The sequence below is a fragment of the Oncorhynchus gorbuscha genome, linkage group LG14 (genome assembly GCF_021184085.1).
Source record: "Oncorhynchus gorbuscha isolate QuinsamMale2020 ecotype Even-year linkage group LG14, OgorEven_v1.0, whole genome shotgun sequence".
Classification (NCBI taxonomy): Eukaryota; Metazoa; Chordata; class Actinopteri; order Salmoniformes; family Salmonidae; genus Oncorhynchus; species Oncorhynchus gorbuscha.
The window spans coordinates 33,860,384-33,990,425 of NC_060186.1; the positions used below are offsets into that span (position 1 = coordinate 33,860,384).

A 130,042-nucleotide genomic window follows, 5' to 3' on the forward strand; every position below is an offset into this window, starting at 1 on the left:
TGATGCCCACAACGGATTCTTGGCCTAAAATGGGAGGACAGGGTACCCTACAAATCAAATTGCATTGGTCACATACACATGATTAGCATATGTTATTACAGGGGTAGAGAAATGCTTGTGCTTCTAGCTCCGACAGTGCAGTAATATCTAACAAATTACACAACACATATACCCAATACACAAATCTAAGTCGGAATGAATTAAGACTATATACATATGGACGAGCAATGTCAGAGCGGAACGGACTAAGATACAGTAGAAAAGTATAGAAAACAGTATATACATATGAGTAATGCAAGATATGTAAGCATTATTAAGTGAATGAGTTACCGTAGAATACCGTATAGAAAACAGTATATACATATGAGAAAGCTACAATTGAACACAATCCATCAGCATTGATGCACTCCTTGCCCAAAGAAACCTGCGGTGGCTGGTACATGTGATGCACATGCCTCCTCACCTCCTCCCTCTGCAAATCCTTTATGGCCAGCTGAAGAATGGACTGGAAGAGAATGGAAGAGGTCTGCTGGGGGTCAAAATAAGTGCTTCAAGAACCACATCAAGACTATGCTGAAGCTGTGTGACATCCAACCTTTAAACCTGGGGAGCCTGGCAACCCCCGCCGTACCTGGCGTTCCACCTGCCACCTGTGTGTCACACACCTCCAGGACATAATCACAGAGAGGAGAATAGAATTGTATGTGCAACGACACCAGCATGCAGCAGGGGCACCCATCTCTGGTGGAGAATTCACCTGCCCCTCGTATGGCAAACCATGCGGGTCTTGCAATGGCATAAACTCAACCGCTCTCAATTACCACAACTGGGAGCAAGGTCATCATCAACATCGATGGACAGTCATAACCAAGGTGTATGTTTGTGTGTTTCAGAGCATTAACAGAGTGAGAGAGTCACCACCCTACTTTCAGGTGATGAGATGAATTGAAGAACCTCAATTGACATTATTTACCATTCACCTCCCACAACACATCGTCATTTATTATACTACACCGCCCGATGATCTCACTCATTCCCAACCCTTGATGAGAGGAGCCAATCGATTGCTGGCCTTATCCCTCCCCGTCTGAAGATGCTTCTCCGATTGTAACGACAGCGAAACCCTGGCAGTGAGGATATTTTTAAAAAACTATTGAACCTTTCATTTAACTAGGCAAGTCAGTTAAGAACAAATTATTATGTACAATGATGGCCTACACTGACCAAACGCAGATGACACTGGGCCAATTGTGCACCACCCTATGGGACTCACAATCACTGCCTCTTGTGATACAGCCTGGAATCAAACCAGGGTGTCTGTACACCTCTACCACAGAGATGCAGTGCCTTAGACCGCTGCGCTACTCGGGAGCGCCAAATGATTGTCTGGCACTGGGAGTGAACTCATGATGCATAGTGTCGAACCGTGCTGCTCAGACCACTTCGCTACGGCAGTTCACAATGCTCTAAGGATGAAGTGAATGAAGAGAGTGTGATAGGCATCGCATTGGACGCAACATCCCCCCGAAGGGATTTATTTGAAGATGCTCATGTGAGATTACCTGGCCCTCATTTCCTCCCACCTCTGTTCTCGCTCAATCAACACTCGGAAGGTGCTAAAGGACATCATGTCACACACACCGGCAGCTTTTTACTTTGGTCTCCTGTTAAAATCCCAAAGAGCTGTGAAGAGGCCGCAAGTGCAAGGGTTTAACTGCCTTGGGGGACATGGGCAAAAAGGAGGCCGAGGAGCGAAGATGTAAGAGAGGTTGGGATAGAGGGGGGTCCCTACTGTCCCGTAATATCTTGTGGTATACCCTGATGGAGAGAGCAGGCAGAAGAAGAAGGAATAAAGGATGAATAAATTAAGGGAGAGATTGATAAACGGTTTTCTGGTTTATTGTTGTCCGTATGAATGATGCCATTACCAACACAAAGGACACAAAGTCTCTTAATTCTGTCATTCAGGAAAACAAAGCGGCAGAGGGAATATGGTCTGTGTAGATAGCGGACCCCCTTAACCCCCGGACTACGCAGTAACAACCCCCCCATCCCTGGCCTGACAATCCCTCTACAATAAGCCCCCAAGCACGTACGCACACACACACACACATAGAGTCCCATACACTGGCCATACAGCCACGATACAGCACAACAGTGAACGCCACAGCATAAATACACATCATTAACTTTCCTCTCAAACTGTGAGCCTCCAAAAACCAATGCCACGTAATGTGCACTGAGACAACACTGATCATTTCAACAAGGATTACATGTTAAAGGGGTGATCTGCAGTAGCTGCATCCATTATCGTTATGTACCCTTTGGTTCAACTGTCATTCAACTGTCAGAACCCAAAATAAGCTTTTTTTTACTCCAATGTTTGTAAACAAAGTAAAAGTAAACAATCACTGTATAGGCTCGAAACATGATTACTACTATACTTTTGATATCATGGATGGTCAGTCCCTGCATCCATAGCTTTGTCATTGAATTTGAGAATGGTTACATTTCTCCAGGCCTATCCCTCAGCTTTTTAGCGAAACAGTGGCAGGCAAACACTTTGATATTGTTTCAACTGCTGATTGTCACATTATGGGCAAGATGCTATGAGAATGCATAGAATGGGCCCATTATACAACCAGAGACTGTGCTAAAAACTGACTAACCACATTGACATTACACTTAAGAGACTGAAGCACTTTCCTGTCAGAGCAAATACACAAACCCAAAACAAGCAGCTTATTTGAAGTGTCTGCCAGAAGTTAATGTCACCGTAACATTTCAATAGATATTGTAGAGTCATGCAAAGTACTTGCATGACTTGTAACAGACAGACAAATCTGATCGATGTTCATTTTGTGTATGATTTCATCAGAAGTTAATATCGGACTAATGCCGGATTCATTGTTTTGTTAATGTACTTAACAAATTCTCTCTCTCGCTCCCTTATTAGTGTTGAGGTTTGTTGTTGAGAAGCCGACCAAAGTAAATGGTCCATTGTGTTGCGAGGGGCGGCAGTGGATCATATTAAGCATGTATTGATTAGTGGGGTAAGCTAACGAGAATGAGCCTACTCTTAATGTGCAAAGAGCAATAGCTCTCCCGTTTTATAACAATGGGAGATGGAACACAGTCCTAACTCATGGCGATGGCGTTGACAAGTGAGGGATTGGGAGGAACCCAGGTAGACAAGGGTGAGCAGAGAGAGAGAGAGAGAGTGTGTGTATATCTTTTTCTGTCCTTTTAGTACTTCAATCAAAGCATTTTAATTCCACCCTGGTCATAGGCCGAAGCCTCCTAGGATTCCTCAGAATTGACCACTTAACAGCTGCTTTTATGTAAAAAACTGCCTGTCGGGGACATGCTCTTTTACTGCTCGAGGGCCCCCTGCAATTGGGATACAATTCAAGGTGAATGGTAGGGAATTAGGTTGTGCAGCCTAGCAGTGACGATAAGAACCTTAAGACACAGACCGCTGCACAGAGGATGACCAGCACCCCCTAGTGATTCAAACACAGATGTACTCTGTCTACCAAGGTGCATGTCCTTTCTCTTTACTATAACAATCATGGACCTTTTCCAAATGGAATGTACACAATCATTCATAGGGTAATATTTAATTCATAGGATCAACTTTTTAATCACTAGTCCCATGATATCTATGCTGTTGACGCACACACACACAAACTCACACTGAGCTCACACCTAACTGGAAGCTGTATTGTCAGACAGTCCTATTTAGTCATATTCCCAGAAAATGGAAGAAAATGCTCTTTGAAAAAAACAGTGTATATCCTTACACACAAGAAAGCACATGCACACGCACATAGTATTTGTTTTAAATATATTATTTCTTACATAGTTAGTCCAGAAAATGTTGTGTTATTACGTACAGCCGGGAAGAACGAATGGATATCAGAGCGGCTGTAACTCACCAGCACTACCAGCATTACGACCAGGAATACAACCACCCAGGGCATTTGAACTGATTCCAGAGGCCGATCCAAAACAACGCCGGTGGGAATCGGAGCAATCTTCTTGTCCGACTCAGGAGGCAAGCACACCACCCACCACTTCCAAGTATATTACTTGCTAATGTTCAGGGATTGTAACATATTCTGTTTCACAGAAACATGGCTCTCTCGGGACATACTGTCGGAGTTGGTCCAGCTATCTGGATTCTCAGTTCATCATGCCGACGGGAATAAAGATCTCTCTGGGAAGAAGAAGAAGAAGAAGGGGGTGTATGTTTCATGATTAACAAATCATGGTGTGATTGTGATAACATACAGGAACTCAAGTCCTTCTGTTCACCCAACCTAGAATACCTAATTATCAAATGCCAGCCGTATTATCTCGCAAAATAATTCTCTTTGATTATAGTCACAGCCGTGTATATCCCCCCTCAAGCCAATACCACGACGGCCTTCAAGGAACTTCACTGAAATGTATGCAAACTGGAAACCATATATCCTGAGGCTGCATTTATTGTATTTTATTTTATTTATTTATTTTATTTTGGGGGATTTTAACAAAGCAAATTTGAAGAAAAGGATGCCTAAATTCTAGAGGCATATCGACTGTAGTACTCGCACAGCTAAAACACTAGACCGCTGTTACTCCAACTTCCGGGATGCATACAATTGTGGCCCTCCCCCTCCCTCATTTCGGCAAATCTGACCACGACACCATTTTTCTCCTCCCTTCCTATCGGCAGAAAGTCAAATAGGAAATACCCGTGCTAAGGACTATTCAACGCTGGTCTGACCAATCGGAATCCACGTTTAAAGATTATTTTAATCATGAGGACTGGGATATATTCCAGGTGGCTTCTGGGAATAACATTGACGAATATACTAAAATGGTAACTGCCTTTATCAGGAAGTGTATAGGAGATGTTATACCAGCTGTGACTATTTAAACCTAGCCTAACCAGAAACCGTGGACAGATGGCAGCATTTGCACAAAACCAAAAGCGCAAACCACAGCATTTAAACATGGCAAGGTGACATGGAAAATGGCAGAATACAGACAAAGTAATCATTCCCTCCGCAATGCAATTAAACAGGCAAAATGTCAGTATAGAGACAATGGCTCAGACATGAGAAGTATGTGGCAGACAGACATTCCATGGACTACAAAAGGAAAAATAGCTACATCGCCGACACCGACGTCTTGCTTCAAGACAAGCTAAACACCTTGTTTGCCCGCTTTGAGGATCTGAGGATTTGAGGATAACACAGTGCCAATGACGCAGCCTGCTACCAAGGACTGTGGGCTCTCCTTCTCCGTGGCCGAGTGAATAAGACGTTTAACCATGTTAACCCTCGCAAGGCTGCCGGCCCAGACGCATCCTCAGAGCATGCGCAGACCAGCTGGCAGATGTGTATCCCAGTCTGCAGTACCCACATGCTTCAAGAGGGTCACCATTGTTCCTGTACCCAGGAATGCAAAGGTAACTAAACTAAATGACTTTACCTCCGTTGCACTCCTCTGTCATCATGAAGTGCTTTGAGAGACTAGTCAAGGATCATATCACCTCCATCTAACCTGTCACCATAGACCTAATTCAATTTGCTAACCACCCCAATAGGTCCAGAGACGATGCAATCACCATCACACTGCACACTGCCCTATCCCATCTGGACAAGAGGAAAACTTGTCTATTGACTATAGCTCAGCATTCAACACCAAGTAACCTCAAAGCTCATCATTAAGCTTGAGGCCCTGGGTCTGAACCCCGCACTGTGCAATTGGGTCCTGGACTTCCTGACAGGCCGCCCTCAGGTGGTGAAGGTGGGAAACAACACCTCCACTTTGCTGATCCTCAACCCTGGGGCCCCACAATGGTGCATACTCAGTCCTCTCCTGTACTCCCAGTTCATCCATGACTGTGTGGCCAAGCATTCCTCCAACTCAATCATCAAATTTGCAGACGACACAACAGTAGTAGGCTTGATTACCAACAACGACGAGACAGCCTACAGGGAGGATGTGATGGGTCTGGGAGTGTGGTGCACGGAAAATAACCTAAAAAATAACCTCAACATAAACAGAACAAAGGAGATGATCGTGGACTTCAGGAAACAGCAGAGGGAGCACCCCCCTATCCACATCGACGGTACAGTAGTGGAGAGGGTAGAAAGTTTTAAGTTCCCGGACAAACTGAAATGGTCCACCCACACAGACAGCGTGGTGAAGGCGGCGCAGCAGCGTCTCTTCAACCTCAGGAGGCTGAAGAAATTGGCTTGTCACCAAAAACACTCAAACTTTTACAGATGCACAATTGAGAACATCCTGTCGGGCTGTATCACCGCCTGGTACGGCAACTGCTCCGCCCATAACCGTAAGGCTCTCACAGAGGGTGGTGACGTCTGCACCATGCATCATTGGGGTCAAACTACCTGCCCTCGAGGACACCTACACCACCCAATGTCACAGGAAGGCCATAAAGATCATCAAGGACAACAACCACCTGAGCCTCTGCCTGTTCACCCCGCTATCATCCAGAAGGCGAGGTCAGTACAGGTGCATCAAAGCAGGGACCGAGAGACTGAAAAACAGCTTCTATCTCAAGGCCATCAGACTGTTAAACAGTCATCACTAACATTGAGTGGCTGCTGCCAAAATACTGTCTCAACTCCAGCCACTTTAATAATGGAAAACTGTATGTAATAAATGTATCACTAACCACTTCAAACAATGTCACTTCATATAATGTTTACATATTGTAATGATATTCGTAGGTGGAAGAAAGTGAAGAGGACCAAGGTGCAGCATGGTACGTGTTCATGGTAAATTTAATAAAGAAACTGAACACAAGAACAAACAAAAGAACTAAGTGGAACAAACTAAACTGTTCTGTCTGGTGCAGACACACAAAGACAGAAAACAACTACCCACAAATCATAGTGGGAACACAGGCTACCTAAGTATGGTTCTCAATCAGAGACAACGATTGACAGCTGCCTCTGATTGGGAACCATACCAGGCCAAAAGCAGAAATACAAAACATAGAACAAAAACATAGAATGCCCACCCCAACTCACGCCCTGACCAAACTAAAATAGAGACAAAAAAAGGAACTAAGGTCAGGACGTGACACATGTATCTACAGTATGTATATACTGTACTCTATACCATCTATTGCATCTTGCCTATGCCGTTCTATACCATCACTCATTCATATATGTATTTTATGTACATATTCGTATTCATTCCTTTACACTTGTAAGGTAGTTGTTGTGAAATTGTTAGGTTAGATTACTCGTTGGATATTACTGCATTGTCGGAACTAGAAGCACAAGCATTTCACTACGCTCACATTAACATCTGCTAACAATGTGTATGTGACAAAAAAAAAGATTTGATTTGATGCAGCCACCACCCTGTTTGAACATTTAGAGAGTACTGTAGTACTCAATTGTGTTGTATTGGATTTGCCCCAAACATAACACTTTGTATTTAGAAGAAAATGCTTTGCCACACTTTTTGCAGTATTACTTTAGTGCCTTGTTGTAAAAAGGATGCATGTTCTGAAATATTTTAATTCTGTACAAGCTTCCTACTTTTCACCCTGTCAATTAGATGTAGTTGATCCATCCTCAGTTTTCATTACACTTCGTAACTGTTTTAAAGTCACTACTGGCCCGGCCCCATGGTGAAATCCCTGAGCGATGTCCTTCCTCTCTGGCAACTGAGTTGGGAAAGACGCCTGTATCTTTGTATTGATATAACATCCAAAGTGTAATTAACAACTTAATATTCAAATCAACAAAGACATGGTTTTATTGGTCACACAAATTTAGTAGATTTAATAGCGATGTTATAGCGATGAACCAGGAACAGATATAGCACTTGCTTCACTCCAGACCTGACTGCCCTTGACCAGCCCCCGCGATAAGCAACTTTTCAGGAAAGTTAGGAACCAGTATGTGCAGGCAGTTAGGAAAGCAACGGCTATCTTTTTCAAACAGAAATTTGCATCCTGTAGCACAAACTCCTAAAAGTTCTGGGACACTGTAAAGTCCATGGAAAATAAGAGCAACTCCTCCCAGCTGCCCACTGCACTGAGGCTAGGAAACTCTGTCACCAATAAATCCACTATAATTGAGAATTTCAATAAGCATTTTTCTACGGCCGGCCATGCTTTCCACCTGGCTATCCCTACCCCGGTCAACAGCCCTGCGCCCAAGCCTCCCCATTTCTCCTTTACCCAAAGCCAGATAACTGATGTTCTGAAAGAGCTGCAAAATCTGGACCCCTACAAATTAGCCGGGCTAGACAATCTGGACCCTTTCATTCTAAAATTATCTGCCGAAATTGTTGCCTTCCCAATTGCTAGCCTGTTCAACCTCTCTTTCGTATAGTCTGAGATCCCCAAAGATTGCAATGCTGCCGCGGTCATCCCCCTCTTCAAAGGGGGAGACACTCTAGACACAAACTGCTACAGACCTATATCTATCCTACCCTGCCTTCCTAAGGTCTTCGAAAGCCAAGTTAACAAACAGAACACCGATCATTTCGAATCACACCGTAGCTTCTCCCCTATGCAATCTGGTTTCCGAGCTGGTCACGGGTGCACCTCAGCCATGCTCAAGGTCCTAAACGATATCATAACTGCCATTAATAAGAGACAATACTGTGCAGCTGTATTCATCGACCTGGCCAAAGCTTTCGACTCTGTCAATCACCATATTTTTATCTGCGGACTCAACAGCCTTGGATCCTCAAATGACTATCTTGCCTGGTTCACCAACTACTTCTATGACAGAGTTCAGTGTGTCAAATCGAAGTGCCTGTTGTCCGGACCTCTGGCAGTCTCTATGGGGGTGCCACAGGGTTCAATCCTCGGGCAGACTATTTTCTCTGTATACATCAATGATGTCTCTCCTGCTGCTGGTGATTATTTGATCCACCTCTATGCAGACGGCAGCATTCTGTGTACTTCTGGCCCTTCTATGGACACTGTGTTAACTAACCTCCAGACGGGTTTCAATGACATACAACACTCCTTCCGTTGCCTCCAACTACTCTTAAATTCAAGCAAAACTAAATGCATGCTCTTCAACCGATCGTTGCCCACACCTACCCAGCCTGGACGGTTCTGACTTAGAATATGTGGACAACTACGAATACCTAGGTGTCTGGTTAGACTGTAAAGTTTCCTTCCAGCTTTAAGCATCTCCAATCCAAAATTAAATCTTGAATCGACTTCCTATTTTACAACAAAGCATCCTTCACTCATGCTGCCAAACATACCTTAGTAAAACTGACTATCCGACCGATCCTTGACTTCGGCGATGTAATTTACAAAATAGCCTCCAAACCTCTACACAGCAAATTGGATGCAGTCAATCACAGTGCCATCTCTTTTGTCACCAAAGCCCCATATACTACCCACCACTGCAACCTGTATGCTCTCGTTGGCTGGCCCTCGCTTCATATTCGTCGCCAAACCCACTGGCTCCAGGTCATCTATAAGCCGTTGCTAGGTAAAGCCCCACCATATCTCAGCTCACTGGTCACCATAGCAGCACGCGCTCCAGCAGGTATATTTCACTGGTCAACCCCAAAGCCAATTTCTCCTTCGTCTGCCTTTCCTTCCAGTTCTCTGCTGCCAATGACTGGAACAAATTGCAAAAATCACTGAAGCTGGAGACTCATATCTCCCTCACTAGCTTGAAGCACCAGCTGTCAGAGCAGCTCACAGATCACTGCACCTGTACATAGCCAATCTGTAAATAGCCCATCCAACTACCTCATCAACATATTCGTATTTATTTTGCTCCTTTGCACCCCAGTACCGCTACTTGCACACTCATCAACTGCACATCTATCACCTCAGTGTTTAATTTGCCATACTGTAATAATTTAGCCACTATGGCCTATTTATTGCCTCAACCCCCCTTATCCTACCTCATTTGCACACACTGTATATAGTCTTACTCTATTGTATTATTGACTGTATATTTGTTTATTCCATGTAACTCTGTGTTGTTGTTTTTTTTGCACTGCTTTGCTTTATCTTGGCCGGGTCGCAGTTGTAAATGAGAACTTGTTCTCAACTAGCCTACCTGGTTAAATAACTGGGGGAATTTTTAAAATATATTTATTTAGAATCTAAGGCACACTTAACCAGCATGGCTACCACAGCATACTGCAGCGATACGCCATTCCATCTGGTTTGCACTTAGTGGGACTATCATTTGTCTAAGGGCTATTTGACCAAGAAGGAGAGTGATGGAGCGCTGCATCAGTTGACCTGGCCTCCACAATCACCCGATCTCAACCCAATTGAGATGGTTTGGAAGGAGGTGAGTGAAGGAAAAGCAGCCATCAAGTGCTCAGCATATTTGGGAACTCCTTCAAGACTGCTTGAAAAGCAGTCCAGGTGAAGCTGGTTGAGAGAATGCCAAGAGTGTGCACAGCTGTCATCACGGCAAAGGGAAGCTACTTTGAATAATCTGAAAAGAATGTAGAAAATAGTAAAAATAAAGAAAAACCCTTCAATGAGTCGGTGTGTGCAACCTTTTAACTGCTACTGTAGTTCTGTATTATTCTTGTGTAAGAATGTGGCTTACTTCCTAGAAGACATAGTCCATGTTACAGGCTTTGTTTTTTTCCATTTATATTTTGAAGTTGCACGTTAGCACAAGGGGTGCAGATTGGTGTCACCTCATTAGTCAGTGCTTGTGCTAGCTTGTCATCTCGTTAGTGGGAAATTGTTTCACCTGTGTTGACCCAGGTGCCATTTAAGAGTGGCTGGCCCAGTACTCCAGTTGCCTAAGGGTGTATGTACCTTGCACAGCCCGTCATCGTCTTGTCATCCGTGGACCACGTCCTCAAGTTTATTGTCAATATATGGGAAGCTAATAATAGACTTACGATTTTTAGATTTCATATGTCCCCACAAGAGACCTTTTTCCTTTTGTCAGGCCATCGTTGTAAATAACAGTTTGTTCTTAACTGACCTGCCTAGTTAAATAAAGGTTAAATAAAAAGTAATTACAATGTTATGAATGGGTACTGCTAATCCTGTAGCTTTATCAATTTAATATTTGCATTTGCAATATATCGACTGTGGCTGATTTTCCTTTTTCGAATCTTCTAATATAATCTAGCTAGCTAGCTACAGCCATGTATTTCATGTTTCTAAATACATGCCTCTATATATGGCGGTGGCTATAGCTTACTAGCTAGCCTAGCTCAACTAAAAAAAACAATTATTTTTATAAAATACATTAGTTCGTAAGTCAGTTCATAAATGCATAGCTTGCATAGCATGCATACCTTATCTCTTCGGCTGACCTGATGAATATGGCAATTGTTTACACAATCCATGCAATGACTCCATTTCCTAGTTACTGTCTGTCTCTCATCAATGTGTATCTTGCTAGCTGTCACTCAAATGGAGAGGGGCTTAAACTCATTAGCTGTGTGTAGAAAACAGTTGCTTTCAAACTAGAGATTTCATGACTAATGGATGTAAAACAGTTATTCTGCTCATAGATTATGCATGTACGAACTATACATTGACACAACCAGCCCAAAGTGGGAGGGAAAAAAACATCCTGACGAATTTGTTCCAGAACATCTCTTAAGAAGTTAAGAATTAAAATGGGCTTCCTTTATAGGAATAGGGCAAGCATTTTGTTAAATATCAGAAAACAAATAATTCAGTCGACATTCATACTGGTTATAGACTATGGTGGTATCATCTACAGTATATGAATGTGGCTGCCGCTGTATTGAAACCATTGGACGCAGTGAATGCACTTTATTAATTTTGTATCAGAAAGTAGGCTGGCCCCCTCTTAAGTCTGGTAGATCTATGCACTGCCCTCTTTTTGGTTTAAACTGTATAGGCTTATTGTGCAAACTTCTGCCATACCTTACTTCATTGTTAAATTACAGACATACGAGTCACCAGACCGATCACAAGGATGGCTAACTCTAGAGGTCCTGTTGTACTCTATGGAATTAGGTAAATCAGCATTCAGTTTATTTGCTACCCTTATAGGGAATGATTTCCAGAGCTCTCCGCAACTTCATGTTCTGGTGCCTCTAAGGCAGTTCACGTTGTTAATGGAGGACCATGCTTGCTTCTTAAATTGATTATAGCTTTGTGTGCTATGTTATACATATCATAAATTGTGTTCATGCAGGGCTCCCTTGTAAAATATGTCTTGGTCTAAATGGGACTCCCTTATAAAATAAAGGTGAAATTAAAAATAACTTTTTGACTTCTGTTTCATGTGACTACCTCTCTAAACACACAGGATTCAGGACTGAGCTAGCTAGCTACTCTTCACTACTACCAAAATGTGGCACCCACTTTGGTGATGCTACGGCAGTCACGAGGCGCCAGAAATCACACCACACTTCTATAGTAAATTCAGAAGTAGCCTTATTAGTCCTCCATACAGTCATGCTCTCTTTCAACTCTGTACACCTACAGTTGAAGTAGGAAGTTTACATGCACCTTAGCCAAATACCTTTAAACTCAGTTTATCACAATTCTTGACATTTTAGGTCAGTTAGGATCACCACTTTATTTTAAGAAGGTGAAATGTCAGAATAATAGTAGAGAATTATTTATTTCAGCTTTTATTTCTTTCATCACGTTCCAAGTGGGTCAGAAGTTTACATACACTCAATTAGTATTTGGTAGCATTGCCTTTAAATTGTTTGACTTGGGTCAAATGTTTTGGCTAGCCTTCCACAAGCATCCCACAAAAAGTTCAATAACAATGATCCTGGACAACACCCTGTCGTTCTCAACTAACATCAAGGCGGTGGCCCGTTCCTGTAGGTTCATGCTCTACAACATTCGCAGAGTACGACCCTGCCTCACACAGGAAGCGGCGCAGGTCCTAATCCAGGCACTTGTCATCTCCCGTCTGGATTACTGCAACTCGCTGATGGCTGGGCTCCCTGCCTGTGCCATTAAACCCCTACAACTCATCCAGAACGCCGCAGCCCGTCTAGTGTTCAACCTTCCCAAGTTCTCTCACGTCACCCCGCTCCTCCGCTCTCTCCACTGGCTTCCAGTTGAAGCTCGCATCCGCTACAAGACCATGGTGCTTGCCTACGGAGCTGTGAGGGGAACGGCACCTCAGTACCTCCAGGCTCTGATCAGGCCCTACACCCAAATAAGGGCACTGCGTTCATCCACCTCTGGCCTGCTCGCCTCTCTACCACTGAGGAAGTACAGTTCCCGCTCAGCCCAGTCAAAACTGTTCGCTGCTCTGGCTCCCCAATGGTGGAACAAACTCCCTCTTGACGCCAGGACAGCGGAGTCAATCACCACCTTCCGGAGACACCTGAAACCCCACCTCTTTAAGGAATACCTAGGATAGGATAAAGTAATCCTTCTCACCCCCCCCCCTTAAAAGATTTAGATGCACTATTGTAAAGTGGCTGTTCCACTGGATGTCATAAGGTGAATGCACCAATTTGTAAGTCGCTCTGGATAAGAGCGTCTGCTAAATGACTTAAATGTAAATGTAAATGTAAGTTGGGTGAATTTTGGCCCATTACTCCTGACAGAGCTGGTGTAACTGAGTCAGGTTAGTAGGCCTCCTTGCTCGCACACGCTTTTTCAGTTCTGCCCACAAATGTTCTATGGGATTGAGGTGAGGGCTTTGTGATGGCCAATCCAATACCTTAACTTTGTTGTCCTTAAGCTGTTTTGCCACAACGTTGGAAGTATGCTTGGGGCCATTGTCCATTTGGAAGACCCATTTGCGACCAAGCTTTAAACTTCCTGACTGATGTCTTGAGATGTTGCTTCAATATATCCACATAATACTCCTGCCTCATGAAGCCATCTATTTTGTGACGTGCACCAGTCCCTCCTGAAGCAAAGCACCCACACAACATGATGCTGCCATGCCCGTGCTTCATGGTTGGGATGGTGTTCTTCGGCTTGCAAGCCTCCCCCTTTTTTCCGATGGTCATTATGGCCAAACGGTTATATATATATACTTTTTCATCAGACCAGAGGACATTTCTCCAAAAAGTATGATCTTTCTCCCAGTGTGCAGTGGCTAACCGTAGTCTGGCTTTTTTATGGCGGTGTTGGAGCAGTGGCTTCTTCCTTGCTGAGTGGCCTATCAGGTGATGTTGATATAGGACTCGTTTTACTGTGGATATAGATCATTTCATACCTTTTTCCTCCAGCATCTTCACAAGGTCCTTTGCTGTTGTTCTGGGATTGATTTGCAATTTTCGTACCAAATTACGTTCATCTCTAGGAGACAGAACGCGTCTCCTTCCTGAGCGGTATGACGGCTGCGTGGTCCCATGGTGTTTATACTTGCATACTATTGTTTGTACAGATGAACATGGTACCTTCAGGCGTTTGGAAATTGCTCCCAAAGATGAACCAGACTTGTGGAGGCACACCATTTTTTTCTGAGGTCTTGGCTGATTTCTTTTGATTTTCCCATGATGTCAAGCAAAGAGGCACTGAGTTTGAAGGTAGGCCTTGAAATACATCGACAGGTACACCTCCAATAGGCTCAAATGATGCCAATTAGCCAATCAGAAGCTTCTAAAGCCATGACATCATTTTCTGGAATTCTCCAAGCTGTTTTAGTGTATATAAACTTCTAACCCACTGGAATTGTGATACAGTGGTATATAAGTGAAATAATCTGTCTGTTAACAATTGTTGGAAAAATGAGTTGTGACATGCATAAAGTAGATGTCCTAACCAACTTGCCAAAACTATAGTTTGTGGAGTGGTTGAAAAACGAGTTTTAATGACTCCAACCTGTAAACTTCCGACTTCAACTGTATGTTTTCGGGCTTCTCTCCATCTTCAACCTCCGGACAGTAGGCATAATAAAATCAAAACATTGCATGCTAGCCAGCTAACATTAGCTACATAGCCAAAAATCAACCGCCAACTTCAGTCTTGAAAACGTACTGGATTAGAAACAATTCAGCGAATAGTTAATAAAAATGCTATACAAACAATTATGACAAATATTTACAAAATGTACAGGAGCTCTCTGCCTAGGTGACCTCACGGCGCCATGACAACGACGGAACCACTTGTTCACTTCCCATTCATTGATATGAAAGGAAAATACTGGTACAGCACGAGCCCACTAAGCCCACTCTCTAGCCCCTGCCTCCACCAATCCAATGCTTTTAGATTTTTGGGAAGTATGGGAGAACCGGGATGAAAGTGACACTTTTGTTTTTTTATTACTATGAAATCGACAGAGCTTGAGACAACATTCTATGACAAACAATTTAAGTCTTCTACCAATAGCTACTGTAATTTAATGTATAGGGTAAATTAGTTTAAATTAAATAGACCTTGAACAGAACTACTGCAATGTTACTGTAACGGCGTTCGTCTGTTGAAGGAGAGTCGGACCAAAATGCAGCGTGGTGGTTACTCATGTTCTTTAATGAAGAATTGCGATACATGAAATAAATATAAATATACAAAACAACAAACGGAGCGAGAAAACCTATCACAGCCTATCTGGTGAACACTACACAGAGACAGGAACAATCACCCACAAAATACACAGTAAAACCCAGGCTACCTAAATATGGTTCCCAATCAGAGACAACGAGAATCACCTGACTCTGATTGAGAACCGCCTCAGGCAGCCAAGCCTATGTTAGACACACCCCTAATCAGCCACAATCCCAATGCCTACAAAATCCCCAATACGACAACACAATAAACCCATGTCACACCCTGGCCTGAACAAATAATTAAAGAAAACACAAAATACTAAGACCATGGCGTGACAGTTACTTTTGTTCCTGCCGATAGCACAGATGGACACGCAGCCTTGGGACGGAAGTAACAGCTGGCGAGAAGTGCACAATATCTGTCTTATCTCCATATTTCTGGTTTTAGTACATTTGTTGAAAGTAACGCATTATCAGCCATAATTTCATGTTTTTGTCAATGTTTGAGTGATGAATGCTATAGGGTCGAAATGTATGAAAATGAACCATGCGTCAACATGGCAATGTTGCTCAAGCCCAATATTTTGCCTTACAATATTAATTCTACTAAAATGATCACAAAATAGCTATATTAACCATCGTTTTCTCATCTCACTTTAATGGGAATGTAGTAGGATATGTTTTTCACCATTATCAATGACTTCATGTTTAGCACTACCAATCAGGTGCCCTCCTGCTGTCCTTGTCATGCACACTTCTCATGTCTTGATAGAATAAACATTTTATTTTCTTCACAAATGGCAAACTCATCATGCTTATTACATTTCCATAGCATGACACAAGGTAATTGACCCCCAGAATCATAATGTATATTTTTAAATCAATCAATCTGGAACATTTCAAGAACTTTGTGCTATGATGAAACTGGCTCTTGTGAGGACTGCCACAGGAAAGGAAGACCCAGAGTTACCTCTGCTGCAGAGGATAAGTTAATTAGAGTTACCAGCCTTAGATTGCTGCCCAAATAAATGCTTCACTGAGTTCAAGTAACAGACACATCTCAACATCAACTGTTCAGAGGAGACTCCGTGAATCAGGCCTTCATGGTCGAATCGCTGCAAAGAATCCACTACTAAAGGACACCAATAATAAGAAGAGACTTGCTTGGGCCAAGAAACACAAGCAACAGACATTAGACTAGTGGAAATCTGTCCTTTGGTCTGATGAGTCCAAATTTGAGATTTTTGGTTCCAACGCTGTGTCTTTGTGAGATGCGGAGTAGATGAACAGATCTCCGCATTTGTGTGGTTCCCACCGTGAAAGCATGGAGGAGTTGGTGTGATGGTGTGGGGGTGATTGGCTGGTGACACTGTCAGTGATTTATTTAGAATTCAAGGCACACTTAACCAGCATGGCTACCACAGCATTCTGGAGTGATACGCCATCCCATCTGGTTTCCACTTAGTGGGACTATCATTTTTTTCCCAACAGGACAATGACCGAACATTTGACTAAGAAGGAGAGTGATGGAATGCTGCGTCGGATGACCTGGCCTCCACAATCACCCAATCTCGACCAGGCTGAGATGCTTTGGGTTGAGTTGGACCGCAGAGTTAAGAAAAAGCAGCCAACAACGGCTCAGTATATGTGGGAACTCCTTCAAGACTGTTTGAGACTATGCCAATAGTCTGCAAAGCTGTCAAGGCAAAGGGTAGCTACTTTGAAGAATCTAAAATCTAAAATATATTTTGATTTTTTTAAACACTTTTTTGGTTATTACACGATTATAACACGATGTGTTATTTCATAGTTCTGATGTCTTCACTATTATTCTACAATGTAGAAAACAGTAAAAATAAAGAACCTTTGAATTAGTAGGTGTCCAAACTTTAGACTGGTACTGTGTATACTTTATTTATTTCTTCTCAAAAGTAGTGCACTGGGCCTTTACTAGTCCTGTATTAGCAGACAGATGTAGCCAGTAGGTATTTTTTTAAATCCCCAGTTCAGAAAGTCCCTCCCTATTTCAGTCAGGTTTCCTCGGTTTGACATCTATTGAATATTAATATGACATAGATGTTTGCCTCACAAGTATGTTTGTGTGAGAGAGAAAAGCGGGGTAGAGTGATAGGGTAAAAATGAAGAGGATACAATGCCAAGTCAACTGAGTCCTTGAAACTTTTGCAACAGAAGTGGATGTCATCTACAGTTAAGCCTGAGACCTGCAGACTTGTGTTAGCTGCCTAAGGTAATTTATAGGCTTTAGGTCAACGGGCTAAAACAATGGTGCCTAAAATCCTGGATTAATCCAGTCATCACAAATATATACTATCCAAACAAAGCCAGTGCAAATACTAGACATCGAAGATAAAGCAAAACAAAAACAATGCAGGTCCTTCCACCCTGGAATCTTGTAAATGCAATCGTATTTGAAGGAAGATGTATAGTCTTATTTAAAGCAATAGACTACTGCCTCTGCTGGAAGTGGAATATTGGTTACACAACTGCCGTGTTGTCCCAATCTCCAGCTGATCCCATTCTGAATGTTGCGCGTGCGGTTGGTAGAAATGACGTGCACACTGGTTGGGGAAGTGTGTTCGTGTTTGTGCAGGGATGTCTTGTTCAAAGAAGCTCAGCTGTTTCGCACAGTAAGCGTATCATGGCTGCAACTTCGGCAATGATGGGGTAGGTGTAGGCTAGTATATACTTTTCAAATTGTCCTCTGTAACCCACAGTAGCAATAACCTAAAATGTTTATGGGATTGTTATTGTTGTGGTTTGTTTTAAATGAATAACTGCTTATTCTGTCGCTGCATGGGGGGGGGGTTGTGAATTTAAAATTGCTGTATCGAACGAGCTTTGTGATTTAGCCTACTTTAGTCTTAAAACTAGGATACACATTTTGTTGGGGGAAACGATCAGAAATAACCTTTAAGAAAAATATACCCAAAAACGAAAGTTTTTCCATCTATGTCATAGTCATTTGAGTTGCGATTTACTTTCCATTGTGACAATTCGTTTTTATTATAAAATGTCGATAAAGATAGATTTATCATAATACCTCTCTCTCCAGAGTATTACCGTTCCTGTTAGACCTACTGTCCATGGTCCCCGCTGGAGCTCAGGTAATTTGTCTGAGTGACATGTATGGCACGATCAACTCCCCGAACTTTCCAGAACCCTACCCTAAAGAGTCCGAGGTCCGCTGGAACATAAGCGTTCCCGACGGGTTCCAAATCAGACTTTACTTCCTGCACTTCGACCTAGAACCCTCCTACCTCTGTGAGTACGACTATGTCAAGGTAAGTGAATCGTGACTGCGTATGTGTGTGGCCAGCCATTCACACGGAGAAAATGCCTCGAAAAGGGACACATTTCACATGTCCCACCTGGATTTAGTTCAGTCAATTCAATTAGGAATGTAAATTAAAATTCAACTCTCATGACAAACATTTTTATTCTTGGAAGAGCTTTTTTTGTAATAGATTTGCCTGCCTGGCACAATAGACCCTGGCATATTGCCAAACTATTTGGCATTAGTTTGTCCCTGAGAAGGTGCATGGGTTTAGCCAGCCAAAGATGTCAGTGTGCCAGCATGGGCCAGTGTAATATGCTATGCCAGTGAAGAGAATGATAATGGATGATGTGCCAGGCGGCACTGGCACGGGAGCCTGGTCGGAGCTGGTGCCAGTTCGGGTTGGTTTGCCAGGCTTTGGTACCCGACCCATCTCTTGATTTCTAGGAACCAGAGTTATGCCAGAATGGTTGGAATTCTGAACAGGGTTTAGCATGGCAACATCACAAGCAGCATGGAACTGTAGTGTGGAGTGCTCTTATTGCAGCAAAGCATTCGGGGGAAATGCTCCTGTCCTCTGCTGTGTCTGACACAGTATCTTCGGCCATGATCCTATTCTACCCTTTTCCCAAAATGTGCTCATGAACACTCCCCGAAGTGTGCTCTTGTATACTTTATGATCTGTCGTAAAACTGTGTGCATTAACTCCACCTGGAAAATGCACTCCATTCGCCTTTTGTAGTCACTATAGCACCCTTTATTTCCTGTGTAATTTGGCAATATTGGAATTAGGCCACGGCAGTTTGTAAAAGAAAGAGCAATGGCATATTTAATCACATTTCTGTAGGTGTGGGCAGAATGTTTCGATATTTTGCAGTGACCTTTTCAAACTAAACATAGCAAGTGCCTGTCAACTCCAATTGTATGTCACATACGCCGAATACATTGGGTGTCGACCTTAAAGTTAAATGCTTACTTACAGCCCTTAACCAACAATGCACTTTTGAGAAAAGGAAGCTTGGCCCCAGTTATGTACTGGCCGTACGCACTACCCTCTGTAGTGCCTTGCGGTCGGGCGCTGAGCAGTTGCCATACCAGCTGTATAACTTTTTGAGGATCTGAGTACCCATGGCAAATCTTTTCAGTCTCCTGAGGGGGAATAGGCATTGTTGTGCCCTCTTCACGACTGTCTTGGTGTGTTTGGACCATGATGGTTTGTTGGTGATGTGGACACCAAGGAACTTGACTCTCTCAATGTGCTCCACTATAGCCCTGTTGATGAGAATGGGGGCGTGCTCGGTCCTCCTTTTCCTGTAGTCCACAATCTCCTTTGTCTTGATCATGTTAAGGGAGAGGTTGTTATCCTGGCTCCACACGGCCAGTTCTCTGACCTCCTCCCTATAGGCTGTCTCATTGTTGTCACTGTTGTGTCGTCGGCAAACTTAAGGATGGTGTTGAAGTCGTGCCTGGCCATGCAGTCATGGGTGAACAGGGAGTACAGGAGAGGACTGAGCACGCACTCCTGAGGGGGCCCCCATGTTGAGGATCAGCATGGCAGATGTGTTGTTACCTACCCTGTCCACACATTCTTCAAGATTGATTGTATATTGGAAACCATTTAAAAGTAGACTACAGCCCACATTTATATGCAAACAATGAATTGTTTTGATATTTTGTTTATCTATAGAATTTTGTGTTTTTATGTCCTGTCTTGGTATAGACTCAGAGATTAAATGGGTTTATGATGTTGCGCTCCTATTGCACAGCAATACTGTAGCCTACATGTACTGTCAAATATTTTACATACTACCAGTCTATCTACTGTGTTTGCAGAATGTTTTTAAAAAGTATTCAGTAATTTATGGATTCTGAAATAGAAAACAATGGCACATTCTGTCAGCACAACGTTTGACTGAAAACATGTTTTACATTTACTTTTTCCCCAGCCTGAATATGCTGGACTGCCCGCAAGTTCTGAAACATTGCCTAGGCTACTCAAAACAAATTAAAATTACAGTAGAGTAGTAACATACATACATCTAAGTTAAATAAACACTTTCTTGATGCACTGCCTATGGGATCATTCACACCCCGTGACTTTTTAACATTTTGTTCTGTTACAGCCTGAATTTAAAATTGATTACATTTAGAATATTTGGGGTCACTGGCCTACAAACAATAACACATAATGTCAAAGTGGAATTGTTTTAATTTTTTTAAACAAGTTAATAAAAAATGTAAAGCTGTAATGAGTAATAAACCTCTTTGTTATAGCAATCCTAAATGGGTTCAGAAGTAGAAATGTGCTTAACAAGTCAAATTATGTTGCATAGACTCACACTGTGTGCAATAATAATGTTTACCATGATTTATGAATGACTACCTCATCTCTGTACCCTACAAATAAAATCATATGTAAGGTCCCTCAGTCAAGTAGTGAATTTCAAACACAGATTCAACCACAAAGACTGGAGTTTTTACAATCCCTTGCAAAGAAGGGCACCTATTAGTAGATGGGTAAATATACAAAAAGCAGGCATCGAATATCCCTTTTTAGCATGGTGAAGTTATTAATTACACTTTGGATTGGTGTATCAATACACCAAGTCACTTCAAATCTACAGGTGTCCTTTCTAACTCAGTTGCCGGAGAGGAAGGAAACTGCTTTGGGATTTCACCGTGAGGCCAATGGTGACTTTAAAACAGCTCAGAGTTTAATGTCTGTGATAGAAAACTGAAGATGGATTAACATTGAACAAAAATATAAATGCAAAATAACAATTTAAAAGATTTTACTACATTTCAGTTCATATAAGAAAATCAGTCAATTGAAATAAACTAATTAGGCCCTAATCTATGGACTTCACATGACTGGGAATACAGATATTGCTCTGTTGGTTAGATACCCTATAAAATAGGTAGGGGCGTGGATCAGAAAATTAGTCCGTATCTGGTGTGACCACCATTTATGTCATGCAGCGCGACATGTCTCCTTCGCATAGAGTTGATCAAGATGTTGATTGTGACCTGTGGAATGTTGTTCCACTCCTCATCAATGGCTGTGTGAAGTTGCTGGATATTGGCGGGAACAACCTTTCGTACACATCGATCCAGAGCATCCCAAACGTGCTCAATGGGTGACATTTCTGGTGCATTTCTGAATGCAGGGCATGGAAGAACTGTGACATTTTCAGCTTCCAGGAATTGTGTACAGATCCTTGAGACATGAGGCGGTACATTATCATACTGAAATATGAGGTGATGGCGGCAGGTGAATGACACAATGGGCCTCAGCATCTCGTCATGGTATCTCTGTGCGTTCAAATTGCTATAGATCAATTGTGTTCGTTGTCCGTAGCTTATGCCTGCCCATACGATAACCACACCACCACTCTGTTCACAATGTTGCATCAGCAAACTGCTCGCCGATACGATGCTATACACACTGTCTGCCATCTGCCAGGTACAGTTGAAACCGGGATACATCCGTGAAGAGCACACTTCTCCAGCGGGCCAGTCATCATCGAAGATGAGCATTTTCCCACTAAAGTCAGTTAGGATGCCAAACTGCAGTCAGGTCAAGACCCTGGTGAGGACAACAAGCACGCAGATGAGCTTCCCTGAGATGGTTTCTGACAGTTTGCATAAATTCTTTGGTGGTGAAAACCCACAATTTCATTAATTTCAAGAATCCAGATGTGGAGGTGTGTTTACATGTGGTCTGCAGTTGCGAGGTCAGTTGGACAAACTGTCAACTTCTCTAAAACGATGTTGGATGCGTCTTATAGTAGAGAAATGATCATTTAATTATCTGGAAACAGCTCTGGTGGACATTCGTGTAGTCGGAATATCAATTGCATGCTCCCTCATCTTGAAACATCTATGACATTGTGTTGTGTGACAATTGCACATTTTAGAGTGGCCTTTTATTGTCCCCAATTAAAGGTGCACCTGTGCAATATGTCTCAGGCTGTGCAATATGCCTCAGGCTGTTTAATCAGCTTCTTGATATGTCACACTTGCCAGGTGGATGGATTATCTTGAAAAAGAGAAATGCACATTAACAGGGATGTAAAAATCTTTGCATAAGTTTTAGAGAAATAAGCTTTTTGTGAGTATGGAACATTTCTGGGATATGTTTTTTCAGCTCATTAAACATGTTGCGCTTATATTTTTGTTCGGTGTTGTTACATCACCATACTAACCTAATTGACAGAGTGAAAAGGAAGCCAGTACAGAACAAAAATATTCCAACAAGGCACTCAAGTAATACTGCAAAAAATGTGGCACAGCAATTTACTTTTTTGTAAGTCGCTCTGGATAAGAGCGTCTGCTAAATGACTTAAATGTAAATGTAAATGTTCTGAAATAGAAAGTGGTATGTTTGGTGCAAATCCAATACAACACATTACTGAATACCACTTTCCATATTTTCAAGCATAGTGGTGGCTGAATCCTGTTATGGGTATGATTGCAATCATTAAGGACTGTGGAATTTTTCAGTATTAAAAAAATAAACGTAATGGAGCAGAGGCAAAATCCTAGAGGAAAACCTATTTAAGTCTGTTTTCCACCAGACACTAGGAGATGAATTCACCTTCAGCAGAACAATAACCTAAATCACAAGGCCACATTTACAGTGGAGTTGCTTACCATGAAGAATCTTCCCAAGTGGCCAAGTTACAGTTTTTACTTAAATCTGCTTGAAAATCCTGTGGCAAAACTTGAAAATGGTTGTCTAGCAATAACAAACAATCAATTTGACAGATTGAATAATTCTGTAAAGAATAATGGGCAAATATTGTACAATCCAGGTGTGCAAATCGCTGTATTTAATTTTCAATACATTTACAACCATTTCTAAAAACATGATTTCACTTTTTCATTATGGGGTATTGTATGTAAATAGGTGAGGTTTGTTTTTATATTTAATCCATTTTGAGTTCAGGCTGTAACACATCACAATGTGGAATAAGTCAAGGGGTATGAATACTTTCTGAAGGCACTGTATTTACATAGCCCCAATGAAATGAGAGATGCGTATGGTAATTTGTTGTATGGCTACCTCAGAAATATGAACCCATCACTGCCAGAAAAGGTGAGGAATTTATTCTGCAATGGTTATAAAAATGAAATATATAGGAAATAAATTCCTTTGTTTTTGTTCTTCTCGGTAACGACAAATGGCAGCATCTTATGTTTTTATGAAGGGTGTCATCATATTTCCCATTTGCACAAAATACTTACCTGTTTGCAGTACAGTACTTCAACCACTGTCTAATGTTTTCTTGGAGGAAAGAACATTTTCAAGAAGCACCAATCAAATGCTTTTCAATGCATAAGGAAGTGAAGGGTAGAGAATTGGAACACAACCAGAGTGTCATTACATCCCCTATGAGAACCAGAAAATAGCTGAGAGAGAGTTGCAAATTGTATGGATAATTCTTCTGCAGAGCCAATCTCCCGCTGGGGGTAAACAAGTTACACCAATGTTGAGCGTGTGTGTGTGTGTGTGTGGGGGGCAGGTCAGGGTGCTGGTGTCCTGCCGATGGTGTTATTTGCTCACCCCGGCAGTTCTACAATCTAAGGTAGATGCCCTCAATCTCACACAAATCATCAAGGAACCCACCAGGTACAACCCTAAATCTGTAAACAAGGGCACCCTCATAGACGTTATCCTGACCAACTGGCCCTCCAAATACACCTCCGCTGTCTTCAATCAGGATCCCAGCGATCACTGCCTCATTGCCTGTATCCGCTACGGGTCCACAGTCAAACGACCACCCCTAATCACTGTCAAACGCTCCCTAAAACACTTCTGTGAGCAGGCCTTTCTATTTGACCTGGCCCGGGTATCCTGGAAGGATATTGACCTCATCCCGTCAGTTGAGGATGCCTGGTCATTCTTTAAAAGTAACTTCCTCACCATCTTAGATAAGCATGCTCCGTTCAAAAATGCAGAAATGCAGAATTCACAGCTCATCAATAAGTTCCATTGTGAGGCGTCTGCTTGAATTCCACCACCTTGTCCAGACCCCCACCCCCTGGGGTGCAGAATGCATAGTGATCCTTGTGCATACACACACACTCGGACGCTCGCATACATAACACTACAAGATGTACTGTATATGTCTGATGCTGATCTGTGAATGTGTGTGCCTGTGTGTTTGTGAATGTATGCTTGCACGTTTACATCGGAGTGAATAAGCACACGAGAAGTGCTTTATAATATCTGTGGTATAATTGTGATTTTTTCTTTGCTTGTAGTTGTAGAAATGTTCTAGTGTTGTGTGGTATTGGGACTGTGGCCAGTGTGGCTATACAAAAGTGTCTCTTAATCTCCCACATGCTGCTCTGTTGTAGCTGTGGTTAACCGAACGTTCAATGACACACTCAGTGTAAACATGCTATCAGAGACCCAGATAAGACTGGTGTTCTAAAAAGTGTTTATGCGTACATCAGTTTCACCAGACAGACAGACAGGCAGGCAGGCAGGCAGGCAGGCAGGCAGGCAGGCAGGCAGGCAGGCAGGCAGGCAGGCAGGCAGGCAGGCAGGCAGGCAGGCAGGCAGGCAGGCAGGCAGGCAGGCAGGCAGGCAGGCAGGCAGGCAGGCAGGCAGGCAGGCAGGCAGGCAGGCAGGCAGGCAGGCAGGCAGGCAGGCAGGCAGGCAGGCAGGCAGGCAGGCAGGCAGGCAGGCAGGCAGGCAGGCAGGCAGGCAGGCAGGCAGGCAGGCAGGCAGGCAGGCAGGCAGGCAGGCAGGCAGGCAGGCAGGCAGGCAGGCAGGCAGGCAGGCAGGCAGGCAGGCAGGCAGGCAGGCAGGCAGGCAGGCAGGCAGGCAGGCAGGCAGGCAGGCAGGCAGGCAGGCAGGCAGGCAGGCAGGCAGGCAGGCAGGCAGGCAGGCAGGCAGGCAGGCAGGCAGGCAGGCAGGCAGGCAGGCAGGCAGGCAGGCAGGCAGGCAGGCAGACAGACAGACAGACAGACAGACAGACAGACAGACAGACAGACAGACAGACAGACAGACAGACAGACAGACAGACAGACATGGTGAGAAACGGGGGAGATATTTGGAATGGATTAATTAGTGGACAAAAAGGCCATTTTATCGGTAAATCATTAGAAAACCTCAACAAAAACATTCCATTAAAACATTCCAACATTAACCTGAAATGCGATTTATGAAAAGCTTTACATGAGAAAATCAAGTCAATAGCTGATAAAGGTGTCAATTCATGTCAATGCCATGTACTGTAGGCCTACATATTTTTGTGTGTATCTGCATATGTGCAGCTGTATGTGACTTTGTGCTCACACGTCCATTCTACTCTTTCTCTGCAGGTGGAGGCTAATGGAGAGGAGCTGGCAGTGTTCTGTGGGCGCGAGGACAGTGACACAGAGCAGGTCCCAGGAGAGCAGGTCATCAGCTCCCCTCGGAGCTCCTTCAGTGTCTCCTTCCGGTCCGACTTCTCCAATGAGGAACGCTTCTTGGGCTTCGAGTCCCACTACAGCGCTGTCGGTGAGCGGCCTGTACTGTCACTTCCATTCATTGTTAGCTAATGGTCGCTAAAGTTAGCTGAAGATGGTGGTGGCTGTTTAAAGGAAACCGGACCATGGGTGACAGTCTTTTATGACCCATAGACTAGTTTTAGGGTGAGGAACCATCTAACATTGTTAATCAGTGTTCTTCAATACTGGGCCAGGCTAGACCCATGGGTTGTTCAGGCTTTTGTTCTAGCCCAGGGCCAATATGATATAATAGTTAATAAAAGTTCATTTGTATTCTATTTTAACACAGCTAATCAATGGTTAGGTGATTAGTTGAATCAGGTATGTTAGTGCAGGGCTTGAGTAAAAAGTCTCCCTCTTTCTCTCTTTCTCTCTAGATGTGGATGAGTGTAGGGACAGGAACGATGAAGATCTGGCCTGTGACCATTTCTGCCACAACTACATCGGTGGCTACTACTGCTCCTGTCGCTATGGCTACCTGCTGCATTCTGACAACAGGACATGTCGAGGTATTGTTTACCTTCTCCCCAAACTCATAGCCAGAGGTTCTAGGATTTTTATCTTTGCAAAGTACAGTTGGAGACACTAAAGAGTTCATTTTTTATGACACGCTCTCACTAGGAGACGATAGAGCACTGTGTTACACACACGACCTAACTGTATTTGTGAATAACTGTCAATTATGATGCATTATATATTGAAGATTCCCCATTCCACGCCCTTTTTTGAGTGCATTCCAACCTCCTTCCCTACATGCCAACTGTTTTTGATGTTGAAATTTGTATTGTGTGTCGGCAATACATTTTGGGGGGGGGAAACAAAGTGTTTAGCAGCGAAATATGAATGTATTTATGAAGGCAGTACGATTCCAATGTATTGGCCTATCGGATCTTTCCCCCAATGTGTTAACAGCAAAAACCACGTGGAATCTAATCTTTGAATAACATTTATTGCACATTCATAAACTCAGCAAAAAAAGAAACATCACTTTTTCAGGACCCTGTCTTTCAAAGATAAATCGTAAAAATCCAAATAACTTCACAGATCATCAATGTAAAGGGTTTAAACACTGTTTCCCATGCTTGTTCAATGAACCATAAAACATGTAATGAACATGCACCTGTGGAACGGTCATTAAGACACTTAACAGCTTACAGACGGTAGGCAATTAAGGTCACAGATATGAAAACTTAGGACACTAAAGAGGCCTTTCTGCCCAGGGTCCTTGCTCATCTGCGTGAACGTGCCTTTAGGCATGCTACAAGGAGGCATGAGAACTGCAGATGTGGCCAGGGCAATAAATTGCAATGTCCGTAATGTGAGACGCCTAAGACAGCGCTACAGGACGGACAGCTGATCATCTTCGCAGTGGCAGATCACGTGTAACAACATCTGCACAGGATTGGTACATCGGAACATCACACCTGCGGGACAGATGGCAACAACAACTGCCCGAGTTACACCAGGAACGCACAATCCCTCCATCAGTGCTGAGAGTGGCTGGACTGAGGGCATGTAGGCCTGTTGTAAGGCAGGACCTCACCAGACATCACCGGCAACAGTGTTGCCTATGGGCACAAACTCATCGTCGCTGGACCAGACAGGACTGGCAAAAAGTGCTCTTCTCTGACGAGTCACGGTTTTGTCTTACCAGGAGTGATGGTCGGATTTGTGTTTATCTTCGAAGGAATGAGCGTTACACTGAGGCCTGTACTCTGGAGCGGGATCGATTTGAAGGTGGAGGGTCCGTCATGGTCTGGTGTGATGTGTCACAGCATCATCAGACTGAGCTTGTCATTTCAGGCAATCTCAATGCTGTGCGTTACAGGGAAAGACATCCTCCTCCCTCATGTGGTACCCTTCCTGCAGGATCATCCTGACATGACCCTCCAGCGTGACTTTGCCACCAGCCATACAGCTCGTTATTTGCGTGATTTCCTGCAAAACAGGAATGTCAGTGTTCTGCCGTGGCCAGCGAGGAGCCCGGATCTCAATCCCATTGAGCACGTCTGGGACCTGTTTGATCAGAGGGTGAGGGCTAGGGCCATTCCCCCCAGAAATGTCTGGGAACTCTTGGTGGAAGAGTGGGGTAACATCTCACAGCAAGAACAGGCACATCTAGTATAGTCCATGAGGAGAAGATGCACTGCAGTACTTAATGTAACTGGTGGCCAAACCAGATACTGACTGTTACTTTTCTGTAATGTTGACCCCCTTTGTTCAGGGACATATTATTCAATTTATGTTAGTCACATGTCTGTGGAACCTGTTCAGTTTGTTTCAGTTGTTAAATCTTGTTATGTTCATACAAATATTTACACATTAAATCAAAGTTTATTTGTCACGTGCGCCGAATACAACAGGTGTAGATCTTACAGTGAAATGCTTACTTACAGGCTCTAACCAATAGTGCAAAAAAAGTGTTAGGTGAACAATAGGTATGTAAAGAAATAAAACAACAGTAAAAAGACAGGCTATATACAGTAGCGAGGCTACATACAGACACCTGTCAGTCAGGCTGATTGAGGAAGTATGTACATGTAGATATGGTTAAAGTAACTATGCATATATGATGAACAAAGTAATATTTGCATAAAAGATGAGTCGGCGGGTGGTGGATGGCGGGACACAATGCAGATAGCCCGGTTAGCCAACGTGCGGGAGCACTGGTTGGTCGGCCCAATAGAGGTAGTTTGCACGTTAATATATATCGATGTTGCAGCTGTAGGACCTTCTGAGGATCTCAGGACCCATGGCAAATCCTTTTAGTTTCCTGAGGGGGAATAGGTTTTGTTGTGCCCTCTTCACGACTGTCTTGGTGTGTTTGGACCATTCTAGTTTGTTGTTGATATGGACACAGAGGAACTTGAAGCTCTCAACCTGCTCCACTACAGCCCCGTTGATGAGAATGGGTGCGTGCTCGGTCCTCCTTTTCCTGTAGTACACAATCATCTCCTTAGTCTTGGCTATGTTGAGTGATAGATTGTTATTCTGGCACCACGTGGCCAGGTCCCTGACCTCCTCCCTATAGGCTGTCTCGTTGTTGTCTGTGATCAGGCCTACCGCTGTTGTGTCGTCTGCAAACTTAGTGATGGTGTTAGAGTCGTCCCTGACCATTCTAACTACCCTCACCACCTGGGGGCAGCCCGTCAGGAAGTCCAAGATCCAGTTGCAGAGGGAGGTGTTTAGTCCCATGATCCTTAGCTTAGAGATATATATATATATATATATGCCATTTAGCAGACGCTTTTATCCAAAGCGACTTACAGTCATGTGTGCATACATTCTACGTATGGGTGGTCCCGGGAATGAGCTTTGAGGGTACTATGGTGTTGAACGCTGAGCTGTAGTCAATGAATTGCATTCTCACATAAGAGTTCCTTTTGTGCAGGTGTGAAAGGGCAGTGTGGAGTGCAACATAGATTGCATCATCTGTGGATCTGTTTGGGCGGTATGCAAATTGGAGGGGGTCAGGGGTTTCAAATCAAATCAAATTGTATTTGTCACATACACATGGTTAGCAGATGTTAATGCGAGTGGAGCGAAATGCTTGTGCTTCTAGTTCTGACAATAAGCAGTAATAACCAACCAGTAATCTAGCTAACAATTCCAAAACTACTACCTTATAGACACAAGTGTAAAGGGATAAAGAATATGTAGATAAAGATACAGTGCCTTGCGAAAGTATTCGGCCCCCTTGAACTTTGCAAACTTTTGCCACATTTCAGGCTTCAAACATAAAGATATAAAACTGTATTTTTTTGTGAAGAAACAACAACAAGTGGGACACAATCATGAAGTGGAACGACATTTATTGGATATTTCAAACTTTTTTAACAAATCAAAAACTGAAAAATTGGGCGTGCAAAATTATTATTAATTATTATTATTAATTACTGTTTAACAGTCTGATGGCCTTGAGATAGAATCTGTTTTTCAGTCTCTCGGTCCCAGCTTTGATGCACCTGTACTGACCTCGCCTTCTGGATGATAGCGGGGTGAACAGGCAGTGGCTCGGGTGGTTGTTGTCCTTGATGATCTTTATGGCCTTCCTGTGACATCGGGTGGTGTAGGTGTCCTGGAGGGCAGGTAGTTTGCCCCCGGTGATGCGTTGTGCAGACCTCACTACCCTCTGGAGAGCCTTACGGTTGTGGGCGGAGCAGTTGCCGTACCAGGCGGTGATACAGCCCGACAGGATGCTCTCGATTGTGCATCTGTAGAAGTTTGTGAGTGCTTTTGGTGACAAGCCAAATTTCTTCAGCCTCCTGAGGTTGAAGAGGCGCTGCTGCGCCTTCTTCACGATGCTGTCTGTGTGGGTGGACCAATTCAGTTTGTCTGTGATGTGCACGCCGAGGAACTTAAAACTTACTACCCTCTCCACTACTGTTCCATCTCCACTACTGTTCCATTGATGTGGATAGGGGTGTGTTCCCTCTGCTGTTTCCTGAAGTCCACAATCATCTCCTTAGTTTTGTTGACGTTGAGTGTGAGGTTATTTTCCTGACACCACACTCCGAGGGCCCTCACCTCCTCCCTGTAGGCCGTCTCGTCGTTGTTGGTAATCAAGCCTACCACTTTTGTGTCGTCCGCATGGGATGATGGTGTTGATGTGAGCCATTACCAACCTTTCAAAGCACTTCATGGCTACGGATGTGAGTGCTACATGTCGGTAGTCATTTAGGCAGGTTTACTTTGTGTTCTTCGGCACTATGGTGGTCTGCTTGAAACATGTTGGTATTACAGACTCAATCAGGGACATGTTGAATATGTCAGGAAGACACCTGCCAGTTAGTCAGCACATGCCCGGAGCACACGTCCTGGTAATCCGTCTGGCTCCGCAACCTTGTGTATGTTGACCTGTTTAAAGGTCTTACTCACGTCGGCTACTAAGAGCGTGATCAAACAAACGTCCGGAACAGCTGATGCTCTCATGCATGCCTCAGTGTTGCTTGCCTCGAAGCGAGCATAGAAGTGATTTAGCTCGTCTGGTAGGCTTGTGTTACTGGGCAGCTCACATCTAGTGGAAGGCATAGGAACTGCAAATTGAGTCCTAAGTCAATGGATACTGTAATGGTATTGAATAGAAAACTACAAAACAACAACAAAAAAACTCACAGAAAAATCAAGGTATATACGCAGAGTCAGGGTATATGTAATGTATGGGCCGCCTGGCTCGTTGCGAACTAATTTGACAGAATTTTACGTAATTATGCCATAACATTGAAGGTTGTGTAATGTAACAGGAATATTTAGACACACGTTAGATAAAATACGGAATGATTCCATATTACACTGAAATAATAAACGTTTTGTTTTCGAAATTATAGTTTCCGGATTCGACCATATTAATGACAAAAGGCTCATACTTCTGTGTGTTATTATGTTATACTTAAGTCTATGATTTTATATTTGATAGATCAGTCTCACTGAGCGATAGTAGGCAGCAGCAGGCTGGTAAGCATTCATTCAAACAGCACTTTCGTGCATTTTGCCAGCAGCTCTTCTCAATTCTTCAAGCATTGAGCTGTTTATGACTTCAGGCCTATCAACTCCCGAGATTAGGCTGGTGTAACCGATGTGAAATGGCTAGCTAGTTAGCGGGGTGCGCGCTAATAGCGTTTCAAACGTCACTCGCTCTGAGACTTGGAGTAGTTGTTCCCCTTGCACTGCAAGGGCCGCGGATTTTGTGGAGTGATGGGTAACGAAGCTTCGAGGGTGGTTGTTGTCGATGTGTTCCTGGTTCAAGCTCAGGTAGGGGCGAGGAGAGGGACAAAAGCTATACTGTTACACTGGCAATACTAAAGTGCCTATAAGAACATCCAATAGTCAAATGTATATGAAATACAAATGGTATAGAGAGAAAGAGTCCTATAAATACTATATTAACTACAACCTAAAACCTCTTACCTTAGAATATTGAAGTCTCATGTTAAAAGGAACCACCAGCTTTCATATGTTCTCATGTTCTGAGCAAGCTACTCAATACTGCCCCTGAGGCATAAGAAGTTAAAATTAAATAAAATGTTATGTTACATGCTTCTTAAACAACAGGTGTAGACTAACAGTGAAATGCTTACTTATGTCCCAACAATACAGAGAAAAAAAACGATAGAAATAATATAAAAAAATAAGTGGGGTTAAGTGCCTCGCAGAGATTTTCGCAGAGATTTTTTTCACCTAGTCAGCTTGGGGATACGACCCAGCAACCTTTCAGTTAATGGCTCAACGCTCTTAACCGCTACCTGCCGCTAGGCTACTGGCCACCTGCCACCTAGTAAGGATAACTTGGCTATATACACGGGGTACCAGTATTGAGTCGATGTGCAGGAGTACGAAATAATTGAGGTAGATATGTACATATACTGTAGGTAGGAATAAAGTGACTAATCAACAGGATAGACAAACAGTAACAGCAGCGCATTTGATGAGTCAAAGGCTCAAATGCAGATAGTCTGGGTAGCTATTTGTTAACTATTTAACTAACTATTCAGGAGTCTTTTGGTTTGGGGTAGAAGCTGTTCAGGGTCCTGTTGGTTCCAGACTCGGTGCATTTGTACCGCTTGCCGTGCGGTACCAGAGATAACACTATGAAGTGGGTGGCTGGAGTCTTGGACAATTTTTATGGCCTTCCTCTTTTTTTAAATTTTTATTTTACCTTTATTTAACCAGGCAAGTCAGTTAAGAACAAATTCTTATTTTCAATGACGGCCTAGGAACAGTGGGTTGACTGCCTGTTCAGGGGCAGAACGACAGATTAGTACCTTGTCAGCTCGGGGGTTTGAACTTGCAACCTTCCGGTTCCTAGTCCAACTCTCTAACCACTAGGCTACTCTGACACCGCCTGGTCTCGCTGGGAGCTCAACCCCAGTGATGTACTGGGCCGTACGCACTACCCTCTGTAGCGCCTTGTTGTCGGATGCCAAGCATTTACCATACCAAGTGGTGATGCAGCCAATCAAGATTTTCTCAATGGTGCAGCTGTAGAACCTTTTGATATGGATGTTGGCTTGCTCGGCCCTCTTTTTCCTGTAGTCCACGATCAGCTCTTTTGTCTTACTAGCCTGTTGTGAGCCATGACTAGCCTGTCAAAGCATGTCATGGCTACAGATTTGAGTGCTGCAGGGAAATAGTCATTTAAACAGGTTACATTGGTGATCTTGGGCACAGGGACTATGGTGGTCTGCTTGAAACATGTAGGTATCACAGACTGGGTCAGGTAGAGTTTGAAAATATCAGGAAAGACACTTGCCAGCTGGTCAGCGCATGCTCTAAGTTCACGTTCTGGTAATCCGTCTGGCCCTGCAGCCCTGTGAATGTTAACCTGTTCAATGGTATTACATCGGCTACGCAGAGTGATCACACAATCGTCCGGAACAGCTGGTGCTCTAATGCATACTTCAGTGTTGCTAGCCTCAAAGCAAGCATACATGGTATTTAGTTTTAGATAGGTTCGCGTCACTGGCCTAGTTTGCAAGCCCTGCCACAACTGACGAGTGTCAGATCCAGTGTAGTAAGATTCAATCTTTGTCCTTTATTGATGCTTTGCCTGTTTGATGGTTCGTCATAGGGCATAGTGGGATTTCTTAGTGTCCGGATTAGTTCCAGTTCCTTGAAAGTGGTAGCTCTAGCCTTTTGGTGCATCGATGGCCTCGTTCCCACAGTGACTGTAGGTATATACCCCAACCAGAAGCTATAGATTACAGGCAACATCCGCACTGAGCAAATGGGTAGAGCTGCCGCTTTCAAGGAGCAGGAGTCTAACCCGGAAGCTTATAAGAAATCCCACTCTGCCCCCCGACGAACTAAGATTGAATCGTACTAGACTGGCTCCGACGCTCGTCGGATGTGGCAGGGCTTGCAAACTATTACAGACAACAAAGGGAAGCACAGCCGCTAGCTGTCCAGTGACACGAGCCTTCCAGACGAGCTAAACGCCTTCAATGCTCACGTCGAGGCAAGCAACACTGAAAAATACATGAGAGCATCAGCTGTTCCAAACGACTGTGATCACGCTCTCCATAGCCGATGTGAGTAAGTATCACGTTTTAGGGAAGACCCAGATGCAGACAGTGTCGAAGTAACAACATTTTATGACTAGAACAGGGGGCAGGCAAAACGGCAGGTCAAGGGCAGGCGGAGGTCAGTAATCCTGGGTGGTGGGGCAAGGTACAGGCAGGCAGGCTCAGGGTCAGGGCAGGCAGAATGGCCAAAACCGGGAAAACTAGAAAACAGGAACAATAAAAAAGACAGGAGCAAGAAGAAAAATGCTGATAGGCTTGACGAACAAAACGAATTGGCAACCGACAGAGAACATAGGTATAAATAGACAGGAGATAATGATGGGAGACACCTGGTGGGGGGTGGAGACAAGCACAAAGATGGGTGAAACAGATCAGGGTGTAACAGTAAGATCTTTTAAACAGGTCAACATTCACAAGGCCAGACGGATTACCAGAACTTATACTCAGAGCATACACTGACCAACTGGCAAGTGTTTTCACTGACATTTTCAACCTGTCCCTGACTGAGTCTGTAATACCAACATGTTTCAAGCAGATAACCATAGTCCCTGTGCCCAAGAACACTGAGGTAACCTGCCTAAATGACTCACGTCTGCAGCCATGAAGTGCATTGAAAGGCTGGTCATGGCTCACATCATAACCATTATCTCAAAAACCCTAGACCCACTCCAATTTGCATAGTTCCCCAACAGATCCACAGATGATGCAATCTCTGTTGCGCTCCACACTGCCCTTTCCCACATGGACAAAAGGAATGCCCGTGTGGGAATACTATTCATTGACTACAGCTCAGTGTTCAACACCATAGTGCCCTCAAAGCTCAACACTAAGCTAAGGTACTGGGACCAAACACCTCCCTCTGCAACTGAATCCTGGACTTCCTGACAGGCCGCCCCCAGGTGGTAAGAGTAGGTAACAACACATCCGCCACACTGATCCTCAACATGGGGGCCCTTCAAGGGTGCATGCACAGTCCCCTCCTGTACTCCCTATACTCGCTGCATGGCCACGCACGACTCCAACACCATTAAGTTTGCAGATGACACAACAGTGGTAGGCCTGAACACCGACAATAATGAGACGGAATATAGGAAGGAGGTCAGAGACCTGGCTGTGTGGTGCCAGGATAACAACCTCTCCCTCAGCATGATAAAGACAATGGAGATGATTGTGGTCTACAGGAAAAGAAGGACCGAGCATGCTACCATTCTCATCAACGGGGCTGTAGTGGAGCAGGTTGAGAGCTTCAAGTTCCTTGGTGTCCACATCACCAACAAACTAACATGGTCCAAGCCTGTTCCCCCTCGGGAGACTGAAAAGATTTGGCATGGGTCCTCAGATCCTCAAAAAGTTATACAGCTGCACCATCGAGAGCATCACTGCCTGGTGAATGCACCAATTTGTAAGTCGCTCTGGATAAGAGCGTCTGCTAAATGACTTAAATGTAAATGAAAATGTATGGCAACTGCTCGGCTCCAAACGCAAGACACTACAGAGGGTCGTGCGTACGGCCCAGTACATCACTGGGCCAAGCTTCCTGCCATCCAGGACCTCTACCAGGCGGTGTCAGAGGAAGGCTTAAATATTGTCAAAAACTCCAGCCACCCTGATCATAGACTGTTGTCTCTGCTTCCGCATGGCAAGCGGTACCGGAGCGCCAAGTTTAGCTCCAAAGGGCTTCTTAAAAGCTTCTACCTCCAAGTCATAAGACTCCTGAATAGCTAATCAAATGGCTACCCAGACTATTGGCATTGTCCCCCCCTACCCCCTCTTTTACGCTGCTGCTACTCTCTGTTTATTATCTATACATAGTCACTTTAATTCTACCTACATGTACATATTACCTCAACTAACCAATTTGTTTTTATTTTTACTTAACACATATTTTTCTTAACTGCATTTTTGGGTAAGGGCTTGGAAATAAGCATGTACGTTCTACACCTGTTATTTTCGGCGTATGTGACAAATACAATTTTATTTTATTTGTTCAGTGCGGATGTTGCCTGTAATCCATGGCTTCTGGTTGGGATATGTACGTACGTTCACTGTGGGGACGATATCGTTGATGCACTTATTAATGAAACCCGTGACTGCTGTGGTAAACTCTTTAATGACTTGTATTAGGGTTAGGAACTGGAATTCCTACTTTAAGATAGTTAAGGTCACAATCCCTTTTAGATTTAAAGGATTAGGAATTGTTATGTAAAGCAAGCAATTGCCACACAATTAATTGGGCCTAATTCTGGCATTATAGGCCACTGCACTAAGGCCTCTATGCTTAGCACTCAGCATTAAGGACATAGATTGGGGGTAAGGCCTTGCGTTAAACTAGCATTTTGTCCAGGCTGGGGGTGTACTTGTACATCAAGCTGCCTCACACTACAGAAACAGGAGATATATTCCTGCCCTATGGGCTGTTTTGGCTTGGACAAGGCTACTTCCCCTAGGCTATTTGTTATGACAGGTTGCCTATTTTGAATGCACTGGGTGAGGTAAGAGCTGATTCAGGTGCAGGTGTCCCAGACAAGGATAGAGAGAGAGATTTGACTTAGTTCCATTGACTTATGTGCTAAAAATAAACAGTAAAACATTCGCTTCAGCACATTTTACAACATAAATCCTTCTCATACACATAATGACACAATCTCGGAAAGTTGGTAGCCAAATGTCTCTATTGCCTCCTCACCACGATGTAGGATGACTGAGCGCTTAAATTCATTCGTAGTGAGCAGTTTGGGCAGTAAAGGTAGAGAACCCCCATTTTGGGTTTGTCGGTGCTGACCATAAGGAGCTGGGTATGACGCAGGGGAAAGTGGGGTTTGGGTTTGAAACCCATTAGTCTGTGGACGAGGTGGTGGTTTCGGGGCGAGTGTAGGAAGAGTCTGATAAGGTGATGGAGAAGGAGATCGTGGTAATGGTGACTGATACTGTGATCCATCCGGATCTTGAACCTCCGTCTCTGACTCATCTTGAACTCCTCCTGATCCGCACCTGGATCTTGAACCTGTGGCTCCCCCTCTGTCTCCTCACTGGCAGAGGAGATTGACAACATGACAGGTTGTGATGCTCTGCCTGCTCCTGTAAGCCCCTCCTCACGCTGTTGAATGAGCTCTATGGTGGGGGTCATTCACAACCCTTTGTGGTTGTTGCTCTGGGTCAGGTTCAGGGCTTTCCTGTTGGTTCCTTTATTTTGAAGGCTGATATCATCTGAGCATCCTCCAGATCCTTTTCAGCTTGCAGTAAGACGTCACTGTCTTTCTAGACGTTTGGCTATGGTTTCATGTGCTTCAAATGCTTGTCATGTTTGAGTGTCCAAATGCCTACACTCTTCATCAGCTTGAGTGTCCTCTATGATTTGGTGTTTGACCTCCTCTAGTTCAAGGAGCGTCATACACTTCCTGAGAGCAGCAGCTTGAGTTACTCAGGGCCTCTAATGGGACTCCACCCCATCCTCTGAGATGACTGGTATGAAGAGTGGCCCTCCATACTCATTGAATGAGATGATTTAGTGGAACTTAGAGATTTAACAGAACATTGCTTTGATCCCCCATTGTGCCTCTTCCATGAAGTGTCTTCCAGAGACTGGTGAAATAGCAGGCCTTCATGTGTTGGGGCCTCCATCGGCTCTAAGGAAGAGCGCTTGGATGGAGTGTTGAGCCAGATATCTGCTGTGGTTGTTTGAATATTTTCTTCTGAGATCGGGTTATGTGGGGGTAAACCTCATTGTCTCTCAAATGCGTCGAGGGCCCCATCCAGCTATTTCCACCCAAAACCGGCTTCTCTTTAGGCATAGCTCTTGCTGGATGTGTGCTTGCTGCACTTGACTGTGAGACAGTGAAGGTTCCACTTGCTTGCAGCTCACGTGTGCCTGGCCTAGCTATGGGAGAGTCAGGTTGAGGTTTGCCATTGAGGTCCCCCCATGGGAACACCTGTATCCCACTCCATATCCGGCCAAAGGACCACTTGTTATGGCAGCTTGCCTATTTTGAATGCACTGGGTGTGGTAGGAGCTGATTCAGGTGCAGGTGTCCCGGTTACAGGACAAAGATGGGGAGAGAGAGTTTAGGTTGTGTTTTAGAGTTTGAACTCCCATTTATTTAATCCCTTTAAATCATCCACAGGGTATTGGACACACAGATAACATAAATAAAATTGATAATGCTGGAGAGGTTCTTTACAACTGACTGGATTGTTTGTCACTGAACTAAAAGACAAAGGAACTCAGGTATTTAACAAAGGAAATTGGTTGAAGGTGTGCACCGAGCATAGAGATGTATTGAGATCTATAGTGCCCAAAAGCCTGTCAAACATGGGAAGCGCTATTTGAGGACTGATACGTAGTGATTTCTACACATCTCTATGGCTTAGAGGCACCTGCATTCAAAGGGACAGTTAACAAAAAGTTTGAGAAGAATGTGAGCCTTTTCCACACTATTAGTTCTAGATTCCTTGTTCTGTGCCACAAGTGAACTGGTTGTGTTGTGGACCAACACTGACCACATGTCATCACCCTTCTATGGCACCTCTGGGACATTAAGCAAGCTTCTACGCACCCAAATCCTGTGTGTGTGTGCGCGACCGCTCACATGCATTTGTGCATGAATGCATGAGTGATTGTGTTATAGTTAGGAAGGTCTGTTTTGTATCCATTCACTCCCCTCTTTCTATCTCACTGATAGCCGTCACTGATTGATGACAAATATTTACATTCAAGCAGCTGAAGATATGTGAAAAATGTCTGTCTAGTTCAGAGAGTTACAGTATGTGTTGCAGATGCTATAATCTTCTCTTACTGCTCCAGTTGGTTCACTGTACATGTTCAAAACTGTCACTGGAAATAAGACGTGTGTGTTCTATGCACTGTGTCTATAAATGGGTTATTACAGTATGTTGTGTGTATGGTGGATTTTCATGAAACTTGTGGAGTATTTATCACACATTATCATAAATCCTATTTCATTAGTGTGTGCATAGAATGTATTCATTGATTAATTGTGTGTGTGTGTGTGTGTGTGTGTGTGTGTGTGTGTGTGTGTGTGTGTGTGTGTGTGTGTGTGTGTGTGTGTGTGTGTGTGTGTGTGTGTGTGTGTGTGTGTGTGTGTGTGTGTGTGTGTGTGTGTGTGTGTGTGTGTGTGTGTGTTCCAGTGGAGTGCAGTGATAATGTGTATACGGAGCGGTCAGGGGTGCTTTCCAGTTCCGACTTCCCCAACCCCTATCCCAAAAGCTCTGACTGCCTGTACCACATTGAGCTGGAAGATGGATTCCTGCTCAGCCTGGAGTTTGATGACACCTTCGACATTGAGGACCACCCTGACGTCACCTGTCCCTACGACTATGTCAAGGTTTTTTTATTTACTTTTATTTGTATTCAACCTTTATTTAAAGGGAGTCATATTGGGGTCCATGTCTTTTTTCCAAATGAGCCCTGTAATCCAAGAATACACATATTAAATATGAAATGTATCAATAAATAATAATAGTAATAACAATAGTAATAATAATAATAATAGCAATAACAATCAGTTTCCTAATTTCCCACCCCAACAAGACAATATTTTCTTTTAAACACTCCTCTGTGAACAGGTCACTCAGCAATGCCTTAAGTGACCGGAAGGCACTAGGAAATGTAATCTGTGTCCTGAAATTCGTTCCATGTATGTGGTGCGTACAAACTAAAGGACATTTTACCTAGATCAGTAGCAACAAAAGGAATTTCAAGAATTAGCCATTCCTGGGAGCGAGTGAGGTATTTTGTTCTTCTGTATGTTAGAAGCCGTGTAAATGAACAGAACGTAACGGATGTCTCCAAGTGGCCACACAACTCTCCAAAGTGTGCACAGTTCCTAAGTAATTTCAATGCACTTTTATGACTCAAGGAAAGAGCTTTCAACTATTAGGTGCTTTTTTTTAGCTCTCTTGCTATGCCTTTAAGGAACTGAAGCGAGCACACTTGTAGTGTGTTGTTTGGAACACAACCCTCCATCCCCACTGTTTTATTTTATACAATCCAAAAACGTTCCATTACAAATCGCAAACTGCATCATGTGGGCATCATTTGAAATCAAACTTTATTGGCAACATGACTATCTAAGTTAGGGATGGGCAACAGGTTGCCTGTGGGCTGCCACCCATGTGTGGATCAATTTCCCCAAAATATATTTTTTAAATATTGAAATAATGAAACTAAGTTGGGCTCTCAACCTTCTGTTGAGAGTTGGAAGAGTCGTTTAAAAAGAAATGTGGTTGTGCATCAGATCGTCACTCAATTAGCCCATGTCAGTAAAAAATTATTAGACTGCTAAGTTAGTCAATTGGCCAGCAATCTAAACATGTATTAATCATGGTCTAATTACCATTTGCAGCAAGCTTGCTTTAAAACTGCAACATATTCTCTACGCCTCCTGGAAAAATGTGTAGAACAGCAGGAAATTAACTCTCAATCTTAATTAAACTTTTTTTTAAATTGCATATGGCCCCCAAAAGGCTAGGGCAGGCACTGACTGGGTATGGATGTGGGTACACAGACCAGTGAGCCACTGCAGCCCCTCATAATGAGTTCTGAGTTTTGTTGGCCCCAACCCCATCCAAATTGCCCATCCCTGCTCTAAAACCTATTTTGTTTATCTTTGTGGTCAAGAGGGGGGCCGCTAAAATGTTTTGCTGGCAAGATGATTTTGCGTAGGGCCACCAAAAGGCTAGGGCCGACTCTAACTGCATGTGTGGGTATGGATGTGGGTACGCAGACCCGCAAGCCATTGGGGCCCATAATAATTTTTTTGTGGTTCTCACCGCCATCAAAGTTGCCCATTCCTGAGCCAATTATAAAATACAATCTTACTTTCACAAGGCACTTCAGAGAAATACACTTTTGGTAATGCTTTTGGTTTGCCAAGAATGGAGTTTTCCACTGTTAATTTACTTCACCATAGTGGCGAACATTCTGTTCAGAACAACCCGGGGTATGGTGCAATGTCATCCCTGTAACTGTGAAATAGCGATCATGAATGTCGATGGGCCTACTGTAAATGACATGTATTTTGTTATATGGAAAAGTAAAGGGCACTTTGGACTCAAAGCTGTATTTATTTTAATCCTTGACGTCTCATCTATCAGAACACATTGAATGCTCTTAATTTAGAGCTTGCCCCTCACAGGTTAGCGTTTTTCGTCATAAATCCTGTTCTGGAGGCAGCTCTGCCTCGAAGGTAGAATTATGTTATTGGTTGACTCAATGGTGATGGCTGAGCTTACATTTCAAACAGTCTGCATGCTCTGGGAGGACATTTGACACAAATGAGAGAACACAGTGAGTGAGCATTTATATGTGATTTATTGCATGATTATGTTTTTATACATAATTGTATTTCTCATTTGAAAGTTGTTTCTATTCTAATCTCACAAATAAAGTGAAATTTTATATCTTGTTCACTAACTGGCTTCCCTAGCTGGTGGTGGTAAGATTTGTTAGCTAGCAAACTGGCTAGGTGCTATTAGTATAGTAGAATAGTATAGTATTATTGCTGTATTCTGAGTATAGCAACCCGTTTGCAAACATAGCCATATCATTAGCTAGCAATCTAGCTGGCTAATTGGGGAAACCACATTTAACAAAATTCTGTTTCGCAAGAAAAGGGTAACTATGTTTTTTTTAAATATGGAAAACAGCCGAACTAGCTATGCTAGGGCGAGTAAAATGGTCAGAGTGAGGTGTTCTCTCATTTGTGTCTGGAAGTAGCTAGAAAGCTAGCCAACGTTAACCAGTTAGATTGGGTGCTTGACTGTCGTTGTAAGGTCAGAACGCTCGCATCAACCCTACTTCTCGGCCAGAGCATCCAGTGTTCGCTCTGAATTTCCCCGAGAGTGAGACACTATGAATTTACTAACTAACAATCTGACAACGCTCTGAATTTACGAACGCCCAGAGAGCACATTGAGCGCACTCCAGATTGAATTTACAAACACATCCGAAGTCGTAAGATCTCTAACTAGGAATTTTTTATGCTTGCAAAATGTTGCATAGCAACAGCATCAACTTTCGGTAGACAGGCGTAGCACTAGTATGCGCCACTGAAAGGATACCGTTCATTTACAGTATACTAAAATGAACTAATAGTATGTAGCATATACTCATTAAGCATGTAGTATACAGTGTGTTAGTATGGGTGTTCAAAAACAGCTGAAGACTGTTTACCAGTAGATGCTAGTGGGAAGAGCTACAGGAGGACGGGCTCATTGTAATGACTGGAATGAAATGAATGGAACCATATCAAACATATAGAAAGTAGGCGTATGTCACACGTCACTACTTCACAGGAGCAGCATTTGAACGTAAACATGACATTTTTTATCAAAATGCGTTCTTTCTGCAGAAATACCTTATGGAATATGTTAACTTTCATGTGCCTTAACAATCTTGTATTCCATCAATAAATACGACTACAATTGTTAAATTATGAGGCTAGTTTGTTTAGCCACGGAAAAAGTTTGGAACCTTCCCACTAGCTGAGATAATGGATGGGTTGGGCATGCCAGGAGATGAGTTTGGATTGGTCGGCCATGTAGCGTGCGTCTGTCTGCAAAGTGAGCTCCGTTTTTGAAAGATATAACGTTATCCATCAAGAACTACAAACATTTTGCTACTTTTCTCAACAACATTGATGTCCTGAATTTAGCAGGAGCTATTGACAGATCAGTTGGAAAAAGTGATGGGCTACTTCCTGCACACGCCACGGTCAGTGTGAAGGGTAGTGACTACACACAACGCTGGCTTAACAAGATGTAACTACAAACAAAACAGAGTAAAATGGTTATAGTCTGCCGTGAAGCGGTCATCCATGTAAGATACATTTCAGACAAGTTTATAATTTTGTCAGAAACTAATTTTTATTGCAAGGTACTGTTAGTAGGCTAGCAAACTTTAGCTTGCTGGCTCGGTAGCTAACGTTACGTGTATGATCTGTGTAGTAATATTATTCAAATCAATTGTAGCCTAATGTTAGCTAGCTAACATTGAACCTAGTATGTTAGCTTTAACTACCTGCAGATTCATACTACAGCTGTGACAATGATTGTATTGGTAGTAGTATGAGTTGGGATTATGCCAGTTCATTGTTGAGCTATCTAGCTAGCTGCAACCCTTCCTGACTGGATGCTTACTCCAGCCCGGCATGTGCGGGAAGCTAGTACAGGATGCACTGGGCTGTGAAGGCGCACTGGAGACCTGTTGCGTGGGACCGGGCTGATGACAGGCACCTCAGCACGCCCGCTCTGCAGCGCTCTCAACGCCAGCAACTCTCTCCGGAATCTTGCGTCGAGCTCCTCACTCGACTCCCTGACTGGCTCTGGTTCACTCCTCGGCTCCATCGACTGCTCCATGTGCCTCCGCAAAAAAAAACAATTTATTGTGGTTTCTGTGGCCTTCCTCGCCAACGTCGTTGCTGTCCTCTCATGCTCCTAGGCGACTCCCGCCAAGGAAGGCGATCCTGTCCTGCCAGGATTTCCACCCAAGTCCAGGAGACTTCCTCCTCCTGGGCACGCTGCTTGGTCCTTTGTTGGTGGGATCTTCTGTCACGGTTGTCGTAATGAGTAGACCAAGGCACAGCGTCGTATGCGTACATTCTCTTTTAATGAATGAACACCGAACAAACCAACAAAATTAACAAACGAAACGTGACGCTATATAAACTAGTCCTGACAGGCAACTACACATAGTCAAGATCCCACAAACACAAATGAGGAAATGGCTAACTAAATATGATCCCCAATCAGAGACAACGATAAACAGATGCCTCTGATTGGGAACCATATCAGGCCACCATAGAAATATAAAAACACCTAGATGACCCACCCAAGTCACTATCCAACCAACACAGAGAAAAAACAGCTTACTATGGTCAGGGTGTGACAGCCATTTATTTCATGAACATGTGAACATGTCTAGACAATAGTGACCCACTAGATGTGGCTGGGGGGTGGTTATACCATTTCCTTCACATGACCCATCAATTTAGACAAATGTGTCGGGTAAGCGTCATCTATTATTGATTAAATATTGATAAAATGTGACAATACATTTAGATTTTATTTGATTTAGCATGTGTTGAACACACGGCCTCACATGTTAATCCTTAAAGAGATGGGTGGGACTAAGGTTTAAGAGGATGTGTACAATGCTGAATGGACGCAGACAAAGAAAAGCTCTCCAGTAGGTGTACCATCTATATACTGTTGTTCCTCCTTTTAAAAGTTGTGAGCTTGCACCACGGGACTTAGAGGTACCCAGCGTCACGACTTCATTACTCCAGACCACCACAAGGGGGTGATTTGCAATTCATATATACTGTAAAAAACAACAACAATGCATATCTAACTCCCTTCATCTCTATTAATCTGAAGACACAGGATAGTATTTCAATGAGATACTTCATTTCAACCAGTGGAGAATGTGAAAAGCTTTATTGAAAGACATGCATTATTCAGGTGTTATAAATACATAAATGCATTATAGTTATGATAATTGTAAAGTTATAAATACAAGTTCAATCTCTACTTCAATGCACATATGGTGTGCATTATAAAACGAGGAAAAAAGACGAGGTGGGGAGAGAGGTGTAGACAGAAAGGGAAAGAAGTAAGAACAGCGGCAGAGAGCATGTGATTCATGAATGCTACCCTAATATGCTCTTAGTTCATCACAATTGTGGTGTCTCCTAATCAGCCTTGGGCCCCCAGTTGGCCCGAAGGTTATCTCAAGAGCGGGTGAGGTTTATTTATTTTTTTATTTCACCTTTATTTAACCAGGTAGGCAAGTTGAGAACAAGTTCTCATTTACAATTGCGACCTGGCCAAGATAAAGCAAAGCAGTTCGACAGATACAACGACACAGAGTTACACATGGAGTAAAACAAACATACAGTCAATAATACAATAATAATGGTGGAACAAACTCCCTCACGACGCCAGGACAGCGGAGTCAATCACCACCTTCCGGAGACACCTGAAACCCCACCTCTTTAAGGAATACCTAGGATAGGATAAAGTAATCCTTCTCACCCCCTCCCCCCTTAAAATATGTAGATGCACTATTGTAAAGTGGCTGTTCCACTGGATGTCATAAGGTGAATGCACCAATTTGTAAGTCGCTCTGGATAAGAGCGTCTGCTAAATGACTTAAATGTAAATGTAAATGTAATACAGTATAAACAAGTCTATATACAATGTGAGCAAATGAGGTGAGAAGGGAGGTAAAGGCAAAAAAGGCCATGGTGGCAAAGTAAATACAATATAGCAAGTAAAACACTGGAATTGTCATGCAGGTGATAGAGGACCCAAAAGCGACTTAACAGAAACAGAGTTTATTCAAGTCCAAACAGGGAATAACAGAAATCCTCTAGTCTGTAGAGGGGAATAACAAGAGAAGCGGCCACAGACTGCAGGTCGCTTCAAGGTAGGCGCAGGCCGTAGTTGACAGAGACACCTGCTCACACGCAGCATCTGATGAAGGCAAAAAACACGACAGGACAGGGCGAAACACAATCACAGCACGGTGAATACTAAACAAGGAACCGACGGGACAGGAACGGAACACAAAGGAATAAATAGGGACTCCAATCAGGGGAAAGGATCGGGAACAGGTGTGGGAAGACTAAATGATGATTAGGGGAATAGGAACAGCTGGGAGCAGGAACGGAACGATAGAGAGAAGAGAGAGCGAGAGAGTGAGAGAGGGAGGGGAGAGAGAGGGATAGAAAGAGGGAAAGAACCTAAAAAGACCAGCAGAGGGAAACGAATAGAATGGGGAGCACAGGGACAAGACATGATAATAAATGACAAACATGACAGTACCCCCCACTCACCGAGCGCCTCCTGGCGCACTCGAGGAGGAATCCTGGCGGCAACGGAGGAAATCATCGATGAGTGAACGGTCCAGCACGTCCCGAGACGGAACCCAACTCCTCTCCTCAGGACCGTAACCCTCCCAATCCACTAAGTATTGGTGACCCCGTCCCCGAGAACGCATGTCCATGATCTTATGTACCTTGTAAATAGGTGCGCTCGACAAGGACGGGAGGGGGAGGGAAGACGAACGGGGGTGCGAAGAAAGGGCTTAACACAGGAGACATGGAAGACAGGATGGACGCGACGAAGATGTCGCGGAAGAAGCAGTCGCACAGCGACAGGATTGACGACCTGGGAGACACGGAACGGACCAATGAACCGCGGAGTCAACTTACGAGAAGCTGTCGTAAGAGGAAGGTTGCGAGTGGAAAGCCACACTCTCTGGCCGCAACAATACCTTGGACTCTTAATCCTGCGTTTATTGGCGGCTCTCACCGTCTGTGCCCTGTAACGGCAAAGTGCAGACCTCACCCTCCTCCAGGTGCGCTCACAACGTTGGACAAACGCAGCGGAGGGAACGCTGGACTCGGCAAGCTGGGATGAGAACAGAGGAGGCTGGTAACCCAGACTACTCTGAAACGGAGATAACCCGGTAGCAGACGAAGGAAGCGAATTGTGAGCGTATTCTGCCCAGGGGAGCTGTTCTGCCCAAGACGCAGGGTTTCTGAAAGAAAGACTGCGTAGTATGCGACCAATCGTCTGATTGGCCCTCTCTGCTTGACCGTTAGACTGGGGATGAAACCCGGAAGAGAGACTGACGGACGCACCAATCAAACGACAGAACTCCCTCCAAAACTGTGACGTGAATTGCGGGCCTCTGTCTGAAACGGCGTCTAACGGGAGGCCATGAATTCTGAATACATTCTCAATAATGATTTGTGCCGTCTCCTTAGCGGAAGGAAGTTTAGCGAGGGGAATGAAATGTGCCGCCTTAGAGAACCTATCGACAACCGTAAGAATCACAGTCTTCCCCGCAGACAAAGGCAGACCGGTAATGAAGTCTAAGGCGATGTGAGACCATGGTCGAGAAGGAATGGGGAGCGGTCTGAGACGACCGGCAGGAGGAGAGTTACCCGACTTAGTCTGCGCGCAGTCCGAACAAGCAGCCACGAAACGGCGCGTGTCACGCTCCTGAGTCGGCCACCAAAAGCGCTGGCGAATAGACGCAAGAGTGCCTCGAACACCGGGATGACCAGCTAACTTGGCAGAGTGAGCCCACTGAAGAACAGCCAGACGAGTGGAAACAGGAACGAAAAGGAGGTTACTAGGACAAGCGCGCGGCGACGCAGTGTGCGTGAGTGCTTGCTTAACCTGTCTTTCAATTCCCCAGACTGTTAACCCGACAACACGCCCATAAGGAAGAATCCCCTCGGGATCAGTAGAAGCCACAGAAGAACTAAACAGACGGGATAAGGCATCAGGCTTGGTGTTCTTGCTACCCGGACGGTAAGAAATCACAAACTCGAAACGAGCGAAAAACAACGCCCAACGAGCTTGACGGGCATTAAGTCGTTTGGCAGAACGGATGTACTCAAGGTTCTTATGGTCTGTCCAAACGACAAAAGGAACGGTCGCCCCCTCCAACCACTGTCGCCATTCGCCTAGGGCTAAGCGGATGGCGAGCAGTTCACGGTTACCCACATCATAGTTGCGCTCAGATGGCGACAGGCGATGAGAAAAATAAGCGCAAGGATGAACCTTATCGTCAGACTGGAAGCGCTGGGATAGAATGGCTCCCACGCCTACCTCTGAAGCGTCAACCTCGACAATGAATTGTCTAGTGACGTCAGGAGTAACGAGGATAGGAGCGGACGTAAAACGTTCTTTTAGAAGATCAAAAGCTCCCTGGGCGGAACCGGACCACTTAAAACACGTCTTGACAGAAGTAAGAGCTGTGAGAGGGGCAGCAACTTGACCGAAATTACGAATGAAACGCCGATAGAAATTAGCGAAACCTAAAAAGCGCTGCAACTCGACACGTGACCTTGGAACGGGCCAATCACTGACAGCTTGGACCTTAGCGGAATCCATCTGAATGCCTTCAGCGGAAATAACGGAACCGAGAAAAGTAACGGAGGAGACATGAAAAGAGCACTTCTCAGCCTTAACGTAGAGACAATTCTCTAAAAGGCGCTGTAGAACACGTCGAACGTGCTGAACATGAATCTCGAGTGACGGAGAAAAAATCAGGATATCGTCAAGATAGACAAAAACAAAGATGTTCAGCATGTCTCTCAGAACATCATTAACTAATGCCTGAAAAACAGCTGGCGCATTGGCGAGACCGAACGGCAGAACCCGGTACTCAAAATGCCCTAACGGAGTGTTAAACGCCGTTTTCCACTCGTCCCCCTCTCTGATGCGCACGAGATGGTAAGCGTTACGAAGGTCCAACTTAGTAAAGCACCTGGCTCCCTGCAGAATCTCGAAGGCTGATGACATAAGGGGAAGCGGATAACGATTCTTAACCGTTATGTCATTCAGCCCTCGATAATCCACGCAGGGGCGCAGAGTACCGTCCTTCTTCTTAACAAAAAGAACCCCGCCCCGGCCGGAGAAGAAGAAGGCACTATGGTACCGGCGTCAAGAGACACAGACAAATAATCCTCGAGAGCCTTACGTTCGGGAGCCGACAGAGAGTATAGTCTACCTCGAGGAGGAGTGGTCCCCGGAAGGAGATCAATACTACAATCATACGACCGGTGAGGAGGAAGGGAGTTGGCTCGGGACCGACTGAAGACCGTGCGCAGATCATGATATTCCTCCGGCACTCCTGTCAAATCGCCAGGTTCCTCCTGAGAAGTAGGGACAGAAGAAACGGGAGGGATGGCAGACATTAAACACTTCACATGACAAGAAACGTTCCAGGATAGGATAGAATTACTAGACCAATTAATAGAAGGATTATGACATACTAGCCAGGGATGACCCAAAACAACAGGTGTAAACGGTGAACGGAAAATCAAAAAAAGAAATAGTCTCACTGTGGTTACCAGATACTGTGAGAGTTAAAGGTAGTGTCTCAAATTTGATACTGGGAAGATGACTACCATCTAAGGCAAACATGGGCGTAGGCTTGTCTAACGGTCTGAAAGGAATGTTATGTTTCCGAACCCATGCTTCGTCCATGAAACAACCCTCAGCCCCAGAGTCAATCAAGGCACTGCATGTAGCACCCGAACCGGTCCAGCGTAGATGGACCGACATAGTAGTACAAGATCTAGATGAAGAGACCTGAGTAGTAGCGCTCACCAGTAGCCCTCCGCTTACTGATGGGCTCTGGCCTCTTACTGGACATGAATTAACAAAATGTCCAGCAACTCCGCAATAGAGGCACAGGCGGTTGGTGATCCTCCGTTCCCTCTCCTTAGTCGAGATGCGAATCCCTCCCAGCTGCATGGGCTCAGTCTCAAAGCCAGAGGAGGGAGATGGTTGCGATGCGGAGCAGGGAAACACCGTTGATGCGAGCTCTCTTCCACGAGCCCGGTGACGAAGATCTACCCGTCGTTCTATGCGGATGGCGAGAGCAATCAAAGAGTCCACATCTGAAGGAACCTCCCGGGAGAGAATCTCATCCTAACCACTGCGTGGAGTCCCTCCAGAAAACGAGCGAGCAGCGCCGGCTCGTTCCACTCACTAGAGGCAGCAAGAGTGCGAAACTCAATAGAATAATCCGTTATGGACCGTTCACCTTGGCATAAGGAAGCCAGGGCCCTAGAAGCCTCCCTACCAAAAACTGAACGGTCAAAAACCCGAATCATCTCCTCTTTAAAGTTCTGGAACTTGTTAGAGCAATCAGCCCTTGCCTCCCAGATAGCTGTGCCCCATTCTCGAGCCCGGCCAGTAAGGAGTGAAATGACGTAAGCAACCCGAGCTCTCTCTCTAGAGTATGTGTTGGGTTGGAGAGAGAACACAATCTCACACTGCGTGAGAAAGGAGCGGCACTCAGTGGGCTGCCCGGAGTAGCAAGGTGGGTTATTAACCCTAGGTTCTGGAGGCTCGGCAGGCCAGGAAGTAACAGGTGGCACGAGACGTAGACTCTGGAACTGTCCAGAGAGGTCGGAAACCTGAGCGGCCAGGTTCTCCACGGCATGGCGAGCAGCAGACAATTCCTGCTCGTGTCTGCCGAGCATGGCTCCTTGGATCTCGACGGCAGTGTAACGAGCGTCTGAAGTCGCTGGGTCCATTCCTTGGTCGGTTCCTTCTGTCATGCAGGTGATAGAGGACCCAAAAGCGACTTAACAGAAACAGAGTTTATTCAAGTCCAAACAGGGAATAACAGAAATCCTCTAGTCTGTAGAGGGGAATAACAAGAGAAGCGGCCACAGACTGCAGGTCGCCGGGTAGGCGCAGGCCGTAGTTGACAGAGACACCTGCTCACACGCAGCATCTGATGAAGGCAAAAACACGACAGGACAGGGCGAAACACAATCACAGCACGGTGAATACTAAACAAGGAACCGACGGGACAGGAACGGAACACAAAGGAATAAATAGGGACTCCAATCAGGGGAAAGGATCGGGAACAGGTGTGGGAAGACTAAATGATGATTAGGGGAATAGGAACAGCTGGGAGCAGGAACGGAACGATAGAGAGAAGAGAGAGCGAGAGAGTGAGAGAGGGAGGGGGAGAGAGAGGGATAGAAAGAGGGAAAGAACCTAAAAAGACCAGCAGAGGGAAACGAATAGAATGGGGAGCACAGGGACAAGACATGATAATAAATGACAAACATGACAGGAATGGTAGTTTTGCAATGGAAGAATGTGCAAAGTAGACATAAAAATAATGGGGTGCAAAGGAGCAAAATAAATAAATAAATTAAATACAGTTGGGAAAGAGGTAGTTGTTTGGGCTAAATTTTAGGTGGGCTATGTACAGGTGCAGTAATCTGAAAGATGCTCTGACAGTTGGTGCTTAAAGCTAGTGAGGGAGATAAGTGTTTCCAGTTTCAGAGATTTTTGCAGTTCGTTCCAGTCACTGGCAGCAGAGAACTGGAAGGAGAGGCGGCCAAAGAAAGAATTGGTTTTGGGGGTGACCAGAGAGATATTGTTATGCAGGTGAATGAGGACCCAAAAGCGACTTAACGGAAACAGAGTCTTTATTCCAGTTTTAAACAAAAGCGATAATCCTGGAAATTATCTAGGTAAATGCAAAAACAGGAAAACTGAAATCCACTCGTCAGTAGAGAGGAATGACTGGAGACGCGACCACAGACTGCAGGTCGCTTCGGGAAGGCACCGGCCGTAGCTGACATTGACACCTGCTCACACGCAGCATCTGAAGAAGGTAAAACACGACAGGGCGGAACAAGGACACAGAACAGCGAACATCAAGCAATGATCCGACAAGGACAGAAGCGGAAAACAGAGGGAGAAATAGGGACTCTAATCAGAGGGCAAAATAGGGGACAGTTGTGAAAGAGTAAATGAGGTAGTTAGGAGAATGAGGAACAGCTGGGAGCAGGAACGGAACGATAGAGAGAGAGAGCGAGAGAGGGAGGGGGAGAGAGAGGGATAGAAAGAGGGAAAGAACCCAATAAGACCAGCAGGGGGAAACGAACAGAAGGGGAAGCACAAGGACAAGACATGACAATATATGACAAAACATGACAGTTATACCTGCTTGAGCGTGTGCTACAGGTGAGAGATGCTATGGTGACCAGCGAGCTGAGATAAGGGGGGACTTTAGCTAGCAGGGTCTTGTAGATGACATGGAGCCAGTGGGTTTGGCGACGAGTATGAAGCGAGGGCCAGCCAACGAGAGCGTACAGGTCGCAATGGTGGGTAGTATATGGGGCTTTGGTGACAAAAAGGATTGCACTGTGATAGACTGCATCCAATTTGTTGAGTAGGGTATTGGAGGCTATTTTGTAAATGACATCGCCAAAGTCGAGGATTGGTAGGATGGTCAGTTTTACAAGGGTATGTTTTGTTATGCAGGTGAATGAGGACCCAAAAGCGACTTGGCGAAAACAGAGTCTTTAATCCAGTAAAGTAAATCTACAATCATAAAGCATAATTCCACTCGTAATGACGAGAACAGACTGGAGACTCGGTCATAACTGCAGGTTGCCTCGGGAAGGCACGTGAACGTAGCAGACTCAGACACCTGCTCACCACGCAGCATCTGAGGGAAACACGACACGACAGGGCGATACACAGACACAGCACGGTGAACAATAGACAAGGATCCGACAGGACAGGAACGGAAAACAAGGGAAGAAATAGGGACTCTAATCAGGGGAAAAGATAGGGAACAGGTGTGGGAAGACTAAATGATTGATTAGGGGAATAGGAACAGCTGGGAGCAGGAACGGAACGATAGAGAGAAGAGAGAGAGGAAGGGAGAGAGAAAAAGGGGAACGAACCTAAAAAGACCAGCAGGGGGGAAAACGAACAGAAGGAAAAGCAAAATGACAAGACAATATAAGACAAAACATGATAGTACCCCCCCACTCACCGAGCGCCTCCTGGCGCACTCGAGGAGGAATCCTGGCGGCAACGGAGGAAATCATCAATAAGTGAACGGTCCAGCACGTCCCGAGACGGAACCCAACTCCTCTCCTCAGGACCGTAACCCTCCCAATCCACTAAGTATTGGTGACCCCGTCCCCGAGAACGCATGTCCATGATCCTACGTACCTTGTAAATAGGTGCGCTCTCGACAAGGACAGGAGGGGGGGGGAGGGAAGACGAACGGGGGTGCGAAGAAAGGGCTTGACACAGGAGACATGGAAGACAGGATGGACGCGACGAAGATGTCGCGGAAGAAGCAGTCGCACAGCGACAGGATTGACGACCTGGGAGACACGGAATGGACCAATGAACCGCGGAGTCGTAAGAGGAAGGTTGCGAGTGGAAAGCCACACTCTCTGGCCGCAACAATACCTTGGACTCTTAATCCTACGTTTATTGGCGGCTCTCACAGTCTGTGCCCTGTAACGGCAAAGTGCAGACCTCACCCTCCTCCAGGTGCGCTCACAACGTTGGACAAACGCTTGAGCGGAGGGAACGCTGGACTCGGCAAGCTGGGATGAGAACAGAGGAGGCTGGTAACCCAGACTACTCTGAAACGGAGATAACCCGGTAGCAGACGAAGGAAGCGAGTTGTGAGCGTATTCTGCCCAGGGGAGCTGTTCTGCCCAAGACGCAGGGTTTCTGAAAGAAAGGCTGCGTAGTATGCGACCAATCGTCTGATTGGCCCTCTCTGCTTGACCGTTAGACTGGGGATGAAACCCGGAAGAGAGACTGACGGACGCACCAATCAAACGACAGAACTCCCTCCAAAACTGTGACGTGAATTGCGGGCCTCTGTCTGAAACGGCGTCTAACGGGAGGCCATGAATTCTGAACACATTCTCGATGATGATTTGTGCCGTCTCCTTAGCGGAAGGAAGTTTAGCGAGGGAATGAAATGTGCCGCCTTAGAGAACCTATCGACAACCGTAAGAATCACAGTCTTCCCCGCAGACAAAGGCAGACCGGTAATGAAGTCTAGGGCGATGTGAGACCATGGTCGAGAAGGAATGGGGAGCGGTCTGAGACGACCGGCAGGAGGAGAGTTACCTGACTTAGTCTGCGCGCAGTCCGAACAAGCAGCCACGAAACGGTGCGTGTCACGCTCCTGAGTCGGCCACCAAAAGCGCTGGCGAATAGACGCAAGAGTGCCTCGAACACCGGGATGACCAGCTAACTTGGCAGAGTGAGCCCACTGAAGAACAGCCAGACGAGTGGAAACAGGAACGAAAAGGAGGTTACTAGGACAAGCGCGCGGCGACGCAGTGTGCGTGAGTGCTTGCTTAACCTGTCTTTCAATTCCCCAGACTGTCAACCCGACAACACGCCCATAAGGAAGAATCCCCTCGGGATCAGTAGAAGCCACAGAAGAACTAAACAGACGGGATAAGGCATCAGGCTTGGTGTTCTTGCTACCCGGACGGTAAGAAATCACAAACTCGAAACGAGCGAAAAACAACGCCCACCGAGCTTGACGAGCATTAAGTCGTTTGGCAGAACGGATGTACTCAAGGTTCTTATGGTCTGTCCAAACGACAAAAGGAACGGTCGCCCCCTCCAACCACTGTCGCCATTCGCCTAGGGCTAAGCGGATGGCGAGCAGTTCGCGGTTACCCACATCATAGTTGCGTTCAGATGGCGACAGGCGATGAGAAAAATAAGCGCAAGGATGAACCTTATCGTCAGACTGGAAGCTCTGGGATAGAATGGCTCCCACGCCTACCTCTGAAGCGTCAACCTCGACAATGAATTGTCTAGTGACGTCAGGAGTAACGAGGATAGGAGCGGACGTAAAACGTTCTTTTAGAAGATCAAAAGCTCCTGGGCGGAACCGGACCACTTAAAACACGTCTTGACAGAAGTAAGAGCTGTGAGAGGGGCAGCAACTTGACCGAAATTACGAATGAAACGCCGATAGAAATTAGCGAAACCTAGAAAGCGCTGCAACTCGACACGTGACCTTGGAACGGGCCAATCACTGACAGCTTGGACCTTAGCGGAATCCATCTGAATGCCTTCAGCGGAAATAACGGAACCGAGAAAAGTAACGGAGGAGACATGAAAAGAGCACTTCTCAGCCTTCACGTAGAGACAATTCTCTAAAAGGCGCTGTAGAACACGTCGAACGTGCTGAACATGAATCTCGAGTGACGGTGAAAAAATCAGGATATCGTCAAGATAGACAAAAACAAAGATGTTCAGCATGTCTCTCAGAACATCATTAACTAATGCCTGAAAAACAGCTGGCGCATTGGCGAGACCAAACGGCAGAACCCGGTACTCAAAATGCCCTAACGGAGTGTTAAACGCCGTTTTCCACTCGTCCCCCTCTCTGATGCGCACGAGATGGTAAGCGTTACGAAGGTCCAACTTAGTAAAGCACCTGGCTCCCTGCAGAATCTCGAAGGCTGATGACATAAGGGGAAGCGGATAACGATTCTTAACCGTTATGTCATTCAGCCCTCGATAATCCACGCAGGGGCGCAGAGTACCGTCCTTTTCTTAACAAAAAGAACCCCGCCCCGGCCGGAGAGGAAGAAGGCACTATGGTACCGGCGTCAAGAGACACAGATAAATAATCCTCGAGAGCCTTACGTTCGGGAGCCGACAGAGAGTATAGTCTACCCCGAGGAGGAGTGGTCCCCGGAAGGAGATCAATACTACAATCATACGACCGGTGAGGAGGAAGGGAGTTGGCTCGGGACCGACTGAAGACCGTGCGCAGATCATGATATTCCTCCGGCACTCCTGTCAAATCGCCAGGTTCCTCCTGAGAAGTGGGGACAGAAGAAATGGGAGGGATGGCAGACATTAAACACTTCACATGACAAGAAACGTTCCAGGATAGGATAGAATTACTAGACCAATTAATAGAAGGATTATGACATACTAGCCAGGGATGACCCAAAACAACAGGTGTAAAAGGTGAACGAAAATCAAAAAATAAATAGTCTCACTGTGGTTACCAGATACTGTGAGGGTTAAAGGTAGTGTCTCAAATCTGATACTGGGAAGATGACTACCATCTAAGGCGAACATGGGCGTAGGCTTGTCTAACTGTCTGAAAGGAATGTCATGTTTCTGAGCCCATGCTTCGTCCATGAAACAACCCTCAGCCCCAGAGTCTATCAAGGCACTGCATGTAGCACCCGAACCGGTCCAGCGTAGATGGACCGACATAGTAGTACAGGATCTAGATGGAGAGACCTGAGTAGTAGCGCTCACCAGTAGCCCTCCGCTTACTGATGAGCTCTGGCCTTTTACTGGACATGAATTGACAAAATGTCCATCAAATCCGCAATAGAGGCACAGGCGGTTGGTGATCCTCCGTTCCCTCTCCGTGGTCGAGATGCGAATACCTCCCAGCTGCATGGGCTCAGTCTCTGAGCCAGAGGAGGGAGATGGTTGCGATGCGGAGCAGGGAAACACCGTTGACGCGAGCTCTCCTCCACGAGCTTGGTGACGAAGATCTACCCGTCGTTCTATGCGGATGGCGAGAGCAATCAAAGAGTCCACACTGGAAGGAACCTCCCGAGAGAGAATCTCGTCTTTGACCACTGCGTGGAGTCCCTCCAGAAAACGAGCGAGCAGCGCCGGCTCGTTCCAGTCACTAGAGGCAGCAAGAGTGCGAAACTCTATAGAGTAATCCGTTATGGATCGATCACCTTGGCATAGGGAAGCCAGGGCCCTAGAAGCCTCCCTACCAAAAACTGAATGGTCAAAAACCCGAATCATCTCCTCTTTAAAGTTCTGGTAATTGTTTGAACAATCAGCCCTTGCCTCCCAGATAGCTGTGCCCCACTCTCGAGCCCGGCCAGTAAGGAGTGAAATGACGTAAGCAACCCGAGCTCTCTCTCTAGAGTATGTGTTGGGTTGGAGAGAGAACACAATATCACACTGGGTGAGAAAGGAGCGGCACTCCGTGGGCTGCCCGGAGTAGCAAGGTGGGTTATTAACCCTAGGTTCCGGAGGCTCGGCAGGCCAGGAAGTAACAGGTGGCACGAGACGAAGACTCTGGAACTGTCCAGAGAGGTCGGAAACCTGAGCGGCCAGGTTCTCCACGGCATGGCGAGCAGCAGACAATTCCTGCTCGTGTCTGCCGAGCATGGCTCCTTGGATCTCGACGGCAGTGTTACGAGCGTCTGTAGTCGCTGGGTCCATTCTTTGGTCGGATCCTTCTGTTATGCAGGTGAATGAGGACCCAAAAGCGACTTGGCGAAAACAGAGTCTTTAATCCAGTAAAGTAAATCTACAATCATAAAGCATAATTCCACTCGTAATGACGAGAACAGACTGGAGACTCGGTCATAACTGCAGGTTGCCTCGGGAAGGCACGTGAACGTAGCAGACTCAGACACCTGCTCACCACGCAGCATCTGAGGGAAACACGACACGACAGGGCGATACACAGACACAGCACGGTGAACAATAGACAAGGATCCGACAGGACAGGAACGGAAAACAAGGGAAGAAATAGGGACTCTAATCAGGGGAAAAGATAGGGAACAGGTGTGGGAAGACTAAATGATTGATTAGGGGAATAGGAACAGCTGGGAGCAGGAACGGAACGATAGAGAGAAGAGAGAGAGGAAGGGAGAGAGAAAAAGGGGAACGAACCTAAAAAGACCAGCAGGGGGAAAACGAACAGAAGGAAAAGCAAAATGACAAGACAATATAAGACAAAACATGACATGTTTGGCAGCATGAGTGAAGGATGCTTTGTTGCGAAATAGGAAGCCAATTCTAGATTTAACTTTGGATTGGAGATGTTTGATATGGGTCTGGAAGGAGAGTTTACAGTCTAACCAGACACCTAAGTATTTGTAGTTGTCCACGTATTCTAAGTCAGAGCCGTCCAGAGTAGTGATGTTGGACAGGCGGGTAGGTGCAGGTAGCGATCGGTTGAAGAGCATGGATTTAGTTTTACTTGGTGGCGATGACAGGACTGGCTTCCTCTCTCAAACTCGAGAGAGCATGATTACACCTTGTTCTTTTTTTTCAGTCATCTTAAATCAGGATGCAAAACTGACCTTGGATCATTAACTCTGGGACTACTACATCTCTCTCTGTATTTCAATGTAAAGCATCTCTTTAATAATACTTCCTGTTGATCCGACCAAGTGACATCTCACCTATGATCATGCTGTGCCCTGTGTGTCAACCAGTTCAGATGTGGGAGGGATTCACCAGAACAGCTGATATAACCTAGAGGATTTAGGGAGAAGGGGGAGAGGGATGAAGTGAAGAAGAGAGACTGTTATTGTGTGAGTGTGGTCTCACCTGGTGTCCACTCTAAGTGGCTACAGAGTACTTTATGCTGGAAAACAGACACATGAGGACAAACAATAGAAGATAATGTCAATAGAAGATACTGTATGTGACGCAGACACCTATCGGAGTGTACCTGAAACACTTAAATATATAGGGCTATGTGTCTCACAACTTGGTTATTGCAAGGCTAACCCCCAGGGAAATCATGACTTGACAGAACAGATATTCCAGTGAAAATGGCTGTGTTTGTGGTGTAAATCTGAAAATTAGCAGGTGACATTGAAGTTTTTTTTTAAATTAATGCATGTGAGACAGGTTCCATGTAAAAAAAAGACAGGCAAAGATGGAGAAAAAGAACACAGAACAGTTTAATTACCTCTGGTTATGGATACTTGCCAGCAATAAAGTTTCCACGGCCTGTTCCTGGGACAGTGAACATCTGTCAATATCTTTATTTTCGACCCCTTGATCAGCTCGCTCTCTGAAAGTAAAGAAAACAGCATATTTTTTATAGATATGAAAACAATAACTGAGATATGACCGTTCAATCTAAAGCAGCAGATGTCATTTTTAGGATACGTCAATACAGCCCAGTGCTGCTTACCTGAGATGCCATCTTCGTAGGTGTCCACTTTGACTTCCTTTGTGTCGGAAAAAAGTTGCTTTCAGAACAAACAAAAAGACACAAATGTACCTCCATAGCATATAACAATTTGCCTGTGAATAACCACATCTTCATACAAACGTGCTACTGTATGCAGAATTCTTGATGCACAACCAAAGCTGCTGCCATATCCTGCCAGCACACCCACAAGCGAGCCACTCAGGAGCAGAACGATGACGCGTGGAAGAGGGAATGGAATGAGATGGGAACAGAAATTTGTTGCAAGTTGGGGAGGAGGGCTAATAGCTGAACAATAGACAATTCAACCTTTACTAAAGAATAGTCTAATAGCCAAGCTAGGTCTGAAAACCCCCCGTCCTATCACAGACCAGATTTGCAAGAGGACAAGTACATTAGAGTGTCTAGTTTGAGAAGCAGACGCCTCACAAGTCCTTAACTGGCAGCTTCTTGAAATAGTACCCGCAAAACACCAGTCTCAACGTCAACAGTGAAGAGGTGACTCCGGGATACTGGCCTTCTATGCAGAGTTGCAAAGCAAAAGCCATATCTCAAGTCACTCTGCATATTTTGAAACTTGTAAGTAAGCATTTCTCTGTTTGTCTATACCTGTTGTTTACGAATCATGTTACAAGTACATTTTGATTTGTTTCTAACATAGCAGTCTGATATGACAGACTTCAATTGAAAATATAAATCAAATTATTTCACGAGTTGGAGTATCAATTATGCAAATACTATGCAAAGTTTGCAGAAACACAATTTTTGATGTACTCGTTTCTACTGAAAATAGGGTTAGTTTAGTAAGCAGCTGATTTGTCATGAGTTTCATCCTAGTGCTTGAAGTGAACAGGATGGAGCTGTGTTGACTAATCATAAATGTCCTTTTAAAGTAAGCAAGGAGAGCACATTTTTTCGTTTTGGAGATTTCAAATAGAAGAGCTTCCATTCCCACTGAAAGGTGACTTCCGACCTGTGTGGCTCAGAACACTTTTAAGTAATCTGATCTGATTAATCCTTAACAACACTATCAACAAAGCAGGTCCCACAGGCCCTAGTTTTGCCACACCTGGACTGCTCAAGCATCTTTGATCCCCAAGGCAATAGCTGCAGTGAATTCTAAAGTGTGATTAACCTTGCTTGATTGACTTTTGACCTTTGTACATTTGCAAAAAATTCTAAAAGTATTTAGTTTTAAATATACTTAAGTATGAAAAGTAAAAGTATAAATCATTTCAAATTCCTTATATTAAGCAAAGCTTTTTAATTTATGGATAAGCCAGGTGCACACTCCAACACTCAGACATAGTTCACCAGCAAAGAATTTGTGTTTTGTGGGTCTGTTAGTTCTCCAGATCAGTGGCAATAGGGATTACCAGAGATGTTCTCTTGATTAGTGCGTGAATTGCACAATTTTCCTGTCCTGCTAGGCATTAAAAATGTAAAAAGTACTTTTGGGTGTCAGGAAAAATGTATGGAGTAAAAAGTACATCATTTTCTTTAGAAATCTTGTGAAGTAAAAATAAAAATTGTCAAAATCTAAATAGTAAAGTACAGATACCCCAAAAGACAACTTAAGTACTTTACACCACTGCTTATCGTACTTGCACCTTTCCAATGTTGTAGCATTATATGGTTTTATATTGTGTTATTTATACCTGCCTTTATACACTGCTCAAAAAACACTAAAATAACACATCCTAGATCTGAATGAATGAAATATTCGTATGAAATACTTTTAAAAAAAATACAAAATCACACAAAAATTATCAATGGAAATGAAATTTATCAACCCATGGCGGTCTGGATTTGGAGTCACACTCAAAATTAAAGTGGAAAATCACACTACAGGCTGATCCAACTTAGATGTAATGTCCTAAAAACAAGTTAAGATTAGGCTCAGTAGTGTGTGTGGCCTCCACGTGCAAATGTAGGTGATAAAATCCCAGCCAATGTTTCAGCATCAGAGGGCAGCACACACACACACAGCTGGCTTAGCCTCTGCTCCTAAAAGCTGTTATACCATTCGCCAAGAATAACCAACCAGACCAGGCTAGCCCAGGCCAGACCATGGCCAAGTCAGACAGGGTCACATTGGGCTTTCCCACCATCACCCACAGCCACAGCTTTGGAAAATCTGGAACGCTTAGATTTTACAACCGAGCCAGTCAATGTCGCCTCACAACGTGCACACAATTAATCAACTTATACTGAAGGAGACTTGGGAGGGATGACTGCGAGCCAAAGCTGATTGAATTACTGTATTAGTGCTTCTTTGGAAGGGTTTGGGTAGGGTATTTGGTCATGGGGTTGTGTAGTAATGATGATAATGAGATGAAGAGGAGGAGGATCGATGACCATGACAGTGATGATTGTAGTGATGACGACTAGGATGATGGTCATGATAAAAGTGAGACACCTTGATGAGACTTGCATCCGGACTTTCCTGCCTGCATCCGGACTTTCTCTCCCCGCTTGACCACCTCCCTCAGATGACCACTCAAGGCATTAACCTTCTAATGACTGTCCATCTCATGATGTTGTGATGTTGGTTTTCTAAATTACGTGTATAGTTTTGTGCTTTGAAGCGCTTTGAGATTCTTTGAAAAGCACTGTATAAATTATGATAATGATGATGAAGTGGTGGTGTGTTTGACCTGCAGATCCAGGCTGGAGAGAAGGAGTATGGTCCGTTCTGTGGTGACCGGCCACCAGGCAAGATCCAGACAGAGAGCAACAAGGTCCAGGTGTTCTTCCACAGTGATAACTCTGGAGAGAACATCGGCTGGAGGCTCTCCTACACCTCATCAGGTCAGCCTCACTCTAAATATTCATATGTCATTGTGTCCACTTTTCCAAAAATGCAACGTTTTTAACTCTGTTGAATGTCTTCATTTGTGTGAAGGAAGAAGGGGACACATTAGTTGCGTATCAAATTGCACCCTAATCACTATTTAGTGCTCTATTTTTAACCAGGGCCCATGACTTCTCCCAACCATGTACATCTAAAAGGGTTGGGATAGGTATTACGTACATTCGGTACACTCAGAGGGTTTTTTGGCTTGTCCCCATAGGGCAAGGCTGCCCAATTCCGATTCTGGAGGGCCGAAACACTTCTGGTTTTCATCCTCTCCTTCTAATCAGGGACTGATTCAGACCTGGGACAGCAGGTGAGTGCAATTTACTTCCAGGTAGAAACAAGAACCAGAAGTATTTTTCTGCTCTCCAGTACTGGAATTGGGCAGCACTGCCATAGGGGAACCTTTTATCGTTCCAGCCTGTGTTTTGTGTTTTCCTCTGTGTTTTCTAAAATTCTTGTAACTTTCACAAAATTCCATGGTTTTCCAGAACATTCCTAGAACACTAGAGAGAATAAGCAGAAAATTCAGAGTTGTCCAACCAGGATAAAAAAAAAAAATACCACTTCACTCATGGTTTTGGTCTAGCCACCCCAACAAAACATGTGGAAATGATCACACACGCAATACAAGTAGAATACAACAATGGAAATTATAAAACTGTAATATCTTAAATAATCAATGAATTAATGAAGTCCGTTGTAAGCAAATAAATAGTTTCCTGGTCTAATTATCTAGCCTGTATCCTGTTTGTTTTCAGGAAGGAGTCAGTGTCCTGTCCCTGTGAAGCCTCTCTATGGCCAGCTGGATCCGGTCCAGATCCAGTACTCCTTCAAAGACCACGTCCTGGTATCCTGTGACCCAGGATACAGACTGATAAGGGTGAGACTGACAGACAGGTTGGGACCAAACGCTCTTGTTAAAGTCTTGTTCTCCACTGTAACAATACTCTTTATTTATATGAAGGAATGACCATTTGGCAACCACCAAGTCACCATGGTGAGAAAAACTATACTCTTGAAGATATCAATCTGCATGTTTGACAGTACCAGTCAAAAGTTTGGACACACGTACTCATTCAAGGGCTTTTCTTTATTTGTACTATTTTCTACATTATAGAATAATAGTGAATACATCAAAACTATGAAATAACACATATGAAATCATGTAGTAACCAAAAAAGTGTAAAACAAATTATTCAAGATTCTTCAAAGTAGCCTTTGCCTTGATGACAGCTTTGTACACTCTTGGCAATCTCTCAACCAGCTTCACCTGACATGATTTTCCAACAGTCTTGAAGCAGTTCCCACATATGCTGAGCACTTGTTGGCTGCTTTTCCTTCACTCTGTGGTCCAACTCATCCCAAACCATCTCAGGCCAATAAATTAGCATGATCAACAGTATCAACAACTTTTGACAGGTCCAAAAACAAAGCAATACATTTGATTTTAGTGTCTAAAGCATTGACAAGATCACTAACAACTATAGTGGTTGCTGTCATAGTGCTATGCTAAAGCCTAAAACCTGATTGGTTTTCATTCAAAATACATTTCTTAGATAAGAAAGAACAATGTTGTACATTTATTTACCAAGGATTCAAGAATCTTAGCTAGAAAAAATCAAATAAAATTTTGTTGATCACATACACATGGTTAGCAGATGTTAATGCGAGTGTAGCGAAATGCTTGTGCTTCTAGTTCCGACAGTGCAGTAATATCTAACAAGTAATTTAACAATTCAACAACAACTACCTAATACACACAATTCTAATGGGATAGAAAAAGATATATAAATATATGGATGAGCAATGACCGAGCTGCATAGGCAAGATGTAATAGATGGTATAAAATACAGTATACAGTCTTGGCCAAAAGTTTTGAGAAGGACACAAATATTAATTTTCACAGTCTGCTGCCTCAGTTTTGTATGATGGCAATTTGCATATACAGTGCCTTGCGAAAGTATTCGGCCCCCTTCAACTTTGCGACCTTTTGCCACATTTCAGGCTTCAAACATAAAGATATAAAACTTTATTTTATTGTGAAGAATCAACAACAAGTGGGACACAATCATGAAGTGGAACGACATATATTGGATATTTCAAACTTTTTTAACAAATCAAAAACTTAAAAATTGGACGTGCAAAATTATTCAGCCCCTTTACTTTCAGTACAGCAAACTCTCTCCAGAAGTTCAGTGAGGATCTCTGAATGATCCAATGTTGACCTAAATGACTAATGATGATAAATACAATCCACCTGTGTGTAATCAAGTCTCCGTATCAATGCACCTACACTGTAATAGTCTCAGAGGTCCGTTAACCTCTTGCTTCTACCTGGCACGCAGGCGTCCCATCTAGAGCTCTGGAAATGCAAATGCGCTACGCTAAATGCTAATAGTATTAGTTAAAACTCAAACATTCATTAAAATACACATGCAGGGTATTGAATTAAAGCTACACTCGTTGTGAATCCAGGCAACAAGTCAGATTTCTAAAATGTTTTACGGCGAAAACATAGCACATATTTATGTCAAACCACCACCGCAGACATAGCTCATTAGCATAGCCAAGTAAGAAAAAATATGCAATCAACAAACGCAGGATTAAAAAAAAAAATTTCAATAACCTTTTGAAATCTTCATCAGATGACAGTAATATAACATGTTACACAATAATATGCTATATATATCCATAAATCTCTGTTTACAATGATGCATCGTTCAAAAAATGCTACTAAAATGTCAGGAGAAATGAAATAGCTCCGGCAGATAACGTCAGCTAACAAGGAATACACATCATAAACTTTGACTAAATATGCATGTTTTACATATGTATAGGAAGATACACTTCTTCTAAATGCAATCGCTGTGTTACATTTATTTTTAACGTTACAGTTTGCGTTCATTAGGCTATACTAGGAGTCGGCGCTCCAAATGTATCATTATGCCTATCTTGGAGTCGACAGAAACCCAAAATTAACACATAAATATTCCCTTACCTTTGCTGTTCTTCCATCAAAAGACCTGGAAGGGATTATACTTACCAAAACAGCGTTTAGTTTTCAAGTCTGCGTCTTTCGGTTCTCAAAATAGCCACATTTCGGTCGAAATGTAGGCAAAATTCAAGTGGATGCGCACCAAAACGTCGAAATTATATATTATATGACGAGTAAACTTGTCAAACTATGTTCATAATTAAGCTTTAACATGTTATAAAGCTGTACAGCAATTGTGAGGACGAAGCGAAACACACACGTCTTTTAATTGATCCTGAAGAAAAGAGAGAGCGGGAGCAGAGCGCGCATAAACGTACACTTTTTTTTCGCGTGACCGAGACCTTTCGGCACGCTCAACGTCTCGTGAGCGCGCGATTCTCACAATGAGAAGCCCCATTGAAAGCAGGCTTCGCGCTGAACACGTAGGAACTGTTCCCAGAGCGGTAGCCTTTTGGGAAGTGTGTTTAAGATGACGTCAAAGTTGGGCCAACTTTTTCCATAACAAGAGAGATTTTGGGAGAATGCATGCCCTGAGACTTCTGCTTTACATAGAGACAAAATTTTAACGGTTTTAGAAGCTTTAGAGTGTTTTCTATTCTATAATATTTTTTATATGCATATATTAGCAACTTTTGACAAAAATATATCCTGTTTTATATGGGTACCCAATTCCTCCAGAAGGGGCAGTAAACAGGGCTAGGCTTAACAGGTTAAAAGCGCAGAGAGCATCACGAAGAACAAGGAACACACCAGGCAGGTCCGAGATACTGTTGTGAAGAAGTTTAAAGCCGGATTTGGATACAAAAATATTTCCCAAGCTTTAAACATCCCAAGGAGCACTGTGCAAGCCATAATATTGAAATGGAAGGAGTATCAGACCACTGCAAATCTACCAAGACCTGGCCGTCCCTCTAAACTTTCAGCTCATACAAGGAGAAGACCCATGATCACTCTGGATGAACTGCAGAGATCTACAGCTGAGGTGGGAGACTCTGTCCATAGGACAACAATCAGTCGTATATTGCACAAATCTGGCCTTTATGGAAGAGTGGCAAGAAGAAACCATTTCTTAAAGATATCCATAAAAAGTGGTGTTTAAAGTTTGCCACAAGCCACCTGGGAGACACACCAAACATGTGGAAGAAGGTGCTCTGGTCAGATGAAACCAAAATTGAACTTTTTGGCAACAATGCAAAACGTTATGTTTGGCGTGAAAGCAACACAGCTCATCACCCTGAACACACACCATCCCCACTGTCAAACATGGTGGTGGCAGCATCTGTCATGCAGGTGAAAGAGGACCCAAAAGCGACTTGGCGAAAACAGAGTCTTTAATCCAGTAAAGTAAACACAATCAAAAAAACACAACTTTCACTCGAAATGACGAGGACAAACTGGAGACTCGATCTTGAACAGCAGGTGAACAGCAGGTTGCCTCGGGAAGGCACTTGAACCAGACAGACTCAGACACCTGCTCACCACGCAGCATCTGAGGAAAACACGACACGACAGGGCGATACACAAACACAGCACGGTGAATACTAAACAAGGAACCGACAGGGCAGGTACGGGAAACAAGGAGTGAAATAGGGACTCTAATCAGGGAAAAGGATCGGGAACAGGTGTGGGAAGGCTAAATGATGATTAGGGGAATAGGAACAGCTGGGAGCAGGAACGGAACGATAGAGAGAAGAGAGAGCGAGAGAGTGAGAGAGGGAGGGGAGAGAGAGGGATAGAAAGAGGGAAAGAACCTAATAAGACCAGCAGAGGGAAACGAATAGAATGGGGAGCACAGGGACAAGACATGATAATAAATGACAAAACATGACAGTACCCCCACTCACCGAGCGCCTCCTGGCGCACTCGAGGAGGAATCCTGGCGGCAACGGAGGAAATCATCAATGAGTGAACGGTCCAGCACGTCCCGAGACGGAACCCAACTCCTCTCCTCAGGACCGTAACCCTCCCAATCCACTAAGTATTGGTGACCCCGTCCCCGAGAACGCATGTCCATGATCTTATGTACCTTGTAAATAGGTGCGCTCTCGACAAGGACGGGAGGGGGAAGGGAAGACGAACGGGGGTGCGAAGAAAGGGCTTAACACAGGAGACATGGAAGACAGGATGGACGCGACGAAGATGTCGCGGAAGAAGAAGCAGTCGCACAGCGACAGGATTGACGACCTGGGAGACACGGAACGGACCAATGAACCGCGGAGTCAACTTACGAGAAGCTGTCGTAAGAGGAAGGTTGCGAGTGGAAAGCCACACTCTCTGGCCGCAACAATACCTTGGACTCTTAATCCTGCGTTTATTGGCGGCTCTCACAGTCTGTGCCCTGTAACGGCAAAGTGCAGACCTCACCCTCCTCCAGGTGCGCTCACAACGTTGGACAAACGCTTGAGCGGAGGGAACGCTGGACTCGGCAAGCTGGGATGAGAACAGAGGAGGCTGGTAACCCAGACTACTCTGAAACGGAGATAACCCGGTAGCAGACGAAGGAAGCGAATTGTGAGCGTATTCTGCCCAGGGGAGCTGTTCTGCCCAAGACGCAGGGTTTCTGAAAGAAAGGCTGCGTAGTATGCGACCAATCGTCTGATTGGCCCTCTCTGCTTGACCGTTAGACTGGGGATGAAACCCGGAAGAGAGACTGACGGACGCAAATCAAACGACAGAACTCCCTCCAAAACTGTGACGTGAATTGCGGGCCTCTGTCTGAAACGGCATCTAACGGGAGGCCATGAATTCTGAATACATTCTCGATAATGATTTGTGCCGTCTCCTTAGCGGAAGGAAGTTTAGCGAGGGGAATGAAATGTGCCGCCTTAGAGAACCTATCGACAACTGTAAGAATCACAGTCTTCCCCGCAGACAAAGGCAGACCGGTAATGAAGTCTAAGGCGATGTGAGACCATGGTCGAGAAGGAATGGGGAGCGGTCTGAGACGACCGGCAGGAGGAGAGTTACCCGACTTAGTCTGCGCGCAGTCCGAACAAGCAGCCACGAAAAGGCGCGTGTCACGCTCCTGAGTCGGCCACCAAAAGCGCTGGCGAATAGACGCAAGAGTGCCTCGAACACCGGGATGACCAGCTAACTTGGCAGAGTGAGCCCACTGAAGAACAGCCAGACGAGTGGAAACAGGAACGAAAAGGAGGTTACTAGGACAAGCGCGCGGCGACGCAGTGTGCGTGAGTGCTTGCTTAACCTGTCTTTCAATTCCCCAGACTGTTAACCCGACAACACGCCCATAAGGAAGAATCCCCGGGATCAGTAGAAGCCACAGAAGAACTAAACAGACGGGATAAGGCATCAGGCTTGGTGTTCTTGCTACCCGGACGGTAAGAAATCACAAACTCGAAACGAGCGAAAAACAACGCCCAACGAGCTTGACGGGCATTAAGTCGTTTGGCAGAACGGATGTACTCAAGGTTCTTATGGTCTGTCCAAACGACAAAAGGAACGGTCGCCCCCTCCAACCACTGTCGCCATTCGCCTAGGGCTAAGCGGATGGCGAGCAGTTCACGGTTACCCACATCATAGTTGCGCTCAGATGGCGACAGGCGATGAGAAAAATAAGCGCAAGGATGAACCTTATCATCAGACTGGAAGCGCTGGGATAGAATGGCTCCCACGCCTACCTCTGAAGCGTCAACCTCGACAATGAATTGTCTAGTGACGTCAGGAGTAACGAGGATAGGAGCGGACGTAAAACGTTCTTTTAGAAGATCAAAAGCTCCCTGGGCGGAACCGGACCACTTAAAACACGTCTTGACAGAAGTAAGAGCTGTGAGAGGGGCAGCAACTTGACCGAAATTACGAATGAAACGCCGATAGAAATTAGCGAAACCTAAAAAGCGCTGCAACTCGACACGTGACCTTGGAACGGGCCAATCACTGACAGCTTGGACCTTAGCGGAATCCATCTGAATGCCTTCAGCGGAAATAACGGAACCGAGAAAAGTAACGGAGGAGACATGAAAAGAACACTTCTCAGCCTTTACGTAGAGACAATTCTCTAAAAGGCGCTGTAGAACACGTCGAACGTGCTGAACATGAATCTCGAGTGACGGAGAAAAAATCAGGATATCGTCAAGATAGACAAAAACAAAGATGTTCAGCATGTCTCTCAGAACATCATTAACTAATGCCTGAAAAACAGCTGGCGCATTGGCGAGACCGAACGGCAGAACCCGGTACTCAAAATGCCCTAACGGAGTGTTAAACGCCGTTTTCCACTCGTCCCCCTCTCTGATGCGCACGAGATGGTAAGCGTTACGAAGGTCCAACTTAGTAAAGCACCTGGCTCCCTGCAGAATCTCGAAGGCTGATGACATAAGGGGAAGCGGATAACGATTCTTAACCGTTATGTCATTCAGCCCTCGATAATCCACGCAGGGGCGCAGAGTACCGTCCTTCTTCTTAACAAAAAGAACCCCGCCCCGGCCGGAGAGGAAGAAGGCACTATGGTACCGGCGTCAAGAGACACAGACAAATAATCCTCGAGAGCCTTACGTTCGGGAGCCGACAGAGAGTATAGTCTACCCCGAGGAGGAGTGGTCCCCGGAAGGAGATCAATACTACAATCATACGACCGGTGAGGAGGAAGGGAGTTGGCTCGGGACCGACTGAAGACCGTGCGCAGATCATGATATTCCTCCGGCACTCCTGTCAAATCGCCAGGTTCCTCCTGAGAAGTAGGGACAGAAGAAACGGGAGGGATGGCAGACATTAAACACTTCACATGACAAGAAACGTTCCAGGATAGGATAGAATTACTAGACCAATTAATAGAAGGATTATGACATACTAGCCAGGGATGACCCAAAACAACAGGTGTAAACGGTGAACGGAAAATCAAAAAAGAAATAGTCTCACTGTGGTTACCAGATACTGTGAGGGTTAAAGGTAGTGTCTCAAATCTGATACTGGGAAGATGACTACCATCTAAGGCGAACATGGGCGTAGGCTTCTCTAACTCTCTGAAAGGAATGTCATGTTTCCGAACCCATGCTTCGTCCATGAAACAACCCTCAGCCCCAGAGTCTATCAAGGCACTACATGTAGCACCCGAACCGGTCCAGCGTAGATGGACCGACAAAGTAGTACAGGATTTTGATGGAGAGACTTGAGTAGTTGCGCTCACCTGTAGCCCTCCGCTTACAGATGAGCTCTGGCTTTTACTGGACATGAATTAACAAAATGTCCAGCAACTCCGCAATAGAGGCACAGGCGGTTGGTGATCCTCCGTTCCCTCTCCTTAGTCGAGATGCGAATCCCTCCCAGCTGCATGGGCTCAGTCTCTGAGCCAGAGGAGGGAGATGGTTGCGATGCGGAGCAGGGAAACACCGTTGATGCGAGCTCTCTTCCACGAGCCCGGTGACGAAGATCTACCCGTCGTTCTATGCGGATGGCGAGAGCAATCAAAGAGTCCACATCTGAAGGAACCTCCCGGGAGAGAATCTCATCCTTAACCACTGCGTGGAGTCCCTCCAGAAAACGAGCGAGCAGCGCCGGCTCGTTCCACTCACTAGAAGCAGCAAGAGTGCGAAACTCAATAGAATAATCCGTTATGGACCGTTCACCTTGGCATAAGGAAGCCAGGGCCCTAGAAGCCTCCCTACCAAAAACTGAACGGTCAAAAACCCGAATCATCTCCTCTTTAAAGTTCTGGAACTTGTTAGAGCAATCAGCCCTTGCCTCCCAGATAGCTGTGCCCCATTCTCGAGCCCGGCCAGTAAGGAGTGAAATGACGTAAGCAACCCGAGCTCTCTCTCTAGAGTATGTGTTGGGTTGGAGAGAGAACACAATCTCACACTGCGTGAGAAAGGAGCGGCACTCAGTGGGCTGCCCGGAGTAGCAAGGTGGGTTATTAACCCTAGGTTCTGGAGGCTCGGCAGGCCAGGAAGTAACAGGTGGCACGAGACGTAGACTCTGGAACTGTCCAGAGAGATCGGAAACCTGAGCGGCCAGGTTCTCCACGGCATGGCGAGCAGCAGACAATTCCTGCTCGTGTCTGCCGAGCATGGCTCCTTGGATCTCGACGGCAGTGTAACGAGCGTCTGAAGTCGCTGGGTCCATTCCTTGGTCGGTTCCTTCTGTCATGCAGGTGAAAGAGGACCCAAAAGCGACTTGGCGAAAACAGAGTCTTTAATCCAGTAAAGTAAACACAATCAAAAAACACAACTTTCACTCGAAATGACGAGGACAAACTGGAGACTCGATCTTGAACAGCAGGTGAACAGCAGGTTGCCTCGGGAAGGCACTTGAACCAGACAGACTCAGACACCTGCTCACCACGCAGCATCTGAGGAAAACACGACACGACAGGGCGATACACAAACACAGCACGGTGAATACTAAACAAGGAACCGACAGGGCAGGTACGGGAAACAAGGAGTGAAATAGGGACTCTAATCAGGGAAAAGGATCGGGAACAGGTGTGGGAAGGCTAAATGATGATTAGGGGAATAGGAACAGCTGGGAGCAGGAACGGAACGATAGAGAGAAGAGAGAGCGAGAGAGTGAGAGAGGGAGGGGGAGAGAGAGGGATAGAAAGAGGGAAAGAACCTAATAAGACCAGCAGAGGGAAACGAATAGAATGGGGAGCACAGGGACAAGACATGATAATAAATGACAAAACATGACAGCATCATGGTTTGGGCCTGATTTTCTTCATCAGGGACAGGGAAGATGGTTAAAATTGATGGGAAGATGGATGGAGCCAAATACAGGACCATTCTGGAAGAAAACCTGATGGAGTCTGCAAAAGACCTGAGACTGGGATGGAGATTTGACTTCCAACAAGACAATGATCCAAAACATAAAGCAAAATCTACAATGGAATGGTTCAAAAATAAACATATCCAGGTGTTAAAATGGCCAAGTCAAAGTCCAGACCTGAATCCAATCGAGAATCTGTGGAAAGAACTGAAAACTGCTGTTCACAAATGCTCTCCATCCAACCTCACTGAGCTCGAGCTGTTTTGCAAGGAGGAATGGGAAAAAAAGACTTACATACCCCAAGCGACTTACAGCTGTTATCGCAGCAAAAGGTGACGCTACAAAGTATTAACTTAAGGGGGCTGAATAAATTTGCACGCCCAATTTTTCAGTTTGATTTGTTAACATTTTTAAAATATCCAATAAATGTCGTTCCACTTCATGATTGTGTCCCACTTGTTGTTGATTCTTCACAAAAAAATACAGTTTTATATCTTTATGTTTGAAGCCTGAAATGTGGCAAAAGGTCGCAAAGTTCAAGGGGGCCGAATACTTTCGGAAGGCACTGTACTCCAGAATGTTATGAAGAGTGATCAGATGAATTGCAATTAATTTAAAAGTCTTTCTTTGCCATGAAAATTAACTGAATCCCCCAAAAAACATTTCCACTGCATTTCAGCCCTGCCACAAAAGGACCAGCTGACATCATGTCAGTAATTCTCTCCCTAACACAGGTGTGAGTGTTGATGAGGACAAGGCTGGAGATCACTCTGTCATGCTGTTTGAGTTTGAAAAACAGACTGGAAGCTTCAAAAGGAGGGTGGAGCTTGGAATTATTGTTCTTCCTCTGTCAACCATGGTTACCTGCAAGGAAACACATGCCTTCATCATTGCTATGCACAAAAAGGGCTCCACAGGCAAGGATATTGCTGCCAGTAAGATTGCACCTAAATCAACCATTTATCGGATCATCAAGAACTTTAAGCAGAGCAGTTCAATTGTTGTGAAGAAGGCTTCAGTGCACCCAAGAAAGTCCAGGACCGTCTCCTAAAGTTCATTCAGCTGTGGGATCGGGGCACCAGCAGTACAGAGCTTGCTCAGGAATGGCAGCAGGCAGGTGTGAGTGCATCTGCACGCACAGTGAGGCAAAGACTTTTGGAGGATGGCCTGGTGTCAAGAAGGGCAGCAAAGAAGCCACTTTTCTCCAGTAAAAACATCAGGGACAGACTAATATTCTGCAAAAGGTACAGGAATTTAACTGCTGAGGACTGGGGTAAAGTCATTTTCTCTTATCAATCCACTTTCCGATTGTTTGGGGCATCCGGGAAAAAGCTTGTCCGGAGAAGACAAGGTGAGCGCTACCATCAGTACTGTGTCGTGCCAACAGTAAAGCATCCTGAGATCGTTTGTGTGGGGTTGCTTCTCAGCCAAGGGAGTGGGCTCACTCACAATTTTGCCTAAGAATACAGCCATGAATAAAGAATGGTACCAACACATCCGCCAAGAGCAACTTCTCCTAACCATCCAGGAACAGTTTGGTGACGAACAATGCCTTTTTCAGCATTATGGAGCACCTTGCCATAAGGAAAAAGTGATAACTAAGTGGCTCGGGGAAAAAAACATCAATATTTTGGGTCCATGGCCAGGAAACTCCCCAGACCTTAATCCCATTGAAAACTTGTGGTCAATCCTCAAGAGGCGGGTGGAGAAACAAAAACCCACGAATTCTGACAAAATCCAAGCATTGATTATGCAAGAATGGGCTACCATCAGTCAGGATGTGGCCCAGAAATTAATTGACAGCATGCCTGGGGGTATTGCAGAGGTCTTGAAAAAGAAGGGTCAACATTGCAAATATTGAATCTTTGCATCAACTTCATGCAATTATCAATAAAAGCCTTTGACACTTTTGAAATGCTTGTAAATAAACTTCAGTATTCCATAGTAACATCTGACAAAAATATCTAAAGACACTTAAGCAGCAAACTTTGTGGAAATTAATATTTGTGTCATTCTCAAAACTGTTGGCCATGACTGTACGTATGAGATGAGTAATGTAAGATATGTAAACATTATTAAAGTGACTAGTGATCCATTTATGAAAGTGGCCAGTGATTTTGAGTCTGTATATAGGCTGCAGCCTCTCTGTGTTAGTGATGGCTGTTTAACAGTCTGATGGCCTTGAGATAGAAGCTGTTTTTCAGTCTCTCGTTTTTTTTATACCTTTATTGAACTAGGCAAGTCAGTTAAGTACTGACCTCGCCTTATGGATGGTAGCAGGGTGAACAGACAATGCTCGGGTGGTTGTTGTCCTTTTTGGCCTTCCTTTGACATCCGGTGCTGTAGGTGTCCTGGATGGCAGGTAGTTTGCCACTGGTGATGCTTTGTGCAGACCGCACCACCCTTTGGAGTGCCTTGCAGTTGTGGGTGGTGCAGTTGCCGTACCAGGCGGTGGTACAGCCTGACAGGATTCTCTCAATTGTTCATCTGTAAAAGTTTGTGAGGGTTTTAGGTGACAAGCCATATTTCTTCAGCCTCATGAGGTTGAAGAGGCACCTTTCCACATTCTTCACACTGTCTGTGTGGATGGACCATTTCAGTTTGGCCGTGATGTGTACGCCGAAGAACTTAACTTTCCACCTTCTCCACTGCTGTCCCGTTGATGTGGATAGGGGGGTGCTCCCTCTGCTGTTTCCTAAAATCCACGTTCATCTCCTTTGTTTTGTTGATGTTGAGTGAGAGGCTGTCTCGTCATTGTTGGTAATCAAGCCCACTTCTGTTGTGTTGTCAGCTAACTTGATGATTGAGCAGTCATGGGTGAACAGGGAGTACAGGAGGGGGCTGAGCACGCACCCTTGTGGGGCCCCAGTGTTGAGGATCAGCGAAGTGGAGATGGCCAACTCAGAAAGAGTTATCGCATCAGAAAGTCCAGGACCCAATTGCACAGAGCGGGGTTGACACCCAGGGCCTCAAGCTTAATGTTGAGCTTGGAGTGTACTATGGTGTTGAATGAGCCTTAGTCAATGAACAGCATTCTTACATACCTTAAGGGAACATTTCGGCAGTTGCTGTATGGTTAGTGAGAAAGTCCATATTGCAAATGTACGGTCCCTTACTAGACGTCCGAAGACGTTTGTAAAATTTGCGGACGGCATCGAGCCGAGCGGCAGGGCCGGACCTACCGGGAAGTCATCAAATGAACTTTTTTCGGACATTCGGTTTCCGTTTTACAAAAATAATCAAGTTTTGGTAATTTTTCCGCTGTCCCGGAAAATCCCACAAGAGGGCATAAGCAATCATATTGCTATTGGACAAAACATCACGATTCACGACGGGGCCTTATCTCGAAAACGGAAAATATTTCGAAGCCGAAACTTGGTGAGCGTAGGTTTGGCATAATGGGAAGTGGGCCCCGAACAAGATGGCGTCTAGGCCTCAACGGTTTTTGAGTTATGGCCATTTATCTGGGATTAAAGGTCCAAAATGAAAATAGAGAAATTATTTTTCCACTTCACGTCAAAGTCAAGTAGCCTCCGGTGTCAATAAAAAAAGAACCAGCCATTTATTTATCGTCATTTAAGAGAAATCGTACGATGACAGATTGGTGATGTTCACGGATAGGTGTTTTTTTTCAACGGTTACAGATCCAGTTGCGGGGTGTTCTTACGAATCTTTTTAAAGTGTGCTGCGGAGCTCTGCGAGATTTCTGTGATTTTCTATGATTTTCTAAAATAACACACACTCACTAAACCCTCTGTAAATAACTCAGTTCTTAACGTAAAGACTTAAAACTCAGGATTCTGTAAAGACATACCCCAATCAGGATATGAGTTTATTTATAGCTTCCTGTGCCAACCGGAACTGCCTTAAATGGTGTCACAGTGGCAGTTTCCAAGGGTCAAAAAGGTCAGATATTTTCAAAACATATGTGTGATTAGGCAACCCCCATAAACTGTAAGTCAGTCATTTCTCCCAACAGATGTCAAAGAAAAGCTCTCTCTCACACACACACACACACACACACACACACACACACACACACACACACACACACACACACACACACACACACACACACACACACACACACACACACAAACACACAGAAACGCACACACAGCAAGGATGGAGTGACAAAGTGCGGTGCTTAAAGACACACAAAGCCTACAATGGCATTTCCATATTCTCTAGGCCGTGCCGAGTTCAACGAGATGCCCCGCTTGACCGTAGCTCGCTCGGTCTAACCACAGCGACCATTAGAAAAGTAGGCCCAAAATGAAGGCTGGCCCTCAATGTCATTTGCTTTTGGGTGACAGTGAGAGAACTGTTAGGGTGAGAAGCACAATTCGACCTCAGGTACGTTCCCAAGGTCCTCCCGATCCGTGCAAGCCTAACCTTGACCATGTGGCATTAACCCTTAACAGTTAAAAGAAGGAGTTTACATCAAACAGTTTGCATTGACCTCTCTCCCCATAGGAATACATTGCCTGCACCTCTAAATTCAACCTGAAACCTATGTGGGTTATGAATGCCTAATGAATCTGTCTTCTATGACAGTCCATCAGACCACTATGAGGTCTACCTGTGTCGATTCTAAGCTTCCTGGAGCAACCGGAAGTGGTTAAATTGACCCAAAAGGTGTTTTGATGTACATAACCTTCAAAGGTGAAAATGACTACATTCAACCCTGTGTAGATCAGTCAATTCTTAACTTAAAGACTTAAAGCTCAGGATTCTGTAAGAGTCTACCTCAGTCAAGACATGTGTTTACCTATAGCTTCCTGTGCCAACCGGAAGTGCCTTTAATTGGGTCACACTGTCTGTTTTGAAGGGTTAGAAAAGTCACATCTTTCCAAAACTTCATATGTGTGACTAGGTAACCCTCCTGAACTGTAAATCAGTCATTTCTCACAACAGATGTTAAAGAAAAGCTCTCACACACACACACAGCAAGGATGGAGTGAAAAAGTGCTGTGCTCAAAGACGCAGACAGCAGGCAATGGCATAAAAATAATCTCTAGGCCGTGCCGAGTTCAACGAGATATCCCGCTTGACCGTAGCTCGCTCGGTCTAAGCGCAGCGACCATTAGAAAAGTAGGCCCAAAATGAAGCCTGCCCCACAACGTCATTTGCTTTTGGCTGACAGAAAGAGAACCGTTAGGGTGAGAAGCACAATTCGACCTCTTGTACGTTCCTAAGGTCCTCCCGATCCGTGCAAGCCTAACCTTGACCGTGTGGCATTAACCCTTAATAGTTAAAAGAAGTTATTTACTTCAAACAGTTTGCATTGACTTCTCTCCCCATAGGAATACATTGCCTGCACCTCTAAATTCAACCTGAAGCCTATATGGGTTATGAATGCTGTATGAACCTGTCTTTGGTAACAGTCCATCAGGCCAGTATGAGGTCTACCTGTGTTGATTCTAAGCTTCCTGGACCAACCGGAAGTGGTTAAAATCTCCCTAAAAGTGTATATCCATACCCTGCCTGCAGTTTGATAGACATAGTGCATTCAACCCTGTGTAAATCAGTCAATTCTAAACGTAAAGACTTAAAACTCAGGATTCTGTAACAGCATACCCCACTGAGGATATGTGTTGACTTATAGCTTCCTGTCCCAACCGGAAGTGCCATAATTGGTGTCTCAGGGGCTGTTTCGAGTGGTTAAAAAAGTCAGATCTGTCCAAAACTTCATATGTGTGATTAGGCAACCCCCATGAACTGTAAATCAGTAATTTTTCCCATAAAATTTCAAAGGAAAACTAAATCACACAGACACACAACTTGGAAGGAGGGACGTATTGGGTTGCGTAGAGACTGACAGTGCCTCCAATAGTTAGCTTTGTTCGAGCTAAAAAAGAACCGTCAGACCTAGAGTTCCGAAACTTTAGAAACCTGTTCTAGACCTCAGGTCGATAGTGCGTGGTGAGTTAGGTGGCTCTAGAAGGTTCTCGGACCGAGAAACAGCCTCGTACATTTGCAATGACTTCAATTCATTTTGACCATTACGAAAATGACGACATTTAGAAAAGTCTCAGAGACACAAGACTAGGTGCATTGAAACCGGCTCGGCCCATAGAGACGGACCCCAACGTTTCTGTCCGATAGCTCATTCAAGGACCCCATAGCAAGGCATGGAAAAAAGTGGATTTTCAGCACCAATTAGGGTTTTACTCGGGCACCGAAGGACCTATCGAGCCGAAACTCGGTATTCGGGGTCGCCTCACATAGGCCTTCACATAATGTCTGACCTGGACCCGCAGCTAGAACGTAACTATGTGTTTTACGTTTTTATTATGTTTTAAACTAAAGGCGCTGTGAATTATGGGCCTGCTCTGACATATGTGATAGTTGGCTTCTAAATGAGTTGGAAAAAGTGGGTTTGGTGTCAACTGGTATCAGTTTGGTGTCGGAATGATATCTAATTGACTGATGGACAGTGACTTGCTGGTGACTCTTGTCCATTTGCAATATGTTTAAACAGTGAGGTACCATCATCAAAGTGACATTCTGAAATCAACCCTAACGAGCCATTGAGATGAACCAGAATCACTGCCCAGCCATCCCGATTTCATATGGTAAATGCCCATTAAACCATATTGCAAATGCACGTGCACTTGCAATATGATTCAACAGTGAAAAAACATCACAAAATGGACATGATGAAGTCAACACAACGAGCGATGGAAAGGAGCAACTATCACTGCCAGGCCATCCTGTGTTCATCAGGCCAGTCAATTTAGCATTTCTGCAGGGTTTTTGAGCATGACAAATTTGTGATGGTACCTGCCCATTGAACCATATTGCAAATGCACAGTGACTTTGCAAAAGTAAGAAAACATAAACAATTGGACATAATGAAATCACCATATTTTTATTTTTAGGTTACCAGGTGCCTATTTCAAATCACCAGTTGCACGGATGTATAAGGGCGCCCATGGATAGAGGGCCGTAGTAGGGTACTCCCATAGCGGGCATGGACATTAGGAGTCCCGGTAAATGTATTTACAAACATATTTTTTATTTTTGGGTTACCAGGTGCCTATTTTCAATCACCAGTTGCACAACAATGCACGTGCATTTGCAATATGATTCTATAGTGAAAAAACATCACCAAATGGACATGATGAAATCAACAAAACGAGCGATGGAAAGGAACAACTATCATTGCCAGGCCATCCTGTGTTCATCAGGCCAGTCAATTTTGCATTTCTGCAGGATTTTTGAGCATGTCAAATTTCATATGGTAAATGCCCATTGAACCATATTGCAAATGCACGCGCACTTGCAATATGATTCAACAGTGAAAAAACATCACAAAATGGACATGATGAAGTCAACACAACGAGCGATGGAAAGGAGCAACTATCACTGCCAGGCCATCCTGTGTTCATCAGGCCAGTCAATTTTGCATTCCTGCAGGATTTTTATAGCATGACAAAATCGTGATGGTACATGCCCATTGAACCATATTGCAAATGCACAGTGACTTTGCAAAAGTGAGAAAACATAAACAAATGGACATGATGAAATCAACACAACGAGTGATGGAAAGGTACAACTATCACTGCACGGCCATTCTGTGTTCATCAGGCCAGTCAATTTTGCATTTTTGAGCATGTCAAATTTCTTATGGTAAATGCCCTTTGAAATATGATTCTATAGTGAAAAAACATCACCAAATGGACATGATGAAGTCAACACAACGAGTGATGGAAAGGAACAACTATCACTGCCCGGCCATCCCGAGTTCATCAGGCCAGTCAATTTTGCATTTCTGCAGGATTTTTGAGCATGTCAAATTTCTTATGGCATTTGGCCCCCAAAAAAGTGACTTTTGACTTTGACTTTTGACTTCCTATGAAATCATATTGTAAATGGACAAATCATATTCCTTATGCACAAGTAAAAAAAAATATGATAATAAAATACAACTAAAGTATGTTGATACAGTTCTTATACGTGTGTAATTGACACAACATTTGAAAGAATTTCCTAAAAAGGTCCAGAAAGCACTTTTCTAAGGGTGTGAAGTTTTTTACAAAATTTTGACATTTTTGACTTTTGACTTCCTATGAAATCATATTGAAAATGGACAAAACATATTACTTATGCGCATGTAAAAAAAATATATATATGATAATAAAATTGGACAAAAGTATATTCATACAGTTCTTACACATGTGTAATTTACAAAAAAATCGAAAGAATTTCGAAAAACGGTCCAGAAAGCACTTTTTTAAGGAGTGATAAGTTTTTGACAAAAAAATCATTTTTTTTAAATGTTGCTTTTGGATGTTGACTTGGGTTACATTTCCAATATGAAAAACCATGGTGGAGCGGATTCGCCACCTGTTGAATTTTTAAAGTGTTACAACTGGCAATTGCCATATGGCATTTGCAATACACTTTGCATGAATCAACGCCGAATTGGGTGGTATTGGACAATGTGTATATGGTTTGTCCGATGCCAATGACATCCCATTCATTTTTGTCCAATACAGGGGGTATTCCCTTACATAGGTAGGTATTCCTCTTGTCCAGATGGGATAGAGGGGTTTGCAGTGTGTTGGCTATTGCATCGTCTGTGGACCTTTTTGGGCGGTATGCATATTGAAGTGGGTCTAGGGTGGCAGGTAAGGTGGAGGGAATATTATCCTTGACTAGTCTCTCAAAGCACTTCATGATGACAGAAGTGAGTGCTACGGGGCGATAGTCATTTAGTTCAGTTATCTTTGCCTTCTTGGTTACAGGATCAATGGTGGCCATCTTGAAGCATGTGGGGATAGCAGGGAGAGATAGGGAGAGATTGAATATGTCCGTAAACACTCCAGCCAGCTGGTCAGCACATGCTCGGAGGAAGCGGCTAGGGATGCGGTCTGGGCCGGGAACCTTGCGAGGTTAAACACGTTTAAATGTCTTACTCATGTCTGGGTGGCCTGCACTCCTTGGTAGGGGGCGGCGTCGGTTGCACTTTATTATCCCTGGCAAAGAAGTTGTGTGATTTGTCTGGAAGCAAGATGTCGATATCCATGACGTGGCTGGTTTTCTTTTTGTAGTCCGTAATTGCCTTCATATGGGGTGATAATTATTAATATCACTACTATCCACGCCATTATGGAGTGGCAGTACAAGAGCTGATTTCCAGTTGTATAAAGTACTGAAGTAAAAATACTTTTAAGTACTACTTAAGTAGTTTTTTGGGGTATCTGTACTTTGCTATTTATATTTTTTGACAACTTTTACTTTTACTCCACTACATTCCTGAAGAAAATGTATGTACTTTTTACTCCTTACATTTTCCCTGACACACAAGTACTCGTTACATTTAGTATGCTCGGGCAGGACAGAATTATGGCACCTGTAAATATAACGCTTTGTCATCCCTACTGGCGTTGGCTTTGCCTCCAAAACATCCCGTGAATTTGCACAGAGCCACATCAAATCACAGAAATACTCATAATAAACAAATCAAAGATGCAAGTGTTATTCACAGATTTAAAGATATACTTCTCCTTAATGCAACCACTGTGTCAAATTCCAAAAAAACTTTACGGAAAAAGCAAACATGCAATAATCTGAGTACGGTGCTCAGACGACATACACAACCCAAGAATATATCCGCCATGTTGGAGTCAGCATAAGTCAGAAATAGCATTATAAATATTCACTTACCTTTGATGATCTTCATTAGAAAGCGTTCCCAGGAATCCCAGTTCCACAATAAATGTTTGATTTGTTCCATAAAGTCCATAATTTATGTCCAAATTCCTCCTTTTGTTAGGGCGTTTAGTAAACAAATCTAAACTCACGAGGTGCGGGCAAGTCCAGCGGAAATGTCGGATGAAAATTCCCAAAAGTTATATTACTGGTCGTAGAAACAAATCAAACCATGTATAGAATCAATCTTTAGGATGTTTTTATCATAAATGTTCAATAATGTCCCAACCGGAGAATTCATTTGTCTGTAGATAAGCAATGGAACGAGAGGTACTTTCTCATGACCGCACGTCACAGTAGAAGCCTGACACAATGTTCGAAAGACTGGTGACATCTAGTGTAAACCTTAGGAAGTGCAAGATGACCCATATCCCACTGTATTTGCAATAGGGGCTGAGTTGAAAACCTACAAACCTCAGATTTCCCACTTCCTGGTTGGATTTTTTTCTCATGTTTTTGCCTGCCATATGAGTTCTGTTATACTCACAGACATCATTCAAACAGTTTTATAAACTTCAGAGTGTTCTCTATCCGATACTACTAATAACATGCACATATTAGCACCTGGGACTGAGCAGGAGGCAGTTTACTCTGGGCATGCTTTTCATCCAAATTTGAAAATGCTGCCCCCTATCCATAAGAAGTTAAACGAGTTACCATCTCCTGAATTAAACTCTAGAAGATGTATAAGTTATATCAATAAGTCACTTATTAATCATTACCTCATATCAATCTCATTCTGAACAGTTGTAATCTTCTTGGATCTGCAAGAACCCCAGCTTTGCTCATCATTCAGTCCTACACACATTGGTTTAATTATTTATTTACTAACTAACTAAATAATAACACAGTATACACTTACATGACAAAGGTCCCTAGTGGACTGACAAGATATGATGGCTTGTTACACATACGGGGAGGGGGTGGGGAAAAGAGTGAGAGAAAGGGACATGATTGTGGATATACGTTTGGAAAATATAATGAATGTATTTACGTGTGAATGCCATTCGCCGTTTCTCTGTCGGAACTAGCCCCGCTCCGGAAGAATGTTGGTTTGGTAAGCCTTTCCTGTGGGCCACTTATACATGCTCTGATTGTCCACCAGAGGTCACAATGTCCCTCTTCTTAGTTGTCCGGTCTCAAATGGGCTGTTTCCTAAGAACAGCTAATTAGCTGTACCAGTGATTGTCTGAGAGGGGAGTTTTCTTCTCCTCTTCCTCGGGTAGATGGTCAAAGTTCCAAACCACTTTACACACGAAACTGCAGCCTGGCGGTGGTCTGGCAAATTAATTTTCTTCACCTTGTGTTGAGATTAAGTTCTTCTAACCATTTAAACGTGTGGACCGCAGTCTCACGTCTTTCTGGTCTGATGTTTATTCTTTGCCAGTCCTTTTAAGCACTCTGGCAAAAGGGGACGGCTCCGTCCTTCTGACACACTCAGGATGTGGCTACTTAACATCTAATCATATCTTTGGCATATTCTCTTATGGCTCCTAAAATCACATTCCCATATTAACACAAATGTCTTCGTCATTTTTCACATTGTCTACACAACGTATTGGATGGAGACTTCATACCTTTAAATACTTTTCAAATTACAGTATTTCCTTTCTAACCTTTCTAATGACCTCACAATATGACATTATATTCTACATCTACTCACTGACCATTTCCCACATTTGGATGTTAGAAATATTGTTCCAAAGTTATCTTTTTGGACGTTAGAGTTTTTGGCTGGCACAAGTCTGAACAAAGATATTCCTTTGGTTCATACTAGAGAGCCAGACAGTCCTTTGCTGCATAACATTTATGACCAGGTGTGAGATGTCAAAAAGCGGTCACCAAGGATAATAACTTGGATTTAGTAAAAGAAGATGACAAACTAGTTAACTCCTCTGGTGCACAAAGGTTAGCTAAGGGAGCACGGTAGATTCCTGTAACAGTTATGGATACATTGTTCCCCAGACAAAGACTTAAATATAGTAGATAAACTATTTTGGTAAAGGAAATGGATTTCAGTAATAAGACAGATAAATAATGGTTTATAAGAATGGCCACTCCCCCAACTGTACCCCGTCTGTCAGTTATGAACACATTATAACCATCAATATTATTATCAATCCAGAATGTCCCCAGAGATCCAAGTTTCAGTCAATGTCCGGATTCATCTGCATAAACCAGATCTTGATGGTATCTAGTCTAGGAAGTAAGGTCCTCATTATCAGATGCATCAACCTAAGTCCTTTGTGATTTTTAAAGTCACATGGAGTCCACAACTCAAACGCAATACTTTCAATAGGCAGTTAAAGGCCCTGTCTTGTTTATTTTATATATTTTTACTTAACCTTTATTTAACTTCTTGAATCTAGGGGGCACTATTTTCATTTTTGGAAAAATAACATTCCCTAAGTAAACGGGCTATTTTGTCAGGACAAGATGCTAGAATATGCATATAATTGACATCTTAGGATAGAAAACACTCTAAAGTTTCCAACACTGTAAAAACATTGTCTGTGAGTATAACAGAACTGATAATGCAGGCGAAAGCCTGAGAAAAATCCAATCAGGAAGTGACTCTTATTTAGAAACCTCTGCGTTCCTATGCATCCCTATTGAGCAGTGAATGAGATATCAACCAGATTCCTTTTTCTATGGCTTCCCTAATGTGTCTAGTGTCACAATACATAGTTTCAGGCATTTATTATGAAAAAATGAGCCTGAACGTCAACATTGCGTCAGTGGTCAGCTGAAGTCTCTCAGAGTGTTTTGTGTGTAAAGGACAAATGCGGCCATTGTTTCTCTCTTTCCTACTAACAAGCCATCTGTCCCGGTTGATATATTATAGAATAGATATTTGAAAAACACCTTGAGGATTGATTATAAACAATGTTTGCCATGTTTTTGTCGATATTATGGAGCTAATTTGGAATATTTTTCGGCGTTGTCGTGACCGCAATTTCCGGTCGAATTCTCAGCCAAATGTGAAGAACTAACGGAGTTATTTCGGCTGCAAAAATAATATTTTCGAAAAAAAAGGAACATTTGCTATCTAACTGGGAGTCTTGTGAGTGAAAACATTCGAAGCGCATCAAAGGTAAATTATTTAATTTGATTGCTTTTCTGATTTTCGTGACCAGGTTGCCTGCTGCTAGCTAGGCATAATGCTATGCTAGGCTATCGATAAACTTACACAAATGCTTGTCTTGCTTTGGCTGTAAATCATATTTTCAAAATCTGACATGACAGGGTGATAAACAAAAGGCTAAGCTGTGTTTCAATATATTTCACTTGTGATTTCATGAATATAAATATTTTCTAGTAATATTTATGTCCGTTCCATTATGCTAATTAGTGCCAGTTGATGATTACGCTCCCGGATCCGGGATGGGTAGTTACAAGAGGCAAGTCAGATAAGAACACATTCTTATTTACAATGACGGCCTACCCCTGGCCAATCCCAGACGTGCACCGCACTATGGGACTCCCAATTTGTATTTTTATTTATTATTTCACCTTTATTTAACCAGGTAGGCAAGTTGAGAACAAGTTCTCATTTACAACTCATTTGCGACCTGGCCAAGATAAAGCAAAGCAGTTCGACAGATACAACGACACATGGAGTAAAACAAACATACAGTATAAACAAGTCTATATACGGCAAAAAATGGCCATGGTGGCAAAGTAAATACAATATAGCAAGTAAAACACTGGAATGGTAGTTTTGCAATGGAAGAATGTGCAAAGTAGAAATAAAAATAATGGGGTGCAAAGGAGCAAAATAAATAAATAAGTTAAATACAGTTGGGAAAGAGGTAGTTGTTTGGGCTAAATTATAGGTGGGCTATGTACAGGTGCAGTAATCTGTGAGATGCTCTGACAGTTGGTGCTTAAAGCTAGTGAGGGAGATAAGTGTTTCCAGTTTCAGAGATTTTTGTAGTTCGTTCCAGTCATTGGCAGCAGAGAACTGGAAGGAGAGGCGGCCAAAGAAATAATTGGTTTTGGGGGTGACTAGAGAGATATACCTGCTGGAGCGTGTGCTACAGGTGGGAGATGCTATGGTGACCAGCGAGCTGAGATAAGGGGGGACTTTACCTAGCAGGGTCTTGTAGATGACATGGAGGCAGTGGGTTTGGCGACGAGTATGAAGCGAGGGCCAGCCAACAAGAGCGTACAGGTCGCAATGGTGGGTAGTATATGGGGCTTTGGTGACAAAACGGATTGCACTGTGATAGACTGCATCCAATTTGTTGAGTAGGGTATTGGAGGCTATTTTGTAAATGACATCGCCAAAGTCGAGGATGGTCAGTTTTACAAGGGTATGTTTGGCAGCATGAGTGAAGGATGCTTTGCGAAATAGGAAGCAAATTCTAGATTTAACTTTGGATTGGAGATGTTTGATATGGGTCTGGAAGGAGAGTTTACAGTCTAACCAGACACCTAAGTATTTGTAGTTGTCCACGTATTCTAAGTCAGAGCCGTCCAGAGTAGTGATGTTGGACAGGCGGGTAGGTGCAGGTAGTGATCGGTTGAAGAGCATGCATTTAGTTTTACTTGTATTTAAGAGCAATTGGAGGCCACAGAAGGAGAGTTGTATGGCATTGAAGCTTGCCTGGAGGGTTGTTAACACAGTGTCCAAAGAAGCGCCGGAAGTATACAGAATGGTGTCGTCTGCGTAGAGGTGGATCAGAGACTCACCAGCAGCAAGAGCGACCTCATTGATGTATACAGAGAAGAGAGTCGGTCCAAGAATTGAAACCTTTGGCACCCCCATAGAGACTGCCAGAGGTCCGGACAGCAGACCCTCCGATTTGACACACTGAACTCTATCAGAGAAGTAGTTGGTGAACCAGGCGAGGCAATCATTTGAGAAACCAAGGCTGTCGAGTCTGCCGATGAGGATGTGGTGATTGACAGAGTCGAAAGCCTTGGCCAGATCAATGAATACGGCTGCACAGTAATGTTTCTTATCGATGGCGGTTAAGATATCGTTTAGGACCTTGAGCGTGGCTGAGGTGCACCCATGACCAGCTCTGAAACCAGATTGCATAGCAGAGAAGGTATGGTGAGATTCGAAATGGTCGGTAATCTGTTTGTTGACTTGGCTTTCGAAGACCTTAGAAAGGCATAGTAGGATAGATATAGGTCTATAGCAGTTTGGGTCAAGAGTGTCCCCCCCTTTGAAGAGAGGGATGACCGCAGCTGCTTTCCAATCTTTGGGAATCTCAGACGACACGAAAAAGAGGTTGAACAGGCTAGTAATAGGGGTGGCAACAATTTCGGCAGATCATTTTAGAAAGAAAGGGTCCAGATTGTCTAGCCCGGCTGATTTGTAGGGGTCCAGATTTTTCAGCTCTTTCAGAACATCAGCTGAATGGATTTGGGAGAAGGAGAAATGGGGAAGGCTTGGGCGAGTTGCTGTTGGGGGTGCAGTGCTGTTGACCGGGGTAGGAGTAGACAGGGGGAAAGCATGGCCAGCCATAGAAAAATGCTTATTGAAATTCTCAATTATGGTGGATTTATCAGTGGTGACAGTATTTCCTATCTTCAGTGCAGTGGGCAGCTGGGAGGAGGTTTTCTTAATCTCCATGGACTTTACAGTGTCCCAGAACTTTTTTGAGTTAGTGTTGCAGGAAGCAAATTTCTGCTTGAAAAAGCTAGCCTTGGCTTTTCTAACTGCCTGTGTATAACGGTTTCTAGCTTCCCTGAACAGCTGCATATCACGGGGGCTGTTCGATGCTAATACAGAACGCCATAGGATGTTTTTGTGTTGGTTAAGGGCAGTCAGGTCTAGGGAGAACCAAGGGCTATATCTGTTCCTGGTTCTAAATTTCTTGAATGGGGCATGTTTATTTAAGATGGTCAGGAAGGCATTTAAAGAAAATATCCAGGCATCCTCTACTGACGGGATGAGATCAAAATCCTTCCAGGATACGCCGGCCAGGTCGATTAGAAAGGCCTGCTCGCTGAAGTGTTTCAGGGAGCATTTTACAGTGATGAGTGGAGGTCGTTTGACCGCTGTCCCATTACGGATGCAGGCAATGAGGCAGTGATCGCTGAGATCTTGGTTGAAGACAGCAGAGGTGTATTTAGAGGGGAAGTTGGTTAGGATGATATCTATGAGGGTGCCCGTGTTTAAGGCTTTGGGGGGGTACCTGGTAGGTTCATTGATCATTTGTGTGAAATTGAGGGCATCAAGTTTAGATTGTAGGATGGCTGGGGTGTTAAGCATGTTCCAGTTTAGGTTGCCTAGCAGCACGAGCTCTGAAGATAGATGGGGGGTAATCCGTTCACATATGGTGTCCAGAACACAGCTGGGGGCAGAGGGTGGTCTATAGCAGGCGGCAACGGTGAGAGACTTGTTTTTAGAGACGTGGATTTTTAAAAGTAGAAGTTCAAATTGTTTGGGTACAGACCTGGATAGTAGGACAGAACTCTGCAGAACTCTTTGCAGTAGATTGCAACACCGCCCCCTTTGGCAGTTCTATCTTGTCTGAAAATGTTGTAGTTTGGAATTAAAATTTCTGAATTTTTGGTGGTCTTCCTAAGCCAGGATTCAGACACAGCTAGAACATCCGGGTTGGCAGAGTGTGCTAAAGCAGTGAATAGATCACTGCTGGATGTGTGTCGTGGAAATTCAGTATTGAGAGAGACTTGGTCATTGGTCACAGTCTTGACTGTTGAGCTGAGTAGCCTAACTGAAATTTAAAAAACTGATATTATATAGGACCTAAAAATATTTAGTTAGACTGGTTCCATTTCCCATAAGCCACCTTGGTTATCTACACAGGATGATGTTTTACCCCCAACCCGGCTTAGTTTCCCAGATGCCAGGAAGATGAGACAATGAGGCATTATTCATAACTCTTCCAGGCTATTTCTATCTCGGGTCACACACACCACATCTTCCTGGTATTGAACGTATGCGTTTCTTGTCCCCACGCACAATAATGAGGAAGATTGTTCGGGAGGCAAAGAAAAGTCCAAGGGCCACTGTTGAGCTTTACAGAATTTGGTCGCATCTTCAGGTCACCAAGTCTCTAAATGTATAATTCGACACCCCGTCCATGCCAATAGGCTCTTTGTAAGGGTTGCCAGAAAGAAAGAAAAATACTTTATTGAGCGCAACCAACAAATGTAAACACCAGGAGTTTGCTGAATGCCATTGGCACTTCAATAGGAATCGGTCCTATGATCATGTCACAGCTGTTGGAGAGGACCAAGGTGCAGCGTGGTGAGCGGGAATTTTCTTTATTTTAATCAAAATGACGCCAAACAAAACACTAAACACTACAAACATAAACCGTGAAGCTCAGAAGCAAAGTGCTCTAAACAGAGTCAACCTCCCACAAACACAGGTGGGAAAAAGGGTACCTAAGTAAAAACATTAGTATGCCCACCCCAACTCACACCCTGACCAAACCAAAATAGAGACATAAAAAGGATCTCTAAGGCGTGACAGATCAGATGACATGAAAATACATTTATTTGGTGACGCATGCCAGTGGTGGGTTTGGTGTCAAAAGAAAGCTGCAATGCAGAAAATAACCTCATAACTCTACTGTAAAATATGGTGGTGCATCTTTTATGTCATGGGGATATTTAGCTTCCACTGGTCCTAGGGCCATTGTTAAGGTAAATGGCATCAGGAATTTCACCAAGTACCAAGACATTTTAGCCAAATACCTGGTTACCTCTGCCAGGAGGCTGAAACTTGGCCCCAAGTGGATCTTCTTGTAAAACAATAGCCCTAACACACATCGAAATCCACAAAGAAATGGTTCATTGACCATAACGTCAAGATTTGAAAAGGCCACCTCAGTCTCTGGATTAGCCCAAAGATTTGTTAAAATAAAACCTTTCATATATGTCGTGTCTTTGGCTATCCTTTCTCTGTAATTAATATTACCTGATTCAGCTAATCATGTAAATGTAATTAACTAGAAAGTCGGGGCACCACAAAATAATATTTATAGAGCTGTTATCTTCCGAATAAACTCTTGAAGACCTAGTAATATTTTACATCAATAGCAGTCAATATTATTCGTCACCTTATTTTAGCCTCATCTGAAATTTGTAAATTCTTGGTTATCTTCACGAACCCTGGCTAACAAGTTGAGTCAGCAATACAAAATTGGGTTTAATTATTTATTTACTAAATACCTAACTAATCATACAGAATTACATATACACAGAATGAATCATACCTTGATTACAAATTATGTCATAAAGGAAAACGTCCTTAGCGGATGGAACAGATATTACAGCTGGTTACACAAAGAAAAGGGGGCTGGGTTTGAGTGAAAGAGCAGGAAGACTGAAGAACAAAGGGAGAAGTGATGTCTCTATCGGGCCGTAGGCAGCTACTTTATCGTAAATACAGAATCTTATGCTTTCTAAATTACCGCCCATTTGGAAAAGGAAAATGCAATAAATATTTACTCTGAGCTGTTGGTCGTAGATGCTGGTCGTGTTGGCCAACAGATCTTCCTGTCCTCTGAAGAATGTCTCTGGTGGTGTGGTAAATTAAATACATTGTAGTAACATCTTTGTGTGGTAGACGGAATACTCTGTCTATTCTTTCCTAGCCCGCGTTTGCAGCTGCAGTTGCTAACTCAACGGCTAGGAGGTATCACTTCTGTAGCGAATAAGAGTTCAAAGTTCATACCATTCGCAACCAAAGCTTACGCTGAGGTTGGCTTCGTTCTGTAGTTATTATCTGAAGCGTTCTGATTCATTGTTTAGCTTACTAGCTAGCCAGCTAGCTATATGTCTTAAGCTAATGTGAACTGTTAGCTAGCTGGCTAACTTTAGCTGGCTGGCTCCCTAGCGGGTGTTATTATTAGTTTCCCAGAGCTGTTTGCTTTTCTAGTTAGAGCCTAATGTTAGGCATTGTTGGCACTTTGTTCATTGTTGTTTAACTATCTAACGTTATCTGGCTGGCTCGTTAGCTAACGTTACATGACTTGTGTAGAACACCCGTTAAATATGGCTGGTGTCAGTAAACATCTGCAAAAAAGTTGCCAGCTGAGCTGTTTAGGATGTTTTCATGTTGTCCAGAGGTAAACAAATCATCGGCCAGAGCATCAAGTGTGCACTTCGAGAGTGCTCTGAGATGGGTGGGGCTAAAAGTGAGTTTACAAGGTGATCAACTTTCAAAGCAGAATTTCTTTCCCATTGTTCCTCAAATGCAGTGTATGTTTTACCATTTTGTACCTCTGAGTCTCTACTTTTATCCAATGTCAAAAACACATCTTCACATTTTGCTACATGAGACTGATTCCAGGTGGTGAGTCACAAATCAGAAAGGCTAAATCTGATTATTATGTAACCGCTCTTTCGGATTGTAATGGGAACCTGGCTAAACCCTGAAGGGATTGACTTCCTCCTCTCTGTCACACAAATTAATTCAGACACTGGTCTCATTATGGGGAAAAATGCCATCATTGATGCATTTAATCACCATTTTATTTCAGCGGGCTATCTCTTTGAAAGAACTTCTAAGCTTATTCACAATGATATTGGGCTGGATGCTGATAGGGGAAACCTGCTGAATGATCAGAGAAATCACAGTCAAAGCTTTTCTTTAAGACTATTGTTGTGGAAATTCTACATAGGGACATTCGAAGTCAATCTTAAATGAATCATTCTTTATTATCAGCATGGTGGGGAGGTTCCAACCAACTCAATGCACCAAGTACACATGTCGATCAGGAGCAATTCCCGGGGCAGTCCCGTTAGTTCCCTTATATACAGACAAGTTATATTTCCAGGATTTAGCTTATTCATGATTCATAATTAATTCATCATTAACATTTGCTTCATTCATGTGACCGACCAATACAGGGTCATGCGTGTGACAGACCAATACCTCACAAGGCTTCTTCTCTCTAAGCTGAGACCTTGAAACTGAGATATCCCTTTCTCAAAACAAGGTTCTGGGCATACTGCCAAATTGCAGATACTGATAGTGAGGATTCGTTCAATCAGTCATTTCATGAACACAGAAATTGGTCATTAGAAAAGCATATGAATATAACACAGAAACAGGGTTCTGATAAAGGGACGTTTCTTTTTTTATGATACTATTATACATGCTATACATGCTATTACCCCGACTGTTGATCTGGCTTTGTCAAAATTACAGTTAGATTTTATAGCTATACAGGAAACCCTTGCAGATTTAAAACTTTTTTGTTATACTGGCAAAACTAAATACATGTTTTTAATCTCTCGTAAGAATGTTTCAGATGAGCTACATGTTCACTCATTAGATGGTTCTTCAATCGAACGTGTTCGATACAATCCATCGAGAGTGTCACCGCCTGGTTTAGCAACTACTCGGCCTCCGACCGCAAGGCACTATAGAGGGTAGTGCATACGGCCCAGTACATCACTGGGGCCAAGCTTCCTGCCGTCCAGAAACTCTATACCAGGCGGTGTCAGAGGAAGGCCCAACAATTTTCCAAAGACTCCAGCCGCCCTAGTCATAGAATGTTCTCTCTGCTACTGCATGGCAAGCAGTAACGGGAGCACAAGTCTAGGTCCAAAATGTTTCTTAACAGCTTCTATTCCAAAGCCATAAGACTCCTGAACAATTTATCAAATGGCTACCTGGACTCTTTGCATTGTCCCCACCCCACCCCCATTTTTACGCTGCTGCTACTCTCTGTTTATTATACTTGCACAGTTGAAAAAGAGAGAGAGAGAGAGACCTGTTCAAATAATCATTACATGAATTGCATCTGGAGTGAAAGAATATATGAATTCTACTTTATAATTTCACTTTCTGATTGAGAACCGCCTCAGGCAGCCAAGCCCATACAACACCCCTACTCAGCCGCAATCCCAATAATACAAAAACCCCAATACGAAATACAACAACATAAACCCATGTCACACCCTGGCCTGACCAAATAATAAAGAAAACACAAAATACTAAGACCAAGGCGTGACAGAACCCCCCTAAGGTGCGGACTCCCGGACGCACCTCAAAACCATAGGGAGGGTCCGGGTGGGCGTCTGTCCATGGTGGCGGTTCCGGCTCAGGACATGGCCCCCACTCCATTAAAGTCCTAATTCCTCCCCTTCGCGTCCTGGGATAATCCACACTCTCCGCCGACCATGGCCTAATAGTCCTCACCCAGAACCCCACAGAACTGAGGAGCAGCCCGTGACTGAGGGGCAGCTCGGGACTGAGGGGCAGCTCGGGACGAGGGGCAGCTTGGGACTGAGGGGCAGCTCGGGACTGAGGGGCAGCTCGAGACTGAGGGTCAGCTCGAGACTGAGGGTCAGCCCGGAACTGAGGGGCAGCCAGGAACTGAAGGGCAGCCAGGAACTGAGGGGCAGCCCAGTACTGAGAGGAAGCCGAGTACTGAAAGGAAACACAGTACTGAGATGAAGCTCAGGTAGGTAGTAGGCTCCGGTAGATCCTGGCTGGCTGGCGGATCTGGAAGATTCTGGTTGACTAGCAGATCTGGAAGAGACTGGTTGACTGGCAGATCTGGAAGAGACTGGTTGACTGGCAGATCTGGAAGAGACTGGTTGACTGGCAGATCTGGAAGAGACTGGTTGACTGGCAGATCTGGAAGAGACTGGTTGACTGGCAGATCTAGCTGCTCTATGCAGACTGACAGCTCCTTGCAGACTGACAGCTCCTTGCAGACTAGCAGCTCCTTGCAGACTGGCAGCTCTGGCTGCTTCATGCAGACTGACAGCTCTGGCTGCTTCATACAGACTGACAGCACCTTGCAGACTGGCAGCTCCCTGCAGACTGGCAGCTCAGGCTGCTCCATGCAGACTGGCAGCTCAGGCTGCTCCATGCAGACTGACAGCTCAGGCTGCTCTGAACAGGCAGGAGGCTCCGGCAGCGCTGTAGAGAAGGAAGGCTCTGATAGCGCTGAACAGGCGGGATACTCCGACAGCGCAGGAGGGAAGGAAGGCTCTGGCTGTGCTGAACAGGCGAGGTGCACAGAAGGCCTGGTGCGTGGTGCTGGAACTGGTGCTACAGGATCGAGGACATGCACAGGAAGCCTGGTGCGGGGAGCTGCTACCGGAGGACTGGTGTGTGAAGGTGGCACAGGATGGACTGGACCGTGAAGGTGTACTGGAGAGCCTGAGAGCAGGACTGGCACAGGACGTGCAAGGCTAGGTAGGTACACAGGAGGCCTGGTGCGTGAGGCTGGCACATTTTTCACCAGCCGACTAACACGCACCTCAGGACGAGTATTGAGCGCTGACCCAGGTGCCATTAAATCCCCGACACGCTCCATCGGACGAATCCTGTACCTTAAGCACCAAGCTAGCAACTCCCTCATTACTCTCCACTCCACCTTCCCCATTAACTCCTTCACAGTCTCTGCTTCGCTCCCCTCTAACACCGGCTCTGGTTCAGGTCTCCTCCTTGGCTCCTCACGATAAACAAGGAGAGTTGGCTCTGGATAGACCGGACCGTGCAGGCGCACTGGAGCTCTTGAGCACCAAGCCTGCCCAACCTTACCTGGCTCGATGCCCACTCTAGCCCGGCCAATACGAAGGGATGGTATATGCCGCACCGGGCTATGCACCGCACTGGAAACACTGTGCGCTCCATAGCACAACACAGTGCCTGCCCGGTCTCTCTAGCCCCCCGATAAGCACAGGGAGTTTGCGCAGGTCTCCTACCTGGCATAGCCATACTCTCTTTAAGCCCCCCTTCCCCCCCAATATTTTTTTGGGGCTGCTTTTCGGGCTTCCTTGCCAACCGTGTTCCCTCGTATCGTCGGCTCCTATCTCCGGCTGCCTCTGCTCTCTCTGCGTCGGCCGCCCACCTGTCTATTTCTTCCCAAGTCGTATACTCCATGCCATTGCTGTCCATAACGTCCTCCTTTTTCTGCTCCTGCTGTCGCTGCTTGTGACCACGCCACTCGGTCCGTGTGTGGTGGGTGATTCTGTAACGTCGTTCTTCGTTTGTACGAAGAGAGTCGGACCGAAATGCTGCGTAGTGGTTACTCATGACTTTAATAGAAAAAGTGACACATGAAATAACTATACAAATACAAAACAACAAACGGAACATGAAACCTAATACACCCTATCTGGTGAAACTACACAGAGACAGGAACAATCACCCACGAAATACAAAGCGAAACCAGGCTACCTAAATACGGTTCCCAATCAGAGACAACGAGAATCACCTGACTCTGATTGAGAACCACCTCAGGCAGCTAAGCCCATACAACACCCCTACTCAGCCGCAATCCCAATAATACAAAAACCCCAATACGAAATACAACAACATAAACCCATGTCACACCCTGGCCTGACCAAATAATAAAGAAATCACAAAATACTAAGACCAAGGCGTGACACACATGGAATAAACAAACGTACAGTCAATAACACAATAGAAAAATCTGTATACACTGTGTGCAAATTAAGTAAGGAGGTAAGGCAATAAATTGGCCATAGTGGCGAAGTAATTACAATTTAGCAATTAACACTGGAGTGATAGATGTGCAAGTAGAAATATTGAGCAAAAGAGCAGAAAAAGAACATATGGGATGAGGTAAGTAGTTGGTTGGATGGGCTATTTACAGATGGGCAGTGTACAGCTGCAGCGATCGGTAAGCTGCTCTAACAGCTGATGCTTTAAAGTTAGTGAGGGAGATATACGTCTCCAAATTCAGCGATTTTTGCAATTCGTTCCAGTCATTGGCAGCAGAGAACTGGAACGAAAGGCGGCGAAATGGGGTGTTGACTTCGGGGATGACCAGTGAAATTTTCCGGGTGGGTGTTGCTATGGTGACCAGTGAGCTGAGATAAGGCAGAGCTTTACCTAGCAAAGACTTATAGATGACCTGGAACCAGTGGGTTTGGCGACGAATATGTAGCGAGGATCAGCCAACGAGAGCATACAGGTCAAGGATCGGTAGGATAGTCAGTTTTACGAGGTTATGTTTGGCATGAGTGAAGGAGGCTTTGTTGCAATATAGGAAGCCGATTCTAGATTTCATTTTGGATTGGAGATGCTTAATATGAGTCTGGAAGGAGAATTTACAGTCTAGCCAGACACCTAGGTATTTAAAGTTGTCCACATATTCTGAGTCAGGACCGTCAATAGTAGTGATTCTAGCCGGGCGGGCGGGTCCGGGCAGCGATCGGTTGAAGAGCATGCATTTCGTTTTACTAGCATTTAAGAGCAGTTGGAGACCACGGAAGGAGTGTTGTATGCCATTGAAGCTCGTTTGGAGGTTTGTTAACAGTGTCCAAAGAAGGGCCATATGTACACAGAATGGCGGCATCTGCATAGAAGTGGATCAAAGAGTCACCCGCAGCAAGAGCGACATCATTGATATATACAGAGAAAAGAGTCGGCCCGAGAATTGAACCCTGTGGCACCCCCATAGAGACTGCCAGAGGTCCTGACAACAGGCCCTCCGATTTGACACACTGAACTATATCTGAGAAGTAGTTGGTGAACCAGGCGAGGCAGTCATTTGAGAAACCAAGGCTGTTGAGTCTGCCGATAAGAATACGGTGATTGACAGAGTCGAAAGCCTTGCCCAGGTCGATGAAGACGGCTGCACAGTACTGTCTTTTATCGATGGCGGTTATGATATCGTTTAGGACCTTGACAGGTTGCACACATTCCCTTTGGAGGTTTAGATTAAATGACTTAATATCGTTATCTGCACAGCCTTTGGGCTGTCTCCGTACATCAACCCCATTGAAAACCTGGGGTTTGAATTAAAGAGGACAGTCCATAAGTGCATGCCAAAGAATATCAAGGATATGGAAGTATTCTGTATGGAGGAATTGTCTAAGATCCCTCTCAATGTGTTCTCCAATCTCATAAAACATTTTAGAAAAAGGCTCAGTGCCCTTGTCCTCACACGGGGAAGGTGGTGTAGTATTGAAAATATGGGTCCCTTTCTTTTTATGTATTTTTCTATTACTTGTCTCCTTCTCTGAGCAATTGTATTAGTATAAAATAATTTTAAAAATCCCACATTTCTTTAAGCATTTAATATAGCTCAGTATTTGTATTATTTATTTTGTACAGTCTTTTTTGCTCATCTTTATCAAGGGTGATAATTATTGGACCCAACTGTATATTATTGGACCCAACTGTATATGTATGCCACTTAGCACACATTTTTATAAAAGTGATTTACAGTCATGTTTTCATACATTTTCATATGGGTGGCTCCAGTAGGAATCGACCCCATGACCAGAGGTGTGCACAGGGGCCCCCTCAGATTTGACTTACAGTATGTAATAGTATTAGCCACTTAGCAATTTTAGCTAGTCGGCTTTAGCTAGCCCAGATAAGTTCCCAGCTCATAACTAGCTATCAAGAAGCAATTCAGGCTATCAATCAAGTTAGAGTAGCAAGCTTGTCTAACTATCTTAGCTGGCATGCCTGCTGACAAGTTTGGTAGACTTTAGAAAGCAAGCAATAACTTATGTACTGAATAAGACTCACATTCCTTTCAGTATTTTACCCAGATTTTAGTAGAGATGCATATTTTGTTTCTTTAAAAAAATAACCAGTCAGGAGGACACAGACCTGTGTGTGTATATATAAAGTGGGGAGAACAAGTATTTGATACACTGCTGATTTTGCAGGTTTTCCTACTTTTCCTACTAAAGCATGTAGAGGTCTGTAATTTTTATCATAGGTACACTTCAACTGTGAGAGATGGAATCTAAAACAAAAATCCAGAAAAACACATTGTATGATTTTTAAGTAATTCATTTGCATTTTTGTTTTAGATTCCGTCACTCACAGTTGAAGTGTACCTATGATAAAAATTACAGACCTCTATGTCATGGTTTTCTTCTGGGGAAAGAGAGGCGGATAAAGATGAAAGTACAACAATCTACAAAACAAGAAACGTGAAAAAACCGAAACAGTCCTATCTGGTGCCACAAACACAATGACAGAATCACCCACCAACCAAGGACCAAGCGGTCTGTAATTTTTATCATAGGTACACTTCAACTGTAAAGGACAGCGATGACAGCAGCGGCAGCAGCAACAACAGCGGCCAGCATCACAGGACTCCTGGACATGGGAGGAGATATTGAACGGAGAGGGACCCTGTGCACAGGCTGGGGAATATCACCGCCCCAAAGCAGAGCTGGAGGCAGCGAAAGCTGAGCGGCGGCGATATGAGGAGGCAGCACGGCAGTGCGACAGGTACGAGAGGCAGCCCCTAGGAGGCACACGAGGTGTGGGGCTAAGCCAGGTAGCAGACCTGAGCTCACTCCTTGTGCTTATTATAAGCAGTGCGTTACTGGTCAGGCACCGTGTTATGCAGTTGAGCGCACGGTGTCGCCAGTACGTGCCTATAGCCCGGTACGCTATAGGGTAGCCCCCCGAGAGTGTCATGCGAGTGTGGGCATCCAGCCAGGGCGTATGGTGCCTGCTCAGCGTGTCTGGTCGCCGGTACGCCGTTTCGGGCCAGGGTATCCTGCGCCGGCTCTGTGTGCTTTGTCTCCGGGGCGCTGGGAGGGTGCAGTGCGTCCTATGCCTGTGCGCCGCTCGTGCCGGGCAAATGTGGGAGTGGAGCATGAGGGAGAGGTGCGCGTAGTAGGCACAAGATCTCCCGTGCTTACCCACAGCCCGGTTCAACCTGTGCCTGCACTCTGGAGGGTCCGGGCTAGAGTAGGGATCCAGCCTGGGGGAGTGGTGCCAAGGCTGCGCACCAGAGCTCCAGTGCTCCCCCACTGCCCGGTCCTTCAGGTGCCTCCTCCTAACACCAGGCCTCCTGGAGGTCTCCCCAGCCTTGTGGGTCCTGGGGCAGCCCCACGCACCAGGCTGTTTCTCTGTCGCCTCCCTACAGGTGGTCCTGTCTGTCCGGCGCTGCCGGAGTCTCCTGCCTGTCCGGTGCTGCCGGAGCCTCCCGCCTGTCCAGCGCAGCCGGAGCCTCCCACCTGTCCGGCGCAGCCGGAGCCTCCCGCCCTTCTGTCCCGAGCTTCCGCCCCTCTGTCCCGAACTGCCGCCCCTCTGTCCAGTGGGGTCATTTGGAAGGGTTGCCGTGGTTAGGAAGCCACGGAGGCGGACAATGAGGCGGACTAAGACGATGGTAAAGTGGGGTCCGCGTCCCGCGCCAGAGTCGCCACCGCGGACAGACGCCCACCCAGACCCTCCCCTATAGGTTAAGGTTTTGCGGCCGGAGTCCGCACCTTTGGGGGGGGGGGGGGTACTGTCACGTTCTGACCTTTATTTCCTTTGTTTTGTATTTATTTAGTATGGTCAGGGCGTGAGTTGGGTGGGCAGTCTGTTTGTTTTTTTATGATTTGGCTAGTTGTATGTTTCGGCCTAGTATGGTTCTCAATCAGAGGCAGGTGTCATTAGGTGTCTCTGATTGAGAATCATACTTAGGTAGCCTGGGTTGCACTGTTTGTTTGTGGGTGATTGTCTATGTTAGTGGCTTGTGTCAGCACAGGTCTCATTTGTAGCTTCACGGTCGTTATTTGTTTATTGTTTTTGTTCAGTACTTTCTTTAATTAAATATTCACTATGAACACATACCACGCTGCGTTTTGGTCCTCTGATCCTTCTCGCCTCTCCTCTTCAGATGAAGAGGAGGACGACCGTGACACTCTACATGCTTTGTAAGTAGGAAAACCTGCTAAATCGGCAGTGTATCAAATACTTGCTCTCCCCACTTAATATATATAACTTTTTTTTACGTAGAATTATGCATAGTGATGCAGGAAAAAGCTGTTTTAGCTGTTTGAAAAATGCTACATTTTGTTGATCAATTGTATTTTTCCTCTCTCTCTCTTTCTGAAAGGATGGAGAGGAACTGGAGCACTTTCAGATCGAGTGTCAGAAAGATGGCTCATGGAACAGTTTTGTCCCACTTTGTGAAAGTAAGTGACAATCTGTGTGTGCCCCTGCATGTTTTTGTGTGTTGTATGGCATAGAATTTGGTTCAGTGTAGATTGGATTTCAATCCGAGTATCATATTAATGTAATGTTTAATGAGGCCTCTATATCACATAGGAACTTCCTGGTCCTTTCATTGTATTCTGCCTTCTGTGTATATATTTGCATTGTACAGTACTCTGTCTCCTCTTTCCCTCTCTCCATATTCTCTCTCTCCCTCTTTCCCTACTCCTCTCATCCACCGCCATCCAGAAATTGAATCTCGGAGGAGCCGTCGATCTCTGCCCAGCATTCTAAGAAATCAGATACTGTACTAAAGCCATGCAGTGACATCTAACCAGTGTCCCTGTACAGACTTGTTGTCTTCAAGTTCAGTGCTTCTCTAGATCACTCCTTGCATTGTCAATGAGAGAAAAGCAATTGTAGGAAGTCATAAGGAATCTTTTCCCCTTATCACACTGTACTGTTGACTCTGGAGTGTGACATCACACACTGCAATAAACTCTGGAATCTTTCTTATTCAGTGTGTTTGTGTTTATTTCACTGTAATAATTTATTTAGTTAACTAGGCAAGCCAGTTAAGAACAAATTCTTATTTACAATGACAGCCTACCCCGACCAACGCTGGGCCAATTGTGCGCCACCCTATGGGACTCCCAATCACAGCCAGATGTGAAACAGCCTGGATTTGAACCAGGGACTGTAGTGATCCCTTTTGCACTGAGATGCAGAGCCTTAGACTGGTGCGCCACTCGGGAGCCCAATACAAATTCAATTGAATAACCACAGCTTAGAAAATAGAATCTCAGAGCAGAAAGAGAAGCATGACATATTTATTTCACAACCTCTATGGTGGACTGAATTCTTTAGCGTCATGAGCACATGACGAGAGGTACAGTTCCACTACAATAGGCTTTCTCCCATTGGCTCATCTCTCTTCTATCAGTCATGTTATTGGTGATCATCAGACTCCCATCCATTCAGTAGTCTGTAATAGTCCGGGTTTTCCCCAAAGAATGTAAGAAAGGCGCTGCGTCACCTTGTGGACTGGCTGCACCACTATGTCAAAATTGAAAGAAGGAAATGGCAGTTACAGGTGTTCAAAAATGCAAAAATCTCTGTGCTTTTAATTTATCTGCATTTCCAGCCATTATATTTAACCTCACAAAGTTTTTACATAAACAGTTACATTCATGAATTGTATTGACTGAAATAGGCCAGTCAAAGCAAAAACCTAATAAAAATGAATTTACAGTACAAGTCAAAGGTTTGGACACATCTAATCATTCAAGTGTTTTTCTTTATTTTTACTATTTTCTACATTGTAGAATAATAGTGAAGAAATCAAAACTATGAAATTACACATGGAATCATGTAGTATCCAAAAAGTGTTAAACAAATCAAAATATATTTTATATTTGAGATTCTTCAAAGTAGCCACTTGATGATAGCTTTGCACACTGTTGGCATTATCTCAACCAGCTTCATGAGGTAGTCACCTGGAATGCATTTCAATTAACAGGTGTTTCTTGTTAAAAGTTACATGTGCATGTTCGTGAGAGTCTCTGCTTTTCATTAATAGTTTGTAGCACAAACCATTTCGGACTCTACGGATATTTTTTTCAAACTCAAACAGGATCGGTGTGTCCTCAGCGGGATGGTTGAGCGAACGTAGGCTAATGCGATTAGCATGAAGTTGTAAGTAATACGAACATTTCCCAGGACATAGACATATCTGATATTGACAGAAAGCTTAAATTCTTGTTAATCTAACTGGACTGTCCAATAAATAGTAGCTATTATAGTGAAATGATACCATGCTATTGTTTGAGGAGAGTGCACAGTTATGAACATACAAAGTTATTAATTAACCAATTAGGAACATTTGGGCAGTTTTGATACAAACTTTTGAACATAAATGCAATGGTTCATTGGATCAGTCTAAAACGTTGCACATACACTGCTGCCATCTAGTGGGCAAAATCTAAATTGTGCCTGGTTTGGAATAATACATTATGGCCTTTTTCTTGTATTTCAAAGATGATTGTCACGCCTTGGTCATAGTATTTTGTGTTTTTCTTTATTATTTGATCAGGCCAGGGTGTGACATGGGTTTATGTTATATTGTATGTTAGTATTGGGGTTTGTAGTATGTGGGATCGCGGCTGATTAGGGGTGTTGTATAGGCTTGGCTGCCTGAGGCGGTTCTCAATCAGAGTCTGGTGATTCTCGTTGTCTCTGATTGGGAACCGTATATAGGTAGCCTGGTTTCGCTTTGTATTTTGTGGGTGATTGTTCCTGTCTCTGTGTAGTTTCACCAGATAGGCTGTAATTAGGTTTCACGTTCCGTTTGTTGTTTTGTATTTTGTATAGTATTTTCATGTGTCACTTTTTCTATTAAAGTCATGAGTAACCACTACGCTGCATTTCGGTCCAACTCTCATTCTACAAACGAAGAACGCCATTACAGAATCACCCACCACACTCGGACCGAGCAGCGTGTTAACAGGCAGCAGCGAAAGGAGGACATTATGGACAGCAGAGGCATGGAGTATACGACGTGGGAAGTAATCGACAGGTGGGCGGCCGACCCAAAGAGAGTGCAGGTGCCCGCCTGGGATTCGCTGGAGCAATGTGAAGAGGGCTATAGGCGAATGGAATCGAAAAGAAAGACGGCGGTGCAGAGCGAAACCCGAAAGTCACCCCCAAATATTTATTGGGGGGGGGCCTATAGGGGGAGAGTAGTAGAGTCAGGAGTCAGACCTGAGCCTACTCTCCCTGTTAATCGTGAAGAGCAGCTGCAGTGGGAGAGGCTGCACCACCTGGAGAAATGGACATGGGAGGAAGAACTGGACGGTAAAGGACCCTGGGCTCAGCCTGGAGAATATCGCCGCCCCAATGAAGAACTGGAGGCGGGAAAAGCTGAGAGGCGCAGATATGAGGAGGCAGCATGGCGTAGCGGATGGAAGCCTGAGAACCAGCACCCAAAATTTCTTGGGGTGGGGCTCAGGGAGAGTATGTCTGAGTCAGGAGATAGACCTGAGCCAACTCTCCTTGTTTATCGTGAGGAGCCAAGGAGGAGACCAGAACCAGAGCCGGTGTTAGAGGTGAGCGAAGCAGAGACTGTGAAGGAGTTAATGGGGAAAGTGGAGGAGAGAGTAATGAGGGAGTTGCTAGCTTGGTGCTTTAGGTACAAGATTCGTCCGACGGAGCGTGTCGGGGATTTGATGGCACCTGGGTCAGCGCTCCATACTCGTCCTGAGGTGCGTGTTAGTCGGCTGGTGAAAAATGTGCCAGCCTCACGCACTAAGCCTCCTGTGCACATCCCTAGCCTTGCACGTCCTGTGCCAACACTGCTCTCAATATCTCCAGTACGCCTTCACGGTCTAGCCCATCCTGTGCCACCTCCACACTCCAGTCCTCCGGTATAGCAGCTCCACGCACCAGGCTGCCTGTGCGTGTCCTCGATCCAGTACCACCAGTTCCAGCACCACGCACCAGGCTTTCAGTGCGCCTCGCCTGTTCAGCGCAGCCAGCGCCTTTCTCCTCTACTGCGCTGCCGGAGTCTCCCGCCTGCCCAGCACCGCCAGTGCCGCCAGTCTGCCCAGCACCGCCAGTGCTGCCAGTCTACCCAGCATCGCCAGTCTGCCCAGCGTCGCCAGTCTGCCCAGCGTCGCCAGTCTGCCCAGCGCCGCCAGTCTGCCCAGCGCCGCCAGTCTGCCCAGCGCCGTCAGTCTTCCCAGCGCCGCCAGTCTGCCCAGCGCCGCCTGTCTGCCCAGCGCCGCCAGTCTGTCAGGATCAGTTAGATCCACCAGTCAGCCTGGATCCACCAGTCTGCCAGGATCCGCCAGAAGTGCCAGTCAGCCAGGATCCGCCAGAAGTGCCAGTCAGCCAGGATCCGCCAGAAGTGCCAGTCAGCCAGGATCTGCCAGTCGGCCAGGATCTGTCAGTCTGCATGACGCAGCCAGAGCTGTCAGTCTGCAAGGAGCTGTCAGTCTGCATAGAGCAGCTAGATCCGCCAGTCAGCCATGATCTTCTAGATCTGCCAGTCAACCAGATTCTTCCAGATCTGCCAGTCAACCAGTCTCTTCCAGATCTGCCAGTCAACCAGTCTCTTCCAGATCTGCTAGTCAACCCGAATCTTCCAGATCCGCCAGCCAGCCAGGATCTACCGGAGCCTACTACCTGCCTGAGTTTCATCTCAGTACTGGGCTTTCTCTCAGTACTGGGCTTCCCCAGTCAGTGCCCCTCAGGGCTGCCCCTCAGCCCGAGTCTCGAGTCCCGAGCTGCCTCAGTCCCGAGCTGCCCCTCAGTCCCGAGCTGTCCCTCAGTCCCGAGATGCCCCTCAGTCACGAGCTGCTCCTCAGTACTGTGGGGTTCTGGGTGAGGACTATTAGGCCATGGTCAGCGGCGAGGGTGGATTATCCCAGGACGCGAAGGGGAGGAACTATGACTTTAATGGAGTGGGGTCCACGTCCCGAGCCGGAACCGCCACCATGGACAGACGCTCACCCAGACCCTCCCTATGGTTTTGAGGTGCGTCCGGGAGTCCGCACCTTAGGAGGGAGGTTCTGTCACGCCTTGGTCATAGTATTTTGTGTTTTCTTTATTATTTGATCAGGCCAGGGTGTGACATGGGTTTATGTTATATTGTATGTTCGTATTGGGGTTTGTAGTATGTGGGATCGCGGCTGATTAGGGGTGTTGTATAGGCTTGGCTGCCTGAGGCGGTTCTCAATCAGAGTCAGGTGATTCTCGTTGTCTCTGATTGGGATCCGTATATAGGTAGCCTGGTTTCGCTTTGTATTTTGTGGGTGATTGTTCCTGTCTCTGTGTAGTTTCACCAGATAGGCTGTAATTAGGTTTCACGTTCCGTTTGTTGTTTTGTATTTTGTATAGTATTTTCATGTGTCACTTTTTCTATTAAAGTCATGAGTAACCACTACGCTGCATTTCGGTCCGACTCTCTTTTAACAAATGAAGAACGCCGTTACAATGATGGTACAAAAAAAGAACAAATTCTCCTACATTAATTTCACATTTCCACAAACTTCAAAGTGTTTCAATCAAATGGTTTCAGGAATATGCATATCCTTGCTTCAGGTCCTAAGCTACAGGCAGTTTGGGTATGTCATTTTCGGGATCCGTCATTTTCCTTGTCTCACAAACACCACTCTAGCTCAGCCCCCCTTAATCACACAGACTAATGGTTGGTACCAACGGATGCAGAAGAAAAGATCCAATGGTATAAACCAGAAGTCTTTAGCTTAAACACACAAGGGTTAGATTTGGGGTTAGAAGTCCAAATCGCGCCGTTGTCGCGGTGGGACTGATTGTGTTTTTAAAAATCCTGTGGAGAACCCTGAAGTCATTAAAAAAATAATTAATATTATCAAGTACATGGAGAATAAATTATATCTGCTGACCTAATGACATGTTTGTGCTGCTCATGTCCCATGTTTCCTCTTTAACCCTTGTCCAGTTGTCGATCCATTTCTTCAAACCATACAGTATTTGCTAATACTCTTTTTCCTCTCCTTCCTCCCTCAGTGGTGGATTGTGGGACTCCTGGGGAGGTTGCCATGGGTGACGTCATCTTCGAGAGCTCTAGCAACAGCACCCTGTTCGGTTCTATAATCCAGTACATCTGCAGGGAATCCATGTACCAGATTCACCCCAATATCAACAGTATGTTCCCGTCTTAGGGCCCAAAGTGTTCTTGACCATGCAACCTGACCAGGAAAAACTCTGGTTCCTATAAGAGCCAGGGCCCGGTTTCCAAAAAGCATCTTAAGGCTAAATTCATCGATATAACCTTCATAAGGTAATCTTTCAATTTCCGAGCAGCTTCCCAAAATCGTCTTTATTAACGTTGCACTTGAAAACGCTCGTACTATAACGCCTGCCTCAGAGCACTCTTAGAACAGCAAAGTGCATCGTTAGATTTCCGCTAAACATAGAATGAAGATGTTTCTGTCTCTCTGTGAACGCTGAAAACGTAATTGTTAAATATAAATAGCCTAAAAAAGTTTGCAATGTTGTATACAAGGGAAGCAAGGATTCAATTTTATTTTTATGAAAACCGAGATGCACCAAATTGTCAAATGCACCAAATTATATGATAGCTAGATTGGGCTACATATTGACATTACTTTCATATGTATGTACAATCAATAAACCTACCGAGTATTAAACCATTGGATTAGGCTACACCTGAGCCGCTTCAATATTCGTATATTAGGCCTATAGGCCTGAAAGCTCATGCATTTCCCTGTAGCCTAACCAATAATCTAAAGGTCAACATAGAGGGTTGCCAGTTGATGTATGACACATCCTGATGGCCATGTTGGAAGCCCACCACATCAATTATATGGACAACTACAGCCAAGTGACTACCCCATGCTGCATGTTAACAGTGCCTAAAATAAGTTGATTCATTATCACGGTCAATTTCTGTGCAGTATTTAGCTGGTCTAACAAAGCAGGAAAGACAACAGGATTTTTTTTTTACAGATGACCTGCAATCATGAAACACCAACGAGACAAGACTCAAGAACTGTCAGAAAAGCAAAGAAACCTTTTTGCTCGTGAAGACCTGAACCCACTGGTAAGTCTGATAGTTTTTTTTAGTTTGGCTGTTATGCTAAACAGGCGTTAAGAACAAGACTAAGTTAGCCAACATTAGCTAGCTATATAGCTTTTAGCCTAGCTATTACCATGTCTCTTACATAGAGAGTGAGTTTCAAGTACTTCAGGACGCAATTTTTTTACCATAAAAATGCAGTATTATAACGAAGGATTGTAATGCATCTATCAAAGGCATTTGCAGACTAATGTAAACCTACTATTCCTAATGTGATGAGTAGATTGGATAGTCATAATTTAGGCTATTAATGAGTGTGTAGTGGAATAGGCCTACAGGTTTATTTCCTTTGCACAGGAAAAATGTGGCCTTTGATAAACATTTAATGAAATTCTACTACACTTTATATGACTGGAGATATTAGCAGAATCTTTTCTAAGATGACGGTAGCCTAAGCCTACTCTGATGACAGAACAATAAAACAACCTTTTCTTAGATGCAACCATGCAATCTAGACTTATGAGAAGGGGTAATGGCTAGAAGGGATCCAGCTTTTGTCAAATTAATGTTATAAGTATATATTTTTTTGCATTTTAGCTGAACCTTTTCCTAACCTTAACCTAATTATCTTAACCTGCTGTGTAATTACTACTAACCTGCTAAAAAAGTCAAATTTGATGTTAATTTGACAAAAGCTGGATCCTTCTAGCCATGACCATGAAAAGGGGATAAACAAATTCTACAATATGACATCCAAATAGCCTAGAAGAGGATATTATTGTCTAGAAAGACTCCAGTGGTACTGACCCAATGATAATTTGTTGAGCACTTTATTCATAAGAGGGGAAATGTATGGACATTACAGTCATAGGAAAAAGGCCTCAATGGGGTAGGACAACCTGCTGTGTTGACTATTGGTTGTTCCAACAATAGATTGAATCTTTATATAATACTAAAACACCTGAATGATTTAAAACCAACCAAACAATCAAGAGCCCTGATCATATAGATTACCTAATGAATTTACAGGATATTCTAACATCAGGTGTCCTTTTCATTTGTTTATGTACTGTAGGTTCACCAGCTGACCTCTATCAAGAAACCCATGGACTTGATTCCCACTGTGAAGCTGAGCAATGCTGCAGCAGTTTACTACTTTGTCCTTTTCCAGATATGAAAGGAGACATCCCTCAAAACAATACAAGATGGTACAAGATGGTTGTATTATGCTGTGCTTTGGTCAATCTAAATGATTCTGTTGTGCCATTTGAGTACAAAGTACCTTCACCTTGTCCTCATGCCCCTTATACTGTATGACTATATAACATGTAATTTGGATATATGTATGTAAAATAATATTGTTTATGAGTTTGTGAACATACATTATTTCAATAATAGGCTATTAAGTAAAGGAGTATTCCACCAACTCCATGGGCCTTTTCTACAATTGTTGTATGGGTGAAATGAAAAGTATTTTGTGTGTCATCTCTGCTTTTTCTTGCCCCATTGAATAAAATATATTTCTTATAGCCCAACTATTCTTTCTTTACCGTTTAAACACATTAGGCAAACCATATTCATTATCATAGTGGCAACTCCAAGTGCCACTGAGACCTGGGAGAAAAGTATCTGTCATTGAACTTGGTGGTAGTAGTAGTTGTGTGTATGTTTTAAACTAAACAGCCTATCATCTGATTCCAGACATTTCACTACCTAGATTACAAGGGGTTGGATTTGCACTAAACAATTTCATGTCAGCACAATGCATATACAAAAACGAGTATAGTGATTAGCCTCATATGCATTGTTTACTGGTATCATTTTAAAATTGAGAACATATAGCTCAACACTATGTAAACAATGTGTGAGTTAAGCTATTCTTTGTTTCAGCACACATTAGCTGCTGCCTCGGTAGCAGATGCTATTTTTAGGTCACGTTGATATTTTCTAAATGGCAATTGAGGGAACGAGCAATAAAATAAAATAACAACTCAATGTTTATATCTCAGGACAAATTAGCTAGCAACAGCAAGCTAGCTAAATAGGACAAATTAGCTAGCAAGTGCAAGCTAATTAATTAAATTGCCATGAATGTTGAATGCTTTTCGACCTGTCCCCAAATTAATATACTTAGTTCAGAGTTTGTTTTGATATTTTAACCTGCGTGTCGTGATCGTGTTTGGTGTGGGGGGACAAAATACATTTATGTAGGATGGAGCATGTACGCAGCAGGTTTGGGTACCGTGTTAGAATGCATAACACATGGCAAACATATAATACAAAAACTTAAATAAATAGCTGGTGCCGAAGAAAATGGCTGATGTTTTACATTCTTCCAACCAATTGTGCAATTTTGTATTGTTTTTTGCGTTTTGTGTAACTTATTTTTTAAAACTTATTGTGTACATAATGTTGCTACTACCGTGTCTTATGACCGAAAATAACTTCTGGACATCAGAAAAGCGATTACTCACCACGGACTGGAAGAAACTTTTTCCTTCAACGAGTCCGACAAGAAGGATATCCTGCTTTCACTGGAACAGGCCCAGATCCACGCCTTTTGCGTGAAGAAAATACGCTGGGAAAATGGGACAGATCGGGGATCCTTCTGAGAAGCCGGAGGCGAGCGAGTAAACTCCCAATTCCTTTCATTCTCCTTGCTAACGTGCAATCGCGAGAAATCAAAATTGATGACCTATTATTAAGATTATCCTACAAAAGGGACATTAAAAACTGTAGTATCTCATGTTTCACTGAGAAGTGGCTGAACGAATAAACAGACAATATAGAGCTGGAGGGATTTTCCATGCACCCGCAGAACAGGGACGCTTCCTCTGGTAAGACGAGGGGAGGGGTGTGTGGTTTTTTGTCAATAACAGCTGGTGTGCGATGTCTAATATTAAAGAAGTGTCGAGGTATTTCTCGCCTGAGGTAGAGTACCTTATGATAAGTTGTCGTCCACACTATCAACCAAGAGTTCTCATCTGTATTACTCGTTGCAATCTATTTACCACCACAAAGCGAAGCTGGCGCTAAGACCGCTCTCAACCAACTCTATAAGGCCATTAGCAAAGAAGAAAAGGTTCACCCAGAAGCGGAGCTCCTAGTGGCCGGGGACTTTAATGCAGGCAAACTTAAATCAGTTTTACCAAATTTTTACCAGCATGTCACATATGCAACTAGCGGGAAAAAAATCATAGACCACCTTTACTCCACACACAGAGATGCATACAAAACTCTCCCCCACCCTCCATTTGGCAAATCTGATCACAATTCTATCCTCCTAATTCTACAAGCTAAACTAAAGCAGGAAGTACCGGTACTCAATACGGAAGTGGTCAGATGACACGGATGCTACACTACAGGACTGTTTTGCTATCACAGACTGGAATATGTTCCGGGATTAATCCAATGGCATTCAGGAATACACCAACTCAGTCATTGGCTTCATCAATAAGTGCATGGATGACATCATCCCCACCGTGACTGTACGTACAACGTACATATCCCAACCAGAATCCATGGATTACAGGCAACATCCGCATCAAGCTAAAGGCTAGAGCTGCCGCTTTCAAGGAGCGGGAGACTAATCCGGGTGCTTATAGGAAATCCCTCTGTCCTCAGACGAACCATCAAACAAGCAAAACGTCCATACAGATTAAGATTAAATCGAAGCAACATTTCAAGACATCAGTCCGGAAGTTAAAGCTTGGTCGCAAGTGGGTCTTCCAAATGGACAATGACCCCAAGAATACTTCCAATGTTGTGGCAAAATTACTTAAGGACAACAAAGTCAAGGTATTGGAGTGGCCATCACAAAGCCCTGACCTCAATCCTTTAGAAAATGTGTGGTCAGAACTGAAAAAGCGTGTGCGAGCAAGGAAGCCTACAAACCTGACTCAGTTACACCAGCTCTTTCAGGAGGAATGGGCCAACATTCACCCAACTTATTGTGGGAAGCTTGTGTAAGTCTTCCCAAAACGTTTGACCCAAGATAAATAATTTAAATGCAATGCTACCAAATACTAATTGAGTGTGTGTAAACTTCTGACCCACTGGGAATGTGGGTCAGAAGAAATAAATGCTGTGAAATGTTATTCTGACATTTCACTTGTTAAAATAAAGTGGTGATCCTAACTGACCTAAAACAGGGAATGTTTACTAGGATTAAATTGTGAAAAACTGAGTTTAAATGTATTTGGCTAAGGTGTATGTAAACCTCCGACTTCAACTGTATATAATTTATTGACTGTCTGTGCAGGTTTGTACACCTGTGGAGAGAAGGGAGAGTGGACCAACTCAGAACATGGGACTAAAACTCCTACCTGTTTGCCAGGTAAGCTTCACAACTGCAGGCCTAACTGTTGAATTTGTACAGTAAGCGTGTATGGATCCGATCTGTAGGGATCCGAGTTCCGGTCTCCTGTTCAGGAAACCATCGTCTAAACTATTTCAAAATTATTTATTGGACCGAGCGTGCCACTGATTTTAAGTTGCAAACAGGGCTACCTCATCACGAGAGCATGAGTCCAACTCACACACTGTGTGTCTATGTCTGTGTGTTTCAGCATGTGGGGAGCCGTCCCAGCCCTTCCCAGCACAGATTAAGCGTATCGTTGGGGGGCGTAGCACTGTGCCAGGTCTCTTCCCCTGGCAGGTCCTCCTCACCGTGGAAGACATGTCCCGTGTCCCGGAGGACCGCTGGTTCGGGAGCGGTGCCCTGCTCTCTGAGTCTTGGGTCCTCACCGCCGCTCATGTCCTGCGCTCCCAACGCCGCGGCTCCACCGTAGTGCCTGTGGCGCCCGAACACGTCCGAGTCTACCTAGGCCTGCACGACGTCCGTACCAAGCAAAACGCCACCAACCGCTCTGTGGAACAAGTCATCCTCCACCCTCACTTCGACCCTCGCAACTACAACAACGACATCGCCTTGGTCAAGCTGAGTCAGGCAGTGCCAGTGGGGGAGCTGGTGCGGCCCGTCTGCCTGCCCCCTCCCCAGGGAAAAGACAGGCCCCAGAACCCCCAGCTCAACACCCTGGGCCTGGTGGCCGGCTGGGGCATCTCCAACCCCAATGCCTCTGTGGCCGCTGACATCACCGCGCTCTCCTCTGACCTGGGCATGGTGTCGGACGTGCTGCAGTATGTCAAGCTGCCTGTGGTGGCACAGGAGGAGTGTAAGGCCAGCTATGCATCACGCTCCATCAACTACAACATCACTGACAACATGTTCTGTGCCGGCTTCTATGAGGGTGGGCGTGACACGTGCCTGGGGGACAGCGGGGGGGCATTCGTGATGGAGGAGCCTGGAAGCGGGCGCTGGGTGGCCCAAGGCCTGGTGTCATGGGGGGGCCCGGAGGAGTGTGGGAGCCAGAGGGTTTATGGAGTTTACACCCGGGTGGCCAACTACGCCGATTGGTTGCAGAGCCAACTGGGGACGGGGCCGTGGTGGTGAGAGGGAATAAGGGGGCTCAGTTACATCCCGATGACAAGCAATTTCCATGTCAAACTCGACTTGAAATCCTTGTGCATTCTTATATGATGAACTCCAATGTATCATTCCCCTCTGTTCAACCTGTCCCCTATCCACGTCTCATGTCCTCGGTCTCCTGTGCACCCTCGTCCCCTTTCCCCTTCATAACTCCTCTCTTCAGGGTTGGGGATCAAGTCCATTTAAATTCAGCTTTATTTAGGAGATGAGTTGGATGATTAAATAATACAATTCTTTAAAACCTTTTAATTGACACCACCCAACGTTACATTTTTATTTTCTATTATGAATTCAAAAGATTATCTCCAACTCACATGATACCTGAAAAGCTGATCATGAATTATTGTACTCCAACAATACACTCCAACCTCATCTTATCACACTCATAAGCCCTTATATTTTACATGATCGTGTCAATTACATCCTGATGACAAGCAATTCCATGTCAAACTCGACTTGAAATCCTTGTACATTCTTATATGATAAACTCCAATGTATGATTCATGTGCTCTCAGATACAAACTGTACTCCTAAACCCATATAATTCTGTAGCCATTTATATCTGACAAGTTACCCCTAACATATAAGAGTAGGGACATACTGCACATGTCATCTAATGATGTTTTATAATTTGCACATGGCATTGACCAGTATTATTTTGTATTTCCTTGACATTATCATGGATGGTAAAATTGATAATGAAATAACCACATTTTTTGAGAAGGCATTGAAATGCTGTTGTGTTAGTGAGGTTCTGTTAGTCTTGATCCCTCTCAGACCATAGCTACAAGCATTGGTGTCAGATTAAATGTTTCTGCAGTGGAATTGACCATTTAACCATGTCCATGTGCTTTCGACATTGTGGATTCAAATCTAGTCAATTGTGAATTAAAATATAATCAATTCAACTTTACTCTTACTCTTGTAAGTATGTGTGTAAACTGTACTGTCAGCAGTTAGCAATCACAACACCAATGCAGACCTATACCATGAGAGTAAAACATTTAAGTCAGTTGTTGTCTTATCAGTTTTTAATATCAAGGCCATTACCAGTGGGGAGGAAGGGGGGGTAGCTTACATCAGAACTGTACATTACATCAGAACTATAATGAGGAAGTGATTTGTGCCATAGTGTATGTATGGGGGTGTTGATGTGCTTGCCATGCATCTTCTACCTGTGGTGGGATCCCCTGCGGATTTAGAAAAACAAATAGACATAGATTACATTAATTGGTATTCAATTTCATGTCTTCTAAACATTGTTGTGGGAATAAGTTATTTCTGGCCTGATCCACTGTGGAGTTATTTGTAGCTACACTATTTATAAGAATTAACATGTTTTTCCTGACCTTGTGACCTGCTCCTCCTTATAGCCCATCATTAGGGCCCAGAGTTCTTCCTGGTCAGGTCACATGGCCCAATGTTATAAGTTAACAGCTGCTAGGTAGACGGCCCACTCCGAGCCAGTCGATAGGAACACTCACTCGCCTACATGGCAGTTCAACAACTTTCCTGAACTTTCCTGTTCGAGGTGATGGCGTGTGCGAGCAAGGAGGCCTACAAACCTGACTCAGTTACACCAGCTCTGTCAGGAGGAATGGGTCAAAATTCACCCAACGTATTGTGGGAACCTTGTGGAAGGCTTCCCGAAACATTTGACCAAAGTTTTAAAATGTAAAGGCAATGCTACCAAATACTAATTGAGTGTATTTAAACTTCTGACCCACTCGGAATGTGATGAAAGAAATAGAAGTTGAAATAAATCATTCTCTCTACCATTATTCTGACATTTCACATTCTTAAAATAAAGTGGTTATCCTAACTGACCTAAGACAGGGACATTTTATTCTAATTAAATGTCAGGAATTGTGAAAAACTGAGTTTAAATGTATTTCGCTAAGGTGTTTGTAAACTTCTTGACTTCAACTGTACATGTCTTCCTTGCATATTACATCATTTATGCAGCAGAATTCAAGACATTTTTGGACTCACCTTGTTATGCTGTGCTCACTTGAACTGGAAGGCGGCGTGGCACTCTTTCGTGGCCCTACACTCTGTATTTTCCGCCTGCTGCCCCACCACCACAGCAAGCACTGGGCTGCATTTTTGAGCTGCCTTTACTCAAGATAGCAAAAAAGAGAGTTTTTGTTAACTCAATTACATTTTTTTATACATTGTTTGGGTACTTTGTTGGTACTTTGCCTCCTGCCTACTTTACGGTTTTACTTTTTTTCATTTTTAATAACCATTTAATCAAAATCTTTATTTTACACATTTTACCAATGTCTTAAGTTTTTTTTCCCTCGCTCAACTTTTTTCATTAAACTTTTGAACGCTTCATCTGGACACGGTTCTACCTCCAACAGCCGAAGCTAAGTAGTAACATGAACATTAACACTATGCCATCTAGTTGCATGTGGTGAGGATAGCCGTGCTGCAAGCTCAGCTTCAGACGCAATTGTTAGGCAGTGGTAATTTAAGAGTAGGAAAGGATGAAACAGCATCGTTGCCACCAGTAAGTACAGATAGTAGTATAAATCCCTTCGCACAGTCCCCGCAGCTGGACAATTTTCTCAAGGCTTCTGGAAGGAAATGCTGTCGGATTGCTCAACCGGTGTCGCTCATTCAGCTGACAGAAACGTTCAACCGGTTCTCCCCATTAAGCATCGAGTCGGAGTCAAGAGGCCGAGCCTTCTCCAGTCTCTCCTCCACCCGTTACAGGGTCTGAGCCGCCGAAGCCTCCCAACATTAGCTCTGACAAATTGAAAACCCTAGTCATTGGCGACTCCAATACCGCCAGTTTTAGACTTTTATAAATTAATCCAGCGATCATACACTGTTTATCAGGGGGCAGGGCTGGCAACGTAAAGGCTAGTCTGAAAAGGGTGCTGGCTAAGGCTAAAACTGGCAAATGTAGAGAGAATAGCGATATTGCTATCCACGTCGGCACCAACAATGTTCGGATGAAACAGTCAGAGGTCACTAAGCACAACATAGCTTCAGTGTGTAAATTAACTAGACAGATGTGTCAGCATTGAGTAATTGTCTCTGGCCTCCTCCCAGTTAGGGGGAGTAATGAGCTCTACAGCAGAGTCTCACAACTTAATTGCTGGTTGAAGACTGTTTCTGAAATATGACTCATCTACAAGCAGGACCAAGCCTAGCCTGCTGAGGAGTGGCAGACTCCATCCTAACTGGAGGGGTGCTCTCATCTTATCTATCAACATAGACAGGGCTCGAACTCCTCTAGCTCCATAATAAGATAGGGTGTAGGCCAGGCAGCACAGTGCAGGCCAGGCTGACAGCTTAGTGGAGTCTGCCTAAAACATAGTCAGTGTAGTCAGCTCAGATATCGCCATTTAGACCGTGTATATGCCTCGATCTAGGTTGGGCAAAACTTAACAAGGCGGTGTTAGCTTAAGCAATCTCACTGGAATAAAGACCTCTCCATTCCTGACATTATTGAAAAAGATTGTGATATCTCACATCTCAAAATAGGGCTACTTCATGTTAGATCCCTCACTTCCAAGGCAGTTATAGTCAATGAACTAATCACTGATCATAATCTTGATTTGATTGGCCTGACTGAAACATGGCTTAAGCCTGATGAATTTACTTTGTTAAATGAGGCCCCTCCTGGTTACACTAGTGACCATATCACCCACGCATACCTCAAAGGCGGAGGTGTTGCTAACATTTGCGATAGCAGAATTCAATTGACAAAAAAAGTTATAGTCATGAAATCTCTGCAGCCTACTCAATCACATTTTATAGCTACTGTTTACAGGCCTCCTGGGCCGTATACAGCATTCTTCACTGAGTTACATGAAATTCTATCGGACCTTGTAGTCAGATAATATTCACATTTTTTTCACGTTTTTGACTTTAACCCCTTGAAGCTTGGGGCCACTATTTTTATGTTCGGAAAAATAACGTTCCAAAGTAAACGGCCTATTTCTCAGGACCAGATGCTGGAATACGCATATAATTGACAGGTTAGGATAGAAAACACAATTTCCAAAACTGTCAAAATATTGTCTGTGAGTATAACAGAACTGATATTGCAGGGGAAACCCTGAGGAAAATCCAATCAGGAAGTGCCTCTTGTTTTGAAACCCTTCTGTTCCTTTGCATGCCTATCCTCCATTTAAAGGGATATCAACCATATTCCTTTTCTCTGGCTTTACTAAGGTGTCAATGGTCTTTAGACATAGTGTCAGGCTTTTATTTAGAAAAATGAGCGTGAAAGATCACATTGCGTAAGTGGATAGGTGGGGGCTCTCTGGGTGGGTTTTTGCGCTACAGAGTAAAGCCGCCATTGTTCCTCCAGCTGTTATTGAAAAACCTACACACTCGGTTGATATATTATCGAATATATATTTTAAAAACTACCTGATTAAAAAAACATGTTTCTGTTGACATTATGAAGACTATTTGGAATTTCTGTCTGCGTTTTCGTGACCCGTCTTTCCTGTGGATTTCTGAACATAATGCGACAAACAAACATCGGTATTTTTGGGTATAAAAATAATCTTTATGGAACAAAAGGAACATTTGTTGTGTAACTGGGAGTCTCGTGAGTGAAAACATCTGAAGATCATCAAAGGTAAACGGTTAATTTGATTGCTTTTCTTATTTTCGTGACCAAGCTTCCTGATGCTAAGTGTACATAATGCTATGCTAGGCTATCGATAAACTTACACAAACGCTTGGATTGCTTTCGCTGTAAGCATAATTTCAAAATCTGAGACGACAGGTGGATTAACAAAAGGCTAAGCTGTGTTTTGCAATATTGCACTTGTGATTTCATGAATATAAATATTTTTTAGTAATATTATTTGACTGTTTCACTATGCTATTCAGTGGTTGCTGACGAAAATGATCCCGCGACAGGGATGACCGCGTCAACAAGGGATCACCGCGTCAAGAAGTTAATATTCACATGGAAAACCCACTCCAAAAGGCTTTCGGAGCCATCAGTGGGTTTTGTCCAACATGTCTCAGGACCTACTTACTGCCACAGTCATATCCTGGACCTAGTTTTGTCCCGTGGAATAAATATTGTGGATCTTAACATTTTTCCTCATAATCCTGGACTCGCAGACCACCATTTTATTACGTTTGCAATTACAACAAATAATCTGCTTCGACCCCAACCAAGGATCATCAAAAGCTGTGTTATAAATTCTCGGGCAACCCAAAGATTCCTAGATGCACTTCTAGACTCCCTCCACCAACCCAAAAATAGGTTAAGTGTATGCAAACTTCCGACTTCAACTGTATTCTAAGCTTATCCCCTTTGAGGGGCTTGTCGGCTCCTCTCCGATCTCGTGGGGACATTTACAACTTGATTTGTTTCCTTATCGGGCGGCCTTATACAGTGTCGCACGTAGTCTAGACCCCCCCCCCCCTCCCACTGGCTCATCATGTGTCTCGGGACTCGCCCACCAGCAGTTGGTGTCCAAGGCACAAATGGAAAGGTCGGACCCTTTGGGTGAGGTGTCAGCAGCCGCGTAACCTTTCTGACTAACATTTCAACCAAATCTCCTGGTGTTTGTGCTTCAAAACTCTCAGTGGCTGTCGTGGCCTGCCAGTCACCACAGCGTCCACATATGGCAACGATTCCAGGCCCTGCGAACTGAGATGAGGATATCTTTCTGCAATATTGCACAGTGTTTCACTAGTGGGAGTCATCGGGTCAGTGGTGGAATTGACTCCGTTAGTTTTGGTGTAAGGGGTTTCAGTCCCTCTCAAAGCGGAAAATGTATCATTGGAAGTAGAGTCCACTCTGCACATAGATGCTTTCGTTTTGAGAAGGAAGAGAAGTTCATCTTAGCTACAGTATCGCATGACTCCAAAGAGGAGGGAAGTTTCTCACTCACAGAGACAGCTGGCTAGAAATCATGAAAAAAATAGTCAATCAGGTTTACTGATTGAATGTAACAAGATATTGTAATCTGCTTGAGTCAGATTCTGCACCAAGAGGTGTCAAAACGTGTTTTTCCCAAGGGGTCCTTTCAACAGATACTCCTTGTGGAAGACTGTGTTGCAGCCAGCGTTAGAAGACAGTGTGGTCAGTGGAGACAACAAAGTTGCAGTATTTTTTTGTAAAAACGGCAGGCCTTAGCTCAGTGGGATAACAGTCTTAAATAACACCAGACAACACGGGTTCAATACCCAGTAGGTCACAAATAGATCAGCCCACACACAAGGTGTTAGTGGGCCATAAGCTGATATGGAAATTGTATTAAAATCATATTTTCATGAGGGGTGTTACAGCAATGTAAACAAAGCAAGTATGGGGTGTACAAGAGTGGGCAGAACAACTTGTAAAGATGAGAATGATCGGATTAGTAAAACAACACTGTTTTTACCTCCTGTTTTACCTGTCATCAAATCTCCAGTCCATTGCTACATCCCAAATGGCACCCTATTCCCTACATAGTGCACTTACTTTGACCCTGGTCAAAAGTAGTGCAATATATTCAAGGATTAATGTGCCATTTGTATGCAGAAAATGTCACCTGTGTTTTATGTTCTCCTTTAATGTTCACTGTGTAACTGTGAAGCGCTTATCAAAGATATCAATTATGCGATTACACTTTGCGATTATGTGATTACACTTTGTTTGTAACTGGAGGACCATTCAGTTGGTACCCCTTTGACATGTTATCCCTTCGTCAGTAGATTAAATTATACATTTTTCAATAGAGTTTCTAGTGACAGTGATTTCTAATCTGTAAACACTGTCAGTTAGTCAGTCTCCTAGCTTGACATTTTGAAGACCTTGAGGCATGCGGTGGTGAGCTAATCCTTGTAATACCTTGATCCAGCTGGATGTGTCCCAAATTGCACCCTATTCCCTATAATATAGGGTGCCATTTAGACACAACATTGTTGATACCAGTCTGTCCTTGCCTGACTATTTGTATTTATTATGGATCCTCATTAGTTGCTGCCAAGGCAGAAGCTACTCTTCCTGGGGTCCATAAAAATTATACAATTTTAAAAACATTACAATGCATTCACAACAGATTTCGCAACATATGAAGTGTGTGCCCTCAGGCCCCTACACTACTACCACATATTTACAACACAAAATTCATGTGTACAAGATTTAGTCGAACTCCCGAGGTATGCAGTGGTCTAAGACACTGCATCTCAGTGCTAGAGGCATCACCACAGACCCCGGTTTGATTCCAGGCTGTATCACAACCAGCCGTGATTGGTTTCCTCTATCAGACTTGGTTTCCTCTATCATAATAGCTCCTCTTTCACCCTAGCTGCCAAACTAACCCTGATTAAGATGACCATGCTACCCATGCTAGATTACGGAGACGTAATTTATATTTCGGCAGGTAAGGTGCTCTCAAACTGCAAGATGTTCTTTACGATTCGGCCATCAGATTTGCCACCAATGCTTCTTATAGGACACATCACTATACTCATCTGTAAACTGTTCATCTCTGTATAGCCATTGCAAGACCCACTGATTGATGCTTATTTGTGACCCATTTCAGGAAACTAGGCGTACATCGCGGGTCACTACTTCACAGGAGAACCGTTTAAACGTAAGCTTTAAAAAAAAATGTAATCAAAATGTGTTTTTTGGCAGAAATGCCTTCAAAAAACATGTGTACTTTCATGTGCCTTAATAACAAACTTGTATGCCATCGATGAATACAATTGTTAACACCTCTATGGGATCGGTGTCCCCCCGAGCGGGAAGGTTGAGCTAACGTGCGCTAATGTGATTAGCATGACATTGTAAGTAACAAGAACATTTCCCAGGACATAGACATGTCTTATATGGGCAGAAAGCTCAAATTATTGTTAATCTAACTGCACTGTCCAATTTACTGCACTGTCCAGAAATGCCATGCTATTGTTTGAGGAGAGTGCACACCAACAAAAACGTATCATGGCAACTAGTTTGATACATTCACCTCTGAAGGTAAATAATGTACTTACATTCAGTAATCTTGCTCTGATGTGTCCTCCTGAGGGTCCCCATGCTTCATTTTTTCATTGTTTTGTTTGAAAAAAATCTATTTTTATATTCAGATCTAGGAACTGGGTTCTACAGTTTGAACCCCTGCTGTGTCTGGCTAGAAGGTTAGTGTGTTTTCTGAAGGAAAGCTAATTATTCATCATTTATGACATTCCTGGGAGTGTGTAAACCTAAATGTTTTATTACCATGTCATTTTTGTATGTTCTCTGCAGTTATCTACTTGAAAATGTATCAATTGACCAATTCGGCACATTTGGGCAGACTTGATACAACATTTTGAACAGTAATGGTTCCAATGGTTCATTGGATCAGTCTAAACCTTTGCACATATACTGCTGCCATCTAGTGGCCAAAATCTAAATTGTGCCTAGACTCCTAAGTCATATAATGGCCTTTCTCTTGCATTTCCATGATGATGGAACAATTTTTCTTTTAAATGTATGTTTTTTCTTTGTATTATATTTTGCCAGATCTAATGTGTTATATTCCCCTACATTTATTTCACATTTCCACACACTTCAAAGTATTTCCTTTCAAATGGTACCAAGAATATGCATATCCTTGCTTCAGGTCCTGAGCTACAGGTAGTTAGATTTGGGTATGTCTTTTTAGGTGAAAATTGAAAAAAAAAGGGTACGATCCTTAAGAGGTAATTCTAGTTGGTTTAGCCTCAGAAAAGGTCAGCAACCTTCCCGCTAGCCATGATTGGCTGAGAGATGGGTTTGGATTTGTCTGCCATATATCATGCTTCTATTTGAGCTGGTCAGAATGTCTAGGTAATCCTGTTAACGCAGCTTTAATTTTTTTTTATTGGGTAATAAAACTGCATAGATGTTGCTCTCCACTTTCTGGAGGACCGAGTTTTGAAATCAATTGAATTCGAGTATGATGTCAAAGGAGATGGAGAAAACACCTGTCTCCAGATAGCATCTTCTAACTAAGGGCAACAATGGCATCTGACAGGAGATGCGTCCATCCATGATGTATATGGGTAAGATAGTCTAGCGAGCTACATTTTCAGATATGACATGTTTCTAATTTTGACAGAAAAAGGTTATTTCAAGTTAGTGTACTGATAGCTACCTAACGTTAGCTTGCTGGCTAGCGTGTATGACTTTATTATTCGTATCTCAGAGCCATTTGCTTTGCTAGTTATAGCCTAATGTTAGCTAGCTAACATTGAACCTGGTTGGTTAAATACCTGCAGATTCATGTAGTAACTGGGATTATGGTTAATTGTTTATCCGTATAGCTAGCTAGCTACATGTGTTAACAAAAGACTCCACTATGCAAGTAACCATTTTGGTTACGTTCGTAAATTCAGTCTGGCCATCTACTCCGATTTCAGAGGGGAGGGGACGGCAGCAGTGGGGTAGTCTATGGCGATACGTATATCACTGATATCTACATAGCGCATTGATGTGAATCACACTGCTGCTCTTTCATTTAGAAATTTGCGCCTTTACAGATTGTGGTTCTTGTGGATGGCTGTTCACAAATCTAAATGTGTATTTGAACCCAATAATGGTTGAATCCAAGAAGTGTAAGCTTCCTGTCAATCATTGTTTTTGTAACCAGTGGACAGCCAGTGTTAAAAAAATGCGCTCTTGCAACAGCTGCATAGTGCAGATCCCAGCCTATGGAATAAAAGTGGGGCTTTTATTGCTCAATCTAATTCCCGCTGGTTATAATGATAAAAATCCATAGGCCTAATGGACTCAAACTTGCACACTTTTGATAGACTTCATGGGGCAATCTGTAGTCGCTACATTCATTTTTGGACTTTAATTATATTTTACACTACCGTTCAAACGTTTGGGGTCACTTAGAAATGTCCTTGTTTTTGAAAGAAAAACACATTTTATTGTCCAGTAAAATAACATCAAATTGATCAAAAATACAGTGTAGACATGGTTAATGTTGTAAATGACTATTGTAGCTGGACACAGCTTATTTTTATTGGAATATCTACATAGGCGTACAGAGTCCCATTATCAGCAACTATCACTCCTGTGTTCCAATGGCACATTGTGTTAGCTAATCCAAGTTTATAATTTTAAAAGGCTAATTGATCATTAGAAAACCCTTTTGCAATTATGTTAGCACAGCTGGAAACTGTTGTGCGATTAAAAAAGCAATAAAACTGGCCTTCTTAAGACTAGTTGAGTATCTGGAGCATCAGCATTTGTGGGTTCAATTACAGGCTCAAAATGGCCAGAAACAAAGATCTTTCTTCCGAAAATCGTCAGTATATTCTTGTTCTGAGAAATTAAGGCTATTCCATGTGAGAAATTGGCAAGAAAGTGAAGATCTCAGTGAAGATCTCATACAACGCTGTGTATTACTCCCTTCCCTAAACAGCACAAACTGGCCCTAACCAGAATAGAAAGAGGAGTGGGAGGCCCCGGTGCACAACTGAGCAAGAGGACAAGTACATTAGAATGTCTAGTTTGAGAAACAGACTCCTCGCAAGTCCTCAACTGGCAGCTTCATTAAATAGTATCCGCAAAACACCAATCTCAACGTCAACAGTGAAGAAGTGATTCCGGGAAGCCCATTCTCACACTTAGGCAGGGAAGCCCTAAGTGTTTGAATGGGGTGGACGTGGACTCGGACACACTTCGTCCCTTCCCTTTACACAAATGCATGACCACAGGATGTAACAGCCAGCCACAGTCTCCTGGATCAGTGAATGGACTAGTCTACTGCTGTCCCTCAGCTGACTAAGCTGTAGAAAGAAACACATCTTGCTGGGACTATAGCGGAGAGCGGGGACACAAGTAACAAAGGACCTCAGTAAGATATTGCTGCATTATCGGAACTTGAAGCACAAGCATTTCTCTACGCTCACAATAACATCTGCTAGCCATGTGTACGTGACCAATCAAATTTGATTTGATTTGTTGTTCCTTCTCTCTTTCTAGAAGCAATCAGTTTCAAGGCAAAAATACAGATTTGAGGTCTTCAATCAAACTGAGGATGGAGAAATGAGTGTGCACAAGACAGGTCATGGCTTCTTGCATGCATGGCTGTGAGATGTAAGTTACACTATAAAACATGCTGGGTTGTTTGGATGACCCAAATGCTGTGTTGCAGGCAATGAGTCAATAGTTGGGTTGTTTTCTATAAATACAGCAAGGTTGGGTTGTTGGTGCTAGGTTATTAAGGTTGGGCTATGGACATTTAACCCAGCTAGTGGGTTAATTCTCCCGCCACCAGCGCGTGAAGTCCGCCAGAATAGTATTCTAGTTCTATTGCGACTGAGTGGCTGACGAGTGGAGAATGGCTAACGTTATTTTGACAGACTAAGGGTGTTTTGGCTAACTGAAAACCATGAGAATTGTAAGAAACAAATGTTAGGAATTATTAATTTGATGGTCATTCAGGTTAAATAGGTTGTACTAGCATAATTAAGTAGCTAGCTAATGTTAGCTTGAACATGAGCTATCTAGCCATATTTTGCTAATATCTCTGGCTGTGGTAACGTTAGCTAGCTAGCGTTAGCTTCGCGACTATGCTCGTGATGCCAGCTGACTGAATCGGGACAGAGCTTTAGGGGTAAAAAACACAGATTTTCATTGACAGCATCTACGTTTTACACATTTTCATCAATAACCATTAGTACAACCTTAATGCAAACTTGAAAGGTCCACACTCCAGTCTAGTTGGTGTTAGTAATACACCTTAAAGTTGGTTGAGATATAAAGTCCACAGAAGAAGAACTGCTACTGAAGGAGGGGAGATTACTAGAAACTATTAGTTTTCCTGTGACTGACAGGGGCCCTAAAATATTATTAGAACATTAGGTACATTTTTTTAAATATTCAATGAATAACCTATAATCATTAATATAATATTTAATTCAAAATGTTCTAATAAAACTAACGTTTATTTTTATTTTCTTGTTTTTGGCCAAAAGTTAAAATCCAGTGAGCCTCTGTATTGCTTCCAAAAATGAAAAGAAAGAAAAGAAAGACAGGAGAGAGAAAATAAAGGGCGACAGTATGTCACACAATTTTTCACAAAGGAAGGTGGGTGTAGTCCGTGAGTGGTGGAAATTAACCTGTTAGCTTAGTCCATAGTGAAATAGGCATTAGTTACTGAATATCTTCACAGAATATTCTGAGTGTTTACATTTCGCTCCTCTTTTAGCCGACATTTAATCAATGCAGGCAAACTTTTAGCAAGCTTTTCATACTAAATCAGTTGTCCCTGCCCCTGCCTGGTGCCAGGCCCAACAGTCGCAGCTTCAGGCTCAGCAGCCATGTCTCCCCATCCTCGTGGCCCTGAACCAGCCCTACTCCCAACTGAAGAAGGAGGTGAGCAGCATTGTGTTGAATTATATGCCCGTTGCCATAATTGCAGGTACTGCAAAGCAGAGGACAGGAATGTGATTCTCCAGTCAGGAAAAATCTCACTTGACACAGAGACTGCCAATATCAGAGCCTTAAAGGAAAAGATGCACGCTCTTAGAGATTAACTTTATATCCCAGGACAAATTATTTAGCAACAGCGAGCTAGCTTTTGTGTCCAGTGTGTGTGTGTGTGTGTGTGTGTGTGTGTGTGTGTGTGTGTGTGTGTGTGTGTGTGTGTGTGTGTGTGTGTGTGTGTGTGTGTGTGTGTGTGTGTGTGTGTGTGTGTGTGTGTGTGTGTGTGTGTGTGTGTGTGTGTGTGTGTGTGTGTGTGTGTGTGTGTGTGTGTGTGTGCATGGACGTAGGAGCCGGGAGCCCCCCAATGTCAGAAGCAGGTAAAATACCCTGCCACAATAATAATATTTGTATTTTTATTTCACTAGACTTTTTTTTAAAACGAGTCCTCAGACTCATTGAGGAACTTTTGTTTTGAATAGGTCTCTGCTGCTGGAATGTGAGTCACTACCCCCACCTCCACTGACTGCTTCATTCTCACTCTCGGTTGTTACAAGCAGTCTGTGAGTGAGAGAAAAAGTACTGTGCAGCATCACCATCATTACGCACCTCACCGAGGAAAGTTGGCAAGAACAAAGTAAGTTAAAATAAAAAATGTATGAATGTGAAAACTTTGATATGTTGGAACGGACGTGAGTTCTCCAGGCTAGTAGCTATACGGTTTAAGTTATTTGTAGCTGTGTCAGTTTTTATCTAACTAGTTAACGCTATGTTTTATATAACTAGCTACTTTCTGGCTGTGTGAAAACTGATAGTGGATGTTTTGAAGCCCAGAATACTTGCTAGCTACAGAATAACTGGCATAGTGACAATCACTGACACAGCTACATAACCTTAACAACACTATCAACAAGGCAGGTGCTACAGGCCCTAGTTTTGTCACACCTAGACTACTGTTCAGTATTGTGGTCAGGTGCCACAAAGAGGGATTTAGGAAAATTGCAGTTGGCTCAGAACAGGGCAGCAAGGCTGGCCCTGAAAAGTGCATAGAGAGCTAACATTAATGACATGCATGTCAATCTCTCATGGCTCACAGTGGAAGAGAGGTTGACTACATCACTACTTATTTTTGTAAGCGGTGTTGACAAGTTGAATGTACCGAGCTGTCTGTTTAAAATACTTGCACACAGAGGTCTCTTCACCGTCCCCAAGTCCAGAACAGACTATGGGAGGTGCACAGTACTACATAGAGCCATGACTACATGAAACTCTATTCCACATCAGGTAACTGATTGAAGCAGTAGAATCCGATAAAAAAAAACTGGAAAAAACACCATTTATGGAACAACAGGGACTGTGAAGAGACACACACACAAAGGTACAGACACATGCATATGCATACATTGTGATATTGTTGTATTGTGGTTTTATACATTTTGTATTGTAGATATGTAGTGGTGAAATAATGTTATATGATGTATTGTTTTATATTTTGTTTTATAGGTAATGTACGTGCTTTAATATGTTTGGACCTCAGGAAGAGTAGGTGCTGCCTTGGCAGCAGCTAATGGGGATCCCTAATAAATACAAATAGGGTCAGCAAGTTAGCAATGGATGTGCCACCATTCAAGAAAAAAAGAGGACATAAGAGTTATTTTCAAAGGAGAGCAAAAGACTGTGAATAAGGTTCTTGGCAACTGCCAGTACACTACCCCTGGCAAAGTAGCTGGCAAATTTGAGTAATTTCATCTTAGATGTCTTTATTTAATCACATGATTATTAGTCATGAAGGTGTGTTCCATGTGTTAAGACTTTGGTGCTATCATGATCATGGCAGGTGCGTGACAGCCATGAACAGACATACAGGCAGAGAGGGAGAGAACACAAACCAACAGGTAAGATAGTGAGAAGTGCCTCTCCAAGCTCATAGAGTTCATAGACTGAGGATCTGTCATAGTGTGAATCATTCTGAATGATCATATATGATCTCTGATGAAATGATAGCAGTTTAAGTCTAGAGGGTGTATTGGGTGTGTTAACTTCATGCAGGGGAGAGGCAGCCATGATGATATTTAATTTTTGATAATTGTGTAGAGTTTGACCTTTCATGCCTACATTTTTTTATTAAAGCAGTTTTTAACTTTGTATGTTAGCTCTGGTGAATTGGTTTCTATTTCAATCTCATATGACACGGGCAATATTGGATTACTGCATTCAGCAATAACCGACTGAGATTAATTTCAAAGAGGAGTCATGATAGAAAATGCAACGTTTTGCAGCGACTGGAGCAGATTGAAGCAGCAACGTTGACGAATGTCATAACAACGGGGAAATGGACAGCCAAATACAGGAATTTTGGAATGACTGAAAACATCCGTGGTTGACCACATTGCAAATGCTCAAAGGGAATTGAGGAGCCTGAGTGTCTACATTGCCACAGGACGTACCTCAAGCACAATTAGAGATAAATCAACAAGTGGAGATGCTGCTGCAAGTTGAGAGAAATACAATCTCACAGGCAGTAGTGGTGAGTGGGTAAAAACACCGGGGAAGCCAATTCAGAAAAAAGCCATATTATAACCTGTGTTTTGATAATTGCGTTGTTTGCTCTATAACCTGTTTATTTATATGCCTTGACACCGCGATATGTAGACCTAAGGCCGAGACAATAACAAGACAAAGTGGCAGAATAAATTCAACCACACATTTGTTTCATTACAAAACTGGAGAGCAACATCTGTCCAGTGAAGTCCACAAAACATGTTGCATGTAACAAACAGTTTCTTTCTGACATTGATTTAGAACCAAGGAGATTTACCGCAAGTAGCAAAGAGAACAGGAGCTGCCACATCATATTCCAAAACAGTTTTAACTTCAACATCTCATCACCTATGCTTAGTCTAATACAGTGACAACAAAAAGAAACAAAAAAAAACGATTTAGTTGTGACAGTGTTTCCTTGCAAAGTTTGGATTTTGGATCCCGCAATGCGATTAGCCTCAGTTGCTGTGACCGCTACTATCTGTCCTGGGATCCTACCAGACCAAAACCTCTGAAGTATTTTGCCGTACCTGGCTACTAGCCTAGCTGGTAGCTATCAGTATCAAGCTAGCAGGGAAGCAATTAGCCCACGTGGTTGGGACCGCGGCGGTGTCCCACGCTAATTGTGTCTGTATTCCATGCTGCTTTTTCCCTGCAACCTGACCTGGCTGAAACTGCATTTTATAGCTACCAATGTTAGCCGACGCTGCTACAAACAGGATGTGCAAAGACTGATTTCGTGCTCTCCGCTGTGAGAGGATTTAAAGGAGGACACATATTTCTGCTTTTCGGATTTTACAATTTGTGTGAGCTCTTTTTATTCACTTAGTTCAGAATTCTATGGAAGGAGAGAGACAAGGAAGCCTAGCTAGCCTAGATGGCTGGCAGGCTTAAATGGAGGTCGCTATTGAACGTTTTCAATGCTGCAGCAGCTGTGTTTATTTTGGTTTATTCCGGGACAGAGTGGACCGCTTAGACTTTCAATGTAACAACTGTTTGCTTGCAGAGGACTACAGGGGCAAAGTGGCTACTCTTATCAAACAATTAGCGAACCTACACAAGCTACCATGCTCACCTAGTTTTTGTTCTTGTCTACCCCAGACGCCACTCTTAGTGCAGCACAATCTTTTTATCATCAATGTCTCTCCGCCAATCATCAGTTCTTTGTGTAAGTTCTGTGCTTGTTATATGTCCTTCCCTATAAGCATGCTGAAAGACTGTTGTTTAATTTGTTTACTGTAAAATAACATTGTATCTGGTCAAACACCATTATTTCCATAAGTTTACTAAGGGTTGGTAACAAGCTGATTGGTCGGCTGTTTGCATTTGTATTTATTAGGGACACCCCTTAACAGCGGGGACTGTGAATAGACACACACGGTCACAGAAACACATATGCATTATTAGACACGCACTCTACACACACGTACACATGGATTTTGCATTATAGATATGTGATAGTAGATAAGTGGCCTGAGGGAACACACTTAATGTGCTGTGACTCTTTCTGGGGTCCAGCAACATTAAGACAGATATATACAATTTTTTGAGAATGACACAAATATTAATTTCCACAAGGTTTGCTGCTTCAGTGTCTTTAGATATTTTTGTCAGATGTTACTATGGAATAATGAAGTATAATTACAAGCATTTCATAAGTGTCTAAGGATTTTATTAACAATTACATGAAGTTGATGCAAAGACTCAATATTTGCAGTGTTGACCCTTCTTTTTCAAGACCTCAGCAATCCGCCCTGGCATGCTGTCAATTAACTTCTGGGCCACATCCTGACTGATGGCAGCACATTCTTGCATAATCAATGCTTAGAGTATATCAGAATTTGTTTTGTTTTTTGTCCACCTGCCTCTTGAGGATTGACCACAAGTTCTCAATGGGATTAAGGTCTGGGAGGTTTCCTGGCCATTGACCCAAAATATCAATTTTTGTTCCCCGAGCCACTTAGTTATCACTTTTGCCTTATTGCAAGGTGCTCCATCATGCTGGAAAAGGCATTGTTCGTCACCAAACTGTTCGTGGATGGTTAGGAGAAGTTGCTCTCTGAGGATGTGTTGGTACCATTCTTTATTCATGGCTGTGTTCTTAGGCAAAATTGTGAGTGAGCCCACTCCCTTGGCTGAGAAGCAACCCCACACATGAATGGTCTCAGGATGCTTTACTGTTGGCATGACACAGGACTGGTAGAGCTCACCTTGTCTTCTCCGGACAAGCTTTTTTCCGGATGCCCCAAACAATCGGAAAGGGAATTAATCAGAGAAAATGATGAGCAGTTCAAATCCCTGTACCTTTTGCAGAATATCAGTCTGTCCTTGATGTTTTTCCTGAAGAGAAGTGGCTTTTTTGCTGCCCTTCTTGACACCAGGTCATCCTCCAAAAGTCTTTGCCTAACTGTGCGTGCAGATGCACTCACACCTGCCTGCTGCCATTCCTGAGCATGCTATGTACTGGTGGTGCCCCGATCCCGCAACTGAATCACCTTTAGGAGACGGTCCTGGCGCTTGCTGGACTTTCTTGGCCACATGAAGCCTTCTTCACAACAATTGAACCGCTCTCCTTGAAGTTTTTGATGATCCGATAAATGGTTGATTTAGGTGCAATCTTACTGGCAGCGATATCCTTGCCTGTGAAGCCGTTTGTGTGCAAAGCAATGCTGTTTCCTTGCAGGTAACCACAGCTGACAGGAGAAGAACAATGATTCCAAGCAACACCCTCCTTTTGAAGCTTCCAGTCTGTTATTCAAACTCAAACAGCATGACAGAGTGATCTCCAGCCTTGTCATTACCAACACTCACACCTGTGTTAACGAGAGAATCACTGACATGATGTCAGCTGGTCCTTTTTGTGGCAGGGCTGAAATGCAGGGGAAATGTTTTTGGGGGATTCAGTTCATTTGCATGGCAAAGAGGGACTTTGCAATTAATCTGATCACTCTTCATAACATTCTGGAGTATATGCAAATTGCCATCATACAAACTGAGGCAGCAGACTGTGAAAATGTATATTTGTGTCATTCTCAAAACTTTTGGCCAGGACTGTATACTTCTAAACCAATTTACTCCCACTCAATCTGAGCAGTGATTATGCAAATGTCTGCCTTGCTCATGCTCTAATTGGATCTAAGGTTGATCAAATCAATTTCCAGGTAACTTAAAAAATGAATATTTTTCTCAACGAGACCTGTTGAAATAATATGTGTAGTGGCTAAAGAGGTACTGTAAACTCTCCTTCCAGACCCATATCAAACATCTCCAATCCAAAGTTAAATCTAGAATTGGCTTCCTATTTTGCAACAAAGCATCCTTCACTCATGCTGCCAAACATACCCTTGTAAAACTGACCATCCTACCAATCCTCGACTTTGGCGATGTCATTTACAAAATAGCCTCCAATACCCTACTCAACAAATTGGATGCAGTCTATCACAGTGCAATCCGTTTTGTCACCAAAGCCCCATATACTACCCACCATTGCGACCTGTACGCTCTCGTTGGCTGGCCCTCGCTTCATACTCGTCGCCAAACCCACTGGCTCCATGTCATCTACAAGACCCTGCTAGGTAAAGTCCCCCTTATCTCAGCTCGCTGGTCACCATAGCATCTCCCACCTGTAGCACACGCTCCAGCAGGTATATCTCTCTGGTCACCCCCAAAACCAATTCTTTCTTTGGCCGCCTCTCCTTCCAGTTCTCTGCTGCCAGTGACTGGAACGAACTGCAAAAATCTCTGAAACTGGAAACACTTATCTCCCTCACTAGCTTTAAGCACCAACTGTCAGAGCATCTTACAGATTACTGCACCTGTACATAGCCCACCTATAATTTAGCCCAAACAACTACCTCTTTCCCAACTGTATTTTATTTATTTATTTATTTTGCTCCTTTGCACCCCATTATTTTTATATCTACTTTGCACATTCTTCCATTGCAAAACTACCATTCCAGTGTTTTACTTGCTATATTGTATTTACTTTGCCACCATGGCCTTTTTTGCCTTTACCTCCCTTCTCACCTCATTTTCTCACATTGTATATAGACTTGTTTATACGGTATTACTGACTGTATGATTGTTTTACTCCATGTGTAACTCTGTGTCGTTGTATCTGTCGAACTGCTTTGCTTTATCTTGGCCAGGTCGCAATTGTAAATGAGAACTTGTTCTCAACTTGCCTACCTGGTTAAATAAAGGTGAAATAAAAATAAATAAAAAACTGTCTCCTGCACTATTCAGGTGCAAGCTTAAATGATTCCCTTCAATGTGTGTGTAATTTGCCTCAATGGAAGGAAATTA

At 44.0% G+C, this 130,042-nt stretch overlaps 1 protein-coding gene across 1 annotated transcript; it reads left to right on the top strand.

Moving 5' to 3' along the window:
• The first annotated feature begins 17,973 nt into the window (after nucleotides 1–17,973).
• Nucleotides 17,974–111,864, top strand: masp1 (MBL associated serine protease 1). The gene is made up of 11 exons (XM_046297842.1): nucleotides 17,974–18,132; nucleotides 18,521–18,749; nucleotides 26,078–26,255; nucleotides 26,623–26,754; nucleotides 39,412–39,608; nucleotides 61,237–61,384; nucleotides 62,192–62,313; nucleotides 98,652–98,730; nucleotides 104,297–104,434; nucleotides 109,591–109,665; nucleotides 109,898–111,864. Exons 1-11 carry the CDS (start codon nucleotides 18,107–18,109, stop codon nucleotides 110,779–110,781), a joined length of 2,208 nt encoding a protein of 735 aa, XP_046153798.1. The 5' UTR covers nucleotides 17,974–18,106; the 3' UTR covers nucleotides 110,782–111,864.
• Nucleotides 111,865–130,042: the final 18,178 nt, after the last annotated feature.

Excerpts from the sequence above, each read along its gene's own strand:
- masp1 (XM_046297842.1), top strand. The coding sequence starts at position 18,107 with ATGGCTGCAACTTCGGCAATGATGGG. Across the intron at positions 61,385-62,191 it reads GCTCTCCTACACCTCATCAG|GAAGGAGTCAGTGTCCTGTC; the intron begins GTCAGCCTCACT and ends GTTTGTTTTCAG. Across the intron at positions 109,666-109,897 it reads AACTCCTACCTGTTTGCCAG|CATGTGGGGAGCCGTCCCAG; the intron begins GTAAGCTTCACA and ends TGTGTGTTTCAG.